This window comes from Ursus americanus, chromosome X (assembly GCF_024610735.1).
Source record: "Ursus americanus isolate L20-20 chromosome X, mUrsAme1.1.p, whole genome shotgun sequence".
Taxonomy (NCBI): Eukaryota; Metazoa; Chordata; class Mammalia; order Carnivora; family Ursidae; genus Ursus; species Ursus americanus.
This window is the reverse complement of record NC_142164.1, coordinates 31,769,027-31,913,205: the sequence shown is the minus strand read 5'-3', so window position 1 is coordinate 31,913,205 and position 144,179 is coordinate 31,769,027. Positions and strand designations below refer to the sequence as shown.

Sequence of the window (144,179 nt, the reverse complement as noted above, 5' to 3'; positions counted from 1 at the left end):
CTCTCTGTCAAATAAATAAAATCTTTAAAAAATAAAAGAGGAATCTTTTATTTCTTCCCAAATAGAAAAATAAACCAATATGCATGGCATCAGAATGAGAATTTACCTAGGCTGCCTTAAATCTTTTCTGGAATGAAATAGAGAATAATAAAAAGTAAAAATATAATGGATCACATTTAAAATCTCTTACGAGGAAGAAAAGGATGAGGGGAATTTTAAAACATTGAACTTTCATATAGTCGGTATGCTAAAGAAGATTTAGAATTTTTTTTCATCTGAAAGTAGAAACAAATCTTTGGCAATTGAAGTTCTTTGAATTTTAAAAAATAAACCATAAATTTGCTAGTTTTCACTACAAAACAACATTATTAAAGACAGTGCGGTACTGGCATAACGATGAATATATAAATCAACAGAAGCAAGCTGAGCGTCCAGAAAGAAGCCTATAAATTTATTGCCAATTGATTTTTTTAAAGATTTTATTTATTTATCTGACAGAGATAGAGACAGCCAGCGAGAGAGGGAACACAAGCAGGGGGAGTGAGAGAGGAAGAAGCAGGCTCCCAGTGGAGAAGCCTGATGCGGGGCTCGATCCCAGAACGCCGGGATCACGCCCTGAGCCGAAGGCAGACGCTTTAACCGCTGTGCCACCCAGGCGCCCCGCCAATTGATTTTTGACAAGGGTACCAAACATTTCAATGGGGAAAAACGTCTCTTTACTAAATGGTGCTGAGATGCCTGGATATCCACAAGCAAAAGAATGAAGTAGGACCCTTACCTTACACCATACACGAGAAGTAACTCAAAATGAATTGAAGAGCTTAATGTAAGAGCTCAAACTATTAAACTCTTAGAAGAAAACATAGGTGTAAATCTTCACGAATGTGCATTAAGCAATGGCTTCTTAGTTATGTCACCAAAATAAAACTCAACCGAAGGGAAGAAATTGATAAATGGAACTTCGGAAACATTAAAAAAATTGTATTTCAAAGGACACTTAATAAAGTGGATGTAACTCACATAACTGGAGAAAACAATTGCAAATCGTATATCTGAGAAGAGTGTGGTATATAAAGACACCTCACAACTCAACAGTAAAAACACAAATGAAATAATTAATAATTAAAACAGGAGCCAAGACTTAAATAGAGATTTTTTTTTCAAAGACGATATAAAAATGGTCAGTAGAGGGGCATCTGGGTGGCTCAGTCAGTTAAGCGTCTGTCTTAGGCTGAGGTCATGATCTCAGGGTCCTGGGATCAGCCCTGTGGTGTGCTCCCACTCAGCAGCGAGTCTGCTTGTCCCTCAGCCCCTCCTCCTGCTCGTGTTCTCTTTCAAATAAATGAATAAAATCTTTCCCAAAAAAGGTCAATAAATACATAAAAGATGCTAAACATCAATAGTGATTAGGTAAACGCAAATGAAAAGCACAATAAAATACCACATTACACCCACTAGAATGGCTAGACTAAAAAAAACAGACAACAACACGCATTACTGAGAATCGTGGAGAAGCTGGAACTCTCAAAACATTGCCAGAGGGCATGTAAACCGTGCAGTTGCTTTTGAAAACAAAATTGGCAATCGCTTAAAAAGTTAAATACAGAGTTACCATATAACTCAGCAATTTCATTCCCAAGAAAATTGAAAACATACGTTTCTACAAAGACTTTTACACAAATGTTCATTGTTAGCATTATTCATAATAGTCAATAAAATGGAAACGACCTAAATGTCCATCAATTGATGGACAGACAATATGTGGGATATCCATTCAATGGATTAGTATTCAGCGATGTCTGTTATTTGAAGGATAAAAAATGAGATGTATTATTCAACAATGAAAAAGAATGAGGTACTGATATATGCATTGAAAATGGAAAGAATTCAATATTGATACATAACCGAACATGGATGGACCTTGAAAACATTGTAAGTAGAGACTAAGTGAAAGAAGGCAGTCACAAAAGACCATTGACTGTATAATTCCATTTATATGAAATGTCCAGAATGGTAAGTGCATAAAAACAGGAAGTAGATCAGTGTTTGACAGGGGCCGGAGGGAAGGGAGGAATGGAGCCTGCTTCTGTGTAAGGAGTTTCTTTCAGGGTGTTTAAAATATTATGGAATTAGATAAAGTAGTGATTTTTGCACACTCTATGAATATACTAAAGAATACTGAATCATACACATTAGAAGGTTAAATTTTATGTGACGTGACATTTATTATGTCTCAATAAAGATGTTATTAAAAAATATTGATGGCTCTCTGTAAACTTTGCCAGGAAATAGAATGCGTTCAGAATGGGTCCTCAAATTTTTCATAAACATTTTTTCATCCAAACCTATTTGTAAGTTTTTCTTTTCACTCATCTGTTCCAAAGGAATATATATATACTCCTAACACATTATCACATTACCAAGGGAAAAAAAAATCTAGCACTGACAGAAACATAAATATAAACGAGAAGCTTATCGGAGCAAAAACGAAGAATGTTTTGTCAGGAGTCATAGAAACACCAAACGTGTTCCTTTAACTTCTTGCGTTCCAAGGTTCATTTCTGCTTGCATGTTTGGGTCTGGTAACTGCATAACTTGGCGGTCAGAATTACTGGATCTTTCAGCATTCATTTAGAGGAAACTTTTAATATGTGTAGCCATTTGTCGCAAAATGGGAATTTCAGTATTGCTTCAATTAGTTGGCTTTATGAAGTTTCACAGATGAAAGTGGAACACAAGAGAGAGAAAGAAAACAAAAGAATTCTTAGAAATGCAAGGGTCTGGGGCACCTGGGTGGCTCAGTCGGTTAAGAGTCCGCCTTCGGTTCAGGTCATGATCCCAGGGTCCTGGGATCGAGCCCCACATCGGGCTCCATGCTCAGCAGGGAGTCTGCTTCTCCCCCTCCTTCCTGCTCATGCTCTCTCTCTCACTATCTGTGTCTTCTCAAATAAATAAATAAAATATTTTTTTAAAAAAGAAAAAGAAATGCAAGGGCCTTTCAGTGCCCCAGAGGCTAAAGAGGGTTGTCTGTGAGCATGCAAGCTCACGCACGCAAAGGCAGAAGAGTGAAGGCTGAAGCCTCGAGACTTAAAAAATGGCGATTTAAAAAGATGACTTAGGAGAGTGCTGTATAAAGAATGACAAAGGACCTGAAACACTCATTTCTGCCTCTCTGGAGGAACCTGTAATGTTCCAAAGGGGATGATCATTGAGCATCACAGAGCAAAGGCACAAAACACGAGGAAGTTTCGTAAAGATCAATGCTCTACGGTTTTCTTTTCTTTCTTACTTTTTTAAACAAAGATAAACAGGACATAGAGCACGTTCTTTTCTTTTTTCTTTTTAAGATTTTGTTTATTTGAGAGAGAGAGAGCATGAGCTGGGGAGGGGCAGAGGGAGAAACAGACTCCCCGCTGAGCAGAGGGCCCGACGTGGGGCTCAATCCCAAGACTCCAGCATCATGACCTGAGCGGAAGGCAGACGTTTAACTGACTGAGCCACCCAGGTACCCTGGGCATGTTCTTTTCTTAATAGCTTTATTGAGGTATAATTGATGTGTAATAAACTGTTATGTTTGTATCTAAAGTGTTCAATTTGGTAAGTTTTGCCATATGTTTACACCTGTAAAGCCATCACTATAACCAAGACGGTCACAAGTCAACAAATTCAACATCCCCAGAAATTTCCTATTGTTCCCTTGTAATCCTGTCTTCTTGTCCCTCCCTAAGCATATCACCCTATCTTCATAACTTTCCCTCCTTCCCCCACACAGCACCTGCAAGTCTGTTTTTTGTCACTGTTGGTTACCTTGTGTTTTCTAGCATTTTATATTAATGGAAACTTACAGAATTGACTCTTTATTTTCTGGCTTCTCTTACTTACATCATTATGAAATTCATATGTATTGTTACGTGTATCAATAATTCATTATGTTTATTGCCTTTACCACAAGTTATTTTTCTGTCATTTCACCTGTTGATTGACCCTTGAGTTGTTTTCAGTTTAGGGCTGTTGCAAGCAAAGCTACCCTAAACGTTTGTATGTAAGTTTTTGTATGGACATGCGCTTTCATTTGTTAATAAATTAATTTTTGAAAACATACAAACTATGAATATGGCAATCAGGATTTATTTTGACTCCAAAATAGTATATTAGAGTTTTTTTTTAACTTCAGGAGGAATTTACTTATTATACAAAACCCTTGCCAAAAAATGGCCAAGTTACTGCTTATTTGAATCACTTCTGTGTAATAATTTGTCAATTCATCCATAGTAAAATCATATAGTTCATTGTCAATCAATGTAAATTAATACTGAGATCAAGACCCGAGCTGAAATCAAGAGTCAGACACTCGACCGACTGAGCCACCCAGGTGCCCCTATTTTTAAATATATTTTATGCTAATGGTAGGTATCACTGAATGCCAGTGATCTTTTCCCTTACACTCTGTAGTTTCTATTATTTTTTTCACCAAGTGTGTATAAATTGTAAAATAAGGCAAAATTATTTGAAATTATGATTTTTTTCACATGGCTAAAGCAATCTTGAGAAAGAACAAAGCTAAAGACATAACACATTTCAAACTGTATTACAAAGCTACTGTAATCAAACCAGTATGGTACTGGCATAAAAACAGACACATAGACCAATGGAACAGAATAGAGAACGCAGAAATAAACCCATGCATATACAGTCAAGTGATCTGTGATGAAACCACCAAAAATACACAATGGAGAAAGGATAATCTCTTCACTGATGGTGCTGGGAAGACTGATATCCACATGCAGAAGAATGAAATTGGACCCTTATAACATATACAAAAATCAACTCAAACTTGATTAAAGACTTAACTGTAAAACTCGAAACTTTAAAACTCCTGGAAGAATGCATAGAGAAAAAAACTTGTTGACAGCTGGCTTTGGCAATAATTTTTTGGGTATAAAACCAAATGCCCAGGCAACAATAGCATAAACAGACAAGTGGGTCTACATCAAACTAAAAAGCTTCTGGACAGCAAAGGAACTCATCAAAGACATGAAAATGCGACCCGCCAAATGGAAAAAAAAATATTTGCAAACCATATATCTGGTAAAAAGTTAATATCCAAAATATATAAGAAACTCATACAACTCAATAGCAAAAAGACAAATAACTGATTAAAAAGTGCTCAAAGGACCAGGATAGATATTCTTCCAAGGAAGAGCTATAAATGATCAACAGGTACGTGGAAAGGTACTCAACTATTTACTCAGGTAAATGCAAATAAAAACCACAATGAGATGGTTAGGATGGTTTTTATTAAAAAGACAAGTTAAAACAAATGTTGGCAAGGATGCGAGTAAGAGGGAACTCTTGTGCACCGTTGATGGCAATGTAAATTGGGGCAGCCACTGTGGAAAACAATATGGCGGTTCTTCAAATAAATAAAAATAGAACTCCCTTAGGAGTCAACCATCTCACTTCCGTGTATTTATTTAAAGGAAATAAAATCAGGGGCGCCTGGGTGGCACAGCAGTTAAGCGTCTGCCTTCGGCTCAGGGCGTGATCCCAGCGTTGCGGGATCGAGCCCCACATCAGGCTCCTCCGCTATGAGCCTGCTTCTTCCTCTCCCACTCCCCCTGCTTGTGTTCCCTCTCTCACTGGCTGTCTCTATCTCTGTCGAATAAATAAATAAAATCTTTTAAAAAAATAAAGGAAATAAAATCAGTATCTCAGAGTGATATCTGCCTTTCCACGTTTACTGCAGCATTATTCAAAATTGCCAAGATGTAGCATCAAACCTAAGTGTCTGAGCAAAGAAAATGTGATATATATATGAATATTTTTTATCCATAAAAAAGTAAAAACCCCTGCTATTTGTGACCACATGGATGAACATGGAGGACATTAAGTTAAATAAAATAAGTCAGGCAGAGAAAGGCAATACTGTGTGATCTCACCTGTAGGTGGAATCTGCAAAAGTCAGACATGTGGAATCCGAGAGTAAAACAGTGGTTAGCAGGAATTGGGGGCAGGGGATTGGGGAGATGTTGGTCAAAGGGCACAGTTGTACAGTTATAAGATGAATAAGTTCTGGGTATCTAATCTACAGCATGGTAATTATAGCTAATAATACTCTACTGCATACTTGAAGTTTGCGAAGAGAGCACTTCTTAAGTGTTCTCACCACACACACACACACACACACACACACACACCCAAATGGTAACTATGTGAGGTGATGGATGTGCTAATTAACATGACTGTGGTAACCATTTCACAGTATATTCATACATCAAGCCATCGCATCGTACACCTCAAATATATGCCATTCTTGTCAATTGTACCTCCATTAAAGCCGGAGAAAAATAAAATTATTTAATTTCTTTTTCATTTGGCCCTCAATCTGATCACTTTAAATTTTCTGTCATTCTCTAGTGGCAGTATTTGAAATCTATTTTTTCATTATGATGTATCTGGATGTGCAAATTAAAAGGAAAAATCGAGGCAAGTTTTTATAAAGTTCAAGTTGAAGGTTTTCCCTTTAAATTAGTAGCTTTGGTATTATTCATTTTAATGAAGTAAGAGATTAGGCCAGAATTCTCCACATAAATACTTCAGTGTTTCACTTGACTGTATACGTGAAGGCATTCACAAATATCATTATAAAGTGGACTGGGGGGGGAGCGCCTGTGTGGCTCAGTCGGTTAAGCGTCTGCCTTCAGCTCAGGTCATGATCGTGGGGTCCTGAGATAGAGCCCCATGTCGGGCTCCCTGCTCAGTAGGGATCTGCTTCGCCCTCTCCCTTTGCCCCCTCCCTGCTCGTGCTCTCTCTCTCTCTCTCAAATAAATAAATAAATAAAACCTTTAAAAAAGAGTGAATTTGGGCATGTGGCCTTTCGTAAGAAACATTTTGTCATATAATATGAATGAACTGGGCAGCTGACATGTTTATCACATTATGTTGGATCAAAATTGGAATGTATTTCATCTTTTCAAAGGAAAGGAAAGGGTTTGGGGAAAACATTTACTGAGTTTTCTACTTCGAACCTATTTTCCATATCTTTTCTTCCTTTGATCATGACAATAGCTTATAAGATACTGTCCCAATCCAATGCAAGTTGGTACAGCCACTTTGGAAAACAGTGTGGAGGTCCCTTAAAAAGTTAAAAACAGAGCTACCCTATGATCCAGCAATTGCACTACTGGGTATTTACCCCAAAGATATAGAAGTAGTGAAGAGAAGGGCCATATACACCCCAGTGTTAACGGCAGCATTGTCCACAATAGCTAAATCGTGGAAAGAGCCGAGATGCCCTTCAACAGATGACTGGATTAAGAAGATGTGGTTCATATATACAACGGAATATTACTCAGCCATCAGAAAGAACGATTTCTCAACATTTGCTGCAACACGGACGGCACTGGAGGAGATAATGCTAAGTGAAATAAGTCAAGCAGAGAAAGACAATTATCATATGGTTTCACTCATTTATGGAACATAAGAAATAGCAGGAAGATCCGTAGGAGAAGGAAGGGAAGAATGAAGGGGGGTAAACAGAAGGGGGAATGGACCACGAGAGACTATGGACTCTGGGATATAAACTGAGGGCTTCAGAGGGGAAGGGGGTGGGGGAATGGGATAGGCCGCTGGTGGGTATGAAGGAGGGCACATATTGCATGGAGCACTGGGTATTATACGCAAATAATGAATCATGGAACACTACATCAAAAACTAGGGATGTACTGTATGGTGACTAACATAACATAATAAAAAATTATTATTAAAAAAGATACTGTCCCAATCCAGCCCAAATTAATATGTTGTGAGAGCTCTTTTGTGCCTTTTCATGAAGGTTTGGGATATCTTCCCAACATTTGTTGAAAAAAAGAGGGTGGGAATGGGACGAATTGTGTTGCTCACATCCTGCATACATTAGTGTTGGTACATCTTTTTTTATAAGATTTTATTTATTTATTTGACAGAGAGAGAGACACCCAGTGAGAGAGGGAACACAAGCAGGGGGAGTGGGAGAGGAAGAAGCAGGCTCCCAGCGGAGGAGCCTGATGTGGGGCTTGATCCCAGAACACTGGGATCACGCCCTGAGCCGAAGGCAGATGCTTAACGACTGAGCCACCCAGGCGCCCCAGTGTTGGTACATCTTTAAAGGAAGCTCTAGATAAACCACCAATAATAATATTTTGTACTTACCTTCTTGTGAGAAGCTTCATATATGTTATGCCACAGTATGCTAAAATCCTCATGAGAGTCTCAGTGGGTAGGTAATAGTAGTATCTTCTTTTAACAGAAGGCTTGAGGCTAGAGAAGTTCAATAGCTTGCTCTCAATCCCATGACCTGAGAGAGGCAGAGTGGGCGTGGAACCTGATTTGATGAACTCTTTGGGTCTTTCTTGAAGGAGGGAGATAATGTTTATTTAACACTTAATATAAGTTGGAAACTCTGTTAAGTGCATTATAAAACTGTCTCAAAACTTAATCATTACCACAGGCACCTGGGTGGCACAGTCGTTTATGTGTCTGACTCTTGGTTTCGGCTCGGGTTGTGGTATCAGGGTCCTGAGATCAAGCTCAGCATGGAGTCTGCTTGAGATTCTCTCTCCCTCTCCCTCAGCCCCTCCCGCTAGTGCACTCTCTTGCGTGCTCTTTCTCTCTCTCTAAAATAAATAAATAAATCTTTAAAAAAAACCAACCCTAATCATCACCATACTTCATAGAGTAAGAACTATTATGGCCTCCATTTCATAACTACGTCTATGTCTATAAGGAAACCAAAGTGCAAAGAGGTGTAATAATGTAGCCAATGGCACATACACACTGGAAGCAAGCAGAAACCCAGGAAGACAAGCAGGGTATTCTTGCCCCTAGTCTAATAATGTGCTTTCTTCTGTGCCACATCTAAAAATCTGTTAGGAGAATACTCTTGAGAAGACATGGGCAGAGCAATCCTCTTTCCTGTGCATTTTGGGATCAAGCTGGGTCTTGATTCTATGCTTTTTGCCAGAGTTGTAGTGAGAATTCTGGAGTTTGAGTTTGAAGAACGGGGAGAGACGAAGTTAACGAGTTTGCAATGCCGTGCAAAGCACCATGAAGTGGTCTAAGCTTTTCCTTGATTGGACCCAAATGGATACCATTCTCTCATTTCTGCCGAAAATGATTATAAACAGAAAGCAAATTCAATGGCTTTGTAACCAAAATCATCTGGAATATTCAAAAGCCAAACACCTTCTTCCTTTTGCCCATAATCTCAGAACAAACTCATATGGCCGATTCGTAAAATAAAGGACCACAAAAACAATCAAATCTTAATTTTTTTTCTTTTCATATAATAGGCAATAAAGCAAGAGTACACGTCATATAAAAGTATACCCATGCTCAAGGAAATGAAGATAAATACGAAACTGAAAAAAACCAAGTAGGAAAAGATTAGAGTTTAATCAACAATGAAGTGTGTGTATAGAATACCAGTGTTAAGGTATTTAGACATTTTTGGTATCTGGTGACAGCTACTGATCAGCTGCAGTTTCGTTTAAAAAGAGCTTCCATAATTTATGGAAATAATAATCTTATTTAATATTTAAGAGTGTTCAAGAATTCTCAGAAATTGAAAGTTATAATTATATTTAAATAATTTAAATATGGGATCAGTCCCTAAACCATCATGTTTGTAAAAAAACTAGTTAGATCTGGAGTAAAAATTGTTAGGGGAACCATATGATTTAATGACACGGAATTGATGTACTAAAATGCCTTTTAATTTCAGAAAGATTCGTATTATGTTTAGTTCATGATTTAATGGCAGGTCAAAGATTTTATCATTTCTTTGAATTTCTCAAATTCTAGTTCTATTTTCTAAAAGCATCATGTATGGGCCTGATACATTTAATATCACTGAGATAATCATATTCAAATACCTCAATTTCATCAAACATGGAATAATTAGTTAAAATTGTTCAATGTCTGAGATTTGCATTTCAAATACTATTTATTGCATTTTTAGAATTACACAAATAACACATACCTATTGTCAAAATTCGGAAAATATAAAAAAATGTGTGAAGAAGAAAATAAATATCAAGCATTATCTCACTATTCAGAGATAACCATTGTTATTTTTAGTATATATCTTTTTCAGTTTTTCTATACTTTTTCTATGCTCTTAGAAAACAGAGAGCTAGACAATTATCATATGGTTTCACTCATTTATGGAACATAAGAAATAGCAGGGAGATTGGTAGGAGAAGGAAGGGAGGAATGAAGGGGGGGTAAACAGAAGGGGGAATGAACCATGAGAGACTGTGGACTTCGGGAAACAAACTGAGGGCTTCAGAGGGGAGGGGGGTGGGGGAATGGGATAGGCTGGTGATGGGTAGTAAGGAGGGCACATATTGCATGGTGCACTGGGTGTTATACGCAAGTAATGAATCATGGAACACTACATCAAAAACTAAGGATGTACTATATGGTGACTAACACAACATAGTAAAAAATTAAAAAGAAAAGAAAAGAAAACAGAGAGGTTTCTCCACACGTACTTTTGCATCTTGGTTTTTTTCTTCATGTGACATTGAATTTGCTTCTTCCCTCTTATTCACACTTCAGCCCACTCTAATCTCGCTTCCGGTCATTCCAATGAAACCGATGAACCAATGGGCACTTGGCTGTCTTTGCCTTTCTCCATCACTCCAAGTGCATGTCTAATATGGTAGCCACCAGCCGCATTTGGCCGTTAAAAGAAATTCAGTTCCTCAGTCATGGTAGCCACCTTCATGAGGCCAATAGCCGCTTGTGGCTAGTGGTCACTGTGTCAGACAGCACAGATCTAGAATATTTCCATCACCGCAGGAACTTCTTTGGGGCAGTGTTATGTCAGCCCTTCAAAACCTATTCTCCTCTAAGTGTCCCCTAGTTAGTAAATGGTATCACAATCAACCCAGTTAGTCGGCCTAAAAATCAAAAGTCATTTTTTATTAGTATCTTTCCCTCTACTGACACAGAGAATCTATCTCCTTCTTTTATTTAATAAAGAAGAAATCCTTACTGCATGATAAACAAAAAAGTTTAAAAATAAAGTACAAGCAAATTAAGTGACAAAACAAAGAAAGCGGGTGTTGTCACGTTCATATCCAAAAAAGTCAGAGTAAACTGGGCCCAAAGCAATATTTCATGTTCATAAAATAGACATTCTGGATGGAAAACATATTTCAGATGACATAAAGGGAGTACAGGTGAATGTGCAAGATGAGACAGCAGAAAAATCTATATCAGGGGATGGATTTTTTTCTCAGAATTGAACACATCAAGGTAACAAAACTGCATGAGAGTTTTGTGCATTTAAGGAATTCTTTTAATCATCTTGTTCTAAAATATACAATATTGTACCAGAAAATACATACTCTGTTCAAATATTAAATATCAACAGAAAAGGAGATTAAAAAAAACCTCCTACACTAGCAACAAAAATGATAAAGTGCCTCAGAATAACTGGATAATGTGTAGGATCTCTGTAAACCACAAAACTTGATTTTGGTAAATAAAGGAGAAAATCCTTATAAATAAAAAGATGTACTACATCATTTGGCAGGAGGAGAATTTAATGAACAGGTTATAAATTCCATCTCTAAGTGCTCATTTAATGGTATCACTAAGATAATTTTGAACTTAGTAACGAAGGGAACTTGCGCTACCAGATCGAAAACATTTATGGATTGCAAAACTAAAATAAGTCAGTGTGTAACTGATACAAGAGAACAGAAGGTCTTTATCTATATAATCTGTGCCTCTATCAATTTCTATGAACTTTATGTGTTATAAAGGTGGTATATTCCATATTAGAAAATAATGATGGGGCAATTGGTTGCCAAGTCATTCCTAATTATAGCAGGAAAGATTGAAAAAACTTTATAGAATAAGAATAGAATATAGAATAAGAATTAGAAGAGAATATAGAATAAGAATAAGAATTGAAATTGTAGGTGGAATTTAAGAAACAAAACAGGATGAACATAAGGGAAGGGAAGGAAAAATAAAATAAGAGGAAAACAGAGAGGAAGACAAACCATAAGAGACTCTTAACTCTAGGAAACAAATAAGGTTTGCTGGAGGGAGGTGGGTGGGGGGATGCGGTAACTGGGTGATGGGCATTAAAGGGGACACATGATGGAATGAGCACTGGGTGTGATATGCAACTGATGAATTACTAAATACTACCCCTGAAACTAATAATATGCTGTATGTTAACTACACACATACATATTAAACAAAGCAAAAATGTTATATAAATATATATATATAACAAAAATGTTATATATATATATATATATATATATATATATATATATATATATATATATATATTCTTGAACAAAGCAAGATCTATCCAGACTTGGTGATAAACATTAAATAAAATATCTACATTATACTTGTCCCTCCTTTGTCCTGAAGAATGATGACTCAACCCTCTTTTCAGATATACAAGGCTCTTCTCATTTCCGTTCCCAGCCACAGACTTTACTAATAGAACTCTACCTCGCGGTATACAATTTTACCACGGGCTTCTTGACATGCTATATTCTGGCCATCGCAATTCCTGTGTGAAATCAAGAAAAGTGGAGAGGTTGAGATAGTAGAATAACCCTTGCCTTGTCCCAAAGAATAGCAGAGAGAAGCCTATCCTGTTCTTTGATTGGCCTGGTCCTTGAGTATCAGATCTAGGGTGTATATAACCATAAAGAGATAAAGCCCTTCCCACCTCTTTACACGTTGGCATGCTTAGTCTAATTGCTGCTTGTAAGTCGTCCCTTGATTTTTTTTTTAAAGATTTTATTTATTTATTCGACAGAGATAGAGACAGCCAGCGAGAGAGGGAACACAAGCAGGGGGAGTGGGAGAGGAAGAAGCAGGCTCATAGCGGAGGAGCCTGATGTGGGGCTCGGTCCCAGAACGCCGGGATCACGCCCTGAGCTGAAGGCAGACGCTTAACTGCTGTGCCACCCAGGCGCCCCGTCCCTTGATTTTTTTTAAGCCAAGTTTCTGGTAATACTGCCAGTTCAAGGTTTTATCTTATCTTTTATCTTTTGGGGCATCCTTATACACATTGGTGGGAGATTGAGAGCGGCTGAATCAGGATTTGCTAACCAAAGGGCATTATAATTTTAAAATAATGAACAACTGTTGATTTTTTTTTTCCTGAAAGCAATCTTGTCATCTTACGGAAGTGGATGCAATAATTATATAATCACTGGGCATTTTAAATATCTTTTAGGAAAAAATAGAGTATAATTTTTACACAGCTTCATTAAGATATGATTTACATGCCATGAAATCCACCCGTTTAAATTCTACAACTAGCTTTTAGTATCCTTACAGAGTCGTGCAACCATCACCATTACCCAATTCCAGAACATTTTCATCACCCCAAGAAAGAAGTCCATTAATAGTCACTTCCTATTTACCCCTAACCCCCAACCCAAGTTCCTGGCAACCATTAACCTACTTTCCGTCCCTGTGGATTTTCCTCTTCTGGACATTTCATATAAATTGAATCACACAGTACGTGGTCTTTTGTGTCTGGCTTCTTTCATTTAGGTCACTGTTTTCAAGGTTCATTCCTATAGCCGCATGAATCAGCACATCATTTCTTTTTACTACCAAATAACATTCCATTGTATGGATATAAAATATATCAGTTTGCGTCCATTTGGGTCATTTCCATTTTGGGGCTATTATGAATAATGCTGCTATGAACATTCATGTATTTTTCGGATGTATGATTTCATTTTTCTTGTGTATATACCTGGGAGTGGAATTCCTGGATCATACAGTAACTTTATGGTTAACTTCGTCTCACAGTGGCTTCACTAATTTACAGCCCCACCAGCAATGTCAGAGGGTACCAATTTCTCTACATCCTCACTGACATTTGTTATTTTGTTTTTCTTTCTTTTTTCTTTTTAAATTCTAGCCATCTTACTGGGTGTAAAGTGGTATCTCATTATAGTTTTGATTTGCATTTCCCTGATGACTAAGGATGTTAAGCATCTTTTCTTGTGTTTCTTGGCCATTTATATAGCTCATGAAAAGAAATGTCTTTTCATGTCAGTAGAATAGAATTTTTTACAACGTATGATATTTATTGTCAGCGACCATGGGTGAAAAGATATCCGGAAAATACTTGAAAAATCAAATGCTATGTAGGGGCGCCTGGGTGGCTCAGTCGTTAAGCGTCTGCCTTCGGCTCAGGGTGTGATCCCGACGTTCTGGGATCGAGCCCCACATCAGGCTCTTCCGCTGGGAGCCTGCTTCTTCCTCTCCCACTCCCCCTGCTTGTGTTCCCTCTCTCGCTGGCTGTCTCTATCTCTGTCAAATAAATAAATAAAATCTTAAAAAAAATAAAAAATAAAAAAAATAAAATGCTATGTGCATCACATCTTTCTGTTTTATCGCATTCTGAAATTCTTTGTGCATGGACCAAACCTTATCAGAGATACCATGTGAGATCATTAGAAAACATCCTATTTTTCACCCTACGTTCCTAATTACAATGGTCTGTTGATGTTATCTAAATAAAAAGCATAATCAATTTCTTTGTTTTTAGAATTTTGAACTAGAAAGTGCATTAGATATTATTGTGAATTTAAATTACAAAGGAATTTTAAAAAATCTGTTTGGTTTTGTGAATCAAATTCATTTTTAACCCAGGACACTGAGTCTGTATGTAGCAGATACTCTTTATCTTTGTTTTTAATGATCCACTATCTTCAAGAAGATCAGGAAATTACTTGGGACCAACCAACATAATTCAGTCTTAAATTTACTCAGTGCCTCTCTCTATTAAGAAAATACTTTATTTCCACCACTTTCTTATTGTAGCCTCCTTGTGGCTTCTCCCTCACTTTGTAGCTGAGACTAGAGGGGAGCCTGATTGGGCCATGTGCTCTTACTACCCCCAAGTGGCTTCTAATCGACCTACAGCTGGATTCACCAGTAACCGGAAATTTAACCACTTTAAGAGGGAACACATTTCATATCTGGACAACTTTGACCTAAAAGAGGACTATTTCCCTACTTCTCCTTCCATTCTGATTTAGCAAGAGAAAATGAGGACAGGTTGTTTGGAAGGAAATTCCGTTTGGATTCCAACTGTTTACAGTGATGCCTATAGTGGAAGTGAAATTCTTCCTGCTCTGAAGGCTGCCCAGTGGGCTCCATGGCCCACACCCTCTCTATCTTCCATTTCTGGTCCCTCCCAGACCCGTTCATTTGCCTTCTCAGTTCATCCACTATCTGTGGCTAATTAGCAATCAGCCAGCAATGGAAATGCTTGCTTAGAGACGAGAGTCGATGTTCCCAACACTATTTTTCCAAGCACCTGTCTAATATTTTATGTCATCCGCTTTATGCAACATGACCTTTTTTTCTCATTAATCAAATTGATCATGTATGCCTTCCTAGAAATCTCTCTACTGATTACCGGTCGCAAATAAGAAATTTAAAATAGGAGCCTTTTGAAGGGAAATATTAAAGGAGGCAGATGGAAGTATTTGAAATCACTTTCTGAATTCTTCCTCTCTTAATATGTAGTTAGTGAAGAACATATAGTAGGAAATTCAGTGGCTCATTATTCGTACTTACGTAGGTGTGGATGTGGGTGTAACTGTCTATGCTCTTCTCAATTTGCATTAAAGTGTAAAGCACAGGCAGAAATACTTATTAACTGGAAGATTAATCTTTCCTTAGTAATAAAAAAAAGTTTCAATCCCAGCCTGGAGGATGGGGAATCTCGGGTCACAAAAATTATTTAAAACAAAAACTTAATTCACGTGGAAGTTTGCTGCAGATACCAAGTTCCCCAGAGTGCTATTGTTCTAGGAAGACTTACTTTCTGTTCCCCACCATTACCTGCAGGTGGCACCCTTTCCACAAACTAATTTCTCCGGACCCTGAAAGGTAGGCGCTCCCACCTCACCAACAGAACACACAACGCTGAAAAGGTCAAACCACTACAGAAAACCGCCCTGTATCACAGAATATATTAAACAAGAAAATTCGGATACTTTATGCACAAATACAAGATGACAACAAAAAAAGAAAAGGAGAGAAAAAAAATCTCATCTAGCTGCATAACCAAACCTTTAACGAGAATCAGAACAGATCAACAAAGATGGGACCGTCTTAAAGACTTTCATGCTTTAACAAAGAACGAACTAAAATGCTTCAAAACTTCTGCATACTAATAGGACCCGTGCGCCAAAAGGAGCTACCAGGGAACAAAGCCTGTCGCTTCCAGAGAACAGCATCTACCGGACGTGAGCGCTGGGTGTGATACGGAGCTAATGAACCATTGAACACTACATCAAAAACTAATGATCTACTACTATATGTTGGCTAATTTTCAGAAAAATAAATAAATAAAAGGGAGTTTTTAAGAAGAAGTGATCTTATAATTATTATTGCAGTCCCCTACTTAAAATGACCCCTTTCAGAGGTTCCACATCTCCAGCAAGAGTTCTGGGCAAAGAGTAACTTCTAGGGTTTCAGCAGTGTCTCAGGAATGTCAAGCAGCTCATTTGTTCCTGGGTTTCCTCAAAGAATGTATTTTATAACCAGTGAAAAAATAAAAGCAAATCTCAACTTTATCTACTCTTGAAACTAACCCTGGATGTAACATGTGTTGTTGTCGTTGTTGTTGTTGTTTCTACCAGGGCCCACACAAGAACAAAATACCAGAGGCCGGGGTTTAGGGTCGGGAGTAGACGTGATAATGTTGGGCTCTACAGAGGCAAACGTGAAAAGCCACCAATATCGTGACTCAGAAAATTAAAACTTCGAGATCAATTTGTTTGGTAGTAGCAACCCAAAAGTGAGTAAGAGTCTTCTGTGACAGATCTTACATATATTACTCACAATTCCCTAATTCTTTTTAAGAGTGTGTGGTTTTATATTTGTGACCACTGTGCCGAATCCAGAGCCCCGAAGGAAACGAGACTTCACAGGCCCACTCTGGTGTTGAAATGGAGAGTGAAGGCCAAGGTAAACGCAAGCCTGCTTTCATATGGAGAAAGAAAAAAAAAAAAAGCTCCATTTTGTTTCCCTTCCCTTCTCTTTACTTAGGATTACGGATTTAGGCCAGAATTGGCAAACTACAGCCGCGGCAAAATCCAGCCCACCACCTGTTAATGCAGATAAAGTTTTATTGGAACACAGCCAGGCCGCTCTCTATGGCTGCTTTTGCACCACAACTGCATGGTGTTTACTAGTTGTGACAGAGCCACCCTCAGAAAGTAAGTTTCCTTTCCCCGGGGCCGCACCACGTGATAATACCCAGGCCCCGCCCCTCCAAAAGTAAGTCACGTGGCGGCCTGGGTTTGCTGTATCTCACTCATTACTGTATTCTCTTCCCCTAACACAGTGTCGGGCGTGTAATTGATGCTCCGTAAACATGGGTTGAGGGAATGAGTGGATGAATGTCACCCTGAGCATGGAGGCTTGCGGTCCTTGCTCCGTGCTGGCCAATGACGGTGATCCCACATTGTTCAGGCCCCTACGTCACGAAGCCTCAACGAGGAGATTGGAAGAGACTCAAGGCCGGAGAAGCAAATGAAACAGTGGCTTCACACTGGAGTCACATGACGTGCATGGCATGTGCACGTCCATCTCCCTTAGATCGTGTTTACGATGATGCTAGTCATCGTTTGGAAAGTGTTGGGGGTGCATCGGGGACTTGGCGCGCGCTGTGTTCTGTAACAGCCCCAGCACTGTTACATAGGCACTGTCATCATTCCTATGGTACCAATGAGAAACGAAAACTCAGAGGTTAAAGAACTTGCTAAAGGGCACAGATAGACGGGAGCAGGTGCGTCCAGGCAGTTTGATTCTAGAACACCGTGTAGAAGAAGCAGACTTCATTGTTTAATAAAAGCATCTTTCGTTTCGTTTTGTTTTGTTACGACGGTCAGAAGAGTTGCAGAGATTCTTCGACTTGGTCACGGGTCTGCAAAAAGCCTTGCTAACCACAAATACCAACTCCTCCCCCCCTCCCCCGCCAAACCCTCCAGCCTTGTGACAAGAAACAAGAAGTTTGCCCTGCGCTAAGTTCTCCAGAGGGTAAATGCTGATGGAAGAGAAGGTCCTGAGATGAAAACGAATCACGGTTAATAATAGCAGGTGCTTCGGAGACAGTGATAAAGGCTGTGGACGTTGGATTTGATTATCTTTGCTAGAGCAGTTGTGATGCAAGGATGAACTTTGATACCTATCAGTGGAAGGTTAAAAGGGAATGAATGTACCAAAACCAAAGACATCACAAGAGAAAAAAAGCAAACTATAGACCAATATCCCTTACGAACAGAAGCATAAAAATCCTAAATGAAAATCTAGAAAACCAAATTAAATTATGCAATATGCAAAAACAGGAGTATGTACCACAGCCAAGTAGAATTTATCCCAGTGATGCAAGGTTGACTCAACACACATAAATCAATTTATGCAATATACCATACAAATAGCATGGAAAACAATAGTCTCACTAGACACAGAACAAGCATTTAACCAAATCCAACGGCCTCTCATCATAAATACATTCAACAAACTAGGAATAAAAGGAAACTTCTTCAACCTGAGCAAGGGGCATGTCTGGGAAACACAGAGATACCATTACAATTAATAGTGAAAGACCAAAAGCTTTCCCCCTAAGATCAGAAAAAAGACCAGGATGCCCATGCTTCCCACTTCTGTTCAACATTGTACTAGAAGTTCTAGCCAGAGCGTTAGGTAATAAAAAGAAATGAAGGGCATCCAAACTGGAAAGAATTAAGAAATAAAAAGAAATCAAAGGCATCCAAATTGGGAAAAAAATGAAGTAAAACTACCTCTATTCACAGATTACACAAACTTGCATACGAAACAAACAAACATAAGAAATCCACAAAAAAACCCTATTAGAACTAATAAACAAGTTCAGCAAAGTTTCAGGATACAAGATCAATATACACAAATAAATCATACAACTATGTACAATGGTTTATACCAATATCGTATTCCAGGGGCGCCTGGGTGGCACAGCGGTTAAGCGTCTGCCTTCGGCTCAGGGCGTGATCCCGGCGTTATGGGATCGAGCCCCACGTCAGGCTCCTCCGCTGGGAGCCTGCTTCTTCCCCTCCCACTCCCCCTGCTTGTGTTCCCTCTCTCGCTGGCTGTCTCTATCTCTGTCGAATAAATAAATAAAATCTTTAAAAAAATATATCGTATTCCAATGTAATTCCTATACCATGATTAATCTGAAAAGCAAACTAAGGAAACAATTGCATTAAAAAATATCAAGAAGAATGAAATACTTGGGAATAAACAACTTAACTAAGAAGGTGCAAAACGTATAAAGACATTATTGAAATAAATTAAAGATATATGTAAATGTAAAGACAGCTTGTGTTCATGGACTGAAAGACTAATATTGCTAAAATTGCAATATTCTCAAAATTTACCTACAGATTTACAGCAAATCCTATTGAAATCTAAGTTGTATTTTTTTTTTGTAGAAATGGATAAGCTGATCCCAAAGTTCTTAATAAATTATAAGGGACCTGAAACAGCTAAAACAATTTTGAAAAAGAACCAGGTTGGAGGATTAACACTTCCCAAAATGAAAACTTAAGTTCCTCTAATCAAGATTGTTTGGTAGTGGCATAAAAATGGCTATCTATCTATCTATCTATCTAAAATGAATAGAATTGAAAATACAGAAATAAGCCTATACATTTATGGGCAATTGATTTTTGACAAGGATGCCAAGACAATTCAAGAAAGAAGAATGTTTTCAACAAATAATGCTCGAACAACTGGATATCCACATACAAGAGGATAGATTGAGAACCTTACCACACAACATACAAAAATTGACTCAAATTGTATCAACAATCTAAATGTAAGAGTTAAAACTATAAAACATTTCACAGAAAACGTAAGTGTAAATCTTCATAAACTTGGATTTGGCAATATATTTTTTGGCAATATGTTCTTAGATATGACACCAAAAGCACAAATAACGAAAAGAAAAAAACAGATAAATTAGAATTCATCAAAATTGAAACTTTTGTGCTTCAAAAGACACTATTAAACAAGTGAAAAGGTAACCCATGGAATGGTGGAAAATACTTGCAAATCATATATCCAATAAGAATCAAGTATCCAGAGTATATGAAGAACTCTCACAACTTAATAATGAAAAGACCAATAACCCAATTTGAAAATGGACATAGGATATAAGTAGACATTTCTCCAAAGCAGATTATATAAATATCCAATAAGCACATGAAAAAGACGCTCAATACCATTAGTCATCAGAAAAAATGCAAATCAAACCCACGATGGGAGACATTTCACACCTAGCAGGTGTGTCTGTCAAAATGACAAATAACAAACACTGGCAAGGGTGTGGAGAAGCTGGAACTCTCATATATATAGCTGATGGGGATGTTGTAATGTGCAAATGCTTCAGAAAACAGTTTGGCAGTTTCTCAAATTTTAAACATGGCGACCATATGACATGGCAGTTCCACTCTTAGGTATATATGCGAGAGAACTGAAAACATGTACACACAAAAATCACAAAAACATGTACACAAAGATTCATAGTAGCCTTGTTCACAATAGCCGAAATGTAGAAACAATCTCAATGTCATCAACTGATAAACATAGAAACAAAATATTGTACATGCATAAAATGGAATATTATTCAACTAGGAAAGGAAGGAAGTACTGACTTGTATTCTAACGTGGATGAACCTTGAGAAAGCTATGCTAAGTGAAAGAAGCCAAACACGGAAGGCCATATTTATGATTACATGTATATGTATGTAAATATGTATGTAAATATATGATTACATTTTTTTGAAATGTCCAGAATGGACAATTAGTGGTTGCTACGCTTGAGGTCAAAAGGGAGATTGGGGAGTGATTGTCAATGGGTATGGGGTTCCTTTCTGGGGTAATGAAAACATCCCAGGATTGGGTAGTGGTGATGGTTATGAATATACCAAAACCATTGAATTGTACAATTTAAAATGGCAAACGTTATAATAAATGACATCTCAATTTTTAAAAAGATTTTATTTATTTACTTGTCAGAGAGAGAGAGAGAGAGGGACAAGCAAGGGAGAGCGGCAGGCAGAGGGAGAAGCAGGCTCCCCACCAAGCAAGGAGCCCAACTCAGGACTCGATGCCAGGACCCCGAAATCATGACCTGAGCGGAAGGCAGACACTTAACCAACTGAGCCACCCAGGTGCCCCTACATCTCAATTCTTAAAAAGGAATAGATCATGAGGAAATGGGGAAAGAGCATATGAATTCCAAGTTGAATCATTCTTAGACTAGGATATGGTAGAAAACAAAAACAGTTCCTAGATGGGGAATCAGGGTCAACTAAACAAATGACAGAATGGGGAAGCTTAGCTACATTTGAAGGTGTAAGGAACCAGTGGAGAAACAGAAACCGAAAAAATTGGATGGCGCCAGAGAACACACTTCTAACGGCTTATCCCTAATTACAGCAGAGAACACTAGGGATGCATAAGTGCAGCTGGTTTCCTTTCTGTGTAACATCGGTAGCTTCTGACCCCAAACAGAGAAAAGAGCCAAATGATCCAATTAATCTCCCCATGTGTAATATTTACGGTACCTATGAACGACTGAGTTTCTTTGATGCAGTCCAGCCTAAAAGGTTTAGTGACAACACCACCTTTTCACATTAGTGACTCGACGAGAACCAGATGCCCGAAATCTGCCTGTGTTGTGTAAGGGAGGGAAAATAATTTTCCCTCTACCCTTCTATGTTTTTGGCTGAGAGCCCTCTATAATAAAAAGATTAACAGGAGAAAAACAAACAGACGTTCAATTACATGTATACCTCCTGTGTCTTTAGGACACACCCAGGAAAACGGACGAACTCCCCCTAATGGTGCACACCATCTCTTTACACACCATCTCCAGCTAAAGGCGAAAGACATTGGGTGGGGGGACCAATAATGGAAGGTTACCAGGAAAAATCCAGTAAAGGAGGGTAAGGTTGTTAGGCAGACTTAAGTCAGTTGCCTTCTCCTTTGATAAGAGTTTCTAGAGATTGAGAGTCATTCTCTTCCTGGTGCAGCCAGAAGGACACCCTCACAAATGGAGATCTCCCTTACAAGTGTAAATGTCTCCTACAAAAGGGTAACTTCTACTGGTTTTTTGGAGTTTTTACTTTGTCTACTATTTCTTAAAAGTAATCAGCCTAAAATAATCCTGCGCCAAAGAGTCATATTTTGGGGTGGCAAATTCTGCTCCCTTTCAAAGTTGAATGAGTCCTGATTGTGACAAATACTGTTAGAGAAACCAGTGATTTTGCATTGTTCAAAGGACAGAAGTCAACCAGTAGGTGTCCTTTGTATGTTGAGTATTTCAGTTTTCCCTTCACACTCTTTTAAGTCTTCAGGTAATATAAAATACAAACAGACCCATTATCTTGTCTTGGATTAATACATGCTACTATCAACAGGGCATTATGAAGGATTGGAAGCTAAGCCAGCATTGATTGTGTACGTAGATTCAATTCTCCCCACTGCTCCCTTACCAATTATAGTCAACTTTTAAAATCCCTACGGTACATCAGGAGAGAGAAGCATACATATGCGCATGTGCACAAGCACGCACGTGCGCGCGCGCACACGCACACAGAGAGAGAGGGATTTTGATTGTCACTGGAACATTCTTGTTCTCTCACCCTATAGCAGAGCTGTGTGATGGCGCAAAGCAATCTGCATGTGGGTGTGCTGCTATTACGCCTGCCCTAAAATAAGCCCGACTCCATTTGAAGACAGAATTTCAAAATCTCGAGGAGCTCTGAAAACTCAGCAGGATTGATTTTTAAGAACTTCTGATTAAGAAATGAGTTTTGTAAAACAGATTTCTGTCTAGTTTAGAAGATACTCTGCTGTTTAACTCTACTCATTTCGGGCTAATCGAGTTTGGCATTTCACTAATTAAAGTCATTTGGAGCTTAAGCACATTTTCAGAAATTTCAACAGATTGAAAATTCAAGACATCTATACATTACTGTCTTCCTCTATCTTCTTAAATTTAGCTCCTTCTAATTATATTCTTGAACAATGCATCTACTTCACTGGTACCTCACTGATTCTCATTTGCCATTAATAATTGTGGACTTATTAATTATAATTATAATGAATTATAATGCTCAGAGAGGAGGTAAGAATGGGAAGCAAAATTGGCTTTGGAGCTTTCAAAATTCTTTATTCAATGCTTTTTATTTGTCTACTATTATCCTTTTTATTCTTCTTCTTTCCCTCCTATTTATCATCCATCTCTCTATCTACCTACCTTCTATCTAGTGTTGGGGAGGAAAAATTTACCTCTACCCTTCAGAAGTTCTTCTCGCTGGCCTAAGAATTAAGTTGACATGAGACAGATTAACAGAAGAAAATTAAATTAAATTTTATACATATGGGGACTCCACATACATGGGAGGTTCAAAGACAGGTAAAATGAGGTATATATGCCATCCTGAGCTAAGGAACGGGATAGGGACCTGGAGTTTCAAAGGGGAGGAGGGCAATTCATAGGGCAACAAGGAGCAACTGTTTGGTAATTAAATGTTTGCCCTATCACGCAGTTGGGTCACTCAGGTAAAATTTATCTGTGGTAATGACCTTTATTTGAGGAAAGACCCCACTTTAGATTCTTCTAGGTAGTTAAGGAAAGGGCAAACTTTCTCTTAAGCCTCCAGGGTTTTGATTGCCTTCAGCCCAAAATAGTCCACATATCAAAGAGGTGTATCTTGGGAAGGCCTGTTAGGAACCCCTTTACTAGCTAGCTAGCTATCTCTATATTATGTCCTATGCTTCATTCCAGCAAAGATCTTATTCTTAGCTGTCTATTAAAGAAACCCATATTCTAGTGTATGGATATCTGTAGAATGTTTTTTTTTAAGGGTTTGACTTCTTAAATTATTGTTTTGGCATAGTACTTCATACAAAATATACACATAAACCTATGTAAGTTGTAAAGCACAATAAAATGAAAACCTAGGGGCCCTCAACTTAAGAACTAGAATATTATCAACATTGTGTCTACATATGATTTCTCCTCTACCTTCCTGCTTCTTCCATAAGAAATAACCGTGATCCTGAATCTTTATTTAGTATTCTCTTGCCCACTTTGCATTCATGCCCCCAAACATTTAGTTTTGCATATATTTCATCTTTAAGAATAATATGTTATGCCTTCTTTTTTCAGTATTATATTTCTAAATTTCATCTGGGTTTTTGTGTATAGTAGTTCTTCATTTATTTTTTTCTGCCGTAGAGCACTTAATTATTAACATGCTACAATTTGTCTGTCTAGTCTATTGTTAATAGATATCAAAGTTAGTCTAGGTTTTCATTTTTAATTTCTATGAACAGGAGGTTGGAAGCATTATTGTATATACCTTCAGGTGCATGTGTACAAGAGTTTTTCCAAAGTATGTACGTGAAATGAATAGCTTGGCTTTGAAGCGGCTTTTTACCAAATAGCACCAAATTGCTTAAAACACCACCAGCAGTGGGTATTGTCATACTTTCTTTAATTTTTACCAGTCCAGTGGGTGTAATGGTCTTAATTTGTATTTTATTGTTTACTAATACAGTTGAGCGTATGTTCATATGTTCATCTGTCATTCTTTTCTATTGCGTTTTCTTTGTCATATTGATTTTTACATATTATAAATATACTCATCATAATAATCATTTCCATTAATCTAGGTAGCATATATCTTCTCTCAGGTAGTGGCTTGTTTCTTCATTCTTTTTATGATACAATTTGATAAATGAAATTATTAATTTTGTTGTAGCAAAACACACTAATGTTCTTGCTTTAATGTAATCACATTTATCATTTTAAAAAAATGATCAGCAGGTTGCTTCTCATTTAAAAATCTTTCCCTATATTTAGTTGAGAAATTTATTCCCCTATATTTTCTTCTAAATATTTTTAAATGTCGGCATTCACAGTTGAGTCAGGAGTCAGTCTGAAACTGATTTTTGTGAATGACGTAGGGATCCAATTTCGTGTTTCCATATAGAAAACCAATTATTATAACATAATTTATTGAATAGTTTCTCCTTCACCCAAAGGCCTGCAATACCAATATCTCTGCCATCTAGTAAAGATACATACATTTTCTGATCTCTGGCTCCTCTAATCTGTTCTAGTTTTATTTCTTTGCAGTGTGCACTGGTTTTAATAAATATATTTTTTTATTAAACATAACAGGCCATGTTTTGGGCCAGGCATATCACAGGCCATGTTTCCATCTTATTCCTTTTTTCTCAAATATCTCTTAGTTATCCTTAGTCTTTTCTTCATAGGCTTGTATGTGTACCAAGGCACATGCTAGAAGTAACTCGTCAAGCAGCACAAAACTAATGAATGAGGTTTTGAACAGGACTGGACTGAATCTATAGACCAAATTCCGGAGAACTGAAATGTAGCTATCCATTTAAAAAATCTTCTTGGGGTATCTGGGTAGCTCAGTTGGTTAAATCAGACTCTTGGTTTTGGCTCAGGTCATGACCTCAGGGTCGTGAGATGGAGCCTCGGAGGAGCCCCATGTCAGGCTCCGTGCTCAGCAGGGCGTCTGCTTGAGATTCTCTCTCCCTCTCCCTCTGCCCCTCCCCCTGCTCTCTGTCATAAATAAATAAATAAATAAATAAATAAATAAATAAATAAAATCTGTTTAAAAATTCAGACAGAAACATTTCTAACATAGAATTTTAAACCCAGGAAAGGTAGCCTTCAAAAATAAATGAAAATAAGGGCATTATCAAACACACAGAAGATAATAGAATTCACTGACAACACACCTGTATTTCACGAAATACTAAATGAAGTTCTTCAGACCCTGGAAGTGATTCCGGATTGATTGTAATCCTTGATTTCCAAATGTTTTGAGCTCCAAGCTTAACTTTTAGGTCTTTAATATCTTGTGGGAAAATCTGTTCTCATTATATTTAGCCTCTGGTTACTCTACAGTTCCTATGATGCCCATGCCTGTTTAACTATATAAGATTTTCTGCACCAGGGGCACCTGGGTGGCTCAGTTGTTAAGCGTCTGCCTTCGGCTCAGGGCGTGATCCCAGGGACCTGGGACCGAGCCCCTGCATCAGGCTCCCTGCTCCGAGGGAAGCCTGCTTCTTCCTCTCCCACTCCCCCTGCTTGTGTTCCCTCTCTCGCTGGCTGTCTCTAGCTCTGTCAAATCAATAAATAAAATCTTAAAAAAAAAAAAGATTTTCTGCGCCAAGAAGCTTCAAGACACAATCTCTAATCCTCCAAACGGTCTAGAATGTTAATCTGTTGTAATCTTTTGGATCTTGCATGATAGATCTTGTCTAAAGCAGATTTCACATTTTTAGATGAATAGGCACTAATCCTAAGGTTGCTTTCTCAGGCAAATTGAGAATAGGTAGAGATAATATTTTCCCTTAAAAGTGCACTTGGAGATTGATGTGTTGTTCTTATGTACTAGTTAGAGAAGCTAGGAGGGTATCGAACTATCAAAAACATAGCCCTGAAGGCCCGTCCCAACCACTCCCTCTGCTGGTGAGTGGCGCAATCTGACCAGTTAGTGCCTAACATTTAGAATGTTTGCTACCATACATTTGACATAAATAAACATTTCTTAATCTACTGCTTTGAATAAAATAACGTTTTGGAAAAGAAATGTCTCATTATTTGTTCTTATTTTGGGTGTGCTAAGTTTCTACAAAGTCAACGGATTTTGACCAAATTTCACTCATTAAAAAAAGCTATCATTTTCAATTTAATGTATGAATCATTCTATTATTTTGGAACTAAGCAATACCAAAGCAGTTTTCATACGGGCATATCCTCTGTGACTTGGCTGTCTCCAGTGCATGGAACCTCCATCCTTTGACAGAACCGATTACCGTATCGGAGAGCACACACAGACTGAATACGGCTGCCCGCCTCCCCCTGGTATATGAAGTATGTACCTAGCAGCCAAAGATCCTCTTCTTCTGGGAAAAGTCTTTTTAAATTGGTTTTTGTTTGTTTGTGTGTTTGTCTGTTGGTAATCCAGGCCATCAGCATGGTGTGATCAATTGTTCCTTTATTGGGGGCGCCTGGGTGGCGCAGTTGTTAAGCATCTGCCTTCGGCTCGGGTCATGATCCCAGGGTCCTGGGATCAGGCCCCATGTCGGGCTCCCTGCTGGGCAGGAAGCCTGCTTCTCCCTCTCCCACTCCCCCTGCTTGTGTTCCCTCTCTCACTGTCTCTCTCTCTGTCAAATAAATAAATAAAATCTTTAAAAAAATCATTCCTTTATTGAATTACTTCTTCATACACCATTTATTGAGAAAACGCTAACATAATATTAGATACAGAGGGGTCACTTAACTTTCCTATAGAGAATTTCTGGATTCAAACATTGGCTCTGCTACTTATCAGCTAGGAAGTGAGATTTGGGGCAAACAAATGCCGTGAGACTCAATTTGCTCTTCTGGAAAATGGGTATCGCTACTATAAGAACAAAGACCCTTTTTCCTCGTATTTCCATTCCAGGACAAGCTAAAACCTTAGAAAGTATTATACATAAACTTTCAGTCTATGACTCTACGTAGTTCATAGCAGGACTATCTTCTTCTCTTATCACTTGAATGAAATAAAAAAGAGCCACAGGATTGACAGAAACTGAACATCAATATTCATGACGCTATTACATGGAGACAGAGCATTTATGATATTTTCTTAAGCTGTTATGTCTGGTTTATAATGAGTATCCCAGAATAAGCAAAAGGCTAGACTTTCAAGTCTCCAAAGAACCATTCAGCTCTATGCATCTGTCTGAATTTAAATAATGAGCTCCACATTCACAAAAAGGCAGCTCGAGGAAAAGGGAGCTAAGAAAATAGTGTGCTTCCATGGAGAGATTTTAAGAGCAATTCTTTGGCGTATTAAACTCCAATGTTGGTAAATTCCCAGAGAGATCCATCTACGACATAAAGAATCACCGGAAGTAGATTGGAATGACACCCCCCTCCTTGTGCCCTCTTGGTCCTAGAAGGGGGCCAAGGTAAAGTGGAGTTTGGGGTTCTAATTTCTGGGGAGCTCCAGCAGTGTCTGCAAACATCAGATCTTTTAGAAATGTCGGAGTTATAGTTGAAGGCCGGTGACATATTCTTTATACGCAGGGTCAGAGAGAGGCAGGACAAAGCAGAAAGTGATGGATGCTGTATTCACCATGAAAATATCCCGGCTTCTTTACTCTGGAAAGGATCTGGGCAAAGAGAGTATCTAATTGTAAGCATAGAATTCACTCACGACCAGGATCCTCTCAATAGAAAACCTTTTAGAAATTATCTTCAGGAAATGATAGTATTTTCTTAAGAATATTCAGAGGGGAGGGCGGTGCGGGAATGGGATAGACTGGTGATGGATAGTAAGGAGGGCACGTATTGCATGGTGCACTGGGTGTTATACGCAACTAATGAATCATCGAGCCTTACATCGGAAACCGGGGATGTACTGTCTGGTGACTAACATAATATAATAAAAAATATTTTAAAAAAATATTAAATGTATACTGCCTTTTTCAACATTTAGAGCTGCGGGATTCAAGGGCACAGTCAGCCTATGGCGATTTCAAGTTACCTACAGGTACACGAGCAAAGATGGATCTGTAGTCAGGGCCAGAGAGCCCAGTCTGAACGCTTAAGGTCAGTCCAGAGAAACCGAGCTTCTGTGGGCCAAGGATCTTAGGTTCGAACAAGAAATCATAGGGTGGACATTTCCCAGAGTTCTTTTTACCTTGAATAAATGCTACCCAATAACAAAAGTCTTGCTATCTGGCATTCAGAGCGATTTATTCGTTCCAAAAATGCTCCCACACACAAAATCTCATTCCCAAGGCTTTGTTGCATCTGTTACAATGTTTAATACAATAAAAATCCAGGACAAATAATGTATACCTTTTCTACCTGTAGCAGAAACTATTTACAGTAGTTACAAATAAAGAATGCTGTCTTAGGCGCATACCACTGCTCTTTCTTTTAGGCTGAACTTGTAGGTAACATAAGTAAAATAGTGTAATGGGTGTGTGTGTGTGTGTGTGTGTGTGTGTGATATGTTCATAGCTTCATATCATTTCATTATCATCCTCATTGCTTCTTTTGCTAGATTATTCAAAACCTTAAGACGTAGCAGTGGCCTTTTAAGGAAACAGTTTAGGGCGGTACATGCCATTTCTAATCACTCTGCTGTTTTCCTATATGCTTTCTGCACTCAACTTCCTGTTTTCCCACTTAAGCATTTTACTTACTATGAAAATTGCCCCCTTCCCTTTGTCTTAACAGGATTCTTGGTTTCTCAGTCCAGTGATTTAGCTTAACAAACGTTATTGAGCCTTTCAATTTTCCAGGTACTTAGGCTGCAGTGGTTAAGAAAACGTGCTTCCTATCCTCAAATAGCTCAAAACCAAACTGGAGGAACAAACACATCCCTATCTAACACTGACACGTAAAGGGACCATAACTGCCCTAGCACACTGAAAACGAAAATCCAATAGGAAAGTAGATTATCTTATAGAGTAAATTTTAAGAAATGTAAAAATTTCTCCCAACACTTGACTATTATCAATTATAGCTTGATACAACCCTGGTACTTTCTACGCTTTTTTGTCTCCTAGCATGCTTCTTTATATCTTTCTTTTTTGTTAAGATTTTATTTATTTATTTGACAGAGAGAGAGCGCGCGCGAGAGTATGAGTGGGGGGCAGAGGGAGAGGGGGAAGCAGTGAGGCTCGATCCCAAGACCCTAGGATCATGACTCAAGCCGAAGGCAGACGCTTCCCCGATGGAGCCACCCAGGAGCCCCGCTTCTTTATATCTTTCTGTTGTGTTTTTCTTGGAATCAGATTCTTTGGGAAGTGGTACAAAGCTTAGGACTCAGGCTCATTATCTAACAACTCCAGTAAGAGTTGACTTTTCTCAGGCTCTCTTCAATACATGCAATTACTAGCCCATAGTCACTAGTGGGGTCTCTTAGGGAGCTATTAGAGGTCAGTTAACCTGGGCTGTTAAAAGTCAATTAAAATGAAGGTCATCAATATTCCTGATAACCTCAGGATCAGCTCAGTCAGTGGACTCCAACATTGGCTCTACAGTGGAATCCCCTGGGAAACTTTTTAAGCTACCGGTGCCTCCATGCTTCCACCCCCATCCCCACTCCCTCACCGAGAATCTAGTTGGTCTGGGTTGCTCCCCAGGTCTTTCTAATATGTAGCCAAGAAACATTGCCTAACTCTATACTATTTCCTCTGATTTACATACATTTTTCTTCCCCTACACATAAATGAAAGATTATAAATATTGACTGCTTGAAGCCCTCTCCATCCCCATGTTCAGAGCACAAACATTCCTCATGATACATTTTTCTCAAATGATGGGCTTCCTTGTCTTCTAGTTTTGAGCAGTGACATCAAAACAGGCCAGCATTTTTTTTATACTCCTTCTACCGAGAGAGAAAGTCTATGTCCCTTTGCCTTGAATCTGGGTTGACCTTAGTTTTATACCTATTACAAGTAGGATATAGAAGAAATGCACGGTGCAGTTTCTCAGACTATGTCAAACAAAACCATAAGGCTTCTGGCTGGTTCTCTTTGAGCAACACCCGAAACCCTGAGTCACCATCTGAGAAGTCTTACCATCCTGAAGCTGTCAGTCTATCAAAGAGGTAGGCCATATGGGGAGATCACCTGTAGCAGTCTGGCCAATAGTTCCAGTCTTCAAATCAACCCAGTTTAGGTGTAAGACATGTAAGTAAAGACGTTCATAGCTGATTTTTCTTCCCCCCTACTATTGAGTCCCCCAAGTCTTTGAGTCTTTCCAGATGAAGTCCCTGATCCTGTGAAACAGATCAAGTCATTCCCGCCATTTCCTGTTCAAACTTCTGACCCACAAAATCACGAAAAGGTACAGTTTTCAGGCACCTGGAAAGAGGATATTGCCATGCCAAAACAAACAAACAAAAAAACCCAAAAAAACACAAAACATGTGGTAGTGGTTGTGTGGCCACGTTAGATAGGAACTGGAATGTTCTTGAGTCTATTGGTGTGAGCCTGATGGGGCCTCAAGGAGGCTGTCAATGTGGGATTAAAAAACTGTGGGAAAAATGTAGTTAAAAGCTGGAGGAAACGAGATTCTTGATGTGTAGTGGCAAAAAGTTTAGCAAAACTATCATTTATCGCTGTGTGTAAAATAGAAAAGATGCACCTTATTAAATGATGGTCTTGCTGAGTGTTTCCATGTAGGATGTCAAAAGTGTCAGTTGTATTTTTCTTGTTAGCTGAGTATCATAAGGTATGTGTAGAAAAAGGTAAGCTAAAGAAGGAATTATTTATGAAGTTTCAAGCCCAATTTACAAGAAATATAAAGAATCAATAACTTGCTGTTTTTGAAAATAAGACTATTTATAACTACCAGTTTTCCTAACAGAAGGTTATTAAAGAAAGAAAGGGCTTGTATTAGTCAGGGTTCTCCAGAGAAACAGAACTAGTGGGATGTCTATCTATCTATCTATCTATCTATCTATCTATCTATCTACACATATATGATATATGAATATATATATTTATGCATACATATGTATGTACGTATGTGTATATATGTTCACATATACGTATATATGTATACTAGTTATAAGGAATTGGCTCACATGGTTGTGGAGGCTGATAAGTTTCAATGTCTGTAGTCAACAAGCTAGAAAACCAGGAGAGCTGATGGTATAGTTCCAGTCTGAAGGCCAGTAGGCTTGAATCCCGGGAAGGGCTGATGTTTGAGTTTGAGTCTGAAATCAGGGTAAAAACTGATTTCCCAGTTCAAAGCCAATCAGATAGGAGGACTTCCCTCTTAATCAGGGGAGGGTCAGCCTTTGATCTCGTAAGGCCTTCGACTGATTGGAGGAAGCCCACCCACATGAGCTTTATTCAGTCTGTTGATTTAAGTGATAATCTCATCTAAAAACACCCTCACAGAAGCACTCAGAACAATGTTCAACCAAATATCTGGACACCGTGTGGCCCAGTCAAGTTGACATATAAAATAACCATCATACGGCTTCAAAGCAAAGATCAAGTTCAAGGTGCTACAAGAAAATATCTCCTGGTAAAGATTACTGTGAAACATTTTTTTTTAATTTCTCCAAGAGACTTAAGGTAGCACTTTTTATCCTTAAGCCTTCCAAACAGACAAAAGGACTTAAAGGGAGATATAGCTGCTGATATCTTTGGCAAATATAATCTGTCCCATGTCTGTGACTTTCCTCTGAGATTTATGCCACTTTTCTGATCAATATCTTATTTTCCTACAACAGCTTTCCTTTGTACAGTTCTAATCACTTGTCAATAAAACAGATTGCTCTGACATTTTTTTTTACAGAATATAAACTTTAGAAAATCTTCGCTTCATGGTTTAAAATGGCCAATCTTTTCCAGAATAATGTAGCATAAACCAGTAAAACCAATTCATGACATTGTTTTCACTTTTTAAAAAGATGATTTATTTGACAGAGAGAGAAAGAGAGGGCGAGCTCGAGCGCACCAGCAGGGGAGGGGCGGAGGGAGTAGCAGACTCCCCACGGATCAGGGAGCCCAATGCAGGGCAGGGCTCGATCCCAGGACTCCCAGGACTCCGGGAGGACCATGACCTGAACTGAAGGCAGATGTTTAACTGACTGAGCCACCCAGGTACCTCCATTGTTTTCACTTTTATCTCTAGCATATAGATTAAAGGACAAAATCGTTAAGCATAGCTATAGATACAAATGATAAGAGAAAAGAATCCAAACATACCACTACAAAGAAATCATTATTTCAGAAAGACAGCAAGAGAGGGAAAAAAGAACAAAGGAACTACAAAACAATCAGAAAGGAATTATCAAAACGGTGATTACCAATCAAAAATTACTCTAGATGCTAATAATTTAAGTTCTCCAGTTGAAAGACATAAAGTGGCTTGAACAGTTAAAAAAAAATAACCCCAACATGACCCATCTATTTACTGCCTACAAGAGACTCACTTAAGTTTTAGGACCTTCTAAGGCTGAGAGGGAAGGGATGGAAGAACACAGTCCATGTAAATGGGAAACAAAAGAAAGCAGAGGTCATAATCCTTATATGAAACAAAGTAGACGTTAAGTCAAAAGTTGTAACAAGAGACAAAGAAGGTCATTATATAATGATAAAGGGTCCATTCATCAAGAGGATATAACAGTCATAAAATATACACACTCAATATCACAGCATATAAATACATTTAACAATTATGAACAAATCTGGAGGCAGAAATAGCAATGCAAGTAACAGTAGGGGATGTCAACACTCCACTTTCAACAATGGGTAGATCGTCCCAACAGAATATTCATAAAGAAATAATGGACTCAAATGACACTGTAGACCAAATGGACCTAACAGACATATACAGAACTTTCCATCCAACAGAAGCAAAATGCACATTTTTTTTCAAACATGCATAGAATATTCCCATGGAGAGATGATATATTAGGTCACAAAACAAGTCTTAACAAATTTAAGAATGAAATCATACCAAGTACCTTTTATAGCTGCAGTGATATGAAACTAAAAAATTAGAAACAGGAGGAAAGCTGGAAAAAATCACAAATGTGGAAATTAAACAACACACTTCTTTTTTTGTTTGTTTTTGTTTCATTTTTTTGTTTTTTTAATAATAATTTTTTATTATGTTATGTTTGTCACCATACAGTACATCCCTAGTTTTTGATGTAATGTTCCATGATTCATTACTTGCGTATAACACCCAGTGCACCATGCAATACGTGCCCTCCTTACTACCCATCACCAGCCTATCCCATTCCCCCACCCCCCTCCCCTCTGAAGCCCTCAGTTTGTTTCCCAGAGTCCATAGTCTCTCATGGTTCATTCCCCCTTCTGTTTACCCCCCTTCATTCTTCCCTTTCTTCTCCTACCGATCTTCCTAGTTCTTATGTTCCATAAATGAGGGAAACCATATGATAACGCTGAACAACAAATGGGTTAAAAAACGAAAAGTGAAATAAAAACTATCATGAAACAAATGAAACTGGAAACAACATACCAAAGCTTATGGGATGCGGCAAAATGGTTCTAAGAGGGAATTTTAAAGCAATAATTGTCTACATTAAGAAAAAAGAAAGATCCAAATAAACAACCTAAACTTATACCTTAAGGAACTAGAAAAAGAACGAACTAAGCCCAGAGTTAGCAGAAGAAAGGAAATGATAAAGAACAGAGCAGAAATAAATGAAATAAAACCCAGAAAGGCAATAGAAAAGATCCACGAAAATAGTTTATTAAAAAGATAAGCAAAATTGACAAATCTTTAACTAGATTAAGAAAAGAGATGACTCAACTTAACACAATTATAAATGAAAGAGGAGATATTACAACCAATACCACAGAAATACAGAGAATTATAAGACATTACTATGAACAATTACATGCCAACAAATGAGATAACTTAGAAGAAATCAATAAATTCCTAGAGACATACAACTTACCAAGACTGAATCACGAAGTAATAGAAACTCTTAACAGACCAATAACAAGCAAGAAAATTGAATCACAAATCAAAAATCCCCCAACAAATTAAAGCCCAGGACTAGATGGCTTCACTAGTAAAACTCTAGCAAATATTTAAAGAAGAATTAATAGTGATCCTTATCGAACTCTTCCAAAAAAAAAAGAGGAAAAAGAAGGAACTCTTCCGAACTCATTTCACAAGGCCAACATTATCCTGATACTGAAACCAGACAAGGACACTGCGAGAAAAGAATATTATAGGCCAATATCCCTAATGAACATAGATACAAAAGTCCTCAACAAAATACTGGCAAACTTAATTCAAGAGCATGTGAAAAAGATCATGCACCATAATCAAGTGGGATTGATCTCTGTGGTGCCAAGATGTTTCGACATGCGCAAATCAATAAATGTAATAAGCCACATTAATAAAATGAAGGATAAAAATTGCATGATTATTTCAATAGATGCTGAAAATGCATTTGACAAAATTCAATGCCCTGTCATGATAAAAACTTTCAACAGATTAGGTATAAAAAGAATGTACCTTGACTATTAAAACCCATATATGACAAGCCTGCAGCTAACATTATTATTGATAGTGAAAAGTTAAAAGCCTTTCCTCTAAGATCAGGAACACAACAAGGATGCCCACTCCTGCCACTTCTTTTTTTTTTTAAAAGATTTTATTTATTTATTCGACAGAGATAGAGACAGCCAGCGAGAGGGGGAACACAAGCAGGGGGAGTGGGAGAGGAAGAAGCAGGCTCATAGCGGAGGAGCCTGATGTGGGGCTCGATCCCAGAACACCGGGATCACGCCCTGAGCCGAAGGCAGACGCTTAACCGCTGTGCCACCCAGGCGCCCCCCCCCCACTCCTGCCACTTCTATTCAACAAAATACTAGAAGCCCTAGCCACAAAAATTAGGCAAGAAAAAGGGAAAAAAATACATATTGGAAAGGAAGAAGTAAAATTATCTGTTTGCAAGTAATGTGATTTTATATATATAAAAAGCTGAAGACCCCACCAAAAAATTTTTTGGACTAATAAATAAATTCAGTGAAGTGGTAGGATACAGAACGAACATGCAAAAAGGAGTCACATTTCTATACGCTAACAAACTATTGGAAAGAAATTAAGAAAGGATTTACATTTACAATAGCATCAAAAACAATAAGTACTTAGAAATAAATTTAACCAAAGGGGTAAAAGACCTCTACACTGAAAACTATAAGATATTGATGAAAGAATTTGAAGAAGACACAAATAAATGGAAAGATATTCTTTGTTCATGGATTGAAAGAATTAATATTGTGACCATACCCATGTTACCCAAAATGACTTTCAGATTCAATACAATCCCTTTCAAAATTACATTGACATTTTTCTTAGAAATAGAAAAATTATCCTAAAGTTTGTATGGTACCACAAATAAGTCCAACAACCAAAGCAATCTTGAGAAAGAAGAACAAAGCTGGAGGCATCATGCTTCCTGATTCCAAACTATTCTACAAAACTATAGTAATTAAAGCAATATTGTACTGGCATAAGAACAGGCACATAAATTAGTGGAACAGAATAAAACACCTAGGAAATAACCCATGCATATACATGCAACTAATTTTTGACAAGGGCACCAAGAACACACAATGGAGAAAGGACAGTCTCCTCATAAAGGGTGTTGGGAAAACTGAAAATCCACAGGCAAACGGGTGAAACTGGACCCCTATCTCACACCACTTACAGGAAATAACTCTAAATGGATTCAAGACTTAAATGTAAGACCTGAAACTGTAAAACTTCTAAAAGAAAACATAGAGAAATAGTTGCTTGATGTTTGTCTTGGCAATGATTTCTTGGATAAGACACAAAATGCACAGACAACAAAAGCTAAAACAAACATGTGAGACTATATCAAAGTTAAGGGCTTCTGCACAGAAAAGGAAGGAAGCAATCAATAAATTGAAAAGGCAACGTACAGCATGGGAAAAAATATTTGCAAACCATATATCCGATAAGGGATTACTATGCAAAATATATAAAGAACTCATACAACTCAATAGCAAAAAGGCAAATAATCCAATTAAGAAACAGGGAAAGGACCTAAGTAGATACTTTTCCAAAGAAGATACACAAATGTCCAATACACGCACGAGGCATTACTAATCATCAGTAAGTGCAAATCAAATCCACTGTGTCACCTCATGCCTGTTAGGATGGTTGCTATTGAAAAGATAAGTTGGTGAGGACGTGGAGAAAAGGAAACCCTTGTGAACTCTCAGTGGAAATGCAAATTGGTACAGCCAATTCGGTAAATATTATAGTATATCCTCAAAACATTAAAAATAGAGCTACCATAGGATCCATCAATCTCACTCGTGGGTATATAGCTGAAGCAAATAAAATCAGTATCTCAAAAAGATATCTGTATTATGATGTTCATTGCAGAATTATTCACAATGATCAAGAGGTGGAAACAATTTAATGCCCTTCAACTGATGAATGGATAAAGAATATATGGTACAAATACCTACAATGGAATATGATCGAGCCATAAAAGAGAAGGAAATCTCTCTCTCTGATTTCTTCCCATTCAGGTTTGCCTCCCTTCTCCTATGATCCTGTGCGCTTTTTCTTATATTCCATATATGAGTGAAACCCTATGATAACTGTCTTTCTCTGATTGACTTATTTTGCCAGCATAATACCCTCCAGTTCCAGCCATGTCGATGTAAATGGTAAGATTTCATCCTTTTTGATGGCTGAGTAACATTCCATTATATATATAAATCCCACATCGTCTTTATCCATTCATCTGTAGATGGACATCTGGGCTCTTTCCACAGTTTGGTTATTGTGGACATTGCTGCTATAAACATTGGGGTGCAGGTGTCCCTTCAGATCACTACATTTGTATCTTTGGGGTAAATACCTAGTAGTGCAATTGAGAGACTCTTAACTCTCGGAAACAAACTAAGGGTTGCTGGAAGGGAGGTGAGTGGGGAATGCGGTGATTGAGTGACAGGCATTAAGGAGCGCACGTGATGTGATGAGCACTGGGTGTTATATGCAACTGATGAATTACTGAACTCTACATCTGAAACTAACGATGTTAGCTAATTGAATTTAAATTTTTAAAAAAAAGAGAAAAGAAGGAAAAAGAAGGAAATTCTGCCATTTGTGACAACATGGACGAATCTGAATGGCATTATGCTAAGTGAAGTAGTCAGACAGAGAAAGACAAATACTACACAAACACTGTATGGTATCAATTATACATGGAGTCTTAAAAAGGAAAAAAAGCTGATTTTATGGAAACAGAAAATAGAATGGTCATTGCTAGGGGCTGAGGGGAGGGGGAAATGAAGGGATGTATGTCAAAAGATACAAACCTTCAGTTATAAGTAGACTATGTTCTGAGGGTCTAATGTATAACATGGTGACTATAGTTAATAATAAGGTATGATGTGCTTGAAAATTGCCAATGGTAAATCTTAAGGTGTTCTTCTCATACACAGAACAAGAGTTAATTCTGGGAGGTGAAGGTCGTGTTATCTCGATCTTGGTAATTACTCCACAATGTACATGTATATCAAACCATCGCATTATACACTTTGAATATACGCAATTACATTTGTCGATTATTCCTCAAAATCTGAGGAAAAAAAGGAAGCAAGGTTTAAGGTAATTCTTTTCCATTATCCAAATCCTATTCTGTATGCTCCATGATCTAAGATTCTAGAAGCTGAATTGTGGCCCAAACCGCTAACATAAGCAGTTAATATTTCACTTAATATTTTTAGATTTTAATGGGCTTATGAAGTCAGTTATTTTGAGGACCATATGCAGCGAGATTTTAAGTACCTACAAAGGATTAAGATATTCTAATTCACGACGCCTTTGTCCCCATGCAACCCTGTGGACCAGAATTCACATGCCTTTCAAAATATGAGAGAGTTCTGGTAACTTAATAAATATGTGGTAATGGTATTTGCAAAAAAAAAATATGCAAGTCTGGATTTATTTAGTAGCTTACAATGTCTAGGATGTAATTTTGTCATAAGATGAATTTTTGCTAAGAGTGAGGTTGCCCTGTGAGACAATTTCCTTCAAAGTGAGCTAGTTCGGCAGGAAATAGTAAACATCTGACTAGCTTGCTATGAAGTGCTACATTATTGTGGTCATAAAAAGGATCGAGGCTCTTTTGCTTGATTATAAAGCTGACACATAGCCAGATGAGTGGCCTCAAATGCCTTCATTCACGCAATCATTGCTTTAATATATCTTTCTTTAGCTCCTCCTGTAGTTGAGACACCGATGGAGACACTAAGCACACAAAGACGAATAAGACATGTCCCTTGCCCTGGGCCGCTCTCCATCTAGTGGGAAAGCCACTTTATACGGCTTTTAATATAATATGTTAAATAAGTGCAGTGAGGGAGGAATGCACAAAATCATATGAAAGATCAGAGGAGGAAGACATATCCTGTGGATCGGGAAATTGTTCTTTGAGGAGAAGCTATCTGAATAAAGAGAGTGATATAAGAGCATTTTAAACACAAGAGCTCACAAAAACAGACAAAGGCCTAAAGTAAAAAAAAAAATTTCATGGGTGGCATCGAAGACTCTAAACAGTTCATTGTTGCTAGAATATAAAATGGAAAATAGCAAGTGGTAGGTGATGAATCTTGAGTAATAGTCCGAGGCGAATTATAAGAATCACGTGTTATATTATGGAGTTTGGACATATGGGAACTCACCAGAAACAAGAGAAAAACATCACCCGACTTGCTCTTTAGAGAAAGAATTCTGGTGTCAGTGTGGACAATGAGTTAAAGAAGGACAATGAGTTGAAGTATACGTTAAAATTGGATGCAGAGGAAACAATAAAGAGGTTTTTGAAGGCATCCAGTTAGGAAATGATGGTAGCCTGGTCTACAATTCTGGCGATAAGATGAGCAGAAGTAAAAAAATTCAAAATACATTTTGAAGGTAAATTTGGACATCTTTGATGATGAATTAGGTGTGGAAGGTGAGGGTCAAAGAGGACAGAAAGAGGCGAATCACTTCTAGGCTCTTCGCTTGGGAAAGGAAGTGAATGTGAACACCGTAAACTTAAAGAACACTGGAAGAGGGCTACTTTTTTTTACCGCGTGGACATGGGATGAGAGACGTCATGAACTCACTTTTTGACAAGCTGTGTTTGGAGCGCATTTAGGCTGAATGTAAGATTCAGGTCTGGAACTCACGTAGACGTTCTGAGGTCCGTGGATATCTGGTAGTGAAAACAATGAGACTGGATAAGATGACCCCGGGACATGCGTTCAATAAAATGAGTCAAATGAACAGCGAGGCAAGGAAAGAATCCTAGGCGACACCAGTGTTTAATGACCAGGCAGGTTAAGAGCAACCCGCAAAGGAGATTAAGACAAAAGAGAGAGGTAGGGGCTAGAGCCGCAGAAGCCCGGAGGGGGGGTGGGCTCACTAAACCACAATCAGGGCTAACGACAAAGTTCTTTTTTTTTTTAATGATTTTTTATTATATTATTTCAGTCACCATACAGTACATCCCCGGTTTCCGATGTAAAGTTCGATGATGCATTAGTTAAGTATAACACCCAGTGCACCATGCAATACGTGCCCTCCTTACTACCCATCACCGGTCTATCCCATTCCCCCACTCCCCTCCCGTCTGAGGCCCTCAGTTTGTTTCTCAGAGTCCATAGTCTCTCATGCTTCATTCCCCCGTCTGATTACCCCCCCCTTTCTTTATCCCTTTCTTCCCCTACCGATCATCCTAGTTCTTATGTTCCATAGATGAGAGAAATCATATGATAATTGTCTTTCTCTGCTTGACTTATTTCACTTAGCATTATCTCCTCCAGTGCCGTCCATGTTGCAGCAAATGTGGAGAACTCGTTCTTTCTGATAGCTGAGTAATATTCCATTGTATATATGGACCACAACTTCTTAATCCAGTCATCTGTTGAAGGGCATCTCGGCTCCTTCCACGATTTAGCTATTGTGGACAATGCTGCTATGAACATTGGGGTGCATATGGCCCTTCTCTTCACTACGTCTGTATCTTTGGGGTAAACACCCAGTAGTGCAATGGCTGGGTCATAGGGTAGCTCAATTTTTCACTTTTTAAGGGACCTCCACACTGTTTTCCAGAGTGGCTGTACCAACTTGCATTCCCACCAACAATGTAGGAGGGATCAATCCCCTTTCTCCACATCCTCTCCAGCAATTGTTGTTTCTTGCCTTGTCAATTTTTGCCATTCTAACTGGCATAAGGTTATCTCAGTGTGGTTTTGATTTGAATTTCCCTGGTGGCTAATGATTTTGAACATTTTTTCATGTGTCTGTTAGCCATTTGTATGTCTTCATTGGAAAAGTGTCTGTTCATATCTTCTGCCCATTTTTTGATTTGTTTATTTGTTTCTCGTGTATTGAGTTTGAGAAGTTCTTTGTAGATCTTGGATACCAGTCCTTTATCTGTAGTGTCATTTGCAAATATCTTCTCCCATTCCGTGGGCTGCCTCTTAGTTTTTTTGATTGTTTCCTTGGCTGTGCAGAAGCTTTTTATCTTGATGAAGTCCCACAAGTTCATTTTATCTTTTGTTTCTCTTGCCTTTGGGGATGTGTCATGAAAAAGGTTGCTGTGGCCGATGTCGTAGAGGTTGCTGCCTATGTTCTCCTCTAGGATTTTGATGGATTCCTGTCTCACATCGAGGTCTTTCATCCATTTGGAGTTTATTTTTGTGTATGGTGTGAGAGATTGAGGTTGGTAACGACAAAGTTCTTAACTTCCACTGTGCTTGAGGGAAGATCCCCGGAGGACTTGACATTTTCCAACTGAGCGTTGGGGGTGAGGGCAACAACAGGGCCTAAGGGATCTGCTTCTCGCCACAAAAAGCTAAAAAGGAGTTATGAACCTCATTTACGGAGCTGCGGTTTGTTGTGTGATATCGCAAGACAAGGTATTTGGTATTTGGTAGCAGGACCAAATAGTTTGCTTTGTCCCTTTCCCATTTCAAATGTGCTTGATATACTCTACATTTTTGCTTGGGAAAAACACGTATTATGATTGTATTAGTCAGAGCTCTCCAGAGAAACAGACCAACAGGAAGATACATGCACACACACACATACATACATATACACGTGTGTATATGTATATTATATATTAAATGATTGTGCATATATATGCATGTATGTATATATGTATATACTATGAAGTATATATACACACAATATACATATATACTATGAATATACATATGTATATAGTGTGTATATATGCGTATATGTATATACTACATATATATATACTATATATACTACATATATTATATGTATACATATCTCTGTCACATAAATAAATAAAATCTTAAAAAAAAAAGAGAGAGAGAGAGAGGTAGGGGGTAGAGCAGCAGAAGCCGCGAGAGTGGATCACAGTCAGGGCTAATGACAGAATTCTTAACTTTCACTAGTTAGAGTGAATATATATGTGTGTGTATATACACTATGTATCATATGTATAGCATATTATGGTGTATATACACTATACATAGAGTGTATGTATATAGTGTGTATATACTACATATATGTATATATGTACATATATATGTACATGTGTATATGTATACATGCATATATATATAGTTTTTATTATGAAGAGTTCGTTCATTTGATTATGTGATTATGGAGGCTGAGAAGTTCCATAATCTGCTCTCTGCAAGGTGGAAACTCAGGACAGCTGGCGGTATAATTTAGTTCAATTCCAAAAGTCTGGGACTCAGAAGAGCTAATGGTATAAATCCCAGTATGAGGACACAAGAAGATGGGATGAGATCTGTCAACCCAAGGCGTGGGGCACAAGGAATGAGGCAGAAAAAAAGGGGAGGATTCCTCTTTCCTCGGTCTTATACTCTTTCCAGCCAGTGAATCTTTGTATCTTTGTATACACTGTCCCTCCCTCCCTATCCCCTGCCCCCACCCCCACCCCCAGCCACTAAAACATGCTTTCCTACCTCTTCAGCTAACTCCTGATTATTATCTAGGACTCAGCTTAGATATCATACTTTCTTTAATTTGACTGGGTACTTGTTTCTAGTGACTTCTATCTTACATGTGCAATGTGGTCAGGAAATTGAGCCAATTCATTAGTCATTTTATCCCTAGCACTTAGTATATTCTTTAAGACATCACAGATATTGAATAAGTAATTGGTGAATAAGTGAAATTCCTGACAACTATCTGGGCAGAAGGGTCCTATAATCAATTAGATATGCAGATCTCCATTTCAAAAAAGAAATGAATTGTTTTGAAATGTTTCAAAAAAGAAATTGAATAATTTTGATTATATATGTGCTAGTCAAAGTCTTTAAAGTAGACATCGGGGCACCTGTGTGACTCAGTCAGTGAAGTGACTGCCTTGGGCTCTGGTCATGATCTCCACATCTCCTGGGATCGAGTCCAGCATTGGGCTCCTTGCTCAGCAGGGAGCCTGCTTCTCCCTCTGCCTCTGCCTGCTGCTCCCCCTGCTTGTGCTCTCTCTCTCTCTCTCTGTGTCAAATAAATAAATAAACAAAATCTTAAAAAGAAATAAAGTAGGCATCACAATTCAGGGAGGCCACTCGTTTGAGAAAACTGTGGCTTAATGAAACTCCGGGGAATACTCATGTTTAAAAACAGGATGAACCCTGGGAAGAGACATAGAAAAAGTGGTCAGAAAAGTGTGAGAAGAAGAGCATAGCGTGTCAGAAACCAAGTCTCAGTAGGGTCAACAGCATTCTTCTGCAGGACAACCATTAGGAAGAACTGACAAGAGGCCATTTGCTTGGGTAATCTGAAAAGTAAGGGGGAAAGAAGCCAACATACAAAGCCTTCAGGAGGTATTTTTTAAACTATATTTCCAATGATCCCTCTTTTTACATATTTGTGCTCTTGCAGCTTGTTACAGGTACAATTGTGAAAAAAATCCAATAAATATTGGCATTTGAGCTTGGCCAAGGAAAGTGATGCATCAGCCCTTGTTTGCTGTTACGTGTGCCTGTCTGTGCACTCTCAGCCATGTTATAAATGTGCTCAAAGCCCTTAACTAGCCACATAAAATAAATACGCTCCAATACTTTGGGTTTTGCATTCAAATAAGTAAACATTTTGTACATACGGGGCTGCATGTTGAAAACATTTATTAGTAAATTCTCGTTGTGAGTTATGCACTTAAAATTCTAGTTATAGATCATTATTCCTTTTGCAAACATCATAAATTAAATTTTTTAAGTGAATGGAAAAGATAATTCACAGTGCCTTGCTTGATATAACTTTGGTATTCACCTGTATCTCCAAAATATGTTTTTAACTCACACCAATTTTAATGTTATCTCACTCCATACTTTTTAAACACACTCGGCTTCAGGTAGCTTCGTTAGGTAACTAGATTTCTCACATGAAATAAATCTTTACCACTTCTCAGATACTGGTTATAATGGTACGAAAATTCTCACTTGGTCAACCCTAGGATCCATTCATCAAAGGCAGTCAGAAAGGCATAATGGAAAGTGCAGGACCCTATCTCATCATTTTTTTTGAATGTGTCTTCTAAAACCAATTTCAAATTTCAAATATCTAACACTGTGTTATAACACTGTGGTTTTAAATGTATGTAGGGGAACTATTTAAAGCAATGCCAGTAGAGTGAAGGCAAAGAGACAACAAGAAAGATGAGATTTCTACACATCACTCAAGCTGTGAAAATGACAGAGCAAGTAGACTGTGACAGCTCTGGATAGAACATGGAATGCCTACAGAAACCACTGGAAAAGTTATACAAAAATAAAACAAAAACAACTGATATGTCAAATGGAATTCTAAAAAAAGTTGAGGTAATCCACAGGAAGGCAAGACAATGAAAACAGAGCCATGAAAACAAGGAGGAAAAAAAACAGAAAACAAAAAATAAAATGGCAGGGGATGCCTGGATGGCTCATTGGTTAAGTGTCTGCTTTTGGTTCAAGTCATGATCCTGGGCTCCTGGGATCGAGTCCCGCATCAGACTCTGAACTCAGAAGGGAGTCTGCTTCTCCCTCTCTCTCTGCCCCTCCCCCTTGCTCATGCTCTCTCTCTCTCTCTAATAAATAAATAAAATCTTAAAAAGATAAAATGGTACATTTAAATCCTACCATATCCAGACTTACATAAAACCTAAAGACTAAATACACGAATGAAAAGACAAAGATTGGCAAAGTGGATGAAAAAAAAAAAAGAACCAACTTTTACGGTGTATGTAAGAAACTCACTTCACTTTTTTTTAAAATGTTTTTTTATTATATTATGTTAGTCACCATACAGTACATCCCTGGTTTCTGATAAATTCCCTGGTAAATCCCTGGTAAAGTTCAATGATTCATTAGTTGCGTATAACACCCAGTGCACCATGCAATACGTGCCCTCCTTACTACCCATCACCAGCCTATCCCATTCCCCCAGCCCCCTCCCCTCTGTGGCCCCCAGTTTGTTTCTCAGAGTCCATAGTCTCTCATGCTTCATTCCCTCTTCTGATCACCCCCCCTTCCCTATCCCCCCTCCCCCACCGAACTTCCTAGTTCTTATGTTCCATAGATGAGAGAAATCATATGATAGTTGTCTTTCTCTGCTTGACTTATTTCACTTAGCATTATCTCCTCCAGTGCCGTCCACGTTGCAGCAAATGTTGAGAACTCGTTCTTTCTGATAGCTGAGTAATATTCCATTGTATAGATGTACCACAACTTCTAAATCCAGTCATCTGTTGAAGGGCATCTCGGCTCCTTCCACGATTTAGCTATTGTGGACAATGCTGCTATGAACATTGGGGTGCATATGGCCCTTCTTTTCACTACAACTGTAACTTTGGGGTAAATACCCAGTAGTGCAATGGCTGGGTCATAGGGTAGCTCAATTTTTCACTTTTTAAGGGACCTCCACACTGTTTTCCAGAGTGGCTGTACCAACTTGCATTCCCACCAACAATGTAGGAGGGATCCCCTTTCTCCACATCCTCTCCAGCAATTGTTGAAGAAACTCACTTCAAATGAAATGCTACACATGGGTTGAAATTAAAAGGATGGAAAAAGATACACCTTACAAATGTTAATAAAACCTCTACTAAGACTGACAAAAACAGAAAGAAAACACAAATTACTAATATCAGGAATGAAACAAGGGATATTACATCAGAAGGATCAGAAGGAGACACTATAAACAACTTTATATAAAATAAATTTGACAAATGAAATGTACCAATTCATTGAAAGTCACAGACTCACAACTCATACAATATAAAATAGATTATTGAAATGGCCCTATAACTATTAAAGAAATCGAAGGTCTTTTTTTTTTTTTAGAAATTGGAGTTTTAATTTACAAACTTTCCCCACCAAAAAATCTCTAGACCTAAAGAGTTTCATTAGAGAATTCTACAAAATGTTTACAGAGTGAAGGCCAAATGTACACGATCTCTTCCAGAAAATAAGAGTTGGAAACATTTTCCATTTAATTGTACAAAGCTAGATACCCTGATACCAAAACCGGACACGAGTTAAAATGGCTCTTACCGAAAAGACAAGAGATGACAAGTGCTGGGGAGAACCTTTGTACGCTTCTGATGTGAATGTAAATTGGTACAGCCATTATGGAAAATAGAATGGCAGTGCCTCAAAAAAAGTAAAGATACAACTACCATATGATCTATCCACTCCCATTTCTGGGTATTTATCCAAAAGAAACGAAATCACTATTGCAAAGAAACTTCTGCACCCCATGTTCACTGCAGCAGTATTTACAACAGCCAAGACATGGAAACAACCTAAGTGTCCGTCAATGAATTAATGGATAAAGAAAATGTGTATGTGTATATATATATATATATCTTTCACACACACACATATACTGTGTTATATATACTGTATTATCTCACTTATATGTGTATTATCTGTATTATCTCACTTATATATACTGTATTATCTCACTTATATATACTGTATTATATATATATACTGTGTTATGTGTATTATATATATACTGTATTATCTCACTTATACGTGTAATCTAAAAAAACTGAACTCATAGAAATGGAGAACAGATTAGCGGTTTCCAGGGGCAAGGGTTAGGGGGTGGGAAAGATGGGGGAAGGTGGTCAAAGGATACAAACATCTAGTAATAAGATGAACAAGTTCTGGGGACGTAAGGTACATCGTGGTGTCTATAGTTAACAATCCTCAGCTGTATACTCGAGAGTTGCTAAGAGAGTCGGTTATTAAGGTTCTCACCACAAAGAAAGTAACCATGGGAGGTGATGGATGCGTTAACTAATCTTGTTGTGGTAACCTATGCAGTACACATATCAAATCATTACGTTGTATACTTTAAACTTACATGATGTTATATGTCTATCACACCTCAATAAAGTTGGAAAATAATACATACATACATAATAAACTGCTGGTTCTCTTAAACATTAATTAAAACATTAAAATGACTCTAATTGTATTTAGACATTGTATTTAGCGGGAAAAGATTTCAAATTAAAATATTATTAATATCTTCCTGATATTTGTAAAATTAATACTGTGCCTAAAATACACTGAACAAAATTTGGTAGAACTCGAAGGATAAATAGACAAGTCTCCAATAAGAAGCCGAGATTTCAACATCTATTTCTCAATAATTTATAGAACAAAGTAGACAGAAAATCCGTCAGGATATGGAAGGCTTGGACGTCATTTTCGACTAATAGAACATCATGATTGACCAATCGGATCTGATGCTTGCAGATCACTTCACCCAGCAACACCAGAAACACATCCTTTTCAAGTGCACCATGGAACATTTTCGAAGATAGACCATATTCTGGGCAATAAAACAAGTATCAATAAATTTAAAGTAATTCAAGTCATACAAAGCTAGTTCTATGACCCCAAAAGAATTAAATTAGAAGAAAATGACAGAGAAATAACTGGAATATCTGTAAATTTTTGTAAAGGAATTAACATAATTGTAAAGAACCCAGGGACCAAAGCAGCAATGAAAACCTATAAATATTTATGAAATATTGATAATGCAAATCATAAGAGGAAACCTGTCATTTTAAATACTTCTGCTAAAAGTTTAAAGCTGTAAAATCGATAATCTAAACTTCCACTTTAAGAAGCCAGAAAACTATGAACATAGCAAATTAAATCCAAAATATATAGGAAGAAGTAAGCATCGAACATGGTGTATTGGTTCGCTGGTGCGGCCATATTTATGTATCACAGACTTATGTACCTTGAGCAACAGAAATTTATTTTCCCATAGTCCTGAAGGCCAGAAATCTGAGAGCAAGGTGTTGGCAAGACTGGTTTCTCTTGAGGGCTGTGAAGAGAAGCATCTGTACCAGGCCTCTCTCCTGGACTAGTAGATGGACATCTGCTCCCTGTGTCTTCACGTTGCCTTTCCTCTGTATGTGTCTATGTCCACATTTCTTCTTATGAAGACACCAGTCGTGTTGGATTAGTTCCCATTTCATTTTAACTGAGTTACCTCTGTGAAGTCCTTTTCTCCAAACACAGTCATTTTCTGAGGTACGGCGGGGTGGGGGCGGTGAGGACTTTAACCTATGAATTTGAACGGGGGAGGACACGGTTTAGTCTCTCCCAGGTGGATAACAAGGAAATAAAAATGAATGAGAGTGATGTCACCAAAAATGGCTGAAGAGGGACTGCTGGGGCGCCATCCCTCTGAAACAACAACAAAATGCTGGTTAAAACTGTCAGAATCAAGTTGCACAGAATCTGGGATCTGATCAAAAACTTATAACCACCAGGGGAAACTATAGTGAAGAGAGATGCTGCTGCCCTGTCCTAAGAGAGTGCTGTGACATTTTAAGTAGCTCACGACCTCCCGCCTCCCATCCCCTCAGATGGGCTATGGCCACAAAGGTAGAAACCTGCCTGCCTGCATGCGGGGTGTGGGGGGCAGGTTTTTCCTGCAGAGAGGCAGTGAGGATCAAATGCTCAAAGAATTGTGGTTTTGTTGCTCTGGGTGGTGGCTCTCTAAGGAACCAGCACAAGGACTTTATTCAGTCATTCATTTGTTAGTTCATTCGTTCATTCATTTTTTTAAGTTTTTTTTTTTATAAGATTTTTTATTTATTCGACAGAGATAGAGACAGCCAGCGAGAGAGGGAACACAATCAGGGGGAGTGGGAGAGGAAGAAGCAGGCTCATAGCAGAGGAGCCTGATGTGGGGCTTGATCCCATAACGCCTGGATCACGCCCTGAGCCGAAGGCAGACGCTTAACCGCTGTGCCACCCAGGTGCCCCGTTCATTCATTTTTTAAAAAAGATGTTATTTATTTATTTGACAGAGAGAGAGAGTACAAGTAGGGGGAGTGGGAGGCAGAGGGAGAAAAAGAAGCAGGCTCCCCGCTGAGCAAGAAACCCAATGTGGGGCTCAATCCCAGGACCCTGGGATGGTGACCTGAGCCCAAGGCAGACGCTTAACCAACTGAGCCACCCGTGCACCCCTCGTTCATTCATTTTTACAAATAAAGAGAATTCCCAGGCCTGGAGTGGCTTCCAAAGTGACATTTGCTGCCACGCAGCATTTGCTGAAAGCATTTAAAGGAAAAGTGTTGGCCACAGCAGCTGGGGGCAAGGGAGTAACAGCCAGGAGAAGCAACAGACAGGCTACAAAGTCTGAGAGAAAAGGGGGGTTGAGAAAGGAGCTACATAGAGGGGGAAAGGGAGTTGTTAAAAGCTCCCACGTATACTGGGGCTAGAGAAGGCCGACCACATGCTCAGGGCTGGATGCATGCATAGAAAAGACCTGAGAAGACCCTGAGCTTTCACCCCTGGTTGACCATGAGGACCCAACAAGCATAAAGGGAAGGCCAAGGCAGAGTTGTAAATGGCCTGGCTAAGCACTGAGGAAGCCTCCCCCCCCCAAAAAAACAGTCCCAATCTGCAACACCTGGGAAAATACTGTATTGTTTTCTCTTTTTTCCTTTATTTTTCTTTCCTTTTTTTTTTTTTTTCATTTGCTCCAGGAATTTAAGGAAACTGTCAAAATGCTAGCTGGTCAAATAAGCTAAAAGAACATAGACTCCAATGGTACAAATACTACAGATTTTATATCAATGGTTTAGAAAAGGTACTAAGCAAACCAACAGCAAAACCCCTTAACAAATATATGGAATTACAAGTGACCCCAAAACATTCTTGAAAAAGAAAATTTGTAGGGCTCATTCTTCCAGATTTCAAAACTTACTACAAAGCTGGTGTTGGCATGAGGGTGGGCATATAGGCCAATGGAATAAAACTGAGCGTCCAGAAATAAACTCATGCAGCTACAGCCAATTGGTTTTTTTAATTGCAGTGCAGTTAACATACAGTGTTCTATTAGTTTCAGGTGTACAATATAGCGATTCAACAATTCTATACATTACTCAGTGCTTTTCATGATAAGTACACTCTTAATCTCCTTCACCTGTTTCACGCCCCCCCCATCTCCCCTCTGGTAACCACCACTTTGTTTTCTATAGTTAAGAGTCTACTTCGTGGTTTGTCTCTTTTTTTCTTTGTTTTGTTTCTTAAATTCCACATATGAGTAAAATCATATTTTGTCTTTCTCTGACTGATTTCATTTAACACTATACCTTCTAGATCCATCCATGTTGTTGCAAATAACAAGATTTCATTCTTTTTATGTCTGAGTAATATTCCGTTATACATATATATGTGTATATATATATATGTATATGTGTGTGTGTATATATAGCTCACATATATATGTATATATATATATGTATATGTATATATATATATATATATATATATATACATATATATATATATCTCACCGTTTATCCATTCATCCATTGATGGACACTTGGGCTGTTTCCATAATTTGGCTATTATAAATAATGCTTCAATAAACATAGGAGTGCATGTATCTTTTCAAATTAATGTTTTCATGTTCTTTGGATAAGTACCCAGTAGTGGAATTACTGGATCATATGGTAATTCAATTTTTAATTTTTTGAGGAACCTCATTCAGTTTTCCACAGTGGCTGCACCAGTTTGCACACCCATCAACGGGCATGAGGATTCCTTTTTCTCCACATCCTCACCAAGACTTGCTGCTTCTTGTGTTTTTGATTTTAGTTTGGTCATCTGATTTTTGGCAAAGGTGCCAATACCAATCACTAGGGAAAGAATAGATTCTTTGACAATGATGCTGGATATCCACGTGCAAAAATACGAAGTTGGATCATACTGCATACCATCGACAAAAATTAACTCAAAAATGGGCCAAAGACCTCAACCTAAGAGCTAAAACTATAAAACTCTTAGAAAGAAACATGCCAAAAAATCTCTGTGATGGTAGATTTGGCAATTCTTAAACACGACAATAAAAGCAAAAGCAACAACACAAACTATAGATAAATTGGACTCCATCAGAACTAAAAACTTTTATCCATCAAAAAACACTATCAAGGAACTGAAAGTCTACAGAATTGAAGAAAATATTTGCTCATCATATATCCAGTAAGGACCAAGATATGTAAAAAAAAAAAAAAAAAAAAAAAAAACAAACCCAACACCTCTTAAAACTCAACAATACAAAGATAAACATCCCAAATAAAAAATGGGCAAAAGTTATGAATAGGCATTTCTCTAAAGGATATATGCAAATGAGCAACTAATGCATGAAAAGATGCTCAACATTATTAGATAGCAGAGACATGCAAATCAAAACCATAAGATATCACTACATAACCATTAGAGTGACCATAACGATAATAGTTTTAAAAGTGGGAAACAGGGGCGCCTGGGTGGCACAGCGGTTAAGCGTCTGCCTTCGGCTCAGGGCGTGATCCTGGCGTTCTGGGATCGAGCCCCACGTCAGGCTCCCCGCTGTGAGCCTGCTTCTTCCTCTCCCACTCCCCCTTCTTGTGTTCCCTCTCTCGCTGGCTGTCTCTATCTCTGTCAAATAAATAAATAAAATCTTAAAAAAAAAAAAGTGGGAAACAGCCAGCGTTGGCAAGGAGGTGCAGATGTTGGAATTCTCATACCTTAGTGGCAGGAATATAAAATGTATGAATATTCATAATTAGTGGTGGGAATGTAAAACAGCACAACACCTGTGAGAAAGAGTTCGGTAGTTTATCAAAAAGGTAAACGTAGAATTATATGCCCCAGAAATTCCATTTGTAGGTATATTTCAAAAGAATTGAAAATGGGTATTCAAAGACAATCTTGTATACGAATGTTCACAGCAGCACTATTCACAATCATCAAAAGGTGGCAACAACCCAAACGACCATCAACTAATGCATGAAGACACAACTTGTGATACATCCCTGCAATGGACTGTTACTCTGTTGTGAAAAGGAATGAAGTACTGACACGTGCTACAACATGGAGGAACATTGAAAACTTTGGGCTGAGAGAAAGAAGCCAGACACGAAAGGTCACACATTGTATATGTCACTTATTGAAATTTCTAGAACAGGCAAACCCATAGAGACAGAAAGAAGATAAGTGGTTTCCAGGGGCTGGGAACAGGGAGAAACAAGGAGTGACTGCTTAATGGGTATGGGAATTGACCTTTGGGGTGATGAAAAAGATTTGGAAAAGGATCATCCTTTAGAGGTAGGTGATGATTTCTCAACACTGTCAATGTACTGAATGCCACTAAACCATGTGCTTTAAAATGGCTCATCTTTGGGATGCCTGGGTGGCTCAAGTCACGATCCCAGAGACCCAGGATAGAGTCCTGCCTCGGGCTCCCTGCTCAGTGGGGAGCCTGCTTCTCCCTCTGTCTGCTGCTCCCCCTGTTTGTGCTTGCTCTCTCTCTCTCTCTCTCTGTGGCAAATAAATAAAATCCTTAAAAATAAATAAATAAATAAATAAATAAATAAATAAATAAATAAATAAAATGGTTGATCTTCTGTTATGTGAATTTTTCCATAATCGTAAAAGTTAGTTGAAAAAATGAACAAATCCTAAACGTAGCCCAGTGAACCCAAAAGATAGCTATTTAAAAAGACCAATAAAGATTTACTCCTCAGTATTTATCCAAAAGGAATCAAAACATAAGTACTCAAAAAGATCTGTACAACGTTGCTTATTGCATCTCTATTTCTAATAGCCAGAACTAGAAAACAATGTAAATGTCTCTCTGTGGAAGACGAGATAAAGAGGGTGCTATATTCAAATAATAGAATACTCCTCTGCTGTCAAAGCACGACCCATCTTCCAAGTATATGAGGAAAAATTATTGTGTGGTGATGACTAAGACCAGATCAATTACTCCCTCTGCGAAGTTCTGACTGGTGAAAGGCACGAGGGAACCATCTGGGGTCGTGAAAATAGTTTACCACTCAATTCAGGTGATGCTTATATCTGTGTATGCCTTTGTGAAAAATCATTAACTTACATAATTAAGATCTATTCCTTTTAACCTGTGTGAAATACATCTCGAAAATATAATATTTAATATCGAGCTCGTATATGCCTACCCTAAGGCGCTTATGAGCCTCACCTTGTCTTCTCTCTAACTGTACTATTTTTAATTTAGTCTAGTTGAACAGATCCCGTGGGTAATGTCAACAAATCATCTGGGCCAAGCAACTTTAGTAAAGGAGAAATCTAGAGCAGAGATTGGAACTTTACTGGTTTTGTGAATTTTTTTTCAAAACCAACATTCTTTTATGAAGCCTGAATATATTACACTAAGCATCATTCCTTTGGTTTTGCTTATTCTAATTTTCCTGGTTTCTCAGTAATCTTTGTATTTGAGGCTATTTGTATACGTGGTGGGTGGAAATGGGTAGAACACACTACAAGTATAGGCGATGATAACACGAGAAGGTGCAGTTGAGAAGCATTTCAAACACTTTACAAACAAAACCCTTGTAGGGGCACTTGGGGGGCTCAGTTGGTTAAGTATCTGGCTTCGGCTCAGGTCATGATTCCAGGGTCCCAAAATCGAGCCCCTCATTGGGCTCCCTGCTCTGTGGGGAGTCTGCTTGTCCCTCTCCCTCTGCTCTTCCCTCCGCTCATGCTCTCTTTCTCTCGCTCATTCTCTCTCTCAAATAAAGAAATAAAATCTTTAATAAAAAAACCCCCCAAACCCTTGTAAACATTATTTTTTACTCTGAAATGCACAAAGGAAAAAATTGCCTAAAGCAAATACATATAGCCCACCAAACAGTTATAAAATAAACCTGCATTTTAACTACCCACATTGGGGAATAGAACTTTGCAAGAGGCAATCCTTACATTATACTGTGTCCTTTCCTCATCACAATTTCTTCCTAACCATCTAGAAGTAATCCCTATCCTGACTTTTTTTATGGTAATAATTTCGTAGCTTGTTATTCGACATTTAACCATCGATGTACACATTCCTAAACAATGTAATTTTACCTGGCGTTCAACTTTATGCAAACGGAACTATGTCACATGGATTCTCTGTCCTTTTCTCTTTTTGCTAAAGTTTATGTTTGTAAGAGACATCTTTTGACATGAGCTTAAATCAAGCTTCTTCTTAAATCTTTAGAGATAATGCTGATTTGTTTCACATTTATGATGATTTCATCTCTTGCTCTTTTAGTCTATTCTCTTCGTTCTCTTTTCCTGGCTTTATACTGTTTTAACTGCTTTTCATTCTGCACCATGTCACAACATTTTCCCATCAGTATCCAGAAATAGGGAAGTTCAGGAATCTTTACCCTACAGCTAGCTGGGAATTAAGCCAGATATCCAGCCTTGACATTGACCTAGGGAAAAGATATCTCAGGCAACTAACAAAGCAACTTTTTCTCTGTCGTCCATGATTGCAAGGCTCTTATTAGATGATAAAATTTCTATCAGTTAATTGAACACTTACTGGTCCCATTTTATAATATAATCATGTGGTCACTAGTGTGAATATTTCAAATATTTTAGTTCAGAAAAGTAGTAAACTGGAAATCAAAACAACTGAAGTTAAAGAATGTGTTAATTTAAATAGATATTTCCTTTTTCATTGAAGTTAAAGAAATGTACCAAAGCTATAGAGTTACTTTATTGGCTTAACATAAGTCTCATAATATAAAATTCAGAAATATAAAGTGAAGTAGGGAAAATTGCCCTTTGAAAATAAGAACTACCCTTCCTTTCTCTCCTTATCTCCTGCAACAAAGTTAAGGATACTTCTTATGATGGAAGCATATACGCACACACATGTACTCTTCACTGAGCAATCCCATTCCACTAATGGATACTAAGTACCAACAGTGACAATGAAAGCATAAGGGGAACTTACATTTTGTGAATTTGGATGCTTTTAGAAAAAATGTTGGGTGCTCCTGGGTGACTCAGTCGTTAAGTGTCTGGCTTCGGCCCAGGGCGTGATCCCAGGGTCTTGAGATCGAGCCCCCCCATCGGGCTCCCTGCTCTGCCAGTAGCCTGCTTCTTCCTCTCCCACTCCCCCTGCTTGTCTTCCCTCTCTCGCTGGCTGTCTTTCTCTCTGTGTCAAATAAATAAATAAAATCTTTAAAAAAATGGTGAAATCACAAATGCTAGTACGTGTATTTTCAAATGGTTATTGAAACGAAGGTGTATTTGGGACCAGTTGGGCAATCCATTCTTTTTTTTTTTTTTTTGAAGATTTTATTTACTCATTTGAGGGAGAAAGAGAGAGAGTGCGCACAAGTTAGGGGGAGGGGCAGAGGGAGAGGGAGAAGCAGACTCCCCGCTGAGCCAGGAGCCCAGTGTGGGGCTCAATCCCAGGACCCAGAGATCCTGACCTGAGCTGAAGACAGACACTTAACCAACTGAGCCACCCAGGCGCCCTTGGCCAATCCATTCTGTCAAGCAATTGACTTGGTTGATTTTTGTTTAGTTTGGAGCGCACGCGGGCGCACGTGTGTGTATGTGTGTGTGTGTGCATGAGTGTGTGTGTGTTTAGTGTTTTTAAATGACTGAATGAACTGATTATCATGATGTGATGCTAGAAACACACTTATTTCCTTGATTAAAAACACAATTTAAAAACCACAATAAAGCACCATACTTGTCTTACGCAACAGAAGGTAGGTTAGTCAATAAAAGCATTCACTTGAATAGATTTTCACTTGATTAATAATGGATGTTTCAGGATCGACTGTTTTATTTTTTATGTTGTCTTCTTGAAATGATTTGAAACAACAAGCAGACTATGATATATTTCCCCGGAGATTTTTGCCCTCCAGTCAAAGACCAGCAGGCACACACCTGTAGTTGAACAACTTGGATTTACTTCTCATTGTAGCGAGGGAGGATGCACGCCCTGGGGAGCCGCGGTGTAGCTCATTCTATTACGGCTATTATGGCATTCCTGCTTTGATTGGGTGATTTGGGGGATTGGGTTCTGCTAAAACTGAGAGGCAGTCCTATGATTGTGTATCACAATAAACCTTCCTTAAAGGGAAGACAGACCTGAGAGAGGATAAAACTGTTTTAATAAAAAAGTAACATTTTGTCCAAGAGAGCATGTATATAATATTTTGTAGGTTGCACAGTGAACTCATTTTGGTGTGCATAGACAGTCTTATGAAGCGGCTTCATTTTGTCTCCCTCCATCATGGTCACAGGGTGGCCTTGTCTGACTTTGGTGTTCTGTGAAATTGTTTATGTCCAACAGAAGAACAACGTGGACTAGCTGTGTCAGGCCAGCTTCGGAAAACCCCGAGGCCTAGCTCTACGTGTCAGACCAGTCCCCAGACGTCAGGGGCTGGTGTTTTGTTTTGTTTTGTTTTTTCCTTTCTCGCACTTTTATTCTAATGTAAAAAACACAGAATCAAAGATACTGCTTGCTCTTAAAATAACTTTTAAAGATATATAATGAGGTTAAGGACTCATTTTTTGGTGCCGACCCTACCCGTGAGATTTTTATCAGAGGAGGAAAAACACAGGGTTCAAGGAAGCCTAGATTCCACATGATTGAGGTAAGTGATGATTATTTTTCATTATTTTTGATTTATTAATTTATTTTATTTTTAATTTATTTTTAATTTCAAGTTTTAACTCAATCTAACTGATTTTAATTCTCCTTTTTCCTACTCTGTACTCAATCAGGTTTAATCTTGCCAATTTGTGAACTCTCCTTTGGACTTGGTCCCCACTATCAGCCCCGCGGGGTCTCCAGCGTGCATGTTCACACTGCAGGTTTTGTATTCACTAGCCTCCGTAATCCCATGAGACAATTTCTTGTAGTAAATCTCTCTCTCTACACACACACACACACAGACACACACACAGACACACACAGACACACACACACACACACACACACACACATCCCTTCCCGGGGGCCTAAGACTTGCATGAAGCGTCCTCCTTGACACACCCAGCAGGGTGAACATGACTATTCACGTACAACTATGGGTCCTCTCCAAATTTCTAAGTTCACACTCTCACATCTTACCAAGTCGCTGTCCCCAAGATAAAGCAACACAGACTCTTGCTCTTTCGCACACCTGTTATGGAGTCCAACAGACCCAGAGCCGAATTCCAGTCTGACAGGAGAATAGACAAATGACTCAACCACAATGAGCCCCGGCTTTCTTATTTATAAAATGGTGGAGTTATATTAATAATTCAGAAACACATTTTAAGTTCCGGATGAGAGAAGGCATGTAAAGCCTGTTGGACACAGTCCAAGAAATGACAGCTGCTATTCTTATTCTTATGACTGTTAGTATTATTAAAATTATTATGCTCACAGTCTCCATTCTGATCATACAATAGAGTGGGTGTACTTCATGTCCTTCAGACAATAACAGATGGTTCTCTGAAAAGTCATGTGGGCAAGGACTGTGTGGCTAAATATGGATAGATTTCATAAACTTTAAGCCCTGAAGTTGTGGTTGTATCCTTGAGAATTCTATCCTACTTCTCCATGGAGGTGAGGCAATAAAATATTTAAATATAGGACTAAAAACAGTAGCAATGTTTTCTATGAAATATGATTGTGGATAATTTTTCTTACACAGGAATAAATAAAACATTAAAATGACCACCAATCTTTTATAATAACCAATGGCCAACATAATTTGGTCTTCGAAAACCAGACTAGTATAGCCTAAAACGGTGGCGCATCGATATTATAAAAATGCCTACGGGCGCCTGGGTGGTTCAGTAGCTTAAGCACCCTACTTCGGCTCAGCTCTGATCTCCGGGTCCTGGCACTGAGCCTCGCAATGGGCTCCCTGCTCAGCGGGGAGTCTGCTTCTCCCTCCCTCTTGGCCCCTCCCCCCCATCGTGCTCTCTCTTTCTCTCTCTCAAATAAATAAAATCTTTTTAAAAATCGGAATAGTGCTATAATAAACATCTGATTCGAACAATGTGATTTTCCAGGCGTCCAGGTGCAAAAATGCATCTTTAACAATAACATGTAGTAATCTTGTGCATTTGATTAAAAGAAAAGCATTACACTAACAGCTTCACCTGACTTTTTTGTTTTGTTTTGAAGTATAAAAGATAGATTTAGGAATAAAGACAATGAAAAAGGGGCACCTGGGTGGCTCAGTTGGTTGGGCATCTGTCTTTGGCTCAGGTCATGATCCTGGGGTCCTGGGATCCAGCCAAGTTGGGCTTCCCTGATCAGTGGGGAATCTGCTGCTTCCTCTGCCCCTGCTCTCTTTCTCTCTCCTCCTCCTCTCAAATAAATAAATTAATTAAAAAAAAAAGACAATGAAAAAAATTGGGTTTTTAAATTTTATAATAGAACCCCCCACTCCCCAGCTCCTGCATCCCTCCACTTACCCCCAACTCCTGAGACAACCAGAGAGCAAAATACTAATCTTGCACGAAATCATAGTCAGATTGCACTTAGCATTCTATACAATTTTCTGGTTGCAACATAGGAGTAATCTTTCAGAAGTACAGAAAGTTCAGGAGATGAGAATTCAATTAGGTGGCAACAGACTTCTTCAAAGCAACACTCTCCGGAAGCAAGGTCTTCGATATTTTGAGGAAAAGTTATTTCCAGCCTCGAATTCTTTGTCAATGAATCAGAAGTGCAGAATATTCGGATGTACACATTCTCAGATAATTTGCCTCCATTACATCCCTTTTAAGTAAGCAATGGACATACTCTGCAAAAATAAGGGGGAGACAGTGCAAGAAACAGAAAGAAATGAGATCCAGAAAGAGGGGATCAATGAGAGAGACCAAGGCTTAGGTTAACAACTGGTCCAAATTGAAATAGAATGATGGAGGGCTCCAGGAAAGAGAGAAAATTAATAGATTACCAGAAGTATTTTCTCAGTACATATGTACTGAAAGGAAATTTGAATTTCCAGAAAATTAGTTATAAGTATATACATTTTTAAAAAGAAAAAAAAAAGAAATTTTAGGAAATGGAAAATTGTAGCAGGAAGGATGTGTAATTATTCTCAATTCCTGGTTCAGATGTGCATCTAATTTAATCACAATGTTTCTGCCCTGAATGTTGATCTACCCATGCCAACTGACAGGAGTGGTGGAGAAGTTCTTAATTAGCCTTGTAGAAGTATTTTAATTTTTAATAATGGTTGGAATAATTAGTAAAAAATGTAAAGTGTCACCCAAAGGGTTTAGTTCAGAATGTCTGGGTTTCTCCTGATAAGAAGGAAATAGATTTGTGTAGAGATCAAAACCACAGAATCTGGTCAGCCTGGCTCAGGGTGATTGTGTCTTTTAAAATAAATACAGGCCATATCATTTCTATGTAAAGAGCAGATTGATCGTATTTTTATTTGCTTAAGGAAGCAGAAATTAGGCAAATGACATATGCAATAAGGGGTTACTAGCCCCTAAAGATAAAGAACTTTTACAACTCAACACCAAAAAAAAAAAAAGATCAATCCTATTTTAAAATTGGACAGAGGATCTGAATAGACATTGTTCCAAAGAAAACATCCAGATGCCCAACAGACACAGGCAGAGGCGCTCAACATAACAAATCATCAGGAAAATGCAAATCTAAACCACAGTGGAGCTATCACCTCACAACAATCACAATGACTAGTGTCAAAAAGACAAGAAACAACAAGTGTTGATGAGGATGTGGAGAAAAGGGAACTCTCTCATGCACGGTTGGTGGGAATGTACATTGGTGCAGCCACTGTGGAAAACAGTATGGCGGTTCCTCCAAAAATTAAAAATAGGACTACTACACGATTCAGTAATTACACTTCTGGGCATTTACCCCAAAAAACAAAAGTGCTAATTCAAAAAGGTATCTGCACCCCTATGTTTATTGCAGCATTATTTACAGTCGTCAAATATGGAAGCAGCCTGTGTCCATCCATCGATGAATGGCTAAGAAGATGGTGGTGCACACGTACAATAAAATATTGCTCCGCCATCAAAATAGAAAATCAAATCTTGCCATTTGGGACAACATGGATGGATGACATAGAGGGTACGACGCTAGGTAAAATAAGTCAGAGAGAGGAAGACAAATACCATATGATTTCACTTACATGCAAAATCTCAGAAACAAAACAAACAAACAGAAACAGACTGGTAACTACAGAGAACAAACCAGTCGTTGCCAGAGGGGAGGGGGTGGGGGGATGGGAAAAGTGGGTGAAGGGGATTAAGTGCTACAAACTTCCAGTTATAAAATAAGTAAGTCATGGGGGTGAAAAAAAGTATAGCATAGGGGATATAGTCAATAATAACGTCATAATGTTGTATGCTGACAGATGGCAACTACACTTACCATGGTGAGCATTTCGTAATGTATATCAGCGTCCAATCAGTACGTCGTACACCTAAACCTAGTATTTAAAAAATGAGATGGGAAGATGGAGGGTAAATGATGATTTGCTTCCTCCATTTAACAGAGAAATGGGACTGCCCCCCCCCCGCCAAAAGGGGAAAGGGGTGGGAGGGATAAAAAGAAATACAGACACTCAAAAATCTAAGTCTATCATGACCCTAATAGCATGAAGAACAAAATGATACTTCTTTCTAATAAAAATATATTTTTTAAAAAAGGAAGCAGAAATTAATTTTAGGTGATAACTCATCTTCTACCCCGGCCACTTGTTTCTGCCCTTGTGTTGTTTTGTTCTTTTCCACAGATCTGATACAATTTCAGGTAGAGTAGTTCACTATGTGATCTTTTTGACTTTTGAATTCTAACTGGCATCAATGGAATTGTTTAAGCGGATGTAAACAGAAAGTTTATTTGCATATTTAAGCACCACTGAGCCAGGATATACAAACACAAACACCAAGGTCTTTTGTCAATATCAACTTGCATAAATTTAGAGACACCGATAAGCTGTTTATTTAGAAGCACAACTGGTAATCCTGGGGACCCTCTGAGTGCTTGTCCTTTGCTACAAGTAGAGAAATTAGTAAAAATGCCAACACTTGAGGTTTTACAATTTCATATTGAAATATGAAAGTTTAGCCATGCAAGAATATTCATATTCTAGGATTAGCATAGGAGGCAAAGAACAGAGAAAAACCTTATTTGCATGATGGAACAAGTCACAACTCTGAATTTGCATAAGCAGGCCTAACCTCAAAGGTAGCTAGAGTCAATAATTAATTACCCGTGTGATACAATTCACACAATTCACCCACAATAGTCCTCTATCCAGCCGTGTAGAAAAAAAACCACAGCTAGCAATATTTAGTATTGAATATTATTCTATCACCGACGAGAAAAGCTTTCTAAAAATGAGATGGGTTCCATGATGATTCCAAATTGTGCATTCTTTCATAAGATTTCTTTCCTCTCTGACATGCAGGATGGGTCGGGCCACATGGGAGTACTGGGATAGAGACTATGGTATATAGGAGAGGGCAAGAGGACAGCCAAAGGAGGGGAAAGAAAAAGAAGGCTAGGACGTTGGTAATAAATTTCCCTAATTTCATGATTTTTTAAAAATATTTTATTTATTTATCTGACAGAGAGAGAGACAGCCAGTGAGAGAGGGAACACAGCAGGGGGAGTGGGAGAGGAAGAAGCAGGCTCCCAGCAGAGGAGCCTGATGTGGGGCTCGATCCCAGAACGCCAGGATCATGCCCTGAGCCGAAGGCAGACACTTAACGCTCTCCAGTTGTGATCAGACACGATCCCCAAATAAGCTGATAATATAAATCATTCCAAGAGAGATCAGAAGGTCAGTTGCATTATGATACAAGCCTATTCTAAAAAAGGAATCATCTCAAATCTAAATAGTTGTGAGGTGGCCGGCTGCAGTGTCAATCATCAGGAATTCTTAGTTGGGTTGTATTTTCCTCCCATGTTCCTCCATTCTACCTCCCTTCCCAACACACATCCCACCAACCTTTTCTGAGTCCTGTTTCTCACAACCTGATGTCACTACTCTGCTGGACAGAACTAATCCCCTACGATACATTGTATCCTCTTCATTTTCTTCCTCCTTCAAATCCTACGCGTTCTTCCAAATTGAGGTCAGTTTGAAAGTTCCTTGAGATAGGCAAAGTTTGCTTTGGAGAATGAAGCATTGTTTTGCACTGCATACTGCTAACTTCACCTGTAGTCTCTCGATCCTCCCATGGGTTATGTACCTGTGGTGAAACGATATATTCTCCAAAGCTATGGTGATCTGATTTTTCAAACCACGTGTGAATTTCAAACATCGCATCGTATCCCATTTGCTCTACAAATCCATTCACATTCGTCAGATTATACATTTCAGTTACAAGTTTGGAAAATATGGCTACCCTACTCATTAGTGCCCAAGAATACTGATCTTCCGTCCCTCTGTATGAAGTATCTACCAAAGTTCTAAATATGTCCTCAATGGCATGCTCACTCCCTTACTGTTTGTAATTATTCTCTCCCCGGACTCTTTCCCAAGATTTTCTATTGTGTCCTCTACTTAATGACGAACTAACTTTCAGACCTTCTCAACCTTATCATAGAATGTTTAATCCTCTCTGTTCTTAAAAGAAGATTCTCGCTCAAGGAGGTCACACCCTCCCTGCCTCATCACTGTTGGCTCTTGCGTATGTGTCCATTTCCCACAGGCAACAGAGCAGTGTGTAGCTGCGATGGGTCTTGGATCGTAGAAGTGTTGATTTGCTTTTTATTGTGCATTTAAAACATTACTCTTCCACTGCCTTGAAGTAAAAACAACCTCAGCAGGCTGTTGAACCGAGCCAAGTTCATATGTATACTACGTGCTAAATTTTAAAAAGTTGACTGATTCATGAGGCAGTATTTTCAACCATAATTTCAACCATCATGATTAGCAGGTAATGTAACTTGAGTTTCATACATAAACCGAAACTCTTAGAGGGCCTGTGAATAGGTGAAATTAAGTTATTAACTTATTGGAATATGGTTATCGATATAAATCAAATGGGATAGCTGCACGGTACAAAGATAGGTATAACCTTTAGTTTTTCAATGAAATGTCAGGTGTATGTACATTTTTAACTTGAAGGTACTATTCCAAATTAGGATCTATATAAATTAAATAAAAGTTAGAAAGACGGTTAATTAAAGTATTAATAATAACATAATTCACTTGGCGCTGCAGTTTGCAAAGTTCAAAAGAACGGTTTAATTAAATCTAAATTTAATTTATTTTCATGAAAATTACATTCTGACCATTTCGGTGATATTTAAGAGAGGAGACAAAATTACATTCCTATATTTAAGAAATGAATTCCATTTGAATAATTATATTTTAATAAATGAGTAAGCACCATCTAGGTGCCTGAACATTTTGATCAAAACTTGTATCATTCTGAATGTCCCAGAAATATGGCTCATGATCTCTCTGCAATCCTGCTTCCAGACAGTTTCTATTGGAAATCGTCACTTTGTAAGAAAAAACCTCCCCTACATTCTCCTGAATTTCATAGACATTTTCTTTAATATCTATCCTACTCTGGGCTCCCCCAGAAGCAGTCCCATGGATTAGCATGCGAGTGATTTATTAGAGAAATGATCCCCCGGGGAGTATCAGTGAGGAAGTGAAACAGGAAATGGAAGAAAGTCAATACTGTGTTTTAATTAGAAGGTCAACCGCTGATGGGTGCGGGTAACCCGTATGCCGTCTTCCTAGGGACCTCTGAGAACCATGCATTTAAGTTGCTCCACTGAAGGGAGAGGAAACTGGGGTGCTCATGACCGATTTAACAAAGCATCACAAATATGTTAGTACTTTGTTATTATGCCTATTTCTGTTGTTAATCATCTTACGATTCTGTTAGTCTGAAGTCCACAACGAATCGCGGGGAGCTAAAACCAAAAATGTCAGCCTGGCTGCATTTCCCTGCGGAGGCTCGAGAGGAGAACACATTTCCTTTCATTTTCCACTTCTGGAGGCTTTCCTTGGCTCTCATAATGCGCTTCCTTCAACCTCAAAGCCAGCAACATTAAGCGAAGTCCTTTTCATGCGCCATCTGTCTGGTTTTCTCTCATCTGCCTCCCTCTTCCACTCGGACCCTGTGCTTACATTATGCAGGCAATTCGGGATCATCTTCCTGTCGCAAGGTTATCTGATTGGAAACCTTAGTGGTTTTTTTGGTTTTCTTTAATCATGTATTACCTAACATATTCACGGGTTCCTAGGATTAAGGCGCGGGCATCATTAGGGGGGCCATCATCCTCCCTTCCAGAAAGTTTGTTCCCCAGTCATTATATCCCTATGCTCCTGGCCACAGAAAGTCCTAAGACAGACTTATAGCTGCTTGCAGCCCAAGTTTGTTGAAATATAAGGGAACGCTGAATACCCAATGCATGTGTGCGGGGCACCAACCTTCCCTGATACAAATTCCTTGCCTTGATTGAAACATGGATCTTTTCAAGGAACACCGTTTCCCATGGGGCCTTCTCAAACAGAGGCTATTCGTATCACGGTCCACAGCCTTAATGTCCTGTATTGTTAGTAACCGAGTTATTACACCCTCTGCCCCTCTCTGTCCGACTTCCAGGTACCACGGCATAGTAGGCAAGAACGTGAACTCTGAGATCACATTATGCTTCAATCCCAGTTCTTTTACTTATTTGGCATTGCAGCTAAGCAAGTTACTTACCGTCCCGTGTGACCATTTTCTCATCTGTAAAGTGTCAATAATGCCTTCCTAATAAGGAAGTTGCGACAATTACGCAACGTCGTGTTTCTAAAGTGCTTAGAATGCTCTCCAGCACTTAGTAAGAGCTATGTGAATGTTCGCTGCTGCAGCTGACCTGTCCCTCTAAAGCATATTCTGATGCACCAATTTTTTTTTCCAATTCCTTGTCCTTTCATTTTCTTGGATGACTTTAAAAATCCGTAAACCATTCACAGACCCTTGACTCCCCAAACATTCCCATATACTGGATCTTAGCAACCCATTTCCATGGCTACGTCATAAATTCTGATCCTACCATCTGATCAACAACCTTCTCTTTTTCCAGCTCATTCCCTCCCAGTACACCTGCTTTTTGAAACTATTATGATTTTCTGCCACATTTTTCAACTTTCTCTTACTTCATCAGCTCTCAACTCAGTATACTTTTTCCCAGCCTCGGTCCAATGGCCAATCACTGAAGTGTTCTCTGATGAGCACCTTTAGTTCTTTCTCTTTTCCCTTCTATCATGCTTACCTTTCAGAGCACCGCATTTGGAGCAATCTTAAAATTAGTCTTCTCTGCTTCTATGTCAGAGCTTGGGTGTTGATGGCTGTGCAAATGTTCAGATTAGTTTCTCTGCAAAATATTTCACTAAGTGAAGGAAGCCAATCTGAAAAGGGTCCATACTGTATGTTTCCAACTGGGTGACGTTCTGGAAAAGGCAAAACTACGGAGACAGTAAAAAGATCAGTAATTGCTAGGAATTAGGCAGAAGTGGAGGATAAATAGGCAGAGCTCAGAAGATTTTTAGGACCAGCAAAACAACTCTTTATGATACTATAATGGAAGATGCATGTCATAATACATTTGTCCAAACTCATAGACTGTCCAACACCAAGAGTGAGCCCTAATGGAAGCTATGGGTTTCAGGTGACAATGATGTGTCAGTGTAGGCTTAGCAGCTGTGACAAATGTACCACTCTGGTGGGGAACGTTGATAATGGGACAGGCTATGCGTGTGTGGGGGCAGGGAGTATATGGGAAATCTGTACATCTTACTTGATACTTCTTTGAACCTAAAACTGCCCTTAAAAAATACAATCTACCAAAAAAACTGCTTGTTGACACTTTTTTTTTAGGATGGATGCTTTAAAATCCATGTCAGAAAGTTCCTACACCAAATTAGCCTCGGTGTTGGTTGTCCGTTTCTTGTCTTTTCTCATTCACGTTGTTATTTTTGGATCTTTGTATGATAGGTAAATTTCTATTGTATCCTGGAGATTTTGTACATGATAATGAAGAGACTCTGCATCCTATTGATTCTCTTATTTTCGCAGGCAGTTACTTTGCTGAGTTTAGCATGAGGACCAGGGTGAATGTGTTTGCTTCAGCTTCCCGCTTGGCTCCACCGATAACCACCCTGATAGAGAGTAGATCGCGGACTCAGACTTCCGGGGTGGAAATGAGTACAGTGGAAGTTGACCTCCCCACTCAGCCCTGGTGACACTTTTTCTCTTTGAAAGATTTTATTTATTTTTTTTGTCAGAGAGAGAGAGCAAGCGCAAGCAGCAGGGAGGGACAGAGGGAGAAGCAGGCTCCCCACTGAGCAGAGAGCCCAGGACCCTGGGATCATGACCTGAGCAATCGCAGACAGACGCTTTACCGCTTTGCCGACTGAGCCACCCAGGCGCCCCGCATTCCATAGTATTTTAATTAACTAATTTGTTTACTGAGTAACTACTAGATGCAAAACAGGATGCGAGGTGATATGAAGAAATTCACGAACGCTAAGCCATGTCCAAACCTTCTAGAAGTTTATAATATATTTAACCAAAATAGAACATAATGACATAAAATGGAACAGAAATTTTATATAATAAAGATTCCTGTGTGGTGTAAAGTATTAGAACTATCAGAGTCGAAAGAGTTCACTATGGGCTGAGGTAGACAAGAGGGGAAGTAATTTAAGCGAAGGATCATTATATGAAAAGCAATTTCATAACAAAAAGTTACTGATTTTTTTAAAGGGAATTAAGGTGTCCTGCTATCCAATTATTGTGTTATTTTCTTACAGGTTTGCCTGTTTGTCGAGTGGTGAAAGTGGCAGAGGTGGGAGACAAAAACAAATCTAGGAAAGAGAAAGGATTTCGTCCTGCATCTTCAATTTACGCTTTGGTTTGGAGGACACCGTTATTCTATAAAGCATTCTATCTCCAAGCAGTGATGCCTGCCAGTTTCCCCACAGAGCCCTTCTTGTCTACTTCCCTCCTTCCCTCCCTGCCTCCCGGTTTCCTTCCCTTTCTTCCCTTTCTTTCTTACGTGTATATTCATTTAGCACACTATTTGCTGAGCTTTTATTTTTATTTTTATTTATTTTTGCTTTTGGTACCAGACAATATTGTAGGTAGAGTGTCTAAGATCCTTCTTTCTTGGAGTTTGCTGTCTAGTAGAAGAGATTAGCAGAACACAGAATCAGCCACTGTACCAACACGATACCATTTGAGTGGTAGAGGTGATACGTGCAGTAGTAGGGTTTTTGGGGGGACAATTGCTGTTTTCTATGATGCCTTCTGAAAGATCAGAGATTTTATATGGCATATTCTCCACTTGCCTTTCTCCCTGCCACCCTTCGTAACCACTCGGCCCCAACTGTCGTATCCATACTTAAATGTGCATTCCAAATGAAGATGAGCAATCAAGCATGGCCTATAAATTCAACCCCACATTTCAGCGGGCAAGCCTAAGTTTTTGGAACATTATAGAAGGACGGCCACGGGATACCGAAGGCAAGGTGATCAAAGCTTTTTTCCAAGAAAAGATGGGAGAAATGAAGTGATACATTTTAGCATCATCCCAAATTAATTTAGAATTTCTCACTTTATAGCCCAATCACTCAAGTATTAAAAAACCCTTCTATAAAAATTTGGTATGAAATGTTCCACTCAGCCCAGCAGTGAAATTTTTTCTTGTATTTGAGAAAAAGTGAAAAGAAAAACAACAGATGTTGAATTATAGAAATAAGAATTTCAGATGGTTTATTTTCTTTGGAATTCATGTAACTTTAGGACAGACCCATTTATTTAAATTACATTTTACAGATGGGTTGTCTGAGAAGAGATTCCTCCTGGGAGTGGAAAAAAGTAAAAAGAAAAAAAAAAAGAAAGAAAATCCGAGTTCTCTTTTGCAATGGCTCTTCATGTCTTTGGGCAGAATCCTCCTTATGAATAGATTCTTTTCTTTAGCCCACATTTCTACCAAAAATGGCAGGGCCTTGCCTCCATCCCGAATGCATGTAGCCTGCCTCTCTAATACCCAGCAGAATCAAATCCTCTCTGCTTTTGGCAATCAAGTTTCATTCTAGGTAAGTTCTTGTAACAAAGCTTCTTTCCTTCCCCATTGTTTAAAAAGATTTTTGTTTATTTGCTTGAGAGAGAGAGTAGGGAGAGGAAGAAGCAGGCTCCCCGCTGAGCAGGGAGCCCAATGTGGGGCTCAATCCCAGGACCCCAGGATCATGACCTGGGCCAAAGGCAGGCACTTCACCGTCTGAGCCACCCAGGCGCCCCTCCTTCCTCATTTTTTTAAAAGAAATTCGTGCATGATATTGCTTTCAAGATGGAATTTGCTGGAGGCCGTTGTTCAATTGTACAAATCCCAACCATAGTTCCTCATGATTGTTCCTTCTTCCATTTTTCTTGTGGGTTCTGGTATTTTTATTTGTCTTCTTTGGCCTTTCTTGCTCTCTTGCTGTCATGTGTCTCTGTCTTTGTCTGCTTCTCTCTTTCTTTTTAGGATTTATTTATTTCAGAAAGAGAGAGGGGAGAGAGCATGGGGGGAGGCAGAGGGAAAGAATCTCAAGCAGACTCCCCAGGGAGCCTGACTTGAGGCTCAATCTCATGACCTTGAGATCATGACCTGAGCCCAAACCAAGAGTCAGACACTTAACTGATGGAGCCACCCAGGCACCCCGCCCCTCTCTTTTACTTCTACTTTCGGATTCTCACCAACACATTTCTCTCTGTGGTAATTTGACTTATGTGTGATATATACTTCTACTTAATAATTGAGATTTTTAGATCCAACATCCAAAAAACCGTTTTGGTCTTTTCTCACAATTTGAAAGGACTACGGAGCCCCTTTAAGGAATCTCTGGCCTCAGCAACAAAACTGTATTTTAACCAACCTGTCTCTGTCTTTTCAAGCTCATCTATTCTCATGGATTTGCTTAATTTCTTTACATAGTTTACCTTTTAGTTATACTTCTAACCAGCATTTATTCTAAATTCCTTCCTTCTTTTTTCTCCTCCTTTAACTATATTACTTTAATTTCAAAATATTACAACTATTCATTAAAATATAATAGAGTGAATATACAAATGGACAATAGTCAGAACATATATAAAAATAGAACTCTGGGGGTGCCTGGATGGCTCAGTTGGTTAAGTGTCTGTCTTCGGCTCAGGTGATGGTCTCAGGGTCCTGGGATCGAGCCCCATGTCGGGCTCCCTGCTCAGCAGGGGAGCCTGTTTCTCTCTCTCCCACTCCTTCCCCCCTGCTTGAACTTCCTTTTTTTAAACAAATGGATATCTAATTTCCAGCTCCATCTGTAGAACTATTCTTTTTCTATTGAATTCCCTTTGGACCTGTGTCAAAGACTAATGTTAAAAATTAGTTTTCCATGTATGTGTGGGTCTCTTTCTGGACAATCAATTCTCTTTCATTGGCCTATTTGTCTCTATTTGTATCAACATTTGTATCATTGATTCACGTAACTTTATAATACGTCTTGAAATTAGGTACCATTGGTTCTCAAAATTTGTTCTTTTTCAAAGTTATTTTGACTATTCCAATGTCTTCACATTTTCGTATGAATTGTAGGATGTTTATCACTTTCAAAAAAAAAGAATTTGGGAATTTTGATTTGGATTACATTAAATCCATAGATCAATTTGGGGAGAATTGATATTGAATCCCCAGCTTGCCAGTCAATGGACAGATTATGTCTCTCCATTTCCTTAGGCCGTCCTTTATTTCCTTCAGCAAAGTTCTGTCCTTTTTAGCATAAAGGTTTCTCAAGTCTTTTGTCAAGTTTATCCCTGAATATTTCATATTCTCCATGGTCTTTTAGATGGTTTTTCTTTCAATTTACGATTGTTCGTGCTAGTATGTAGAAATAAAACTGGTCTTTACATGTTGATTTTATATCCTACAACCTTGCTAAGCTCATTATTTCTATCAGCTTTGTTGTAAATCCTGTAACATTATCTACACAAATGATCATTATGAATATTATTTCTTGAAATATTTTTTCTGTGACTCCAAAGGAAGGGAGGCTCTTAATGTTGTCCCTCAGCTAACTGAGGCCATTTTCTTTCCTTTGGATGTTCTTTTTCCCTGTTTCATTTTGAGTTTGTTCCTATCACGATGTCTTCTAGCTTACTAATCTATTCTTTGGCAATAGCTAAGCTGTCACGAACCTATCCAGCATAGTTTTCATCTCATACAGTGTCATTTTCATTTCTAGATGTTTGATTTGGTTCTTCTTGAGAAAAAAACTCTTGCATATCTTAACTTTTGAACATACAGAATGCAGTAACTTCTTGAATGTCTTTCTCTGTTAATTCTAACATGTGTGTCAGTTCTGGGGTGGTTTTTACTGATTATTCCCCCTCCATATAACCTACGTCTTTCTGCCTCTTTACATGCCTGGTAATCTTTTTTGAAAAAGGTTTTATTTATTTATTTGAGATTGAGAGTGAGAGAGAGAGCACAAATGAGGGTGGGGGGAGAGGGAGAAGCAGACTTCCTGCTGAGCAGAGAGCCTGACGCAGGGCTCGATCCCGGGACCGTGGGATCATGACCCAAGATGAAGGCAGATGCTTAACCAACTGAGCCACCCAGGCGCCCCACATGTCTGGTAATCTTTGATTAAAAGTCAGATATTGTGAATTTTACCTTGTCAGCTGCTGAATAATTTTTATGCCTATCAGTATTCTTAAGCTCTTTTTCTGGGACACAGTGAATTTCCTTGGAAACTGTTTTATCTTTTTGGATCTTTCTGTTAGGCTTTTTGGTATGGGACCAGAGAATTGTTGGGTCCAGGGTGAATTATTCCATTACTGAGGCAAGATCTTTATGTATACTTTACCTAATGTCTCCTGAGTCATGATGTTTCCTTATCTTTTGGGTAAAAGTAAACACTATTTCTTTCCCTGTGTGAGCACCAGGCATTGTTATCTCTAATCCTTTAGGACAGTCATTTTTCCAGTGTCAGTTAGTTTCCTCGCATATATTAACTTCCTAGTTGTTGGCTAAATACCAACAAGGGGTTTCCTGAGGTCTCCCAAGTTTTTTTCCACTCCGGTATCCTGTCTTGTCTAGCTGTTTCGGTCTCCCCACTCTCTCAGCACCATCTCTTCATCTCAGAGAATCCTGGGTTGTGAATTTGTATATGGTGGTCCAGGGACCATACACTCCATGAACACAGAGGAGCAGAACAAAATGACCCCTCTTTTTTTTTTTTTTAAAGATTTTATTCATTTAGTTGACAGAGATAGAGACAGCCAGCGAGAGAGGGAACACAAGCAGGGGGAGTGGGAGAGGAAGAAGCAGGCTCATAGCGGAGGAGCCTGATGTGGGGCTCGATCCCATAGCACCGGCATCACGCCCTGAGCCGAAGGCAGACGCTTAACCGCTGTGCCACCCAGGCGCCCCCAAAATGACCCCTCTTAAGGGCCACAGGGAGACCACAATAACCTTCAGGAAAGTTCAACCATGGACTGGTTGGTTAGCAGTGCTGTGCAGGTCAGAATCAGGGCAGAATGTTCTAAGGTGACTGTGCAAAGTTTGCTCCTTGATTGATATAAAATTGTTGCAACGATGGATAACATTCTTTCTCCTTGATTCGTAGTCGAACTGAACATGTGCCTTGAATCAGCGTGCCAGAGAGCATGTGAGCAAATTATTTTTTGATCAACCTACCAAAGAAAACAAAATGTCTCTGACAAAGACATAATGCTCCCTGAACTGAATGCCAGAATTCTGCACTATGATTTTGATTAAATCTGGACTGTCAGGACTTTCCTCTGAAATCATGATGTAAGTTCAAGGGACACCATTCAGTGGACAAAATATTTGTTTTCCACACACCTTGTTCAAAGAGTATATTCAAATGGTAAAAATCTTGCCAATTATGTTCTGGTTTGGAGGGTACATGCGTGATTCAGGTGTAATAGATGAATCTGCTCAGTTCGCTCTCCAGTGTCAGATAAAGAAGTACATAAAAATTGCTCATGGCCTCCAGAATGTAATCCAAATAATTGAAAGAGCATCATGAAAGCCTGAGGGTAAATAGGATAGCTGCCTTAAGATATTGAATGGCTGCCATGTGAAAGAGTAAGAATATTCTGTTTGGCTTAGGAGACACACAGTTCATATTAAGGGTTCAAAATTTTCATGTGTTCAATTTGGTTTAGTTGAAGAATAGATCTACCAAGACTGTTCCATCTTGGAGTAAGTTTCTTCACATAATAATGATCATTTCTTTCACTCACACATACTTTTTTCAAAGCATTTTCTTTGGTTTTGATTCTTAAAACAACCCAGTGAGGTAGTCAAGAGTAATGGTGTCAGGGGCGCGTGGGTGGCACAGCGGTTAAGTGTCTGCCTTCGGCTCAGGGCGTGATCCCGGCGTTATGGGATCGAGCCCCACATCAGGCTCCTCCGCTGTGAGCCTGCTTCTTCCTCTCCCACTCCCCCTGCTTGTGTTCCCTCTCTCGCTGGCTGTCTCTATCTCTGTCAAATAAATAAATAAAATCTTTAAAAAAGAAAAAAAGAGTAATGGTGTCAGCGCTCTGAGTTACATCAGCTTGTAAGGACCGATTTCGTGCATCTCTTCCCAAATCCGTGTTTGGTGGTTTCATGTGAATAGCTTGAAATTGGCCATAGTAGGAGTCTTAACACCTTGCAAATCGACAAATGCTACAAATACTTACCTGTCCCCATCCCCTAGCCAACTGTGAAGTATTGACCAGCACATCCTTGGGTAAAGATGAATCAGGAGGAGTCTGAGGCTTATGTCAGCAAAGTGACTTCACTCTCGGTGAATGAGTAACTGAATCAACTCGACCTTAGTGCCAGGGTCAGAAAACTTCTGCCTGAAAGCTTACATCTTGTGTTTGCATGGCCCTCAAACTAAGAATGGTTTTACCTTTTAAAAGATTGTTAAAAAAAAAAAAAAGGAGTATGCGACAGAGGACATACGGAGGAAAGCTTGTCAAACGCAGGCAGATTAAAATATGTATTATTTGACCCGTTACAAAACCAAGTTTGCTAATCTGGAGCCTCAACTCTATCAGATGCCCTACGGCCAAGACTGCTACTTGTCCATCACATTCCGTCCTCCGTATCTTCTATAGTAATTGAGCTGTAGCCGGGCACGTGATTGCCTAGCTAAACTCCATCACCCAGCGTCCCTCAAGTCTAGGTGTAGCTAAATAACGATGCGCTCTCCAAAGGGTGAGCATGGAAGTGAGCTGTGCAGTTTGAGTCATTTTGTACAAATGAGGATTGCTCTGGGATCACTGTTCTTTTTTCCTTCCTGCTGACTGGAAAATTTGAAGGTTGGAGTAATGATGTTAAAAACTATTTACTGAGGCTTGCAGAACTTCCCTACTAATCTGGGATCCTAGGATCAATTTGGGAAGCAGAGTCCACTTACTCACCCAGGATCTTATATATATATATATATATATATATATATATATATATATATATATATATATATATATTAAGATTTTATTTATTTATTTGACAGAGATAGAGACAGCCAGCGAGAGAGGGAACACAAGCAGGGGGAGTGGGAGAGGAAGAAGCAGGCTCATAGTGGAGGAGCGTGATGTAGGGCTCGATCCCACAACGCCGGGACCACGCCCTGAGCCGCAGGCAGACGCTTAACCGCTGTGCCACCCAGGCGCCCCTATTTATTTATTTTTTTAAATTATAGTTTTAGAGAGAGAGAGAGAGGGAGAGAGCTCGCGCACGTGCGTGGGGGTGGGGTGGGGCAGAGGGAAAGAGAGACTCTTAAGCAGGCTCCATGTCCCCATCATGGGGCTCAATCTCATGACCCTGAGATCCTGACCTGAGCCGAGATCAAAAGTCAGATTCTTAACTAACTGAACCACCCAGGCACCACCCCGACCCAAGATTTTTTTTACGTGAAAAAAAAAGAAATTTCTGTCTTTTGTCAGCCATTGCATTTTTGGGTCTCTTTGTTACAGTGATTTAGCCTTTGTCCTATTTTCCCTGCCCAAGGCCCTTGGCTGTGGTATCCCCCCCTTGCAGATTCTTCCCTGTGTCCCCAAATCTCTCTTCAATTACTATTTAAGCTCAATTACCTTGGCTTAAGGGCTAGCAAATGGTGAAGCTAACATTTGAAACCCAGTGTTGCGATTTCATTATGATATAAAATAAGTGGCTCTATAGTATGTGTGTACTGGAACTTAAATAAAAAGCTCAAGATTTTCCCTGAGAGGAAAACATGGGCAATAATTTCAGCTAGCCTTGCTACGGTGCCCTCCTGATATCTATGCTGGTGAGCAGAAAGGTCATGTTCTGCACTGTTATTCTTTCTTGCTCCAGTGGGCTTTCTCTGAGAAAAGATGTAACGAAACTAGTGTCTTTGAGTTATCTTCAAAGAGAAGCCAATTTCAGTGTTTCTTTTCTCTACAATTTTGCCAGCTTTTGTTATCGCTTGTCTTTTTGGTAATAGCCATTCTAATAGGTGTGAGATGATGTCTCATTGTGGTTTTGATTTGCATTTTCCTGGTGATGAGTGACGTCAAGCACCTTTCATGGACCTGTTGGTCATCCGGATGTCTTTGCTGGAAACATTTCTATTCGGTTCCTTCGCCCCTTTTTAAATTGGGTCATTTGGTGTTTTGCTATTGAGTTGTGTGAGTTCCTTGTGCATTTTGGATGTTTCCGCCTTATTGGATATGTGGCTTGCAAATATTTTCTCCCCTTACATAAGTTGCCTTGTATGCTGTTGGTGAAAATGTTAACTGGTACAGCCACTGTAGGAAACTATATGGAGGTTCCACAAGAAATGAAAAAAAGAGCTGTATGATCCGGCAAACCCACTTCTGGGTATCTACCCAAAGGAAATGAAACCATTAGCTCAAAGAGATGTCTGTATTCCCATTGTTCATTGCAGCTTTATTCATAATAGCCAAGGTACGGAAACAACCTAAGTGTCTGCCAATAGAAAAATGGATCAGGAAAATGTAACACACACACACACACACACACACACACACACACACATGCACACACAATGGGGTGTTATTCAGCCTTTAAAAAGAAAAGAAATCCTGTCATTTGCAACAACATAGATGAACTTGGAGGACATTATGCTAAGTGAAATAAGCCAAACAGAGACAGACAAATACTGCATGGTATCACTTATATGTGGAATCTTTAAAAAAAAGTTGGAGGCAGTGAAACAGAGAACAACAACAACAAAAAGATTGCCAGGGGCAGCAGAAATAGGTAGCCCTTGGTAAAATGATACAAACTTTCAGTTATAAGATGAATAAGCTCTGAGGATCTAATGTGTAACAATGTCACTACAGTTGGTAATACCATATGTTGTGAGTGTAATTAGAGTGGAACTTAAATGTACTCACCATCCTCCAAAAAAGTGAAGCAATGGATATGTTAATTACCTCAATGGGGGGGGATTGTTTCACAATGTATACTTACATCGAATCATCAAGGTTTCACACTTTAAATATCTTACAATTTTATTTGTCAATTATACTTCAATAAAGCTGAGGGGGGAAAAAGAGAGGCCAATTCCGTAGGCACTCCAATTTGCTCATCTAGTGATGAATATAGAAAGAATCTTTGGTCTCAAATGAAATCTTCAAATGTCTTAAAATAGCTCACCATTCCAATCCTGCTCTCTGAGACCAATCTGTGAATTGCATTACACCAACCTGTAATGGATAAAATGTATTTAAAGTAAAGTCATGCTTGTTTGGGTAAATGGAAAAAGACTTTTTGAAATGAGAAATGCAATTTTGATTTAATTTGTTGAGGCACTAAATCAATAGCTTGTGCAAGTTGAAAGAGCACTTAGGCCAAACTTATAAATTCAGATCTTTTAATATTTCCAAGCCCTGGTCTATATCTTCTCTCTGGTTCTTGACAATTGCCTTTGCTGTGCTCTCTAGTCTCCAGTTTGGCAGACCTTGTCTCTCTTACGTGTTGTGTTTAGTCATTTAATAGCACAGAGGACAGAAGCAATCACTGCCTCTCTGCCTCTCTGTCTGTCTCCGTCTCTCTCGCACACACACTTTTTCAAGGAGGTTAGTTTGATCATAAGGCATTAGAAACCCTTTTACATTTTATTTAATATTCTCTTCCTGCATAATGGTGTTGAAGGAGGTCATCGAGATGATGTGACTGCCTGTTGACCCTAATGCTGGACCAGGGGAACTGGTGGTTCATCACCCCCTTCTCTGTCCTTGGAAAGTACCTTCTACCAACCATTCCACACCAGGAGCCGTTTTAAGGATTCAGCCTTGAGACAGTAATGTGATGTTGAGACACTCTGGACTGTATATATGACTGAATCCAGCTAAGATACATATTATTAAGATATTATTATATAAAGATATAAACTTTAAAGATTCTGGTGGGTGGATGTGGAGATCTACTTGTCTTGTGGCCACCCAAGACAAGCCCCCATCTGTAAGTTCCCTTGTATGTTAAACCTGTCACCTACACAACAGAGTGCCTTCTTTTTTCTGTTTCTCTTTACCCTCCATAGTACATGCCAATTTCTAAGGTTTGTGAAACAACAAGTGGTTACTTAGAGGTACAATTTCTGTGATCTGCTGGAAAATTACCTTATTGAAACCTGGACCGTGGCTATTATCAGTAGATTAGATAAGGGTACAAGACCAACTCCATAGGGTTGGTCCTCTGAGTTGGCTGCCATCAAATAAAGCTTATCTGGACAGCAAAGAGCCAACCACACTTGCTTCAAACCAAGATCACTAAGAAAAGCAGGGATAAAATACTCATTTGTCCCTTTATTCATTCAAAAATATTTATCCAAGGGTCGTCTGGGTGGCTCGGTTGGTTAAGTGTCTGCCTCGGGCTCAGGTCATGATCCTGGGGTCCTGAGATCGAGCCCCACGGTGGGCTCCCTGCTCAGCAGGGAGTCCACTTCTCCCTCTGCCTTTCCCCTTGCTCCTGCTCTCTCTCTCTCACACACACACAAATACATAAATAAAATCTTAAACAAACACCAAAAAAATATTTATCCAGGGCTTAATCAATGATACAGATTGAGATAGTACTGGGAAAACAGCAGTGAAAAAAATAGACATGGTTTCTACCATCATATGAACTTACCTACCGTGGAAAATAACATTGAGCAAATAACAACATGTGAGCTGAATTATGAAAAACAAAGCAAAGGAGCGGTGGGATGTATAGCAGAGTTTCCTCCTTTCCCCAGGTAACCTTACTAAAACTGAAAATATTCCTGGGAAAGCGGACTACTACCCAGTTGTAAATGATTCAGTCTTTAAATCATTAGAATCAACTGCATTTTCTCATGAGAGCAGGGATGAGGAGGGAATGAACACAATGTCTTGGGGTCAAAGACAACTGGAAATAAGGAAAATATTATATATGCTAATTTTTTTATACCAGGGATTGTGGTGACCAGCTCAAATGCCAACAGTGAAGGAATCAATAAAATATGAGTGAAGGCCGCTGGGTGAATGGGAGAAGATATAGTGTGGAGGGTTCTAGAGAAGTGGATCAGGCATCCTACACAGCTCAGTCGCTACTCGGCTGCAGCTGCAGGGGTATGTGTGGTCAATATTTCCAGATCTTTCAGCTGTAAGAAAAGTCAGAAGTCTAGGCTGCAATGTAAAATTTCTCAATTTTAAATTGTTGGCACTTTATTCATTACACGTTTAGCCATTGTTAAAATTATGTACTAAGCAAAATATATCTGTAGCCGGGATGTGGCCAGGGGTCACGACTTCGCAATTTCTCTTCTATATGATCAGTGAAAAGATTTGTGAAATGGGAGAGGTTAGAAAGGGAAATGGAGGGACAGTTTTGAAGAGCGTGAAAGGGAAGAAAACTGAGGAGTTAGCAATGCTTTAAGATGCTTCCAAGGTCACGGAGGAAAATACTAACTGAACAGGTTTTTTTTTTTGAGAAAAGAGCACCCAGGAAATGGAGGTTTTTTGTTTGTTCGTTTTAAAGATTTTATTTATTTATTTGACAGAGAGAGAGGCAGCGAGAGATGGAACACAAGCAGGGGGAGTGGGAGAGGGAGAAGCAGGCTTCCCGCTGAGCAGGGAGCCCGACTCGGGGCTTGATCCCAGGACCCTGGGATCACGCCCTGAGCCAAAGGCAGACGCTTAATGACTGAGCCATCCAGGCACCCCAGGAAATGCAGTTTTGCTAAAGAGGTGCTAAATGAAGTCTTTCTACCCAGAGTAACTACTATTCTTATTTGTGTGTTTATAATTTCTTCTTATTACATTATAATTATTATAATATATATAATATATTATAATATATTAATTATATTACATTATAATTACTTCTTATTATAGTGTGATTGTATGTTAGATGTGTCAGAAACACAGGACCACGACACGTATCATGGGTGCTACGGACCAAACTGTGAGAAAATAAATGTCTATTGTGTTATTTTGCTGTGGCGGCCCTAGCAGACTAATACAATGGCAATACATGGTTTATGGAGGCAATCAGATCTGACATCCACCCGATTCACTAATAAGAACGTCAGAGCATGTGCGGACGTTGGAGAAATGGAGCACGTGTGGCTGCCGAGTTCATACCATGAAAGAGTTAATGGAGAGTTCTATGGAAACCAACATCTCTGGCAAAGCTGTTCCCTTTTAGTGGCAACAGCTGCCTCTGTGAGACCACAGCCAAGCCCTCAGTGATGCGCCGGAGCCTGCCACCGAGGTAAGGCCATTCATCAGAAAGATGAACTGGCAAAGGAACAGAAGAGCAGGACAAGGTAGGGCCCTCTAAGCTTCTCTGTCTCGCACTATATCTCACTCCCACAAACTGCCTGGTTCACTTCTGCCTTCCCAATGGCCAACTCGGATGCAGAATTACATAGGGAGGAGGATTCTTGAAAGCATAGCTCCCGGTGTTAATTGGGAAGAAGAGTGTTTTGTGGATAACACACGTCCAGGCACAGAACATTACCATCAACAACATATTATTCACTTTTGAACTTAGAAACAGACGGTATGCACTCATCTCTGACTCGGTCTTTTCACTCAATGTTATGAGTCTGAAATCAACCGTGTTTATGGGGGCTGCCCGACTTGGTTTCTTTTTTATTCCTATAGAATATGCCATAATTTATCCATTCTCCTGCTGATGTACATTTGGGCTGCTTCTTGTCTCTGGCTTTTGCAAAGAATGGTTAAATGAAGAATGCTGTCCATGTCTTCTGAGACTCAGGGGCAAGAAGTTTCTATGGTGTATGCATGAAAGTGGGGTTCCTAAGTATGTGCATTTTTGAATTTTCCAGATAATGCCAAATTATTTTCCAAAGTGGTTTTCCCATTTTGAATCCCAACAGTAGTGTGTAAAAGTTCCCATTACTTCATATCTTGGAAGACACTCGGAATACGCAAGCTTTTCATTTTTGTGATTTAGAAGGAATAAAACTGTATTTCATGTGCATTTAGTTTTCAATTCCTTGATCACTAATGAAAATTAGCATACATTACTATAATTTTTCAGCTTTGCTTTTTGTGAAATTCTATTCGTGGAGTTAGTCCATTTTTTTGTGTTAGGTCATTTGTGGTTTTCTATATTGAGTCATAGGGGTTATTTATTATGTCTGTCAGGACTTTGGCCGTGAAACGTGTTGTAAATATCTTCATTTAATTTTTGACTTGTTTTTAAGTATATAGTGCTTTCAATGAACAGAATATCTTAATTTTAACATAATCAAACACATGTCTTTTCCTTTATGGAATTTTATCTTGTATATTTATAAAGAAATCCATTCTTACCTGAGATCATAAAAATATTCTTCCATACATTCTTCTAAGAATGTTTTGATTTTCTCATGTATTTAATCTACTGTGAACTTATTGTGTGTGGCATGTGGTTTTTGTATCTCCGTTGAATATACAATTATATTTTTATCTAAAATGGATAAATATTTCTCTCAGCACTGTTTCATCACTTACTGAATGGTCATTCCCTTTCTATTTACTTGCAAGGCACCTCTGTCACATATCCACCTATTATCCAGTTACCATCTATCTTCTTCCTCCTTTCTTCTTTCCTTCCTTCCCTCCCACTTGGCCTCCCTCCCTCCCTCCCTCCCTCCCTCCCTCTTTTCCTCCCTCCCTCCCTCCCTCTCTTCCTCCCTTCCTCCCTCTTCCTCCCTCCTTTCCTTCCTCCCTTCCTCCCTTCCTTCCTTCCTTCCTTCCTTCCTTCCTTCCTTCCTTCCTTCCTTCCTTTCCATCGTGAACCACTAGTCTACTTATGTAGCCCTGATCCAGCACCATATTGTCTCAATTTCTGTATCTTATATAAAATTTCGAGATTAAGCAGAAGTATTTTCATTTTTCTTCTTCAGCAGTGTGTTCCCTTTTAGCTTTTCCACATGGATTCCATGATCATATTCTCAAGTTCTAAGAAAAAGCCTGTCATTATTTTGATTGGAATGCATTGAATCTATGGATGAATATTGGAAGAAGTGACATTTTGGATTGATTTTCCCATACAAGAACAAAATTAATTTTACCATTTATTTATGTCATCTTTAGTTATTTTCAATAAAGTTTTATAACTTTCACCATAATGTTCTTAGATATCTTTTAATACTTCAACTATAGGTGCCATATATTATTATTTTTTAAACATCTTTATTGAAATATAATCCATATACTATACAATCCACTCATATAAAGTGTGCAATTTGGGGCTCCTGACGGGCTCAGTCAGTAGAGCATTCAGCTCTTGATCTTGCAGTTGTAAGTTCCAGCCCCACATTGGGTGTAGAGAGTACTTAAAAATAAAATCTTTAAAGAAAGTGTACAATTCAATGGTTTTTACTATAGGCACAGAGCTGTGGCGCCATTGCTACAATTTTAGAACACTTTTATTTACCCAACGAAAAAATCCCATATCCATTAGTCATCACCTTCTAACAGCCTCCATCTCTCTCCCAGGCCTAAGCAGTGACCAACATAATTTCTGTTTCCTTGGGTTCGCCTCCTCTGGACACTATGTAAACGGAATTATACAATCTGTGGGCTTTTGAGTCTGGCTCTTCTCACTAGGACAAATGTCTCTGTGAGTCCATGCCTTTGGTTGCGTTGGACATATTCCCAGAAGGGGACTTGCTACATCATGAGGTGACTCTATGTTTCTGTTTTGTGGAAGGGCCACCATGCTGTTTTCCACAATGACTGCGCTAGTTTACATTCAACAAACAATGGCAAGCTTTCGCATTTCTCTACATCCTTGTCAACACGTTATTATTATTTTTTTAATAACAGCTATCTGTGATGGTGAATTTTATGTGTCAATTTGTCTAGGCCACAGTACCTAGATATCTGGTCAAACATTACTCTTTATGTTTCTTTGGAGGTACTTTTCTAGATGATATTAAAATTTAAACCAGTAGACATTGAATTAATTAGATTACCCATCATGATGGGGGGGGGGGTTGTCTCATCTAATCACTGGAAGATCTTAGTAGAAACAGACTGATCTCCTTCCCAGAAGAGGGAATTTTGCAGCAGAATGCCTTTGGATACCAATCGCAGCATCAACTCTTCCCTGGATCTCCATTCTGCTGGCCCACCTTGAAGTCTGTGAACTTGCCAGTCTCTACAATCTTGTGAGCCAGTTCCTTTAAATCAATCATCAATCACTCCTATACATCCTGTAGGTCCTGTTTCCTTAGAGAACTCTGACAGATACATCACTCTAATTGGTAGGCAATGGGTTTCATTTGCATTTCCCTAATGATTTGTGATATTTATGATATATCCAATTATATCCCTTTATTGGGGTATAATTTACATAAAATAAAATATACACATTTTACATGTATAGTTTCATATGAATTTTGACAAATGTATATGTCAGTATAACTGCTATTACACTCAATATGGAAAACATTTCCATCACTCCAACAGTTTCGTCTTAAATCTTTTCAGTCAATTCCCCCAACCACCCTAGTCCCAGACAAGAACTGATATGCTTTCCGTCACTATAGATTCAATTGGCTTCTTCTAAAATTTCATATAAAGTGAATCATACATTATATATGCCTTATGTATAGGTCCTTTCGTACAGCATAGTATTTCTGGATACATCCATTTAATTAAATGTATCAGTAATTCCTTCCTTTTTATCACTCGGTACTATTCCATTGGACAAATACACCTCAATTTCTTTACACATTCACAATTTGGTGAGAAATGTTTGGATTTCCCAACCCCCCCCCCCCAATTTTTGGCAATTATGAATAAAGCTGCTGGGAAATTATATCACAGTATAGTTGATTTCTAAATTATGGCAAACATACCAGGAGCAAAATAGCAGGCGAGGAAGCTCCAACTCTTTATTCCCGCATGCAAATATTAAAACACCAACAGAAAATGGCTGACCATATGTTTTGTGAGAAGACAGGGATTCTTTAAACCTAGATATATACCTAGGATTGAAATTGTGGGATTGTATGGAAAAATATATGTTTTACTTCATAAAAAATAGCTAAAATGGTTTCCAAACTGGTAGTAGCATTTTATTAAAAAAAATTTTTTTTTTTTTTTAGACAGAATGTGTTCTACCGGCAACCCATGAGTAGGTTAATGAACCATATTAGTTTCTTTACTTGAAAATAACATTCACGAAAGATGAACCCTAAATGCATCCTCCTATATTGACCAACAGAACTAAGTACAAATGAAGTCAACGGTGTACCCCATTAGCACGCTGCGCTGTATGTCAGGAAAATGAGCCCTCCTCCACCCCGAGCCCTGGCCCCCCGGCACACACGGATAAACGATAGTGCACTGTGCGATGATGATACTGTCAGACAAGAACTTTGGTTCATGCAGTCGACTGCCATAGAGGTGGCGCTGAAAACCCGCAGCCCTCACACCCAAACTCAGTCGGCGGTGGTCGGCTTATGGAGTTGGCTGTGCTCCTTCCACAACCTCAGGCCCGCCTGGAAGCTCGAGCCTCTCCTTGATGTCCTGTACTCTGGCAGAGGCCAGCGGCTCATCAGGCTCTCTGTCTGCAAGTCCACGATACACAGGCAGCGGCTTGTCCGACAGCGGGGCAAAGGCATCTCCAAAGCCATGCAAGGCCAAGTTTGCTCTCTCAGGATTCCGATGACCCTGAGAATATCACGAAAGGCAAAGCCCCGCCGTGCCAAACTACAGACACTCTCTTTGCCATCATACCTGAAGTCTTGGCTGCGGGCAGATACTTCTGGCCTCAGAGACAGATGTCTTCAAGCCCTTGCAGTTGATTTCTCTCCCAGTTGGCCAAATCTGGATCTCATCGTTGTCCACACTCCAGAGTATGCAGTCTCCAGGGCTGTGCAAAAGAGACCTGGCTTCACACTCTTGCAGAATCACCTCAGTGATCCATTCCGTGTGCTCTGTCCCAGCAGATAAAGCCCATCTTTTCACAGTGAAACCTTCAGAGCCAAGATACCCGGTTCACCCTTGTAGTCAAAGCCCCTGGGTGACCCCGGAAGTGCTGGGTCCTGGCTTCCGGAACTCCATTCCCAACAGGCCACAGTGTTGTCAAAGGAGCCCGTCCCAAGCTTCCGCTCATCACACTTCACTGCTGCACAACTGTGGGTCTGGATGTCATAAATGCACCGCCCTGTGCTCACATCCCACAGCTTTGCTGACAAGTCGTCCGACCCTGTGCAGAGAAATCCATCTTTGTCGTGAAGTGCTGACACTCTGGCAGCGTGTCCCATTAATGATGAGGGCTCAAAGGCTTCAAGGTTCCAGTTGCTTCCTTCTCTAATGGGCCTTCAAACAAACTTTCTTCCAGGGCAAGACGTCCTGAACAGAATCATTTACGTGCCAGCCCAAATTTTTACACGCAGTCTGAGGATCCAGCCGTTTTAACAAATAAAAACTGAGCTCCCAGGGAAGGAGTTTGAGGAAGTCTCCAAGTTATTGGAGAGATGCCTGGGCTAGACGGCCCCGCTCGGACTAATCAGGTGATCCAGAGTTTCATTTTTCTGCCAGTCCCTCCGAGAAAGAAATGTAACAGAAATGTTACCAAGCCACACCTCGAAGTCCCTTCTGTCCATAAAGTTATGGAAAAATTGACCTGAGCGAGCACCGCAGGGGCCGGGAACCTCGAGCCAGGCTCACACCGACTAGGTGCTCTGGGCTGCCAGAGCCTTCCAGCTGCAGGTGCGCTGGGCAGTCCCGGCACCTGCAGGGAGAGAAAGACAAAGGGCCCTGACACCTGTAACAGCATCTTAAACTTCCACCAGCAACAGCAGCGAGAGTTCCAGTTGTTTCAAATACTTGCCAAATATGGAGTTTGGGGCCTTTTAACTGAACCATTCCGTGCTGTGTTGTCATTTCTCATTGTGGTTTTAAGTTGCATGTTCTCTAGGAGTGGCTGATGCTGATTGTGTCCTTACTACTATATGCGTGTATAAACTATTTTTATATTTTATATTTTTATATATTTATTATATTTTACTATGTATATAATTTTTTAACTGTTCAACTATTTTGCCCGTTGTATTAGTGGGTTGTCTTTTTGGTTTTTTTAGGTGAGCTGTCTTCTTAATAAAGAATTGCGAGTGTTCTTTCTATATTTTGGTTAAAATGTTCATTTTAAGATGTGTATTCAAATGTATTTTCTTCATCAGTGCCTGGTCTTTCCACTTTTTTAAAAAAAGATTTATTTATTTATTTATTTATTAGAGAGAAAGAGAGAGCAGCAGGCAGAGGGGGAGGGAGAAGCAGGCTCTCCACTGAGCAGAGGGTGTGCCTTTTCACTTTCTTAATGGCACCTTTTTTTTTTTTTTTAAAGATTTTATTTATTTATTCAACAGAGAGAGACAGCCAGCGAGAGAGGGAACACAAGCAGGGGGAGTGGGAGAGGAAGAAGCAGGCTCATAGCGGAGGAGCCTGATGTGGGACTCGATCCCGTAACGCCGGGATCACGCCCTGAGCCGAAGGAAGACGCTTAAACGCTGTGCCACCCAGGCGCCCCTCTTAATGGCACCTTTAAAGATATAAAAGTATAATTTTGAGGAAGTCAAATTTGTTAACTTTTTTTCTTTTATAGTTTGTGCTTTTTGTGACCCATTTTTTGAAAATCTCTGTATTTGACGAAGGAGAGATAAAAATTTATCCCCAAATTGTTGGCCCACATATTCTGTGGGACAGGAATTAACCCTGGGCTTAGTAGAGATGTCTTGTCTTTCCGGTGTCTGGGCCCTCAGCTGGCAGAACCAAAACCTGAGTATTATAATCTTTGGAAGACACGTATACTACTGTGTAAGTTAATGCTGATTATCCATTGAGACCTTAGTTTGGATTTTCAGTTGGTAAGCCTACATATGGCGTCTCCATGTGACCTGGAGTTCCTCAGAACATGGTGTCATTTCAAGGGCATTTTAAGGGCAACTATCTCAAGAAAAAGGAAGATTGGATCTAAACTATATCCTTTTTATGACCTACCCAGAAATCATATAACATTATTTCTACTACACTGTATTGGTCAGAGAAATTACAATTCCCTACCCAGATTCAACAGGGAGAGGACAGAGGGAGGAGGTGTCACTCACATTGTCACATATATGGGGCATAAATTGGCCATGGACCTGCCATCTACCACTGTCTGTCCTCTGGTCAAAATAATTCACATTCTTCCTACACACAAAATTCACATGTGCCTCTTCCAAAACCCCCAGACTCTCATCCCATGAAGTAGCAGGTTCAATCTCACCCAGGATCTCACCTACATCCGTACTATGTTGGATGAGGCTGCTCGGCTGTCGTATCTCACGTGCATATGGCCAAGTGTAGCTCCTCTTGATCTGAAAATCCTGTGAACTGAAGAGATGTTATCTGTCACTCACACCCACACACATACACACACCAACATGAAATGTTTGACAGGCATAGATCCTCCTTTGCAAAGGGAGAGAAGCACGAGGCATGTTGGTGTCAATGGTCCATAGCAATTTAGAAATCCAGTTAGATACAAGTTGCTAGTTCCTTGATTAGGGCTCAGTCGTTCTGTCTGGGAATGACTCACCAAAGCTCTTGGTTCTATGCCTTTATTCATCCTTCCTTCTCAATAAAAAATAAGATGTGTTTGTAACTGGCTTTTCTTATTTCTCATCATCCTTCCTACTCATAGAAAGTTGGGGCTACAGGGGTGCCTGGGTGGCTCAGTTAAGTTTCTGCCTTTGGCTCAGGTCATGATCTCGGGGTTCTGGGATCAAGCCCCACTTCGGGCTCTCTGCTTGGTGGAGAGCCTGCTTCTCCCTCTGCCTGCCACTTCATCTGCTTGTGCTCTCTCTCTCTGCCAAATAAATAAAATCTTTAAAAAAAGTTGGGGTTACAAAAATCTCTTTTAATTTTGTAGTCCAAGCAGATAGAGGTCTTTCAAAAACATAGTGATTTTCTTATGAATCAATACATAATCTTCTCCATTAACAAAAGCCACACTCATAAATCTCTTTGAGTTTAGCCCTGCTTTATTTGGGCATCCCATACGACTTCTGGGGAATACTAAATGCTCTTTAGATCTTGCAAACGCCATCGTTAAATAGAGAAGATCTGTGAGACAAGTCCTTAAAGATCTTTAAGGAAGCTTTTGTTCAACTAAATGATTCTTTGAGGTACCACATTAGATTTTTCTTTGGTCCTACAAAGGATCTCATAATCTTACTAGGCATTTTCTCTTTTCTCTGAAACCCTTCTTTAAGTCTAGAATCTTGGAAAGTCTGAAAGTAAGTTTTAGAACCTTTCTTCGTATTTAACAGTTCTTCCTTTGAGTTATTTCTCTAACATTTTTCTGTAAGCAACAAGAAGTTAGATGGCCCCTTCGATACTTTGCCTCAAATCTCTTTAGCTGCTTCATTCGATTTATTACATATAGTTTCTATTTTCCAGATATCTGTGGGTGACATTGTGTCTAAACTTACAGAACAAGGTTTTCCTTTCCTCCATGTTCCAATGACAAATTCCTTACTTTCCTTTAAGCCTTAAATGACACATTTTATGATGGCCTTCATGCTTCCACTGATAATCTGAAGGCTTTTCCAACTTTGGCCTAACATCTGGGACTCAAAACACTGCCATGTTAGGTTTCGCCTTTACGGCAGCATCTCCATGTAACAGATATCTTCTGTTAGTATGGCTGTGTGACAAATTAGCCCAACACTTACAATGTAAAGTCATCATTGATTGTGACTCATGGATTTCACGGGTCAGGAATTCAAAAGTGGGGATTTTTTTTGTCTCTGCTCCCCAGTGTGTGGGACCTCAGCTGGAAAAAAACCACCCCTGCATGTAGAATTTTTTGCATTCTCCTCCAACTAAACTTAGCCCCTCCCACTGCCCTGGTGGTATTTCTTCATTATGGAGTCAGGAGGGGTGGTTGTGTTGGGAGCAGCCCCAGGTTAAAACACCACGGATTTCCACTGTTCTTACTAAGATTCAGTACGTTTTCTCGAATGCTTCTTACATTGTTTAATGCTTTTGACAAATTTTCAGAGTTTTTAAATTGTAGTTTTCTTTTTTTTTAAATAATTTTGTCCATTTTTAGTACTGCTTTTCCAGGACAGGAATTACCAAGATCCTCATTCAACCATACTAGAAGTTCCCTCCCCCTCTGCTTTCTTCACCTTCATCTCTGAAAGAAATTTGCACTGAGTAAAGAATTTGTGCTCTACTGTGTTCTAGCCCGTATTATTTTCAATAAGAAATCTACCATTGTCCTTATCTATGTTCCAGAGCATATAATAAGCATGTTCTTTCCTCTAAATGCTTTTAAGATGTTTTCCTTATTGACGGGCTTACATGATTTGATCACAGCATAACTTCAGGTCACTTTCTTCATGTGTCTTGTGCTTAGAGTTCATTCAACTTCCTGAAACTATAAGTTGATTATCTGCATCAACATTGGAGCCATTAATTCAAATATTCTTTCTATTTCCCCACTTTCTCCTCTCCCTCAGGGACTCCAATTCCACGTATATTGGCAGCTTGGATTTTTTTTTTAATGTATTGCACGTATGCCCTATTCATTTTTCCCCTCTGCTTCATTTCAGATAGTTTCTATTATCACATTTGTATTCACTAATCATTTATTCTGCACTGTCTGCTCTGTTGTTAATAACAGTCAGTGTATTTTTTATCTTAGACATTGGGATTTTATCTCTAGGAATTTTATTAGGGTCTATTTATATTTTCCATGTCTCTATGTAATATATTCAATTTTTCTGTAGCTTCTTGAAGATGTGGAACTATACTAATAACTATTTTAATGTCTTTTTCTACTTAATCTATAATGTCGATTTGGGGTCCTTTATGATTGATAAATATTTCTCATTGTTATGTTACTATGTTCCTTATTCATTGCATGCCTGTTAATTTTGACTGGATAACAGCCATTGTGAATTTCATCTCATTTGGTGATGGATATGTTGGCATTCCTACGAATATTCTTAAGCTTCATTCTGGGGTATATTTAAGTTACGTGGAAAGAGTTTGATCCCTTTGGGTATTGTTTTTATTGCTGTCAGGTGACACCAAAGCAGTGTTTAGTCTAGCACTATTTTTTCCTGCTCCCGAGGTAAAAACAAAACCAAAAACAAACAAAAAACTTCCGAGAACTCTACCTAATGCTCTGAATTATGAGATTGAGATTGTTCACTCTGGATGGTGGGAACAGGCTTTATGCTTAGCCTCACGTAAGCTCTGAAGGGTGTTTTCTGTAATTCTTTTGGGTGATTCTTTCTGCAACCTCACACATAAGCAATGATCAATATTTTTAGCTAAACACTCTAGGAGAGGGGCGCCTGGGTGGCTCAGTGGGTTAAGCATCTGCCTTCGGTTCAGGTCAGAATCCCAGGGTCTTGGATTGAGCCCTGTGCTGGGCTCCCTGCTCAGTGGGGAGCTTGCTTCTCCCTTTCCCTCTGCTCCTCCCCGCACCACTTGTACTCTCTCTCTCCTCTCAAGTAAACAAATAAAATCTTAAAAAAAAAAAAAAAGCAAAACAAAAAAAACTCCAGGAGATTGCCTTGCAGATACCAAGTTCTCTCTGTGCAGTTATCTCTTCTTCACTGCTCGTCCCTATGAATTCTAGCTGCCTTGGCCTCCCCAGACTCCCAGCTCCATCTGTTCAACTCAGGGAGACCGCTGTGTTCCACCTGAGTCCCCCATCCTATGTTCTGTGGCCTGGGGATTTGTTCTAGACACTACTTGGGACATATTAGGGAACAGATGATTTCTTCTCTGATTCTTAGAGATCAATGTCCATCATTACCCAGGGTCCAGTATTTGGAGGACCAACTTTAATATACTTGTGTGGTTTATTTGTTGTTTCAGGTGGTACGTTAATGATCAATGTAACTCTTATGTCCACCCACAAATTCTTCAAATTGATTGCTCTCTATTCTTTCATATAATTTTAAATTGTGACTGATACAATTTTCCCTTCAATTTGAAGAACTTCCTTTAACTAGTTTTTGTAATGCTTGACCACTAACACTGAATTATGGCAGCTTTTGTTGGACTGATTTTGTGTTTTCGTTGTGCCTTCTTTTTTAAAGAGTATTTTCACTGGCATAAAATTCTAGGCTAACTTTTTTTGGTTGTTTCTTTCAGCACTTACCAAATTCTCACTGTCTTCTGGCATGCTTCTTTTTTCTGATAAAATATCTATCATCTTTTTAAAAAATTTTTTCTCGGGGTACCTGGGTGGTGCAGTTGGTTGAGCACCCGACTCTTGATTTCAGATTAGGTCGTGATCTCAGGGTCATGAGATCGAGCCCTGCATGGAGCTCTGCACTCAGTGTGGAGTCCGCTTGAGCTTTTCTCTCTCCTTCTGCCTCTGCCTCTCCTGCTCGTGCTCTCTCTCTCTCTAAAATAACTTAATTAATTTTTAAAAAAGATTTTGTTCTCTTTGTGTATTCATCTTTCTTTTGGTTGATTGAATGATGTTTTTCTTTGCTAGTTGTTTTCAGTTACTTGATCATGACGTGTTTCGGTGGTAGTGTTGTTTTCCGCTTGAAGTTTGCTGAGATTCCTGGATCTGTGTTTAGACTTCTTCTCAGACTTGGAAAATTTCAGCCATTATTTTCTAAATTTTTTTGCCCTCCTTCACTTCTGATATTACAGTTATACATATGTTAGCCAGGTTCCCTGATGGTCTGCTAACTTTATTCACTGTTTTCTCTCCCTGCAGCTCAGTTTGGATGGTTTCTATTTCTACATCTTAAAGAGCCTATCCTTTATTCTTCGGTATTCAACTCACTGCTTTTCTCTTCTAGTAAAGCTTTCATTCTCAATTGTATATTGCTCATTACTAGAATATTCATTTGGTTCTTTTTGTAGCACTGGTTTCTCTCCTCATTTTCATGTGTTTCTGGAATTCCTTGGGCATATGTATAACAGCTGTTTAAAATGTTTGTCTGCAAATTCTACCATCTCCCTAATTTCTGGGTCTGTTCCTGTTGACTTCTTTCCATTCAAGTTCTAGGTCACACTTGCCTGCCTCTGTGCACGTCTATTAATAGGAATTGGACGCTTCGACAGTGTGAAGTTTACATTGCCAAGTATTGGAAATTTGTTATCTTGCTTTAGCCAGGGTTGGATTGTGTTATGACTGGCATTAAGTGTACTTTTGGATCAGCTTGACTCTTTTGAAGCCAGTTTAAGGCTTTGCGGCACGGGTCTAGGATGGCATTTATTCTAGGGCTTGTGTAGTCCTATTTCTAAGGTATGACACTGGCGGGATTCTCAACTGAATGATTTAGACGCACAGCAAATTTCACACCAGCTGCTGAGAATTTGACTATTTCGCTGCCCTGGGAAAGCTCTGAGAATTGCTCGTCTCAGAGCTATTGTATTTTGATTTCTCCGTGGATTTTCACCTTCTTCGGGGGCGTCTTAGTATTCTGCAACGGACTCAAGGAGTCACCTACAAATACTCTAGAACACTTTCTTTGACTAGGTCCCTCTTGTTCACCAATCTCAGGGACCTCAGCCTTCCCAAAGGCCAATACCTGTCTTCTCAAATCAGTGAAAATGTCTTTTCTCTCTTTAGCTTTCCACTGCTTGTTCTGTTGATCCAGAAAGTGTCTCCGGAAAGAGAGACAAAATGATCATAAAACTCATTTCATGGTCTTCACTTCTCTCCAGGGTAAAAGTCATTCACTTTCTATTGTCTAATGTTTGTCGACAGTTTTTAAACACCTTGCCCAGGGACTGCTGGGTGGATCAGTTGGGGAAGCGTCTGCCTTCAGCTCAGGTTATGATCCCAGGGTCCTGAGATCGAGTCCTACATCGGGCTCCCTGCTGAGCAGGGAGCTTGCTTCTCCCTTTGCCTGCTGCTTCCCCTGCTTGTGCTTATGATCTCTCTCTGACAAATAGATAAAATCTTTTTTTAAAAATTGCCCAGTTTTCTAGTGGTTTTAGAAGGACCTGTTTCTCCATCATGCTAGAAGCAGAAAATGGAACCTGACTTGTAAAAATTTCTCTGGTAAGTTGTTTAACTTTAAATTGCATTTTCTGGTTTTTTGATATGGGTATATAGAAATGAACTTTAACGTTTTAATATTACATCCAGAAACCTGACTTTTCTAAGATAGTTCTGATAATTTATCTGTGGTTACTTTTTCTAGCTTTCTATAGAGACCATTTTATCATGTGTAAATAATAACTTTTTGTTTTGAGCTCTCCCAAACTTACACTTTGTGATTCCTTTTATTGCTTCCTACACTGCTAGGACTTCTGGCCCATGATATATAGAAATAGAGTGAGCCATGCTATCTTGTTCCCAATTTTAATGTAAACACTACCATTGTTCTGCCATAATGTCCGATGTGTTGTACAGCGTTCACTTAAATACTCTATATTGCATTGACGAAGTTTGCTTCTATCCCTTTGTATTTCTCAAGTGTGAAATCAGATCACCAGGGGTCAGAAACAAGCTCCAGACCAATTGGTTAGCAAGTAAAGGCTGGGGTAAGAACTCCTCATTATACTTAAGTTAACCAAGGCAAGAAAGGTCAAAAATCAATGAATCAATGTCCATGTCCCCAAAAACAGCGTTCTGAATTCATCAATGGTCTTGAGGCTGACATTAAATTTAGTTCCCAACAGAGCTGTGTAGGTATCCCCAGCTTAGCTGTGAAGTCGTATCAGGGTAAAGGTGTCACTAAGTCCTAGGCAGCAGTCACTGTTGGCTAAGAGAGCAGTGCGTGTGAGCTGTGATATAATGAAATACGACCTTTCCATTTTAAATTGCTAGAGACAAGGGGTGCAATTATCAACTTTCTTTGCCAGCTGGCCAAACTGAACGATTGAGATAATGCTAGAAAAAAGATTCCATTCATTCTTCCTTCAGAAAAGGTTTGCTCTGCCAGAAAATATGCTAGAAACTGAGAAACCACAAGAGAATTAAATTCACATGGTCTCTATCTTTCCACACAGAGCTTGAAGTCTAATGGACTCGTGGGTGATTTGGGTCCATAGTTGTCCTTCAGGGCTGCTCCATTTCCGTTCTGCAAACTTTCTTCCCATTCACGCACCCATTCAGTTAGTGCAATGCCTGCCAGCCCGGGTATTGGACTGCCCCTCTTTCTACCTTCTACCCACAAAATAAACACGTGTTATAATCAGTTCACAGAGGTTCTCCAAATTCCTCTGCTCACAGATCACTTAGTGTTTCAGTAATTGTGTTCACTTTCCTTCTACCAGGCCATAAGAAGATCTCAATTTCAAACAAATAAGTAGTTAATTTCCAACAATTTGGTAAGTGGAGTGTTTTGCAGTTTTTTTCTAATTCCCATATAGTTAACATACAGTGTTATACTAATTTCAGGTGTACAATGCAATGATTCAGCAATTCAGTGCTCATGAAGGTCAGTGTACTCTTTTTTTTTTTAAGATTTTATTTATTTGACAGAGAGAGAGACAGCCAGCGAGAGAGGGAACACAAGCAGGGGGAGTGGGAGAGGAAGAAGCAGGCTTCCAGCGGAGGAGCCTGATGTGGGGCTCGATCCCACAACGCCGGGATCACGCCCTGAGCCGAAGGCAGACGTTTAACCGCTGTGCCACCCAGGCGCCCCGTGGTCAGTGTGCTCTTAATCGCCTTCACATGTTCTACCCATCCCCCCACCCGCCTCCCCTCTGGTGACCATCAGTTTGCTCTCTATAGGGAAGAGTCTCTTTTTTGGTTCGCCTCTTTCTTACTTTGTTCGTTTGCTTTGATTACCAATTCAATTCCATTGCTGGTAATCAGTCTGTTCAAAGTTTCTATTACTTCCTGATTCAGTTTAGGGAGGTTATATGTTTCTAGGAATTTACCCATTTCTTCTAGGTTGTCCAATTTTTTTGGCCTATCATTTTCCATGATATTCTCTTATAATCCTTTATTTTTGTGGTATCAGTTGTTATTTCTCCTCTTTCATTTCTGCTTTTGTTTATTGGAATCCTCTCTCTCTCTCTCTCTCTCTCTCTCTCTCTTTTTTTTTATTAGTCTGGCTAGAGTTTTATCTATGTTGTTGATCTCAAAGAACCAGTTCTTGGTTTCATTGTTCTGTTCTACTGTTTTTTAGTTTCTATTTCATTTATTTGTGCTCTAGTATTTATTATTTCCTTCCTCTTACTGGTTTTGCATTGTTTGTTCTTTTTCTACCTCCCTTAGGTGGAAGGTTAAGCTGTTTATCAGATTTTTCTTGTGTTTTGAGGTAGGCCTGTACTGCTATAAGCTTCCCTCTTAGAACAGTTTTCATTGCCTCCCAATGATTTTGGACAGTTGTGTTTTCCTTTGCATTTGTTTCCATGTATTTTTTAATTTCTTTGATTTCATTGTTGACCCATTCATTGTTTAATAGCATGTTATTTAATTTCCATGTATATGTATTCTTTCAGATTTTTCTCTTGTGGTTGATTTCTAGTTTCATAGTATTGTGGTGAGAAAGGAAGCATAGTATGACTTCAATCGTTGTGAATTTGTGGAAACTTTAACTGTGACCTAATATGTGATCTAGTCTGGAGAATGTTCCATGTACACTTGAGAAGAATGTGTATTCTGCCATTTTAGGATGGAATGTTCTCAATACATCTTTCAGATCCATGTGGTCTAGTGTGTCATTCAAAGCCACTGTTTCCTTATTTATTTCCTGTTTGGGTGATCTATTGATTGATGTAAGTGGGGTGCTAAAGTCCCTTACTATTATTGTATTATTATCAATTATTTCCTTTGTTTTTATTTTTAGCTGCTTTATGTTTTTGGGTGCTCCCTTGTTGGGAGCATAAATATTTACAGTTTTGTATCTTCTTGTTGGATTGTTCCTTTTATGATTACATAGTGTCCTTTGTCTCTTGTTACAGTCTTTGTTTTTAAGTCTATATTGTCCAGTATAAGTATGGCTAGCCCAGCTTCCTTTTCACTTCCATTTGCACGATAAATGCTTTTCCATTTTTTCACTTTCAATCCGCATGTGTCTTTAGGTCTGAAATGAGTCTCTTGTAGGCAGCATATAGACAGGTCTTGCTTTTTTATCCATTCCATCACCCTATGTCTTTTGACAGAAGCATTTAGTCCATTTCATTCAAAATAATTATTAATAGGTGTGTACTTATTGCCATTTTGTTACTTGTTTTATGGGGGTTTTTTGTAGTTCTTTGTTCCTTTCTTCTCTTGCTCTTCTCTCACAGTTTGCTAGTTTTCTTTAATGATATACTTGGATTCCTTTCTCTTTATTTTTTGCATATCGATGACTGGTTTTTGATTTGTGGTTACCGTTAGGTTTGTATATAATACCTTATGCATATAGCAGTTTATATTAAGTTGACAGTTGCTTACTTTGAACCCATTCTTTGCTCCTCTCCTCCCCACGTTTTAGGTATATGGTGTCATACTTCACATTCTTTTATTTTGTGAATTCTCTGACTGATATTTTAGATACACTAATTTTTGATGCTTTTGTGTCTCCTACTTTTCTTACTCCTACTTATGGTCTTTCCTTTCCACTCAGAGAGTTCTCTTTAACATTTCTTGTAGTGCTGGTTTAGTGGTGATGAATTCCCTTAACTTCTTCTTGTCTGGGAAACTCTTTATATCTCTCTTTCTATTCTTAATGATAGCCTTGCTGGGTAGAGCACTCCTGGCTGCAGGGTTTTTTTTTTTTTTCTTTCAGCACATTGAATATATCATGTTCTGCCTTCTGGCCTTCTGGCCTGCAAAATTTCTGCTAAAAAATCAGCTGATAGCCTTATGGTGTTTCCCCTGTATGTAACTGTTTTCTTTAAGTGCTTTTAAAATTTTCTCTTTATCGCTACTTTTTGCCATTTTAATTACTATGTGTCTTGCTGTGGACCTCTTTAGGTTGATTTTGAGGGCTCTGTACCTCCTGCATCTGGATTTCTGTTTCCTTCCTCAGAGTTAGAAAGTTTTCAGCTATTATTTCTTTAAATAAATTTTCTGCCCTCTTTTCTCTCTCTTCTCCTTCTGAGATCCCTTTAAGGCAAATGTTATTACACTTGATGTGATGATCTGGCTGTGTTCCCTAAGTCCATTCTTATTTTTTGTTATTATTTTTCTCTCACCTGTTCAGCTTAATTACTCTGTCTTCCAAGTCACTGACATGTTCTGTTTTCTCTAGTCTATTTATTCCATCTAGTGTATTTTGAATTTCATTTCTTGAGCTCTTCACCTCTGATTCATTTGTTTTTCATTTTTCTATTTTTTTGTTAAGAGTACCACTGACGTCCTCCACTTTTTTCTCAAGTCCAGTGAGTATCTCCTTGACAATTACTTTAAATTCTTTATCAGTCATATTACCTATCTCCATTTCATTTCGGTCTCTTGCTGTGATTCTGCCCTGTTCTTTCATTTGGGACATAGTCCTCTGTATCCTCATTTTGTCTGTCTGTGTCTCTGCCTATGTGGTCAGAAAGTCAGCTATATACCTGGTCTTCAAAGTACTGCCCTTATGAAGAAGAGATCCCACGGGGCCCTGCAGTGCAATGTTCCTTGTTCACCAGAACCTGGAGCTTCAGAGTATCTAATATGGGTGTTGCACGCACCCTGCTGCTGTTGCTGAACTGCTTTTGCCTTCAGTTCAATTGTCTGCAATGGCTCTCATCCCCTGTTGTGGCCAGAGTTTGGTTCCTGAGTCGTTAGTGACTCAGTCTGGGGCTGCTTTTCTCCTAGGTTGAGTCATACCAGGCATTTGTCAGAGATGCAGCAGCACCAAACTGCAGGAGACCACAGCAACACAGCGTGGGGGGTCACTGTTAGCGAGTTAGGCATCACGCTGCTTCCTGCATGCGTCCATGTGTCTAGGCTGGGAGGGTAGAGAGGGAAATGGTGCCCTATAGCTCCTTTGCTCTTGGAGAAGTCTCCCAATGATCCCTACCCCTCTAGCATGTGCTCTGAGATTAGAAAACAAATCTCCCTCCCACAGGCCCCAAGTGTTTTTCCAACTGCTGCTTCCATGCCGTATCTCTGCGGGGCTGTTTGTGGTGCTATCTCTTTAACAGCCGGGACTCAGTTTCCTCTTGCCCTCCTGGCTCTCCTATAAGCCTGCTGATTTTTTTTTTAAAAAGATTTTGTTTATTTATTTATTAGAGAGAGAGAGAGAACGAGCTGGGGGAGTGACAGAGGGAGAAGCAGACTCCCCACTGAGCAGAGAGCCCAAAACGGGGCTCCGATCCCAAGACTCCGGGATCATGATCTGAGCTGAAGGCAAAGATTTAACCAGCTGAACCATCCAGGCACGCAGAGCCTGCTGATTTTTAAAGTTCCAAGTTTTAAGCCCTGCTGATTATAAGAACTCACGAAATTTGGCCCCTCTGATTTTTAAAGCCAAATGTTACGGGGATTCATCTTCCCCACATGGGTTTCCCTGTGTGAGAGTCCGTTTCCTTCCTCTCTCCATGCCCGCAGTTTCCCTCCTTCCCCCCGACAGACCCGCGAGTCCATTTAGCTCCTGATCACGTTCTGCCCTTCCTACCCTCTTCAGTGTAGCTCTTCTCTACGTTTAGATGTGGAGAGTTTGTTCTGCCAGGCTTTGTTTTCTGGGTTATCCATACGGATATGGGTGTTATCTAGTTGTATCCATGGAATGAGGTAAACTTAGGGTCCTCTTACTTAGTCATCTTCCCTGAAAGTCTTAGAGACTCTTTATGTCCTAACAACTTAGTGGCAACTTGAAAAAAACTATACATATAAATTAAAAGAAAATACATTTATATTTCACTTTCAAATAACCATAATTACTTATGTGATACATGTTCCTGCACAACATTTGCAACTTTAAAAATCAGATGGGATATCATCATTTCATGTTCCACAATGGTTTTCACACAGTAGTTTTTTTTTTTAATTTTATTTATTTTTTACTTTTTTTTTTAAGATTTTATTTATTTATTCGACAGAGATAGAGACAGCCAGCGAGAGAGGGAACACAAGCAGGGGGAGTGGGAGAGGAAGAAGCAGGCTCATAGCGGAGGAGCCTGATGTGGGGCTCGATCCCAGAACGCCGGGATCACGCCCTGAGCCGAAGGCAGACGCTTAACTGCTGTGCCACCCAGGCGCCCCAATTTTTTAATGTTTTTTTTATTATATTATGCTAGTCACCATACAGTACATCCCTGGTTTCTGATGCAAAGTTCGATGATTTATTAGCTGCGTATAACACCCAGTGCACCATGCAATACGTGCCCTCCTTACTACCCATCACCGGTCTATCCCATTCCCCCACCCCCCTCCCCTCTGAAGCCCTCAGTTTGTTTCCCAGAGTCCGTAGTCTCTCATGCACAGTACTTGTTTTTTAATCACAAGAACTGCCCAAATCCCAACATAGTAAATGTATAATGTCATTAAAAACAATGTAGCATACATGGACCACATCTTCTTAATCCGGTCATCTGTTGAAGGGCATCTTGGCTCAATGGAATATTACTCAGCTATCAGAAAGAACGATTACCCAACATTTGCAGCAACATGGACGGGACTGGAAGAGATTATGCTAAGTGAAGTAAGTCAAGCAGAGAAAGACAATTATCATATGGTTTCACTCATTTCTGGAACATAAGAAATAGCAGGAAGATCGGTAGGAGAAGAAAGGGAAGAAGAAAGGGGGGGTAAACAGAAGGGGGAATGAACCATGAGAGACTATGGACTCTGGGAAACAAACTGAGGGCTTCAGAGGGGAAGGGGGTGGGGGACTGGGGTAGACCGGTGGTGATGGGTATTAAGGAGGGCACATATTGCATGGTGCACTGGGTGTTATATGAAAGTAATGAATCATGGAACTTTACATCAAAAACTAAGGATGTACTGTATGGTGACTAACATAACATAATAAAACATTATTATAAAAAAACAGTGCAGCACAATCTAATGTTGAAACTGTGAAATATCTTGAGCTAGTACTCCATGTGCTGACTGATGTATGCCAAATATCATACTGTTTCCCTTTAAATTTTAAAACATCCCACAGCACCCCTGTGAATTCCCGTCTCTTCCTGGGGTACCTTGGTGTAGTTTGGAAACCATATCTTGTGTCCTTTCCCCTGTTAGATGAGTGTTCCTTCATTTTACTAACAAATTTGATGAACAGCCAACTTGGTAATGGATGGCAATGGCTTAATATACTACCATTCCTGAGTAAATTCTTGTTACGAGAGCAAGATTGCTAATCCTAGTCAAAGTAAAAAAAAAAAAAACTCCAAGGATTGTAGTTGGGTGGCGAGGAAACAATTTTAGATGTGATGAGTGCGTTTCTTGACTCCTTCATTTTGACCTGGGAGTAGGCTACCTATTTCATCCTTCAAAATAACCACTTCTGTCAGAACTACTATTATCACCAGCGAATGTCCCCATTTCCTCTAAAGATACGGTTAACGTAGGGACCAGACTGCTGCATTCAAATCACAGCTCTGTCAGTTACTAACTCTGGAACTTTGCAGGCTACTTAACTTCCTTGTAACTTACTTTTCCCATTTTTAATAAGAAGACAAAAATAGCACTTATTGCATAATCCGGGGAACAAGATTAAATGAGGTAACGCATATACAACATTTAAAACAGTGCTTGCCGCAGACTAAGCGCTGTGTCAATCATTGTTATAGGCAGAAATAATAAGGATCAGTGGTCTTCCATGAATGAAAGTTATATGAATGAGTGGATCTGTGCCCTCTCTTTGTCATTTGCCTAGACCCAGTAATAGGGTTATAGGATAATGAGGAATCTGTAGTCTTTACCTATAATACAGTGATCCCAGCAAGTGATTCTGGTTATATAAATTGTCTTGATTTTTCTGTCTGTTTATACTGACCAAATTGTTGGGGATACTAATTCATTTTGAGTTATCGGGATAGGACTATAGACATGGATACCAGGACTTGAAGATCAGCCATATTTGGCTTTGAGAGAGAGAGAGGGAAGAGAGGGGAGAGAGAGGGAGAAAGGGCTCATTAAGGATTGACTGATTGGCATTCAGTTGAAAATAAAGATAGAGGAGAAGGTAAAAATGTGCAGATTTTTTTAATCCTTAAAAGGCTTTAACCCTAAATAATATCTAAAGATAGAGATCGTTTTTCAGTTTACATTAAAACTATAAATGCGAGGGAAGAAACAAATAAAAGGAACTTCGTAACCTGAAAGTCTTGAGTGATATGATAGTTTTATTTTATAATACCCAGGAGTAGAGAGAATCATAAAATCTCTACCAACTGATATTGGTTTATTCAAAACAACACACCACTCAAGACGACTGATAATCCCTGGCCCCCTGGATACCCCACTGTATTTTTAAAAGAAAATTCCAACAATTTAACCAATTCAACCTTTTTCTCTACAAGTCTAAAAAAGGATTCACATCTCTTTGGAAAAGAAGTAGACACCAAAAGAAGGAGTCATAAGGAAAACATTTTTTTGTAGTTCCCAATAAGATTCACCTTACACCAGTAATGTGTGGAGGTTTATGGACATACACAGGAATAACCAAGGTAATGAATGACAAGATAATCATTGAACAGGAGCAAAGTAGAAGGGGGAAATATATTCGGAATCAGATGTGTGAGACAAAACTAATGTATCAGGAAACTGGGAAACCCAGGATAAAGTGGGTCCTTTAGGGTTCCCAGACCCAATTCCTGTGTACTCCCCCTCCCCCTCCTCACAACCCTTCCCCTCCCAGTCGAAGCAATTTGGAAATACCAATTCAATTCTGACACTATCTACTTGGAGATAGCATCAGATTCCACAGGTTGAGTTTGGATCTATAAAACTGCCCCTCACCCTGCCTCAGATACCAGTTGCATGCCCTAGGCATGGTCCAATGACCACTTCATTAGGTTTGATTAATGTGCTAGTGGTCTCACAGAACTCCGGGAAACAAGATAAGCAGTTCATTAAAGTACATGATAAAGGACCAGCCTCTGCCCTAATCCTTAGGTTATGGAAGGGCTTTCCACATGAAAAAATGCTCCACATCACTTGCCATCAGGGAACTACAAATCAAAACCACAATGAGATACCACCTTACACTAGTCAGAATGGCTAAAATTAACAAGATAGAAAACAACAAATGTTGGCGAGGATGTGGAGAAAGGGGAACGCTCTTATACTGTTGGTGGGAATGCAAGCCGGTACAGCCAATCTGGAAAACAGTGTGGAGGTTCCTCAAGATGTTAAAAATAGGGCTATCCTACGACCCAGCAATTGTACTACTGGGTATTGACCCAAAGATGCAGATGTAGTGAAAAGAAAGGGCACATGCACCCCAATGTTCATAGCAGCAATGTCCACAATACTTAAACTGTGGAAGGAGCTGAGATGTCCTTCAACAGATGGATGGATAAAGAAGATGTGGTTCATATATACAATGGAATATTACTCAGCCATCAGAAAGGATGAATACCCACCATTTATAACGACACGGATGGAACTGGAGGGCATTATGCTAAGTGAAATAACTCAAGCAGAGAAAGACAATTATCATATGGTTTTACTCATATGTGGAATATAAGGAATAGTGCAGAGGACCATAGGGGAAGGGAGGGAAAACTGAATGGAAAGAAATCAGAGAGGGGAAGGGCTTTCCAAAAGTCACCTCATTAACATAACAAAAGACACCTTTATCACCCTCATCACAGGAAATTCCAAGGGTTTTAGGAGCTATGAGACAGAAACTGTGGTCGAAGACCAAATGCCAATGACAAATATATTTTGGTAATCTCAGCCACCAAACGTAGATTTCCTGTCAATCACAGTATCATAGTGGGTTAAGCCTTCCTCCAAGCCTATTTGGAAAGTGGTGGGTCATAAATAAGAAAATAATGCCAGTTGGGGCTAGATCAAGGAGGAAGCCAGTTTGGCAGGTGAGAGAGCTGGAAGCCTAATAGTAGCTATTTCTAATAGATTTCCATGAGACCACGGAGGAAATCACGGCTCTGTTGGTAAGAGGCTAACTGGGGCATGACCTTGAGTGTTGAACCAAAAGAAACTTGATTCCTCCAGGATCCAGAGACTAAGCATAACCACGGGCAGTGATAGTTACTAAGATGAAATTTTAGAACCGGTAGAAAACTTTAAAATGCTTTAGTTCACTACTTGATTTTGTAAATAAACGGATGGAAGCTCTAAGATCACACAGTGAAATAATGTTAGAGTCAGGTCGGCTAACTTCCTCTCTATGCTCTTTCTTATCATAGAACCATCTTCAGAAGCAAGGAATTGAACAGACAATATCAATACATGAAGCAGGATGAATGTCAAGTTCAGGTAAGAATCACCAGATTGCGGCACATTTCAATTAACCAAAGGTAGCCAATATTCTATTCACAAATCACTTGGTTTATCCCAAAACCTATCACACAAGTTAGTCACATGAGAAGATTAGAGGGGGAGGTTAATGAAACACTCTTAAGAGGATCCAAGAAAGAGGCATCCCAATGTGAGCAGTGAAGCACCAGCCTTGTCTTTGACCCCAAGACAAGGGTTGGCCTGGAGTTCAGTCAGGTGTCTTCTGTGCAGACAGAGCCTCTGAAAGCACTGTCTGGGGCAGTGTATTGCATGGGTGGTCCCTCAGCCTTCCAGCTGCTGCTAGACAGTTCCTTCTTTTAAGGGTTCACTCAGGCGGGTGTAACGGGTCCATCTGAGGATTTTTGCCATGTCAGCTTAAGCCGCTCTGTCTCCCTCAAGTCTTTCTGTGGACGTTACCAAACAAGTTTTACTCATCAGTTGCACAGCTTATGTACAGGGGCACACTCAAAGCCCTACATGAGACACTGACAAACAACTAATATGGGAGTTCACATTGGCCACTGTGACTCCATTTTGTCTTACTCTGAACTTAGTCTGTACCTTCTGTGAGTAGGAATCACATACAAAGTATCACATCATGATAATACACTGTGCCCAGATTCCTCTTTGTTGTCCCTTTATTTAACATGTCTTTATTCTAGGCTTTTAATTTTCATGCAGAAATGCAGTTGACTGCATGTCTTTCCACAAATACACAGATCATCACTTCCAAGGAATATTTCCAGAACGTAACTAAAATAGGAAATGTATTCTTTTTCTAATCATTTGATATTACCAGAGACTATGTCAGGGACACTCTCAGGGAAGAAAGTTGATCTTCAGAACATTCCAGTTTCAATCATCTCTATCAAGAAAAATAAACACAGGGAAATGTCCCCAACCTCCTTAAAGGCTTGCCCTTATCAAAAATTGGTATATTCTTTTGGGTTAAGGCAGTGAAAAGGCTGTTAAAACACAAATAGGTTCTCTAATAGCAATATTATAGACAAAAATGCACTTAGAAAATCTGTGAGGAAAAGGTGAATTGTAAAGGATGTCAGTTTGGGGATGAGAGGACCAGAAAAAGGAGGAAATCAAAAAGGCTCAGATGCAGTTAAGTTCTCTGGATGCATCCTGAAGGCGATTAGGACATCATGGTGGGAGGAGGGTGATGGGGAGGGGACAGAAGAGTTGTTAATTTTGCACCTTTGTTTCTGGGAAAAAAAGAAAGAGTTCCTCGCTGTCTCCAAATTGGCTTTGTTTTAAGGCGATTGCTTCTAGGACTCGATTAATAAATCTAGGACTGATATTTTTTAATCAATTGTTTTAAACAGTCTGTAACATTTTGGAAAAAAACACCTTAGTATTTCCAAGAAACATTCTAAAACACAACAACAACACAGTTTGTATATTATCGATAGAAATAACTGACAGACGTTCCTCCTTCAGTGACTTGAACAACTTATCAATCTGACATTATTTTTCTGGAAGAAAGCTGAGAAGATGCGTGCTAAAAAACATGATGAATATATTAGCAGAAAATTCCAAGCCAACTACAACGTTGTACGTTCTATTGACCTACTCCTGTTTGGATCATTACATGCATCTACTGGGGAAGAGCCTGACTCACTACAACGAAAGGGAGTGTTTTCAATCCTCCATGGGCGATTTCACTAGCTCCGTGAAAATGAAAGCACTTTTATGGAAGATGCTTGACCCCTCAAATAAGGACATCTCGGAAAAAGAGGCAGGGCCAAGCATGAAAAAGGGTCTCTGACAAAAAGGAAACTAACCTCCCAGGCTGCCTTCTTACTTATGTTTAAAGGCGATGTAAGTCTGTCCATGGTGACCTCTAGCTGGACCATGCTGACGGTGGTCTTCGGAGCAGCCCTTCTGTGGTTCGCCCTTCTTTGAATTATAAAGAGGTGTGGCACTAGTGTCGCCAGGCCTGCCATCTGCCTTGCTGCACCACGCTAGGCATTTGTGGAGGACCGTCCCCGGACCAAGCACTGCGCTCCGCATTTTGCGCGCATCCTAGGGCTCATGTCATGGGACCGACAGCTACGAGACTTTGCGGCGTGCAACTTCATATTGGCCTCTCTAGTCCTGATGGAGAAACTAAGGGGAAGTCATCTGTTCGAGGGCACACGGCAAAACCCGTGGCAGGGCAGGGATTTAAACCCAAGAGGTCTGGTTCCAGAGCCGATTCCCCTGACCTCTCATCTCACTATCCCAGAATACATAAGCAGATCAGTTTGGTTTCTTTTAACAATGGGATCTGAACGTAGATATCACTCGTTAGAGATATAAAATTCAGAAATTTAGAAGCCTAGAGCTTAGAAATGATTAATCCACCCCTACTCCCTGCTCTTTTACAAGGAGGGAAACCGAGGCACAGAGGGGGAAAGTGGCTTACTTCAGGGTACAAAATATATGGTTGCTATGGCTTGAATGTTTGTATCCCCTAAATTCATATGCCAAAATCTTAATGCCCAATGTGATGGTATTAGAAGGTGGGGCCTTTGGGGGTGCCCAAATCATAAGGGTGAAGCCCTCGTGAACAGTTAGTGCTCTTGTAAAAGAGACCCTGCAGAGCTCCTTAACCCCTTCTATCGTGTAACAACAACCCAAGTCTGCGACCCAGAAGAGGGCCCTCGTCTGAGCATGCTGGCACCGCGATCTTGGACTTCCAGCTTCCAGAACGGTGGGGAATTACTTTCTTACTTTCTGTTGTTTGTTAAGCACCTGGCGTGCGGTATTCTGTTAGAGCAACCTGAATGGGCGAAAACAACGCCAGAGCCAGGATTAGGTCAGACTTACGGCCCCTGGAGTTCTCTGGATTGTGCCATGATTTTTTTCCTTCTTCCCTTCCTTTATTCCTCCTTCTTTTCCTCCCTTCCTGTTTCTCATCCTCTTGAATCCCTTTCTTCCTTATTTCACGTGCTTTTGGAATTCGTGTAAGCCTGCCGCATGTTTAAACGCCTGCCCTGTGTGTGCTGGAATTTCTTTTCTAAATATTGTCATTGTTTCTAGGCGTCTAGCTCCAGGTAGAGGCAAGTGATCCAAAGTAAATGGAGGAGCAGGACTGAGAACACACAGCTCAGTCTTACTGAGAAAAGCCAGAGTATTGCACAGAACAGTAAAATACTATTTTATTTTTCATTTTTAAGAAACTGTCTTTTTCTTGACATTATTAAAAGATTATTTATGGGCGCCTGGGTGGCTCAGGCGGTTAAGCATCTGTCTTCGGCTCAGGTCATGATCCCAGGGTCCTGGGATCGAGTCCCGCATCAGTCTCCCTGCTCAGCAGGGAGTCTGCTTCTCCCACTGCCCCTCCCCCCCACTCGTGATCTCTCTCTCTCTCCCTCTCCCTGTCATGCTTTCTCTCTCTCCAAAATAAATAAAATCTTAAAAAAATATATTATTTACTTACAATGTTAGGCACCCGTTTTGATCACAGTTTGAGGCACTTTGAGATAGATACACGTGTGTGACGACCTCCACGGTCGAGATATACAGTATTTTCATAATCACGGAAGATTTCCCTGTGCCCCTTCCAGTGAATACCCTTCCCCAACTCCCAGCACAGAGAATCACTGTTCTTTCTGTGATTGTAGATTAAATTTAGACTTTTAAAGTGCTTTATAAAAAAATGGAATCATAGAATACGTATTAATTTTTTTCTGGTTCCTTTACTTTAGAAGAATGTTTTTGAGATCCATTTATGTTATTTTGTGTATCAGTCGCCCATTTTTTTCTCAGTATTATTCTGTTGTTGTCTAGACCACAGTTTGCCTATCCATTCACCACTTGATGGATATTTGGGTGGTTCATCGTTTTTGGCTGGGATGAATAAAGATTTCATGAACATTTGTGTTCAGGTTTTTGTGTGAATATGTATTTCATGGCGTTCTGATAAATTCCCAAAGAGTGGCATCGTTGGGGTCATGGGATTCATTTAACTTTTAAGGAGCTGTCGAACTGTCTTTCAGAAGTGGTTGTATCATTTTATGCTCCCATCATCATTGCACGAGACTTACCTTTGCTCCACAGGTGTGAACACTTGGCATTGCCATGCTTTTTCATTTTAAGCTGTTATCATGAGCTTATGTTCTTATGAATGAGTTGTAAGAATTCTTGATACAGGCTGGACACAAATTGTTTGTCAGATAGAAGTATTGTGAATAGCTTTGGGGCTTATCTTTTCAATAGTGTAAGTGTTCTTTGAACAGTACAGTTTTCAATATTGATGAGATCCAATTTATTAATTTACCTTTCAGAGTCCATACATTTTGTGTCCGTAGAAGAAAACTTTGCCTTCCCTAATTAGATTGTCTCCTATGTCTTTTTTCCAGAAGTTTTATAATGTAAGTATTTACATTAAGGTCTGTGATACATTTTGAGATAACTTTAGCATATGGCGTTAGGTAATTTTCAACGTGATTTTATTTCCATATGGATAGCCAATTGTTTCAGCACTATTTATTAAAAAGACTTTCCTTTCCCTATGGATTTACACGGGCACGTTTATTGAAAATAAATCAACCATAAATGTAAGGGTTTATTTCTGGACTTTAGTCTATTTCATTTATCTATCTTTCTATCCTTATGCCAGTATCATTACTGTAACTTTTCATGAGTGTTGAAATTTGGTAGTGTAAGTCCTCCAACTTTGTTTGTGAGTTCTCTCTTCTTTATTCTCTTTTCCATTTCCAGCTTTCATTTGGAATCACTAATTACTTATTAAAGATTTTATTTGTCTCCACAATTCGCTTATTAGCCAATCATCTGGTTTTACTCTTATAGTCCTTGCTCTAAATTTTATAATATATACCTTGACCTTACCGTTGTCTAGCCTCAAAAAATACTGTATTACTTCATGTCAAATATAAGAGCCTTTCAAAAGTAAGCTTCCATTTCCCCCTTTCCTTCCTTTGTACTAATGTGTGAGTATACATTATATACCAATATAGTACTAGTATAATATATAGCATATATATTAGTATATTATATTAATCAGTATATAACGTGTCCTCATTATACAAGTTATACAAGTAGTGTCAAATAAGATCTTATTTCTATATGTGTGATAAACTTTACAATGTGTTATTATTTTTTAAACAATTGTCTCTTAAAGAACTTGAACATAAGAAAGAAATGCATTTCACGTTTGATGGTATACTTATTTTTTATGCTTTTCATTTCCTTTTGCATATATCCTTGCTTCCATCCGGTATCATTTGCCTTCTGCCTGAAAAACTTCCATTCGCATACCTTCTAGTGACAGTCCACTGAGGCCAAATTTTACTCACTTTTGGTTTTATTTCACTTTTGAAATACATTTTCTCTGTATATAGAATTTTAGACTGTCTTTTTTTTTCCATAGAGTTTTAAAGGTGTAATTCTATTGTTTTCTGTCTGGCATGGGTTCTGAAAATAATATGCTGAAAATCTGATCACTGCCCTTTGTTTGAAACATGCTTCTTTTTTTAAAAATAATATTTATTTTGTTATATTAGTCACCATACAGTACCTCCCCGGTTTTTGATGCAATGTTCCATGATTCATTATTTGCATATAACACCCAGTGCACCATGCAATATGTGCCCTCCTTACTACCCATCCTCTGGCTTATTGTAGGATTTTCTATTTACCATTGGTTTTCGGCAATTTGCATGTGACGTACCTTTGTCTGGTTTTCTTTATGTTTAATCTTGACAGTCCTCCATTGATCTGAGTAGATCTGTGGGTTCTAGCTCTCAAAAATTTGGAAAATTTTTAGCCATTTTTTCTTCAAATATATTTCTACCCTACTCCTTCTGGCAATCCAATCATGTGTCCGTTAGAATACTTGATATTGTGTCATGTTTTACTAATATTATCTTGATTTATAAGTCTTTGTACTGTGCTTTGTGTTGGATAATTTTTATTGCTAGATCTCCAAGTTCATGTATCTGTTTTTCTACACTGTCTAATTTGCCCTTAATCTCATTTAGTAAAATATTAATTTCCAATATTGCATTTTCACCTCAAGATTTTAAAAAATAATTTGCTGTCCTCTCATTTTCTTCATATTCTTCTTTACATTGTTGGACATAATAAGCGTACGGCAGGCATTTTAATAACTTGTGGATAACTTGTTCCTTTCTCTGATTGTTCTGCAGTTTTGCTGTGGTGGGTCTAGATCTGCCTTCAGGCCTAATTTTGCCCCACTACTAAAGCATAATCGTAGGGCCTATGCCGAATGCTCTGTGTAGTCAGTGAGGTCTCTTCACTCTGCTTAGTAGGAACTCAAATGACCCCTTGCCCTTTGTGAGCTCTGGGATAGTTTGCCTTACAGCTCTCGTAATTATGTTTTTCTCTGGAAGTTGCACTTTGCCCGGCATCAGGAGATTTTGCCTTATATATAATCGAATGAACATTCAGCCACTCATACAATTCTCTGGATCTCTTTTTCTTTGTAGCTCTCCCTTTTTCAGTATTCTGCCCTTCAAATTCTAGCTGCCTCAGCCTCTTAAGACTCATGTATTATTTTATTTAACTCAACAAGAACACCAGGCTCTGTTTGAGTTTCCCCTCCCTGCACTGAGGTCCAGAAATTTCCTCCTGACAGAAAGCCAGGTAACTGTAGGACTTAGCTAAGTCCCTTTTCTTTCTTTCTGGGATCATAATCCTGTGTTGCCCATTTCAGTCTAACAACTGAAAACAGATGTTTCATATATATGATCCAGTTTTCTAATTTTTTATGGCTGGAAGTTAATTTTATATACCTTTACTCCCTTACAGCCAGAAGCAAAAACTGACATTATCTTTTTGGGAAAGAAAATGTAATGCTCCAATATGGTATGTATATATGGATTTTAAAAGATGCCTTCCGGAAAATGATGGAATAGGGAAGTCCACGATTTCAGCTCCACAATAGCAGCTAATGAGCTGGCAGAACTGTCATGGTCAACTTTGACAGAACTGTGGAATCGAATAAAAATTTTGTAACAACCAGGGGAAGGCTTAATGAGGTAAGAAGTTGCTGCTTTGCGATAAGAGAGTAATGTGGTATTCCAAATTGCCAAATTCTAGACTGAGAGTGGCCAAGAGGTAATGGTGCAGGTTGCTAGTGTCAGAGTGAAAGACTAGGACCTTATTCTTAAAGAATCGTGGCTGTCTTATTTGAAATGCCTGAAGGCTCATGAAGGACAAATCCATGAGCTTGCATTTGTTTTGCCCGATGAGGAGTGTTCCTGGGGCAGGGATGGCCTTCTGAGTGGCATTTTCCAGAAGTATTTAAAGGTGCAAGCTTTAGCCCTAGCAGATTGCGGCAAGAAACAAGAGTTGGGGCAAGTGATAGACCAGAAAACCTAGGAAGGAAGATGTTAGGAAAGAAGATATGAGACAGAATAAGGGCTTTTAAAAGGTCCCATATGTACCGGGGATTCAAAATGGCTATGGGCACGAGCAAGACTGCCCACACATTCAGGAAAGTCCAGAGAAAACCTAAGCTTCACTTCCAGCTGATCTAAAGACTCTGTGAAAGCTAAGGCAGAGTTTTGAATGGCCTAGAAAAGCCCTAACACAGATTCAGTCTGTAAAGACTGGGAGATTGTTATTCCATTGACTGACGGATTGATTGAGGCTTCGGGTATTTTTTTTTAAAAGCTGTCAGAACAGTAGCTGACCAATGGAAGACAGATGTCAATGCCCACATGACAAAGACTACAAACTTTACCAAAGAAAGTTTAGAAAAGTCACCAAGCAAGCAAATAAGCCACAAGAAATGGCAAAACAAACCCCAGAAAGGGAAGGAAATATGATGTCGATGATTGTCACATGAAAATGTTCAAAATGTTCAATTTTCAATGAAAATGACAGCATATGTGAAGAAATAAGAAAATACGATTCATTCACATAAAAACATAATGCAATAAAAACTGTGAGGAAACCCCAGCATTGGACATATTAGAAAAAAATCAAATCAGCTGATTTAAATACACTCAAGGAGCTGAAGAAAACCATGAACAAAGAATGTTTTAAAAAAAGAGAAATTTTAGAGCTGAAAGGTAAAATAGTTAATGCTTAAATCTTTAAAGAGATGTATGCGCTCTCTGTTATTGTAACGTTATTTACAATAACTAAGACATGGAGGCAACCTGTGTCCTTTGATGGATGAATGGATAAAGAAGATGTGAGATATATATATAATGGAATATTATTCAGCCATAAGAAGAATGAAATCTCACCATTAGTGACAATGTGGATGAAACTTGAGTGCAGTATGCTAAACGAAATAAGTCAGATAAATACAAATACCGTATGATCTCACAAGTGGAGTAAAAAAAAAAACAAGCTTGTAAATACAAAGAACAGACCTGTGGTTGCAGGGGTGGGGAGTGGGTGGAATGGGTAAAAGGGGTCAAAAGGTACAAGATCCCAATTAAAAATAACAAGTGACAGGGATGTAATGTACATCGTGGTGACTAGAGTTAATAATACTGTATTGCCTATTTGAAGGTAGCTAAGAGAATAGATCTTAAAAGTTCCCATCAAGAGAAAAAAACAATTTGTAATGATGTATGCTGATGGAAGTTAACTAGACTTATTGTGGCAATCATTTCACAATTTATTCAAATATTAAATCATTATGTTGTACATCTGAAACTAATGTTATATGTAAATTACACCTCCATTTTCTTAAAAGGGAAGAAATTAAGTGGTCTATTTAGAGACCTAGGGAAAAAACGAATAGTTTACCCGTTCTTTCATTGGTAAATTTCATGGTGCAATTTCTTATCATTATATGAATTTGTTTGAAACTTAATCTTTCCCTACCAAGTATTTTGATATATGGGTGGTAGTCGAGTTTGCACACTGCACGTGCACTGTTAGAAATGCCACTCTGAAGCTAGCTTAGATATTACAACAAGTGTACTATAACCACAAGCAGAATTACCATACACACGTGATGACAAAAAAAAAATATTTAGGATGTTACCTCAACCTTTAGTTAGATTGATCAAGAACACAGGGAAGACTCAAAACTACTAAGATCAGAAATGAAGGCAGGGACATTACTACCAACCTTACGGAAGTATAAAAACGAAAAGAATTTTGAGGGCATACTATGAACAACTATATGTCAACAAATCAGATAGCCTGAAAGAAACGGACCAATTTTCAGAAAGACACAAGCTACTGAAACTCACCCAAGAAGACACAGGATGGTGCTTGTACATGCACCTACTAGAATGATCTACATGCCGTAACAAGGATTTACACAAAGTGCTGGGGGGGGGGGACTTAAAAAAGAGAGATTAATCCCAACCTCTCGGATCGGAGTGGGTTTAATCGATGTGGCATTGAGGTGAGCTGCAATGAACAAAATGAGTTTTGTTAGATGGAAAATGTACTTCGGGTAGTGGGAGTAGCTGCGAGTAAACACACACGAAGATATGAGCTTACCCTGCTTGCTTGTTAAACTTTGCGGGCCGTGTGGATGGAGCCTGAGGCTGTAGAGGGCTCCAGTTGGAGATGAGATTTTTGAAAAAGTGTGTTGGGACTAGTGGATAAAGGGATTTAAATTGGTGTCTTTAGAATCAAATCTGAATGATGTGATTAGCAGTCTATACGTTTTTTTGCTCGGAGGAATGAAGCGATACGTTTGCGTTCGTGGACAAACGCCTCTACAGGTGGTGTAGCGGACGTGCTTAAGAGGATCGGGCACAGCGAGAGGCATTAGATAAGTATGAGTGAGGAATAGTGAGCCCCCGACACAAGACAATGGCAGTTAAGAATGAAAAGGATCGTGTTCTTTATTTTTTCCAGTTTTATCTCACAAAATAATGCTTGACAAATTGCTTTCCCTGGAGATAGAACTACCTCTGTGTCATCTAGGGAGTGATTATGCCCAAATGAGTTTGGCCTTACGTATTACGAGTATGGGAACGAAGTCTTATTCCTGTCTACTTAGAGCTTAGCTTCCAAGAAAAAATAAGATGGAATGGAGACCCACTGTACCTTGTTATTCTGAGCTTCAGGACATCGACTATGACACTCTTTTTTTTTTTTAAAGATTTTATTTATTTATTTGACAGAGAGAGCGAGAAAGGGAACACAAGCAGGGGGAGTGGGAGAGGGAGGAGCAGGCTTCCCACGGAGCAGGGAGCTCAATGCGGGGCTCGATCCCAGGACCCTGACATCACGCCCTGAGCCAAAGGCAGACGCTTAATGACTGAGCCACCCAGGTGCCCCTCGACTATGACACTCTTGAACGCGACTAACAGATTAAAAATAAGGGCCCCATGGAGGCTTGGCTGGCTCAGTCAGTAGAGCACACGACTCTTGATCTTGGGGTTGTGAGTTCGAGCCCCACGTTGGGTGTAAAGATTACTTCAAAAATAAAATAAAATAAAAAGTGAGTAAAAGGGGGGGGCCCTGTGGATACTTTGCAGGTAGAGCTTGTGTCTTATATCAAGAATTTAATACAAAGCTTGTCCTATAGTAACTACTTTTGTCTTAATGAATGATTAAAAACTATGAACTTCTCTAATAGCTGTGGTTTATAATTACAGTAACTGCATGTTATAGATTTTCTGGAGCAATTCCAAGTGAGGCAGCCAAAGTTCAAAACACCTTTGCACTCTTCCTCAGGAACCCTGCATATCTGGGCCTTCCTTCTGATTTTTTATTTTTTGTCAATTACATTACTAAGCACAGAATCAGAGAAGGAAAAATCCGCCCCCCCCACCCTGTTGCGGACAGGTGCATCTAAAAATGATCAAAATGTATAAATGAATTAATGTGCTACAATTATTTGATCTATACTAGGGGGAAGAAACAAGTGCCCTAAATCATCAGAACTACCCACTCATCTCAACAGAATCCAATGATGATAAATCAAATTTAGAGTGGATAGATCTCAAGCAAGAAAAACACGCAAGTACCTAGAGATTTGTTAGGCATTTATTATTGTTTTGCTAGTTGTTTTAGTTTGTTTTTTATGACCTGCAAACCCTAAAAATGATTGATACGGGAGAAAGTAATAGGACATCTTCCCTACCATATATTCATTTTCCTTTAGCCTTACATGTGACCAATCTTTTGATTGAAATCAACCAAAGATAAACAAGGAAATGAATGCCTCTCCTTTTGGTCCTGAATAATCTTGTTGTTCCTGAAAGCATAAAAATCATGGTCATGAGTAATACCATCTCTAGGCAACTCTAAATTAAAAAGAAAACGAAAAATACATTTTGATTGGTATGTATGCTGAAGGTTCATGTTTGGGGCTCTGTGGAAGACGGAAAAAAAGTTATATGAAGAGGAGAGGAGGATGAGAGTTCAAGAGGTATCCATCAATGGCATTTAAAGTGATAGCAAAGTTATTTCTGAAACAACAGGATGAAAGAGATGTGTTTCAGATCTGCAGAATAGGATGAAAAATCCCGGGAAGAATGTAACTCCTGCATTTCCAGAATGAAATGCAAGAATTAATTGACTCAACGAAGAGCTTGCTCTTCTGAATACTAACTGAGACTTCTCATTTTCTGCTGCTCTAGCTGACAGATTTCACATTTTTACTCAACTGTATATTAATAAAACAATGTACTGTGTGGTCTCACTTTCATGGGCTTTTCGTTGACATGTTGACATGAATTTTCATTATTCTTCTTCTTATGCAACCTGAACGCACCTCTGGTTCTTTTCCTGGAGTTCAAGCTGACAAGAAAGACTTCAACTGTCTGAATGTAGATTCCCAGGAAAAAAAAATTTTGTCAATAAGGGTTATGGAGGGAAATTTAACTTTAATGGATTATTGGAGGGAAGAGGGAGTAATGTTGCCTTATATATGAAAAACGAGAGGAACTTAGAAATAAAGAGAGAGAGAGAAACAGAGACAGAGGAAGAGGGAGAGAGAAGAGAGGGAGAAAGGAAAGGAGAGGGACAGAGACAAAGAACAAAGGAAAAAAAAGAAAGCAGGAAGAGAGCGAGAGCGAGAAAGGGAGACAGAGAGAGAGAAGGGAAAGAAGAACTGTTAAAACTGTCAGGGGGACAAAAGGGAAGGCATTGCCTTTAAAACTGCAGGGTTTCATCTGCCTTTGACAGGAGTATATAGTAGTCATTGAGGGGGATTTCTCCACGGGAGGCAAATTGCCTGTGGATTCTGAAAATTACACTGTACTTATAAAACATCGAACATATCCCTGGTTACAAGTACTTAACTGTGCAATTTGGTAGTTCTTAGGGAAAGTTTCACATTACACGAATTCGTGTTTCAGAGCCTTCTTCCCATCCTGGGTGCAGGCTGAAGAGCCCAGTGAGAGGTGATGTCGCTTTTATACCAATCGTTATGCAATTCTGCCTTTGGCTTTGCCTCAGGTGGGGAATATTTGCAAGTCTGCAAAAATTATCGTAGTTGGGGAAGTCATGTTTCCCTAAATAAATGCTCTTCCTCTCAAATCAACCTGCATTCTCCATTAACGACCGGCTTTATCTGAAAGTCAAAGGAGGCAGGATGGGCGAGAGGTAGTGGAAATGACTAATTTGATGGGTACCTCCTTTACTCTGGGAGCTAGAAGAATCGCTACTCCTACGACGGTACAGAGCTTGCGGCAACTTCTCTGGGAACTCGCATCGAATTAGTGACAGAGAAGAGACTAGATCTCAGGTCTTGTGGCCTCCAGGCCATCGCAAACCCAAGAGCTCGCAAACACCACAGTCTCTCCCTTCCACGTACCTGTTCCCTTCCCTTCCTATGTCACCCTCACCACCTACCCGCCCGGAGATCCTGTCATAAGCAAAAATTTACCTCTTTTGTGAAACCTCTGACTAACTCCATTCTCCAGCCCACACTGATCACAGACTTACACCTCTGTAAGTTTCAGTTTTTATGCGTGATTATGCCCTTCATCGCGTCGTACTTTGGAGTTATTCTCGATTATTTAACGGGGCTTGTTTTGCCCCCCACCCCCGATTTAATTGCGGACTCTTTAAAGGACAGGGGCCACGTTTCCTGCTTGCTTAATAACAACTCACAGTCCTTTGCCACCCACCCACACACAGCTTAACACAGAACAGACAATTGATGTATCTTGTTCTAACTAGAGTTTTCAGTGAATCACTTTCAAACCCATTTTCTAAAGCGTGTGGCTTTCCTCTTTGTACATTTCTCTATTTTTCAAATTCTATACAATGACTCTGCATTACCTTTAAAGTAGAAAATTCTATGCTATTAAAAAAAAATTGAGAGGCCCCGCAATTTCGTTTTCTTTAAGGATTCCTTTTCCTCACAGCTTCTGCTGGCCAAGGCCTCCTAAAACTGCAGCTCTTCCTGGACTTTTCGCCCAAGCCATATACATACATATCCCACGGCCCATGACCTGTAGGTCTCTCTTCACGCTCGGTGTCTTAAATCTATTCCATCGTAGTGATTATTCAGTCAGCTAACATTTCTCAAGCCCTGGTAAATGCTCGGGGCAGCTTGAGGTCTCGGGTAGACATCGGAAGTGAAACAGACAAGGTTACCCAAGGAAGCTGAGTGGGGGAAAGAGACACAACGAACAGATAAACAAATCAATAGATCTGTGATTTCTTTTTTTTTTAATAATAATATTTTTATTATATTATGTTAGATCTGTGATTTCTAATTGAGAAAAGTACATTGCAGATTCAGTTTCCGAGTCTGAGGGCAAGAAGGAATGTGAACGAATTTCAAATCTTTCTATTTTCTACTTGTATTTTTAAGGTCCAGAGAGAAGTTTCTTTCCCGCCATTACTCCGCTGAGCCCAGGCTTCTACGGAGGCCCTGGTTCCATGTGGATAGGAGCTCATCCTCTCAAATACAACGTTTTTTAAGTAAGTATTGCTCGACAAACCAGAAGTTTCAGGATCTGTACTAGGTTCTAGGGGTAAAGCGGTGGGGAAAAAAGTGATTAACAACATCAAAAATGGAAACGTAATCTCTGTGGTCATGGAGCTTATCCTAGAGAGTTCGAATCTTGCCAGAGGTTTCTCTCTTTTATTAGACCTTTCAGAGAACCAGCATGTGATTTTTGTCGGTTTTCTCTTTTTGTTACCATATTTGCACGAAACCGATTTTCTTCTATTATGTGTTTATTACTTCCTTTTTTCCAGTTCTTTGAGTTGGCTCTGTTGTATGTTTTTTTAACCCTCTTAATTTGGCTACGAAGGCAATTTTTATCCTTAAAATCCTATATTGGAAGAGAAGATTTTAAGAATATATGTTTTCCTTCTATGCGGTGTTTCAGTTTCATCCTTAATCTGAAATGTCGTGTTTTTAGTATTGCTCAGTTGCAAATGTTTTCTTATTTCTATTATGACTTCTTCTTTGGGCTATACATTACATGGAATTTTTTTGTTTGTTTTTCATTTTCTAAATATATGGAGGTTACTCTCTTTTTGTTGCTTTTATCAGTCATCAGCAAAAGTGGGCTATATATCTTATTTTTAGATGTGTTTTGTGTCCTAAACGTGGTCAATACCTGTGTTATATGAACGTGTATCATCTATATGCTGGGTACAGATGTATATCCTCCACATAGAGCTTTTTTTTTTTTTTTTAAAGATTTTTTATTTATTTACTCGACAGAGATAGAGACAGCCAGGGAGAGAGGGAACACAAGCAGGGGGAGTGGGAGAGGAAGAAGCAGGTTCATAGCAGAGGAGCCCGATGTGGGGCTCGATCCCATAACGCTGGGATCACGCCCTGAGCCGAAGGCAGACGCCCAACCGCTGTGCCACTCAGGTGCCCCCACATAGAACTTTTTAATTAATTGTGTTTTTCATATCTTTCATATCCTTATTTGTGTTTTGTCTGTGTGATCTATCAATTTCTGGGAAAATTTGTGCTAGAATCTCCTGGCATAATTACGGATTTGTTTCTTTTCCTGTGCAATGCTCTCCACTTTTCCTCTCTATTTTAAGCCTAGATGACTACAGCAGCCCGTTACATTATCTTGTATCTTGTCTTTCCTCAAATAACCTCTGGTTTCCTAAGATGCAAATTTGAGCACGTCGTTCTTCTGCTCAGAATTCATTAATGATGCATTTGTCAATGCATCCGTCTTGAACACTTTTGCATGATTTCCATGTTTGGGATCTACCTTCTAGCCCCACTCCTATTGCTACTAATTCCTTATCACGAGATTTCCATATGAATTGTTCTTCTTTCACACCAATCTCATTTCTAGCTCCATGTTGTTCCCACACCTAGGAATACCCTCTGTTCTATCCTTTATTTATCTAATTCCCATATGTTCCTTAAGGACACTTCCTCCACAGAGCCTTCCTATTCATCCACACCTGTACTTCTCACTCCTTTCTCAGATCTCCAGAGAACAATGGGTCTGAAGGGCATTCGATGGTTTTGTGTTTTCCCTGGACTGGAAACTCTTTGAGGGAGAAGCTTTATCTTCTACTGTAAGAGGTATGCCATATAGTTGGAATTTAATCATTTATGCTGCTTAAGAGTTTTATTGGACTGTACTCTACACTAAGACGTTGATGGTTATTTGCCAAGTTAAATGGAAACCAAGACGGAAGATACAATATGTTGAAAGACCTAGCATGGTAGGTCTAATTATGAAAACACTGTTAATCTTATTTTGGGGGGATAAAGATTTTTCTATTGGTATATTAATTCCTGTATTTAAGACCAATAAAGTGAAAAGTTTTATCCTCCTAATGAAACAAACTGAAAAGAGAACAGCAAGACAATTCTAATCACTCAACTGTAGGTGATGCACATTTATGCATGCTGGATATTACATTCTTATTTACAAGTCCTGCTTATATTTGACCTGCATCCAAACCAAGAATAGAATGGTAAGAAATAAGTCTTTCACCTTCTTTTTTATGAAAAAGATCAAATAAATTTAAAGGGAATTTTCAAAAGGTTAGTTGCTGGTTCAATTTGTTTCCCGACAGTTTATCACATGCTTCAGTACACAGGGTGTTTTCTGCAGAGTGATCACTAATCAATGTCTTATTAAGAAATGGTATTTCTTATAAATCACAGAAAGAGCATCTGTCTTCATACCCTAATTCCTTTTCTCATGGTTTGATTTGGGGGAGCTCAATTATATGGCAAAGAATTTCATCCATGAAAAAGACCACAATGAAGGTTGTGTCATCATAGTCAAAGTCCTATTATCTGAGAGTCCATCTTCCACAGAAAATCTTACTTTTAATTTCTTCAAATATTCTGGTTGGTGTATATATGGTTTAAGGATAGTTCACACCATTACCTCTTCTTTTAAAAGTGGAACCCTTAAGAAGTGAGATTTATAATTCAACGTGAACACTAGGCAGTTCTTACCTGTTTATTCCAAGAGTTGAAGGATTTTTTTGGAAGTGAGTGGTCACTTGTCCTCCACTCCATTTGTTCTGTGTAGAAGGCCTTTCCCTAAAGTAATACTCTTGGCCTTTCTCCCCACCAGAGGAAAAGGGACTTAACTGATTGGTAAGCCTGGGAGAAGAGACTGTGAAAACCTGGTTAAACCCTTTCTCTCTCTCAGCACTGGATTTATTGTCCAGTTGACAACATGTGTTTCCACGTCACCTCTATATCATGAGGTAAAGGGTATGTCCCAGCACAGTGAGGCTTGAAGTTCACCAGATGTGCTGGTGACTTCAGAGTTTGTGTTCTTAACCGTTTATTTGCTGTCCAGTTTTCCCAACACCATTTGTTGAAGACACTGTCTTTTCTCCATTGGATATTCTTTCCTGTTTTGTCAAAGATTAGTTGACCATAGAGATGTGGGTCCATTTCTGGACTCTCTATTCTGTTCCATCGAGCTAGGTGTCTGTTTTTGTGCAGTACCATACTGTTTTGATCACTACAGTTTTGTAATAGTGCGAGCTTGAAGTCTGGAATTGTGATGCCTCCAACTTCACTTTTTTTTTTTTTCAGGAGTGCTTTGGCTATTTGGGGTCTTTGGTGGTTCCATACACATTTTAGGATTGCTTATATTAGCTCTATGAAAAATGCTGGTGGTATTTTGATAGGGATTGCATTAAGTGGGTAGACGGCTTTGGGTAATATAGACATTTTAACAATGTTTGTTCTTCCAATCCATGAGCATGGAATTTTTTTTCCATTTCTTTGTGTCCTCCTTAATTTCTTTCATCAATGTTCTATAGTTTTCAGAGTACAGATCTTTTACCTCTTTGGTTAGGTTTATTCCTTGGTATCTTATTGTTTTTGGTGCAATTGTAAATGGGATTGATTTCTTGATTTCTTTTTCAGCTGCTTCATTATTGGTGTATAGAAATGCAACAGATTTCTGTACATTGATTTTATATCCTGTGACTCTGCTAAATTCATGTATCAGTTCTAGCAATTTTTTGGTGGAGTCTTTTAGGTTTTCTACATATAGTATCCTGTCATCTCTAAATAATCAAAATTTGACTTCTTCCTTGCTGATTTGGATGCCTATTTTATTTCTTTTTGTCTGATTGCTGAGGCTAAGACTTCCAGTACTATGTTAAATAGTAATGGTGAGAGTGGACATCCCTGTCTTGTTCTTGACCGTAGAGGAAAAGCTCTCTGTTTTTCCCCATTGTGGATGATATTAGCTGTGGGTGTTGAGTATATGGCTTTTATGACGTTGAGGTATGTTCCATCTCTACCTACTTTGTGGAGGGGTTTTTATCAAGAATGGATGCTATATTTTGCCAAATGCTTTTCCTGCATCTATTGAGAGGCTCATATGTTCTCATCCTTTCTTTTATTACTGTGGTGTATCACACTGATTGATTCATGAATATCGCACCTACCCCTGCAGCCCAGGAAAAGATCCCACTTGATCGTGGTGAATAATTCTTTTAATGTACTGTTGGATTCAATTTGCTAGTATCTTGTTGAGAATTTATCTGCTTGAGTTTCCAAGCTTTTAAGCAGAGTAGAACAATCCAGGTGGGGAACATTTGATATCTCGGAGGTAAGGAAATGAAGCTGAAAGTCCAGGGAGAACAAGGTGACTAGAGTTCACAGAAGTGAATACCACACAGGAGACAGCTGCACAGACTGAGACCCCTAGAGATGTTTAGAGGATGCCCCTAAAGTATTTGGCTGAGAACTGATAAGTGCGTATGTACGAGGAAATTACATGAGGTGGGGGCAGGTGAGGAATATAATCCAGAAACAGAGACAAGTGCCCCATGTTCATATGGGGCCAGTAATGATCCCTATTTTCATCAGCCGGACTGGAAAAACATATAATTCATGTGGCAGTGAGTGTAGTGTTTAAGAAGGTCTTGCCTCAGTAGACAGGAATAATTAGCCCTAAGACACTCTCGCGGTCCTTCCTAACAAATTATAAAAGAAAGACTCAAAATGATCAAACTGATTCTGAGTATTTTAATTGCATCCCAAGATAAAGCTCAAGAATATTTACAGGAATGCAAAAATATCCAGTTCCCAAAAAAGTAAAAATTCCAATGTCTGACATACAATTAAAGGCTATGAGACCAGCAAAGAAATGGGAAAACACACCGTAATAAGGAAAGTAATCAATTGATTAAAACTGACCCAAATGTTGATATTAATGGAGAAAACATGAAAAGTTATTGTAAGTATATTGCATATGCTCCAAAAGTTAAGACTCATATGAAATATCTAGAGAAGAAAACCAAAATATGTAAGATAAAAAATACACTGAATGAGACTGACAATAAATTAGACATTGCAGGAGATAAGGTGATGTTATAAAGATATAACAATAGAAACTATCCAAAATTAAACACCCAGACAAAAATAATTGAGTGAAATGAAAAGAGCATCCACCTTGAATCTCTACGTTGTACACCTGAAACTAAGATAACATTGTGTGTCAACTACACTTCAATTAAAAAAAAATGATCCGACTCGGTGCAATCTACAAGAAACTTCCTCCAAAAACAACAATTTAGGTAGGTTGAAAGTAAAAGAATGGAAAATAATAAACCATACAAACATAAAAAAGAGCATCTGTGATCTGTGGGACTATTTCAAGAAACCTAATATACATGTAATTAGACTCCTTAATGGAGCTAGTGGTGATACAAAATATATTTGAATAAATAATGATGCATAATTTCCCCAGGTATACGAAAATGTTCAATCTGGAGAAGCTCAGCAAACATCATGTTTAGGAACATGAAGAAATCTACACCAACTCACATCATATTCAAGTTGCTATAAACCAGGGATAAAAAGGGGGGAAAAAGCATCCAGGAAGTTTGTGGGATACCCTTAAAGCAGTATTAGTGAGAATTTCCTAGCACTAAATGCCTACATTAGAGAAGAAAAATGTTCTTCCACATTAAAAACCTGTAAAAGAAAGAGTAAATTATATCCAAAGTAAGCAGACAATGGAAATAATAAAGTTAAAAGGAGAATTCAATGAAATAAAAAACAGGAAAACAATAGAAACCAAAAACTGGCCCTTTGAGAGGACGAATGCAATGTATAAACCTCTAGTCAGACAGATCAGGAAGAAAAAGAAAGAAGACACAATTTACCAATATCAGGAATGAAAGAGGTATCATCACTACTGATTCTTTTAAAATGATAATAAATGAATATTATCACCAAATGTATACCTACAAATTCAACAACGTAGATGAAATGGAAAAATCCCTTGAAAGCCATAAACTACCAAAGCTCAGTCAAAAAGAAATGACAACCTATCTATTAAAGGTAATGAATTTTTAGTTAAAAATCTTTCCACCAAAAAAACATCTCAAACCTATATAGCTTCACTGGTGAATTTTACCAAACACTTATGGAAAAAATAATGTGATTTCTACACTGACGCTTCCACATACTCCTCCAAAACATTTGATGGAGCCACATTATCCTAATAGCAGAAACAGACAAATATATTACAAGAAAAGAAAACTACAGGCCCAGGGGCGCCTGGGTAGCGCGGTTGTTAAAGCATCTGCCTTCGGCTCAGGGCATGATCCCGGCGTTCCGGGATCGAGTCCCACATCGGGCTCCTCCGCTGGGAGCCTGCTTCTTCCTCTCCCACTCCCCCTGCTTGTGTTCCCTCTCTCGCTGGCTGTCTCTCTCTGTCAATTAAATAAATAAAATCTTAAAAAAAAGAAAACTACAGGCCCATATACCCCACAAATATTGATGCAAAAACACAAGATGTATAGGGAAAGGAAATACGTTTTAGCAAATTGAATCCAGCAATAAAGATAATAGATCATGATCATAAACTTGGGAGTTTATCCCAGGAATGCAAGTTTGGTATAACATTACAAAATCAATCCACGTAATTCACTATATTAACAAACCATATGATCATCTCAACAGACGTAGAAAAAGAATTTGACACAATCGAGCATCCATTTTTGATTACAAACAAACTCTCCAAGTTAAAATAAGTCAGACAGAGAAAGACAAACGTATGCTATCACCTGCATGTGGAATCTAAAAAAGCCGAACTCACAGAGAGACCAGAATGGTGGCTATGGGGGTTGGGAATGGGAGAAAAAGGGAGATGTTGGTCAAAGAGGACAAACTTCCAGCCAGTAAGATGAATAAGTTCTGTGGATCTGCCATACAGCATAATGATTATAGTTAATAATACTGTATTACATACTTGGAATGTGCCAAGAGAGTAGATCTTAAATGTTCTCATCACAGAAATTCCACAGTAATTATGTGACACGATGCAGGTGTCAGCTAATTCTATCATGGTAATCATTTCGTAATATATGTGTATCATATCAGCACATTGTATTCTTTAAACCTACACAATGTTATGTGTCGATTATAGGAGTCCCCTTTATCCAGGGTTTCGGTTTCTGTAGTTTCAGTTACATGTGGTCAACCATTGTCTGAAAGTAGATGTTCCTCCTGTTGCTGTATCTTCAGAAGGTCATTGGTAGCTTAAAGCTATGTCACAACGCCTATGTCATTCCCCTCACCTCATCTCACCGTACAGGCATTTTATCATCTCACATCACAAGAAGCAGGGTGAGTACAGTAAAGTAAGATATTTATGAGAGAGAGAGAGAGAAAGAGACCACGGTCAGATAACTTTTATTACAGTAGGCTGTCATAATTGTTCCATTTTATTATTGCTACTGGTATGACTCTCTTACTGTGCCTAATTGATTATAGGTATGTATGTATAGAAAAAAATATAGTATGTATGGAGTTTGGGACTATTTACAGTTTCAGGCACCTACTGGGGGTCTTGGAATGTATTGTCCATGGATTGGGAGGGTTAGTGTATATCTCAATAAAGGTGGAAAAAAAAAACCTTTAGCAAACTAGGAATAGAAGAGAACTTTCTCAACTTGATTAAAAGCATCTACAAAAACCTATAATTATCATCATACTTAATGGTGAAAAACTGAGTGCTTTCCTCTTAAGATTAGAAGCAAGGCAGAGCTGTCCACTGTCATTTTAGTCAACACCGTATCAGAGTTTCTGGTCAGAGCAACTAGGAAGAAAAGAAATAAAAGGCATCCAGATTCGGAAGGAAGAAATAAAATGGCATGTCTATGTAAAAAAATCCAATAAAATCTACAAAAATCTTGTAGAACTAATAAGTGAGCTTAGAAAATTTGAAGGATAGGGGCACCTGTGTGGCTCAGTCGGTTAGGCATACGGCTCTTGGTTTTGGCTTTTGGTCATGAGATCCAGCCCTGCATCAGGCTCCGTGCTCAGAGGGGAGTCTGCTTGAAGATATTCTCCTTCTACCCCTCCTCCCCATTTGCACTCTGTCTATCTCTCTCAATAAATAAATAAATCCTTAAAAAAAAAAAAAGAAAATCTGAAGGATACCTCACAAGCCTATTCATCAAGCATAATTCCAGGAGATTGGACCGTCTTTTTAATAAAGGGTACAAAAAAACCGAGATATTCATATGCAAAAATATAAACTTTGATCCAGATCTTATATTAAAATTAACTCAAAATGGGTCAGAGAGCAATTTACAACTTAAAACGATACCACTTCCGGAAGACGACATACAACCTAGCAGGGAATTTTTAGGACTTTGGATTAAGCGAACGTTTCTTAGATACAGATCCAAAAGCATACGCCAGAAAGAAATGAATTGATAAGCTGGATTTCATCAAAATACAAAAGGCAAATTAAAACCACCATGAGATACCACTGTACATCTAGTCGATGGTTACATTTAAGATGTCTGTCTATACCAAGTTTTGTAGAAGATGTGGAGAAACTAACTCTCATACACTGGCAGTGGGAACGTAAGAAGGTATCACTTTGGAGAACAACTGTGTGGCAACTTTATAAACAGTTAAACATTCCTACCGTATGATCCAGGCATTCCATTCCTAGGTATTTACTCAGAGGAAACAAAATCCTATCTTCATGCAAATATTACTCATGGGGGTTCAAAGAAGTTTTATTCATAATCACCAACATCTATAAACAATCATTAATGTTCTTCAACAGAAGAATGGATAAACTTGGTATATTTATACAATAGAATGTATGTAACACCACAATAAGAAGGAATGAACCACTGATACACACAATATGGATGAATCTCAGAACGATGGTCCTTCATGAAAGAAGCCAGATGCAAGAGTCTGTACTGTTTGATTACATTTACATGAAACTCTACATAGTGTAAAATAATCCATATAACGGAAAGCAGATCAATGCTCACCTTGGGTGGGGCGGAGGGGTTCAGGAGGAACAAAAGGGAGTCTAAGGGTAGAGGAGACAACTTTCGGGGGTAATGACTATCTCACTACCTCAATTATGGTGATGGTTTTACAGGTGTTTTTGTATGTCAAATCTTATTAAAAATGTACAAGGTAATTATGTGCAGTTTAGGTTATGCCACTTACACCTCAAAACTCTTAACAAATTCAAATAACGAGTCAGTCCAAAATCATGAAGCAAAATGGCAACCTCGGAATGGGCAAGCTTGCATCTTTGAATGTGATTTGTATACTCTGACCCTGTCTTGCCTCCTAGCTGTTCCTTAAGTTTGCCCATAGTGGGGTATGATGTCATTAGCCTAGCATCACTAAACCCCATCTGGTCATATTTGTAATTTTTGTTCATAATGGGCACGGGAGCAATTCTTTCTGTTAGAAAGTATCATGCCTTTATTTTTTTTATGCTGATAGGTGGCACTTGGCTTAGTCCAGGAAAGAACTCAACAAATCACAAACTAAGGACATTATTTATTTAAACAAGAGCAGCCAATTACACCCCCAAACAAGTCACCATATTACCCTGCTTGGGCTGTAATAACAAAATACCGTGGGCTCTGGGGCTTGCAAAACAGAAATTTATTTTCTCTCAGTTCTGGAGGCTGGAAGCCCAAGATCAAGACGTCAGCAGGGCTGGTTTCTGGTGAGACCGCTCTCCTTAGCTTGCAGACAGCCCTTTTTCATTGTGTTCTCATATGGTCTTTTCTTGATGCATGCCAGTTCAGAGAGAGCTCCAGGGCCTCCTCCTCTTTCTTATAAGGATTCCAGTCTTATAGGTTTAGGGTCCCACCCTTACGACTTTATTGAACCTTCATCACCTCCTTAAAGGCCCTATTTCCTAAAGGTCCTACCTCCAAGTAGGAGCTATTGACAGTCACATTGGCAGTTAGGTCTTCGACATGTGAATTGGGAGGATATAATACAGTTTATAAGAATCACTATGTCCTTAACAGTGATAACAGTTCACATTTACTGCAGTTGCCTTCTATACCAGGCACTCCACTAAAAGCATTACATAGGAAATCATTTAACTCTACTAACACGCCGATGAGGTAAGCACCATTGACACCCCATTTTAAAAATGAGCAAAATGAGGTTCAGAAAAGTTCTGTCCCTAAGTTTCTTAAAGATCTATGCACACTTAAATTACATGCAATAAATTGTATGCAATCCTTTCGTTAAAACATGCATCCACTAGAATGTAACTTTATAAGGCAACATATTTTCCTACTCTTTTTTTCCATTGTAGTATCTCAGAGTGTTTAGAAAACTGTGCCGGGCACATTGAAGGTGGTTGATAAATATTTGTTGAATTGAATCAAATTGAACTTGTCCTTAGTCAAATAGTTAGCATATCATAAAGCTAGGTTCTGAACATAGGTCTGTCTTATTTGGGTCCAAATTCCTAATCAATATTTTCTACTTATTTTATTAAATAGAAGAACAAAATCGTAGGGTCCGAACACTTAGCAAAGCACAAAAAGAATTCTTTTCAGACAATATTTTTGGTAAAAGACAGACGAAAAAGGGCATTGAACTTGATATCACTGATCTCGCCACTAGATATGCTGTGTCCCAACTCTGAATCTCCCTTCCCCTGGCACTTAATCTTTTCTACAATGTAGAGTAACTACTTGTATATTTGTCTTATCTTCCTAACTAGGTTGAAAACACCTGGATGGTAAGAACTAATTCTTAAGTAACTTTGTATAATGTAAAACCTTGCATCAATCAACGTTTGCTAAATAAAACCAATTTATTTTTATTTATTTATTTATTTATTAAAGGACTATGTGACAGTAGACCTCAGCTCCAGACCCAATACAGCCTCTAAATTGGTTTGTGACTTTGGGAAAATCACATCACTCCTTTAGATAGCCACCTAGATTTCTTTTAACTCTAATATTCTGTGTCTAAATCTAAGTCCATTCTCGGTCAACTAGACGTGGAGCTAAATATCTGAGATAGAGACAAATCATAAAAGATATTCATTGAAACAAACAAATCAGTACCACTAAGTAAGACTCTTGTCAGGAATAAGTTTCATCAAAATTTTATTTCCTCAAATATAACGGACATAATAGCTATCCCACAGCTTCTGTTTTGGGACCCAAAGAGAACACTGTTATACTTTTCCTCTAGGTAACAAAATTATTAAATAGTGACAGAACGCCGATAAAATTCTTTCAGACATGTCCACAAGCTGGAAAAAAGTGAATCATACTTATTCAACTATAAAGAAACAAAACCATGAATAATTGTTATAAGCATACATAAAAAGTTTTTATTTGGTTTATGAGACATACTCTTACTACTTTATCAGCAATCTGGCCCAAAGTAACAATATCCATTATGGAGAGAACTCTGATATGCTAAGAGTTTGCAAGTCACTGCTCCCATCCTTACAAGAGAAAAACTGAACAAACTGAAAATCAAAGAAGCCCATCAAAAACCTTGGTTTGCAGGAAAACCACCCCATGAATAATGGATAGACAAGCAATCAGGAAAACCATCACTGACATCTGCTTACTTGAAGCAGAAACTGCTGGAGCCATAAACTGGCAAGAATGCTTAAATGGTAATTCTGATAAATTGTTGGAGGCTGAATGTGGCTGAATGTGAAAAGAAGAAACAACTGAGGGCCATAGACTTAGGGGGGCCCTCACACTTTTATGTGTTTGACCTTCAAGACCTATATCAGTTTCTCTATTAAAGAGCTAAGAAAAATCTTTTCATGTCTCTGGCAGAAGTAGGGGCAAGTAACCATTTTGATATACACCCAGAGCATTCTCCATAAGAAAGGCCAGCTCTCCAGAGGAAAGAACTTACCAGAGCATTTTCCCACCTGAAGGGATGGCATTTCTCCCACTGCAGCCCCCCTCTAGCCTTCTAGCCTCACCAAAGAAAGGGTGGGAGAGCTTTACAAGAAGAAACACTTGTAAAGCTCATCGACCAAAGGCATAAGCCTACTAAACGACTAATATTTAACCAGAATATTATAGAAAGTTCTGTCTCCCCTACACATTACAATGACACCAATGGGACTGTAGTATACTAACAGTGCCTCACCACTGAAAGAGTTACAAAACAGAGTATCTCTCTGAGAAGAAGTACTTATAGAAGCCCAACTCAAGGAGACAAAGACAAGGACACTACAAGAAATTCATGCCGTCAGTATCTAGAGCTATACAAAACAAACCATGTAATTCTTAGAAAAATTAACATAACTTCTCACGTTAAAGGCCTATTTATCACAATTCCTCTTACCCAATGCATCCCTTCTGATTTTTAACAACAACAAAAAATACCAGACATGCTGAAAAGAGAGAAGGAAAAACAGTCTGAAGAGACGAAGCAAGCATCAGAATCAGACTCAGGTATGACACAGATTTTGGAATTATCAGGGAATTTAAAATAACTATAATTAATATGCTCAGGGTTCTAATGAAAAAAGCAGACATTCAAGAAATGATGAGTAATATGAGCAGAGAGATTAACTTTTCTAAAAAAGAATCAAAAGGCAAAGCTCTGCATTAACAACTCTAACAGAAATGAAGAATGCTTTTGTTGGGCTCATCAACTGAGTAGACATGGACAAGGAAAGAATTAGTGAGGCTGAAGATATAGCAATAGAAACTTCCCAAGTTGAAATGTAAAGGAAAAAAGGGAAAAAACTACTGGAACATCCAAACACTTCAAAGGAAATAACTGAAATACCAGAAGAAGAAGAAAATAAAACTAGAAAAGAAATATTTGAAGTAATAACATCCAAGGAATTTCTAAAATGACAGTCACTAAATCATAGATCCAGGAAGTTCAGAAAATGCCAAATAGAATAAATACCCAAACACCACACCTAGGAATATTTTATTCAAAGGACAGAAAAACAAAGACAAGGGAATGTATTTTTAAAAGCAAGAATTAGGGACACCTTATCTACAGAAGGAAAAAAAATGTACAAACAAGAAGAGAGTGGCATGAGTTATGTAAAATGTTAAAAGAAAAAACCCCAGAATCCTATATCTAGTGAAATTATCCTTAAATATGAAGGTGAAATAGAGCTTTTTGGAGGCTCCACCTTAAAAAAAAGCGACAACAGAATTTATCTCCAGGAGACTGGTCCTCCAAGAAATGTTGAAAAGAAATCTTCAGGGAGAAAGGAGATATTTTAGGTTTACATAAAAGAAAGGAAGAGCATCAGGGAAGGAATAAAGAGAGGCAAAATAAAATCTATTCCTTTCCATGTTCTTGGCTTATCTGAAAGATAACTGTCTGCTTAAAATAATAATAGTCACCATGTATTGGGTGATTATAGCCTATGAATAAATGAAATGAATCCCAGCAATATCTTCGGGCCAGAAGGTAGGAGTACGGAACACTTTGTTAGAAAATATCTGCGCTACACAAGAAATGGCATCGTGTATTTTAAAGTAGATTTAGGTTAGTTTAAATTGTACATTGCAATCACTAAAATAGTTTCAAAGAACTATGATTGATACACTAAGAGAGGGTATACAATGTAATAATATAAAGTGCTCAGTTAAAACCAGAAAATGTTGCAAAATAAGTCTCTGGTAATAAACAGAAACCAGTTGCAGACATAGAAAATATTAATACAAATATATCAGTAACTAAATATTTGTGATACTAACACACTAGTGAAAGACAAGATTGTCAGATGGATTTTAAAAAAAACCCGCTCAACTATCTCTTTCCCACAAGAAATGCATTTCAAATATAAAAGACGTATAGATAGAAAATAAAGGGATGGAGAAAGATATGCTATGCTAACACCAATCAAAAAAAGAAGGAGTAGCTAATGAATAGAGACAAAGACTTCAGAAACAAGAAAGAATATTACGGGTAATGAAGGACACTACATAATGATAAAGGGGTCCGTTCTCCAAAAAGATCTAAGAATCCTAAGTGTGTGTGCACTTAAACACTGGGCATCAAAATATGCAAGGCAAACTAACAGTACTAAAAGGACAAATAGCAAAAACCATCATTATAGTTGGGGGTTTTAATACCTTCTATCAGTTATTAATAGATCAAGCAGGCTGAAAAACCAATAAGAATATATTTCATATATTTCATCTGAATAGCACCATCAATCAAGTTGATATAATTGCAATTTATAGAATAGTCCAACAGTAAAATACACATTCTTTTTGAGTTCACATAGAACATTCAGAAGACAGACCACATCTATGCCATAAAATACACTTAATAAACTTAAAAGAAAATAGATTATAGGGGTGCCCGGGAGGCATAGTCAGTTAAGCATCCAACTCTTGGTTGTGGCTCAGGTCATGATCTCAGTGGCATGAAATCAAGCCCCGTGCTGGGCTCCAGGCTCAGTGCAGAGTCTGCTTGAATTTCTCTCTCCCTCTGCCCCTCCTGCTGGTGCTCTCGCTCTCTCTCTCTCAAATAAGTAAATAATTTTTTAAAAAAGAAAATAAATGATAAAAAGTATGATCTCATACAACAATGAAATTAAACTAGAAGTGAGTAATGGAAACATAGCTGGATATTCAAGTATTTGAATATTAAACTATATACTTTTAAACAACAAATGGGTCAAAGAAGTCTCAGAAGAAATGTATAGTATTTGAACAAAAGAAAAATACTTGAACTAAAAAAAATCTATATAAATTTGTGGGATGCAACAAAAGCAGTGCTTAGAGAGAGATTTATAGCATTAAGTGCATATATTACTAAAAAAAAAATCTAAAATCAACAACCTAAGCATATACCTTAAGAAACTGGAGGGGAAAAAGCAATTTAAGCTTTAAGCAAGTGGAAGAAAATAAATAATAAAAAACATTGCAGCAGAAATCAATAATATTGGAAACAGGAAAATGATAAAGAAATTCAAAGAAACCAAATGTTGTTTTTTTGAAAAGATAAGTAAAATTGATAAACTCCTAGCCAGGCTAATCAGGAACAAAAGAAGACACAGACCTCGGATATAAGAAATAAAAGAGGGGTTATCATTTTTGGTCTCATTTAAAAGGATAATTAATGAAGGAGTACTAAGAAAAAAAAGATGTTCACAATTTGATAATTTAGATGAAATGAACCAATTCCTTATAGACACAAACTACCAAAACTCACACAAGGAAAAATAGATAACAAGAAATCTATCTAAAATAGAAAACAAAAAATGAATCAATAATTAATAACCTAATAACCTTCCAAAAAAGAAATCATCTATCCCAGATGATTTCAGCAGTACATTCTAGCAAACTTTTAAGGAAGAAATGACACAATTCTTCACAATGTCTTATATAAAATAGTAGCAGAATGAACATTTTCTAACTCATTCTATGAAGCCAGCATTACTCTAATGTCAGAATCAGATAAAGAGATTACGAGAAAGAAAAGCAACAGACTGATATCTATAATGAATATAAATGTAAAAATCCTTAAGAAAATGTTCGCAAAATGAATCCAACAATGTATTAAAGAATTATAGACCATGACTAAATGGTCTGTGAAGCTGTTTCAACATTTAACAATTAATCACTTAATGTAATCTACCACATCAACAGAGTGAAGAAGAAGAAAAATCATATGATCATATTAATTGATGCAGAAAAAGCATTTGTCAAAATCCACCCACCCATTCACGGTAATAACTCTCAGCAAACTAGGAATAGAGGGGAAATGTCTCAGTTTGGTAATGAACATCTACAAAAAGCCTACAGGTAATATCATGGTTCATCAGAAAAAAATGGACACTTTTCCCCTAAGGTCGGGACTAAGGCAATATGTCTTTTCTCAACACATCTATTCAACATCATAATGGAAGTCTTAGTGCAATGAGACAAATAAAACATGAAAAGTATACAGCTTGGGAAGGAAGAAATAAAGCTATCTTTATTCATAGATAACATCATTGTTTATGTAAAAAATCCTCCCAAAGGAGGACAAAAAATTTCTGGAACTACTGAGTATAACAAGGTTGCAGGATGCAAGGTTAATATACTAAAGTCAATTGCTTTCTTATATACCATACATGAACAAATCGAAATTTAAATTTAACAAAACACTATGGTTGTTAATAGCACCTCCCCAAAAGGAAACACTCAGGTATGTAGCTAACAAAATACACACAGGAAATATACGCAGAAAGCTACAAAACACTGATTTAAAAAATCAAAGATCTAATAAATGGAAAGATGAACTGGAAAATGAATTGGAAGACCCAATATTGTTAAAATGCAAATTCTCCCCAAGTTGATCTATAGATTCAACACAATCTGATTTAAAACCTCAGCAAGATATTTGTTAATTATTGACAAACTTAAATGGTAAGACAAAGAACGCAGGATAGCCAACATAATATGAAGAAGAACGGAGCTGGAAGACTCACACCTATGTGATTACAAGACTTACACTAAGGTTACAGTAAGCAAGACAGCATAACGTTGGATGAAAGAATAAATACATAGATCAATGGAATAGAATAAACAGCCCAGAAATAGACCCATACAAATATAGTCAGCTGATCTTTGACAAAAGTGGATAGGCAATTCAATGGACAAAGGTAGTCTTTTCAATAAATTGAAATTTTTTTCAATAAATTAGACACCCATATGCCAAAAAAAGAACCTAGATATGTATTTTATATCTTACATAAACATGAACTTAAAATGGATCATAGGCCTACATTAAAAAAGCAAAACCTCTGACATTTCGAGAAGTAAACATGAGAGAAAATCTATATGACCTTGGGTTTGGTGCTGAGTTTTTAGATAGATTACTCAAAAGATGAGCCATCAAAGAAACAATGAATCAATTAGATTTTATCAAAATTCAAAACACATGCTCTACAAAGGACACTGTTAAGAGAATGAGAAGTCAAGCCACAGCCTGGGAGAAAATATTTGCAAAATGCATATCTGATAAAGGGTTTGTATCTAAAATATTCAAACACTCAAAACTCAATAATAAGAAAACAAGCAACTCTATTAAATAATGGGCAAAAAACATGTTAGGGAAAGAATAAACAAATCTCCCATGCAAAGGAATTCTGATAATTTATGTAGATACTCTGTCTTCAAGGAGATGGAGAAAAATACCCAGCTCCTTAAGCGTGAGCTACCCCTTGTGACTTCCTTCCAAAGAGTATAGTATGGAGAGGAAAGGCAACTTCACAGTGGAGACAACAGACAAACACTACCTCAGCCAGGTGGTCAAAGTTAACAAGAGTGGTATGTCATGTTGATGGTCTGTATTCTTGTATGATGTGATGAGAAGGGCACTTTGCCTGGTGTTCTTCCTGCCTAAAACTCATAACCCCAATGGGGAAAAACATCAGGCAAATTCCATAGAGGGCGTTCCTACAATATTCCTAACCAGTACCCCTCCAAACTCTCAAGATCATCAAAAACAAGGAAAGTCTGAGAAAATGTCACAGCCATGAAGAGCCCTAGGAGGTAAGACAACTAAATGTAATGTGGTATCTTGGATGGAATTATGGATTAGTAAAATCCATGGAATATCAGTATTATAACTGATAATACTAATTATGGAAATTATGGAAATACTATATATGGAAAATTAGATCATGGAATAGTAAAATAACTCTAATAAAAATGAGGAAATCTGAATAAAGTATGGACTTAATAATATATCAGTATTTATTCATTAATATTGACAACCATAGTAATGTAAGATGTTAATAATCGGGGAAACTGTGTGTAGTATGTGCGAACTCTCTGAATGATCCAGTCAATTTTTCTGTAAATCTAAAACTGTTCAAAAAATAAAGTCTATTACCTGTAGAAAACTAACATAGGTAAGAATCTGGCCTGAACAGAGAGCCTCTTCCCACCACCACAAAATAAACTCCACAAAGTCCACGTCTACCAAAAGGAAAAAAAAAAAAATCCTTAGATGTTAGAAATTCCCCGAGAGAATATTCCCACAAGGGTTTTGTAGTTCATAATGCTAAATTTTTGCTGTGTCTGCAAGGCATATTTTGAGTGCATACAATTCTTTTCTAATCTTTTCACCCTTTTCAGGTCAGTGGAACTTTATTCCAAATCCTTTTTTGTTTGTTTCGTTTTCTTAAAAAAAAAAAAAAACAGAACCGACTTCAAATCTAAGTTCTGCCACTTTTACTAGTTCTATGGCCTTGGAAAATGGATTTAACCAACCACCAGCAAAATAATAGTAATCCCTTCCTTGCAGTATTATCATTGTGACTGGGGAAAATAATCATCCTTTCTCTTCATCTAATTTCTAAGGACAATCAATTCCCTTTAACTAACCAGTTGAAGTTTGTGATAATGAATGAGAAAACAAAGCAAAACGAGACAGTAAAGCCAAAGAGGTTCACAAGATACAGGCAGTGGAGTTGGGGAGGAGACCAGGGAGCAGCTGCTGTTTGGATGGTATTTTGTGAATATAACCTCCCTTTGACAACTCATCAAAAGGCTATGTAAAATGTTTAATGGCTTTTCATTTATATTTAGATTCCTGATTGATGTTTCTTTGAATGAAATATGAAGCAGCTTGGCTTCTTACATATAATAAGTACTCAGAAAAGTATCACTTAAAGGAAAAAAAAACCAGAACAGGGTCAAGTTGAATAAGAAAGCTGGCAACACAGTGGGAGAAAAGTTACTGTTAGCATGGATAAAGCCACAATATTTAAGTTATTAATTAAAAGGTGCCCACTAGGAATAGAATTGATCTAGGAGTAGACAGCACAGAAACTCTAGTTTCCAGGGCAGAAAAACTCTGGCCTTTTCCCTTTAATATCTAAGTTTATGGACGTAATTCACCCTCAACGAATATAGGAGTTTTGTGAGGCTTTATGGCATTGATCTAATATCTGTAGTTTTATTTTTGTCATATACGTGCATTTTTTCTGTTCATTCGTGTTCAGAGGACCTCCTTTTACTGGACTTCAGGTTTCTATGTGGAGGGGCGTTAATTTCTGTAGGAGGAGGAGGAGGGATTTACTTGGTTAGTGAGTTCAGGAGAGAGAACTGGATGGTTTTGGCTCCAACCTATCTCTTTGGGAGATCTGTCCGACTACAAAGTAGGGACATGCTGCTCTGCTCTCAGCCATCTAGAAGAGTAAGTAGTCCAATCACTACATCCGTTACGGGTGGTCTGGAGGTGTCTAAGCAGTGCCTGTGATCCTTCTGGGATGCAGTAATAGAAAGTCAATTGTCATTAGGCAGTCTAATGCATGCTCTCCAGTATCTCTTTATCTTATGTCTCCATTGATTTAGAATTTAGGAAATTGTTAAAGACAAGACAGGCCCAAAATGGAGTCACTTGTGCTAAGCCAGGTGTCACCAAACCAAGGCTTAGTACTTAATGTAATTACAGTTTGGGCTTTCCCAGAAATAGAATCTTAAACCAGTCAATCAGGAATTACCTGGTCAATACTGGTAAGGTGATCTGCCTGAGAAAACTGCCATCCCCTAAAGGAAAGTGAATGTGCTACAACCAATCTGCTTTTTGCTGCTGTAGCTTTCTTTCCCCACTCCCGTCTGCTCATAAAAGTCTTTCATTTTGTGCAGCTCCTCGGAGCTCCTTTCTATCTGCTAGATGGGATGCTGCCTGATTGTCATGAATCATTGAGTAAAGCCAATAAAATCTGTTAAATTTACTCACTTGAATTGTTTTTTAAAAACAAAAGATGTGTCATTTATTGTTTCTATTCCAATGCAACTCTCCCCAAAATTACATCTTTATAAAAGAACCCTTGCATCAAGAGTGCTAGCCAGAAATTGAGCCATGACTCTGCATTTCCATTTAGCCAATAGTTCCAGAATTATTGGCAAAGGGTATTAAGCTGTGAAATTGACACTTCTATTGGTGGCATAAAGAGTGTCATGGGAAAGGTGTGCCAGATCCGAGTGATGCATAATATATAACTATAGATGATTGTCTATTAAACCAGATACCATAAATACAGTTCTTGTCATCCAAATTCAGCACAACATATAAAATATACTATTACGAGCAATGCAATGACAGTGACAATGAAATACTATACTAACAAAGTCCTGAAAGCTGCCAGTAAGAAACATTTCTGACCTACTTTTAAAATTTTTTTTCCATTTATTTAAACTATAAAAAACCCAAAAACAGTTCACCCATTTCTCCCACTCCCCTGCAACCAGTCTGTTTTCAGCTTTTTTTTTAAGATTCTGTAAGTAAAAAAGGTATACGGGCTTTGCCTTTTTCTGTATGAATTATTTCACTTAGCATAATGCCCTTAATGAACATCCATGTTGTCACAAATGTCAAGATTTCATTCTTTTTAATGGTTGAATAATAGTCCATGTTCTTTATACATTTATCCATCCACGGACACTTAGGTTGACACATCATATCTGCTGTAAATAATGCTGCAATTTAACACAGGGTACATGTATCTTTCCAAAATAGTGTTTTTATTATTTTTACTTTAATTTTTTAAAGATTTTATTTGTTTATTTGACAGAGAGAGAGAGACAGCCAGCAATAGAGGGAACACAAGTAGGGCGAGTGGGAGAGGAAGAAGCAGGCTCGCAGCAGAGCAGGGAGCCCGATGCGGGGCTCGATCCCAGCACCCTGGGATCACGCCCTGAGCCAAAGGTAGATGCTTCACGACTGAGCCACCTAGGGGCCCCTGTTTTTATTATTTTTAAATAAATACCCAGAAGTATAATTCCTGGGTCATATGGTAGTTGTATTTTTAATTTTTTAAAGACATTCCATATTGTTTTCCACGGTGGTTGCACCATTTTACATGCTCACCAACAGTGCACAAGGGTTCTCTTTTCTCTATTCTCCAAATACTTGCCAATACTTATTATTTGTTGTCTTTTATAATAGCCATTCTAACAAGTGTGAGATGATATTGCATTATGGTTTTGATTTGCAGTTCCCTGATGATTAATAATGTTGAGCATTTTTTCATATTGGCCCTCTGCATGTCTCCTTTGGGGGAAAATGTTTATTCAGATCTTTTGCCCATCTTTTAACTGAACTGTTTGGGTTTTTGTTTGTTTTTGCCATTGAGTTGTATGAATTTTTTTATATACTTGGAACATTGGACCCCGATCAGATATGTGATTTGCCATTACTTTCTCCCATTCAGTCTGTTTCCTTTCCATTTTGCTGATGGTTTCTTTTGCTGTACAGAAGCTTTGTAGTTTGATGTAGTCCCAGTAGTTTATTTTTGCTTCTGTGGCTTTTGTTTTGGTGTCAGATTTTTAAAAGATCATCACCAAGACCTATGTCAAGGAGTTTACCGCCTATCTTTTCTTCTAGGAGTTTTATGGTTTTAGGTCTGAAATTTAGGTCTTTAACCCATTTTGAGTTGATTTTTGTGTATGGTATAAGATAGTGATCCAGTTTTAATCTTTTCAATGTGGCTGTCCAATTTTTCCAACACCATTTATTGAAGAGACTGTCTTTTCTCCATTGTACCTTCTTGGCTTCTGCTATAAATTTATTGACCATATATGTGTGGGTTTATTTCCGGGCTCCCTCTTCTGTTCCATTGACCTATATGTCTGTTTTTGTGCCAGTGCCATGCTGTCTCAATTACTATAGGGTTATAATAGAGTTTGGAATCAGGGACTTGCTGCCTTCAGCTTTGTTCTTCTTTTTCCAGATTGCTTTGGCTATTTAGACTCTTTTATGGTTCGATACAAATTTTAGGATTGTTTGTTCTATATCTGTGAAAAATACCATTGGAATTTTCATAAGGAATGCGTTGAATCTGTATATTGCTTTGGGTAGCTACCAATAAGAGCCATTTCTGAGCTATTTAGAATTTAGTATTGCAGGGGCGCCAGGGTGGCTCAGTCAGGTAAGCGTCTCCCTTCGGCTCAGGTCATGATCCCAGGGTCCTGGGATCGAGCCCCACATTGGGCTCCCTGCTCAGTGGGGAGTCTGCTTCTCCCTCTGACCCTCCCCCCTCTCGTGCTCTCTCTCTCTCTCTCAAATAAATGAATAAACTCTTAAGAAATAATTTAGTATTGCATATCATTCTTCAAAATCCCTAGCACGGTGCCAGGCACAAGATAATCCCTTCAAAACATATCAAATTTGATTGCTTTGCCTCTATTAATGCACAATGATTTTATTTATACTACTTCTGAAGCAGAGTAACCCAATTCTTAAGACTAGAGGTAAATAACTTATCTGTAAAAAGCTGAAGAGATGCAACATGCTTTTGGTACATTTGAACAATGATGGTTTCTTACTATCTTTTTCCATTTTTATCTTCATGGTAAATGCCTACTCATCACTCAAAGTCATGCTCAGATACCACTTTCCCTATGCAGTCTTTCTTTTCCTACTACTCCCTTTCAATGAATTATTATCTATACGATGCTATGTCAATACGATGTCAATATTGTATGCATATATTTATTATAACATTATCCCTTTGTGTTGTAATGAATTGTTTACATGTGTGTTTTCCACACTGGATTATAACTTCTTCAAAGGTAAAAATTTTTTCTTGTTTGTTGCATGTCCCCAGTGCTTCTTATGTTGTCAGTTTCATAAGTGACAGTCAAAGAGGTTGCAGCCTGTGTTCTCCTCTATGATTTTGATGGATTCCTGTCTCACATCAAGGTCTTTCATCCATTTGGAGTTTATCCTTGTGTATGGTGTGAGAGAGTAGTCAAGTTTCATTCTTTTGCATGTAGCTGTCCAATTTTCCCAGCACCATTTATTGAAGAGACTGTCTTTTTTCCACCAGATGTTTTTTCCTGCTTTGTCAAAGATTAGTTGCCCAAAGAGCCGAGGGTCCATTTCTGGGCTCTCTATTCTGTTCCATTGGTCTATGTGTCTGTTTTTGTGCCAGTACCATGCTGTCTTTGTGATCACAGCTTTGTAGTATAGCTTGAAATCCAGCCACGTGATGCCCCCAGCTTTGTTTTTCCTTTTCAACAATTTCTTGGCAATTCGGGGCCTTTTCTGGTTCCACACAAATTTAAGGGCTGTTTGTTCCAGCTCTTTGAAAAATGTCATTGGTATTTTGTTCGGGATGGCATTGAAAGTGTAGATTGCTCTGGGTAGCATAGACATTTTAACTATGTTAATTTTTCCGATCCATGAGCATGGAATATTTTTCCATCTTTTTGTGTCTTCTTCAATGTCTTTCAAGAGTGATCTGTAGTTTCTAGAGTATAGCTCCTTTACCTCTCTGGTTAAGTTAATTCCGAGATAATGTATGATTTTTGGTGCTATTGTAAATGGAATGGATTCCCAAATTTCTCTTTCTTCAGTCTCATTGTTCGTGTATAGAAATCCAATTGATTTCTGAGCATTGATTTTGTGTCCTGCCACATTACACTGTTGGTGGGAATGCAAGTTGGTACAGCCACTCTGGAAAACAGTGTGGAGGTCCCTTAAAAAGTTAAAAATTGAGCTACCCTATGATCCAGCCATTGCACTACTGGGTATTTACCCCAAAGATACAGACGTAGTGAAGAGAAGGGCCATATGCACCCCAATGTTCATAGCAGCATTGTCCACAATAGCTAAATTGTGGAAGGAGCTGAGATGCCCTTCAACAGATGACTGGATTAAGAAGATGTGGTCCATATATACAATGGAATATTACTCAGCTATCAGAAAGAACGATTACCCAACATTTGCAGCAACATGGACGGGACTGGAGGAGATTATGCTAAGTAAAATAAGTCAAGCAGAGAAAGACAATTATCATATGGTTTCACTCATTTCTGGAACATAAGAAATAGGAAGATCAGTAGGAGAAGGAAGGGAAGAATGAAGGGGGGGTAAACAAAATGGGGAATGAACCATGAGAGACTGTGGACTCTGGGAAACAAACTGAGGGCTTCAGAGGGGAGGGGGTGGGGGATTGGAATAGGCTGGTGATGGGTATTAAGGAGGGCTCATATTGCATGGTGCACTGGGTATTATATGCAAATAATGAATCATGGAACACTACATCAAAAACTAAGGATATACTGTATGGTGACTAACATAACATAATAAAAATTATTTAAAAAATAAAAAAATAAGTGACAGTCAATAAATGTTTGTCGAGTTGCATACTTCTAGGCTCAAGAGGTACCACCATTGTATCTACCCAAAGAAAATGAAAACACTAATTCAAAACAATATATGCCTCCCTATATTTATTGCAACATGAGTTACAATAGCCAAGATATGGAAACAATCTAAGTGTCCATCAACAGACAAATAAATAAGGAATATGTGATGTATACACACACACACACACACACACACACACACACACACACATACACACATATAATGCAGCCATAAAAAAAGGATGACATTGTGCCATTTGAGACAACATGGATTTGCAGGGTATGATGCAAAGTGAAGTAAGTCAGACTGAGAAAGACAAATACCATATGATTTCACTCATAAGTGTATCTTAAAAAATGAATACATAAAAACCAGAATCAGTCCTATAAATACAGAGAACAAACTGATGGTTGCCAGAGAGGAAGGGGAGGGGGGTTGGGCAAAATGGGTGAAGGGGAGTGAGAGATGCAGGCTTCCAGTTATGGAATGAATAAGTCATGGGAATCAAAGGCACAGGATAAGGAATACAGTCACTGATATTGTGATAGCGTTGGGTGGTGACAGGTGGGAGCTACACTTGGGTGAACAGTGGAACCACGATGTTGTACACCTGAAACTAATGTAACATTGTGTGTCGACTATACGAGAGAGAGAGAGAGAGAGAGAGAGAGAGAGAGAGAGCGATACCACCATTTTCCTCCCATGTTTAGGCAGGCAACACATTTTTCCTTTGACTTAAGACTGATTTGATTGATTGATGGCTATATCTGACTGGTAGGTGTGGTAAATACAGATAAAACTCATTAACTTTGTAAGAATAAAATTCAGGCTTTTATGAGTATAACTTGTATATTGCATTATGTTATGGTTTTGTGATACTGAACTTATGTATTTCCTGCAAGATAGATTTCAATGATCAAACCACACTATTCTTACTAGTCTCCCTGGTGAAGGGATTGTTTGCAGTGCAACCAGTGACACAGAAATAGAATGAGGCAAAGGCAAAATGTGCCCCGGAGGGATGAAATCCATGACTAGGCCCTGATTGCTTCACAGCTTTAATTCCAGCGCCACCAACCAAATGGTCAATACCTATCAGTACTATCCAGTGCTTACTACTTACTTTCTTTTCCTCCTTACTTTTTCCATAAAGTAGAGATAATAATCCACTTCACAGAATTATTGAGAAGATTAAATAACATCATATTTGTACTTACAATAGTACTTGTATGTGGTAAAAAATTGTTTTATTATTTTCTGTTCCGAGTGAGTCTTCAAGTTGGTGGCAATGACTCTGCCTTCTTTTATAAGCTTTTTGAGGATTTTCAGCAAGAAGGGAAAACTCCAGAAAGAGTTCATACCCAACCCCCTTTCCTCATGGAATTTGCTGCCTTATGTTCCATCCACACTTTTACGCCGTAGCTCAATATCCACTCATGGCTCCAAATGATCTGAAAGATTTAGGTTAAGGTATGACGGTCTAACCACTCTTCCCAAGCACGAAGTTAAGCCAATTACCATATGCTTGACCTGAAGAAATTTAACGCTCAATAGCTTACATAGAAAAGAAGGCAGGAACATTGAATTGAATTAATTGAATTAATTAAGAATTGAAGAAGATAGGGACACTGAATTAATTTAATATTGATAGAATCAACCATAAAGTTGCTTATTTGCATATCAAAATAGAATTTGAGAATCTTGGAAGCATGTCAGTTGCTGCCTCGTAAGTGAGTATGCAATGCTATTCTTGATCAAAATGTTCAAATCGAGATATTAAGTAGACCTATTCCAAGGTAGCGCAAACTTCTCCTTGTTTCAGGGAGGGTATCGGCATTATTAGAATAAATGTGATATATTTCTTTAAGCTTAGTTCTCCACAGCGTACATTTTACATGGTTATTAAGTATGCCACGATAAAATGGGATAAGTACCCTGATTACTCTGCTACTCTGAATAAAAGTAATTTAGTGTGACGTTAGCATATGGATCTGAAATAAATTAATGCCAACATTTTTTATATATTGCCTTTAATACACCCATTCTGGCTAATGTTAAATTTCTCCAGAAGCTTTGAAAAGTATCCAGAGGTGCAATATTCATGGCGACATTTTGTTTGTTACAAAAGCCCATTAAAACATTGTGGGTCATTTCAAATAAAAGAGAAGAGTGTGGGGAAGGAGAACAGTCAGAGAGATACATTAATTAGTAGCTTATTAGAAAGGCTCTAGACAGTGAACTTGAAAAATTTTTAGAAAGACCAGCTATCTGAACTCTGCAAATGCTATGGGGAATTCCAAAAATAGGAATAGCTGGTTTGCTAAATGGATAATGTATAAAACGTTATACAAAGACTATCGTAGTCCTCTGTAGTGTTGGATTATGCAAAGGAATAAGGCAAACAGATCATTATTGCATTTTTAAAATTTCAGAGACAATTGGGCTTTGTTTTACCTTATGATAACTAAATCCTCAGGAAAAATGATTTGTTTAAATAGGTGTTTTGTGATAGAGTGATAGCCAGTTTTAAATTGTCATAGAAGCAGTTTAATCTAATATTGTTTTACAAATACACTGAGGTTATTTGAATGCATATTTTGCTCAAGCACAAGATAAAACCCCAAATTCCTAGTAACAGCATAGTGAGGCTGTGATGACAGGAACAAACAGATAATTACAGAGGCTGTTCTTTTCTTTACCATTCCATCACTAAAAATGAAAATTTTAAACATCTCAGCAAAGCAAAAATTAAGGAGGGGACACGAGCTATTGCACATATGTATTTTTCCATTCGTGTTTTCCAGGCTTTCTATGGCAATGAATGATCACACAGTCACTCGTCTCATTTATTCGACAAACATTTTTTGAGGATTTACTATATGCCAAGGCATCTATTCTTATATATGCATGTGAAGATTACATGAATTTAAATATAAAATGTCTGCTTTTTAAGATCTCATAATCTAGTTTCTAGGTCATCATAAAAATCGTTAGTTAAGTTTGGGTCAAAATTAGTCAAGCACTTTATTATCTAGCATACCAATTGTGCTTTAAATACGTGGCAATGACAGGTGCAATATAGAAAGAGGAAGATAAGAGGACATAGCTAAGAACCAGAAATATAACAAAAATGAAAGGCTGTTAAATTTGCTGTTCTCTGGAGGATGTAGTGTGGCTAGGAGTTTGGCTACTTAAGTGTATTCAAGACTCAAGATGTTCCATATGATATGGGGTCAATGTCAGTGTCGCATTATAAAGCCAGGGGTTGGGCTGTAGCACCCTATCCACTCACTAAAGGTAGGAGAGGTCTTCAAGCACCTTCACCAAACATGTTTGAATACATACATGTAGAGGCCGGTTCAAGATGGCAGTGTAGGAAGACTGACCTCACCTCCTCCACAGAACACCCCAAATTATACCTACTAATAGAACGTTTCCTCCTGAAGAAGAATTGAGGGCTGATCCAACAGCTACTGATAACCAAAGACAGAGAGAATGCCAAGAGAACGGCAAGAGAGACGGTGTTGAATCCACAGGATCTCTTATATATTGCTGTTGAGAGTACATTGGTACAGCTATTTAGAAAAACACTCAGGGATTTTTATAAAGATGAATACTGGGTGCCTGGGTGGTTCAGTCAGTGAAGCGTCTGCCTTTGGCTCAGGTCACAATCCCAGGGTCCTGGGATTGAGTCCTGTATCGGGCTCCCTGCTCAGCACATGCTCTCTCTCTCTCAAAAATAAATAAATTAAAAATCTTAAAAAAAAAATAAAGATGAATATTTACATATTTTATAAGTCAGCAATAACGTGAGAACTCTTGCACACGTGTGCCAGAGACATTTACAAGAATATGCATAGCAGCACTGTTACATGTAAAAAAAAAGTCAAACAAAAAATGAAATATCCGAATGCTTAGTGACTAAAGAATGGATAAATTATGGTATATTTCTATAATAATATTCTAGAGATACATGCCACAAAAGGGATGGCTCTTAGTAACATATTGTTGAATGACAAAGCAAAATTTTATATGGTGCTGTACCTTTTAAAATATATAGGGGGCCTGGGTGGCTCAGTTGGTGAAGCGTCTGCCTTCAGCTTGGGTCATGATCTCAGGGTCCTGGGATCAAGCCCCACATCAGGCTCCCTGCTCAGTGGGGAGTCTTCTTCTCCCTCTCACTCTCCCTCTGTGCTCTTCTTCTCTCTATCTCTCTCAAATAAATAAACTTTTAAAAAATCTAAAAATAAAATAAAATATACAAAAAAACTAAATGTGTAAAACAATACAAGTTTAAGCATATATATGCATACAATGAAACACATAAAAATAGCATTGAGAGTACTGGCTACTTTTGGGTTGAAGGGAATGGGACAAAGGAGTAGCACATAATATATATTACAATTGACAACTAAACAGATAATAATAAATACAACTCGTTTCCATATTAGCAAACGAAAAGGAACGAGTTCGTATAGAACAATATCATTCTAAGCTAAGGAATGGGGAAAGAAAAAAGAATAAAGAATGATAGATTGAAAAAATTTCTAAATGTTAAAATTCAATTCAAAATAGGG

At 38.6% G+C, this 144,179-nt stretch overlaps 1 pseudogene; it reads right to left on the bottom strand.

Moving 5' to 3' along the window:
* Positions 1-82,953: 82,953 nt before the first annotated feature.
* LOC123780457 (F-box/WD repeat-containing protein 2 pseudogene) lies at positions 82,954-84,144 on the bottom strand (annotated as a pseudogene).
* Between the last annotated feature and the right edge of the window lie 60,035 nt (positions 84,145-144,179).